The sequence below is a fragment of the Amblyraja radiata genome, chromosome 2, assembly GCF_010909765.2.
Source record: "Amblyraja radiata isolate CabotCenter1 chromosome 2, sAmbRad1.1.pri, whole genome shotgun sequence".
Taxonomy (NCBI): Eukaryota; Metazoa; Chordata; class Chondrichthyes; order Rajiformes; family Rajidae; genus Amblyraja; species Amblyraja radiata.
Window position 1 is genome coordinate 83,589,879 of NC_045957.1, and position 127,483 is coordinate 83,717,361.

The following is a 127,483-nucleotide window of genomic DNA, read 5'->3' on the forward strand; positions in this document are numbered from 1 at the left end:
GGAACTCAGGAACTCAGCGGGTCGAACCGCTCTGTGGAAGGAAATGGGCAGTTAATCCACTGGGAAGTGTCAAGTTCACATGAGAGCCATGGCCCAAAACGTTAAACTGTAGTGAGACCAGGCAGGTTGAGCGAAAAGGTTTTTTATTTTTAATAAAAATGAACAAAGAAAACCTGTGAAGTTCGCGAGTCTGTCTGCAGTAACAATAATAAGCTCCTGTCGCTGAGAGGAGTGCTGACTGACTAACAGACACACCCCAAAAGCCCGCGAAAAGCAACACCCTGTGGTCACATGACCACACCGACCAATGAGGAGGGTTCTGCCCTCTCCACCCCACCACTAGGTACCGCTACTGGACCCCCCCCCCCCCCCCGAACCCGAGGAGAGGAAACGAGCGGGTGTCCGAACGACCCAACCAGACCAAGTGGAGACAGGAGGGACTGGCACAACTGGTGCCACAGGCGGAACAGGCAAACAGGCGGAAGAGGGGAAACAGGCACAACAGGTGCAACCGGGGAACAGGGCGCGGCCAGCGGACGACACCCACCCGGGGTTGGTCTACCACCACCGGGCTGTCGATATCCAAATGAGCAGGCTTGAGGCGGGCCACCGACACAATCTCCTCACGACCCCGGACATCCAATTCCCAGGCTGCAACACCCGGAAAGGCCCCTCATAAGGCCTCTGAAGCGGAGTGCGATGCGAGACCCTGCGAACAAAAACAAAAGAGCAGTCCTTGAGCACCAGCGGAACATACACCAGGACGACCCCATGGCAGGAACTGGGAAAGGGAGCTCAGACAGGCGACCCCCAAGCCGCAGGAAGGAAATCCCCAGCGCACCATCCACCAGCTCCGCGGAAGAAGTGTCCAATTCCGCCTTAGGAGCCGTGCAGATCCCCAGTAACACCCAATGTAATTGGTCCACCCAATCCGGGCCAATGAGCCGTGCCTTCAACGCCAACTTCAAATGTCTGTGGAAGCGCTCGCCCAACCCGTTGGCCTGAGGATGATGCGTGGTGGTATGATGCAGCTGCGCACCATACAGCTGAGCCATGGCCAACCACAAGGCAGAGGTGAACTAGGCACCACAATCAGAAGAAATGTCAGCAGGCACGCCGAAACGCGCCACCCAGTGGGCCGCGAGAGCCCGGGCACAATTCGCAGCGGAGGTGTTGGACAGCAGAACAGCTTCAGGCCACCGTGTGAAACGATCCACAACCGTGAACTGGTGAGTGGCATGATCAGACGACGGCAAAGGAGCCACCAGATCCACATGGATGTGCGCAAACCGGTGAGAAGGAACCACGAAACCCTGAAGCGGCGCAAGAACATGCCGCTGGACCGAAGACGTCTGGCAAGGAATGCAAGCCCTGGACCACGCCGCAACCTGCTTCCCAAGGCCATGCCACACGAACCTGGCCACCACCAATGCAGAAGTCGCCCGGATGGAAGGATGAGCCAGCCCATGAATAGAGTTGAAAACTCTCCGCTGCCAAGAACCGGAATGACAGGTCACAGCCGGCCGGTAGAAGTATCGCACGGTACCCGGACGTGGCACCGACGGATGAGAAGCCGAAGCAAAGAAGTCGAAGCCAAAGAATCGAATGAAAATGAAACCAAATTGAAATCTCACATCTTTGCGAGAGATGGATGGAATGGATGTAATCACCGGCTAAAACAAGGGCCGTTAGGGACAGGGAAATAATGCCAGTTAATTAACCATGTTCCCCAATGTACGAACGATTTATACATGTAACATTTTTGTTTTTGAATTAATGTAGCTCTGTTTTGATTTTTAATCCCGAGTTAAAACCCCGTCCCGTGGGAAGGGCTTGCGGCCGCTGGTTTCACAGTGCCGTCATTGTTTGTAGGTGCTGTATTTCCTCACGGACCGCTGCCAGTTTTTGGTCAATTAACTGGTGGCATTATTTCCCTGTCCTAACGGCCTTTGCTTTAGCCGGTGATTACATCATTCCATCCCTCCCTCGCAAAGATGTGTGATTTCAATTTGAGCGCACTTGTTTGAAGTCGGGGGGGGGGGGGGAGAATCACTCTGGTGTGGGGGATGGGGTCCGATGGTGGTGCATCGCGGTCAGTGATTGTGGGACGCTCCTGCCGGTGGAGATGGAGGAGAAAGAAAAGGGGGAGAGAAAGAGAGAAGGGGAGAGAAGAGAGGGGGGGGGGGGCGAGAAGGGGGGAAATAGAGAAGGGGGAGAAGGGAGGGAGAGAGAAGGGAGGGAGATAGGCAGAGAGAGAAGAGGGAAGAGAGAGGAGGAGAGAGAGAAGAGGGGAGGGAGAGGAGGAGAGGGAAAGGGGAGAGAGAAGGGAGAGAGAGGGTGGACAGAGAGAAGAGGGGGAGAGAAGGGGGAAACGGGAGCATGGGGTCCTTTTTCCCACACAAGCCATAGGTGACTGGGCAATCTGAACCCAAGCACCAAGTTGAAAGCGGGCGAAGGTGTGCATCCCTCGGGACAGCCCCCACTTTCCCACGGCCACCCTTCGCGGGCTGCGGTTCGGGTGGAGCGGAGATGTGGGACAATGTTCATCCCTTCACAGTGATGTGATGGACGCGGGGGTCTGGATCAATAGCTGACAAGTCCCGCCCCCCGGCAACGTCATGTACGTTATTGGTCTTTTCTGTTGAGCGGCAGTCGGTCCTTTGGCTTGTAGGCGACGCCGCCTTTCGGGTAGGTGGCATTTCGACAGAGTGGCCATTCGGTAAGTTTGCTTTTAGGCGATGCAGCATTTCCGTTCATTGGCTTTTAGGCGTCCCACCCTTTTGGTTAGTTTGCATTTAGGCGTCCCATCCTTTCGGTTAGTAGGCGTTTCGTCCGTATTCTTTCGGTTTATTAGTGTTTCGGCCTAGTTTCCATTCGGTTCTTTGGCTTCGACTTCTTTGCTTCTGCTTCTCGTCTGTCAGCGCCACGTCCGCACACAGTATCGCACAGGACCGTCACCCCTGCAGGACCGAACGGCACGCCGGCCAACACCAAACCCGATGCAGCAGTACGATATCCTTGCATCTCATCACCATCGTGCTGAGCAGCAGCGAGCACAGTATAGTCCAACCCCGGGGCGACGGACAGCACAGCATGGACAGCAGGACGAGACAAAGCATCGGCCACTTGATTCAACTTGCCGGCCACGTGCCGAACATTGGTTGTAAACTCAGAAACGAAAGCCAGGTGCTGCTGCTGCCAAGCGGACCAGAGATCAAACACCTTCACAAAGGCAAGCATGAGAGGTTTTGCGCTCCGTAAACGTGGTAAATGTCCTGCCGTCCAGGAAATATTGGAAATGTTGGACCTCCAAATAAAGAGTCAATAGCACGCGGTCAAATGCACTGTAATTGCGCTCAGGAGGGCGTAGGTGCCTGCTGAAGAAAGCGAGCGGTTGCCAACGGCCACCGATGAACTGTTCGAGGACCCCTCCGCCAGCAGCCTCAGAAGCATCCACGGTAAGGGCGGTGGCGTCAAAGGCCCGCGGGTGCACCAGCAACGTGGCCGCAGCTAGCGCCTCCTTGGCACCCTCGAAAGCGGCATCAGACTCGACGGTCCACAAGAGATCCCGCAGCTTACTGGCCAAGCACAGGAACAAAGGCCGCATGATCTGAGCCGACTCCGGCACAAAACGATGGTAAACGTTCACCATTCCCACAAACTCCTGCAGACTCTTGACTGTAAGTGGCCGAGGAAACCGCGGAATCGCCTCCACCTTGCAGGGAAGGGGCGTAGCGCCCTGTGGGGTAACGTGATGGCCCAGGAAGGAGATGGAGCGGAGACTGAACTGAATCTTGGCGGCGTTAATGACCAACTCGTGATCCCGGAGCTGCTGGAACAGCATGCGGAGATGCTCAGTGTTCACGATGAGAACGGCTGGCGACAAGAATGTAATTGAGATAAACGAAAACAAAGTTCAAACCGCGAGCAAACATGTCCATCAGGCGTTGAAAAGCCTGCGCAGCATTTTTAAGTCAAAAAGGCATCCGCAGCCACTTAAACAGGCCAACGGAGTGATGATAGCAGTCTTGGGCACATCATCAGGGTGGACAGGAATCTGATGGTAGCCACGCACCAGATCGACCTTCGAAAATATGGTAGCACCATCCAGATGATCCGTTAAATAGAAACATAGAAACATAGAAATTAGGTGCAGGAGTAGGCCATTCGGCCCTTCGAGCCTGCACCGCCATTCAATATGATCATGGCTGATCATCCAACTCAGTATCCCGTACCTGCCTTCTCTCCATACCCTCTGATCCCCTTAACCACAAGGGCCACATCTAACTCCCTCTTAAATATAGCCAATGAACTGGCCTCGACTACCCTCTGTGGCAGGGAGTTCCAGAGATTCACCACTCTCTGTGTGAAAAAAGTTCTTCTCATCTCGGTTTTAAAGGATTTCCCCCTTATCCTTAAGCTGTGACCCCTTGTCCTGGACTTCCCCAACATCGGGAGCAATCTTCCTGCATCTAGCCTGTCCAACCCCTTAAGAATTTTGTAAGTTTCTATAAGATCCCCTCTCAATCTCCTAAATTCTAGAGAGTATAAACCAAGTCTATCCAGTCTTTCTTCATAAGACAGTCCTGACATCCCAGGAATCAGTCTGGTGAACCTTCTCTGCACTCTCTCTATGGCCAAAATCCTGGATATGTGGGAACAGGTAGCGATCAGCGGCCGTGATATTATTCAGGCGGTGATAATCCCCACCCCCCCGGACGATTTAGGAACCATGTGAAGTGGGGAAGCCCAAGGACTGTCAGAACGCCACACGATCCCCATGTCCTCCATGCGCTGCAACCCCTCTCGTGCTAAACGTAACTTGTCGGGCGGGTGGTGGCACGCTCGAGCATGCAGTGGAGGGCCAACGGTGAGTATGCGATGCACCACCCCATGCCTAGGAGCAGCCGAATGGAATCGCGGGGTCAGGATCTCCGGGAACTCCGCCAAGATCGGGGCATAGGCCCCGCCCGCATCCGACCCAGACCCGAGCTGCAGATCGGGAGAAACCACGGGCCACAAGGCCACAGGGGTGGGGGTGAAGGAACGAGGCGCTGGCCCCGGACATCCACCATGAGGGAAAAAGCCCACAAAAAATTGGCCCGGTGCACCGGCTGGGAGACGTCGGCAATGGTGAAGGGCCACGAATAACGGTGAGAATCGAGGACAAATAAAACAGTCCGGGTCCCGTAGGAGCGAATGGGGCTGCCATTAACGGCGGTCAGGGCAGGACCACGCTTCCCAGCACGGGTATCGGGGCTGGTCACAGGTATGATGCTGATCTCAGCCCCACGAGGAAACAAAGCCCGGAATGGCGATCCCTGACATAGAGGCGATGTTTCTGGCCAACCGCGATAACCTCTACTGGCGAACAGCCAAGGCATTTCCCGAATACGAGCAGGAGGTGTTGCATTGGTGGGCCTCCGCACCCCAGCGTTGGTGGCAATAACACCACTGGCGCTTACTGCGAACCACGGCAGTGGACTATGAGCCAGCGAAGTCATCCCGAGGAGGAACAGCCCGGCGAGACTGCTGTGACGACGGCACGTACATCCGGCTGATGTAACCACCATCCTGCTGCTTGGAAAGCATTCGCTCATCCGCCCGTTCAGCGAGCTGCAAGCTGGTATCGGGCATCTGCGCCAAAAACGCCGGCTCGAACAGCAGGCAAGGTTGAAGCTCACCCACGAGCGCTCACATCTCACTCATTAGAACCAACGGCTGCCGATCACCCTGACCGTCCACATGTAGCAGCCGAGCGCGTGTATTTGAAGTACTGGGAGGGTCTTCTGAAAGATTCTCCCACTGTGTGCTGAATAAAGATATTTTGACATATGATGAGCGTTTGACGGCACTGGGCTGGAGTTTAGAAGGATGAGGGGGCGACCTCATTGAAACTTACCGAATAGTAACAGATTTGGATAGAGTGGATGTGGAGAGGGTGTTTCCACTAGTGGGAGAGTCTTGGATCAGAGGTCATAGCTTCAGAATAAAAGGACATTCCTTTAGGAAGGAGATGAGGAGGAATGTCTTTAGTCAGTGGGTGGTGAATCTGTGGAATTCATTGCCACAGTAGGCTGTCGAGGCCAAGTCAAAGGATATTTTTAAGGCAGAGATAGATAGATTCTTGGTTAGTACGGGTGCCAGGGGTTAGGGGGAGAAGGGAGAATGGGATTAAGAGGGGAAGATACTGTAGATCAGCCATGATTGAATGGCGGAGTAGACTTGATGGGCCGAATGGCCTAATTCTGCTTCTATCACTTATGACCTTATAAACTCGTAAAGTTTGTACATTGTAAATTGTCCCGTGTATGTGCAGGATAGTGTTAATGCATGGGGATCGTTGGTCAGCGGGGACTCGGTGAGCCGAAGGGCCTGTTTCCGTGCTGCATCTCTAAACTAAACTAAATTAAACTAAAATTCATATTTCTCTATCCTTTTCCTGGTCTTTGTCCAACAATCTGCCTATCAAAACTCACCCTCGCCTGTGTTTACCTACTAATGGAGGGGCAGCACCTCATATTTCGTTTGGGCAGTTTACACCCCAGTGGTAAGAACATTGACTTCTCCAATTTCAGGTAGTCCTTGCTTTCTCCCTCTTTCCCCTCCCCTTCCCAGCTCTCCCACAGCCTACTGTCTCCGCCTCTTCCTTTCTTCTTCCCGCCCCGCACCCCCCCCCCCCGCCCCCTCCTCATCAGTCTGAAGAAGGGTCTCAACCCGAAACGTCACCTTTTCCTTCGCTCCATAGATGCTGCCTCACCCGCTGAGTTTCTCCAGAAATGTTGTCTATCTTCGATTTTTCCAGTATCTGCAGTTCTTTCTTAAACATACTAATGGCCATGCTCTGTCCCACCCCTCTTCTTTTCCAGTTTCATTCCCATCTCCCTGCAATCAGTCTGAAGATGGGTTATGGCCCAAAATGTCACCTATCCATGTTCTCCAGGGATGCTGCCTGATTTGTTGAGTTACTCCAGCACGTTGTGTCTTTCCATGGTTAGATGGGCACTTACCACAAGCTCAGGCAATGTAAGAAATGGCAATGATATTTGGAGCTGATGTTCTAATGATGCTACTGCATGATTTGCTGACAGCCATCTCTCGCACCAGCTATTTCATGTTTCGATCATTTCAAAGCATCCTTTAAATTGATCATTCAAATATCTGAAGCATGACTGGTTGCAGGTATAAGGAATTATTGTCTTGTTATTCAGAAGTGAAGATAACTCATTCCTGTCAATGGTTTACAAAACAACGTCATTAGCACAGTTTAACAAGCATGCAGCATGTAAAAGAAGACTTAAATTAACTTATGCGCCAAACTTTAGAAGCACAATGTCAAGTAACTGCAGAGACATTGGAAAGATTGCTGATATGATCAGGTTTATCATTTGCCATAATCAAGAGATTGAGTATACTTAAAAATTCTGAATAAACCTTTATGCAAATATGAAACTACAGTGAGTGAAATTGTACAACTAATCAATCAGGCAGATGGTAATAGATGACCTATAGGATTCCATGGCAGTGAATGGCACCAAGAAGCCATTTGAAGATCCAGTCTCATTTTAATACAATTGATGCCACAAAGAAACAGACATAAGTAAAGTCTCTGGAATTGAAGGTCCAGGAGCAATGTGGATGTAAAATTTGTCAAGTAACAGGGAGCATAGCTTGGTGGAGAATGGGTCTTTTTCAGAATAGATACAAGATACATTAGTTCAACCCCCTCTGAATAAAGTGCAGAACTATACTCAGTAGTCCTCTCTATATGGAGATATTAAACAGTTTGGCGTGCAATCCACAACGAACATAGCCAAGGTGGTACAGTGGTGCAGTGGTAGAGTTGCTGCCTCACAGCACCACAGACCCCGATTCGATCCTGACTATGTATAGTCAGTTTGTATGTTTATACGTACGTCCTCCATGTGACTGTGTGGGGTTTTTCTGGGTTCTCCAGTTTCCTTCCACATTCCAAAGATTTCAGGATTTGTAGGTTAATTGGTTTATGTAAATTGCCCTGAGCGGGGGGGAGATAGATCTAGTCTGTGGGCGATCGTTGACGGGCATGGAGTAGGTGGGCCATAGGGCCTGTTCCCACGCATATCTCTAAACTAAAATAAAATAAACTAAAGTAAACTAAACTAAACTAAGCATCTGGATCAAGGAAGGGCCATGCATGAAGCAGCTGAAAGTGGATTGATTTAGGATAACAACTTCAAGGAAATCAATCAATGGCCTACTACTCAGATGAAAGTAGTATATAGCCATAACCTTCTTCCCAAGTTCTTAAATTGATTGCAGACAAAGGAGAATGTAGTCAATGGATATCCTGTAATCTATGCATGTATAAACATACTCTGGGGAGAGACTCATGTGGTGTGAAAAGCATTTCCTGTTTCTCACTCCACTGCCGCTGCCTAACCTGCTGAAAGTTTCCAGCAGTTTCTGCTTTTATATCAGCTTCCCCACATCTGAATGTTTTGATTTTCTTTGACTGGAGCAGGGTCTTCACCCCAGTGCGACCCGAAACATCACCTATCCATGTTCTCCAGAGATGCTACCTGTCCCGTTGAGTTACTCCAGCTTTTTGTGTCTATCTTTAGCTATAAGGAGTGGGCCCCAGTGAGACCACACCTGGAGTATTGTATGCAGTTTTGGTCTCCAAATTTGATGAAAGACATTCTTGCTATTGAGGGAGTGCAATGTAAGTTCACGAGGTTGATTCCTGGGATGGCGGGACTGTCATCTGTTGATAGAATGGAGCGACTAGGCTTGTATACACTGGAATTGAGAAGGATGAGAGGGAATCTCATTGAAACATATAAGATTATTAAGGGATTGGGCACGCTAGAGGCAGGAAACATGTTCCTGATGTTGGGGGAGTCCAGAACTATGGGGCCACAGTTTGAGAAAAAGGGGTAGGCCATTTAGAACTGAGATGAGGAAAAACTTTTTCACCCAGAGTGTTGTGAATCTGTGGAATTATCTGCCTCAGAAGGCAGTGGAGGCCAATTCTCTGGATGCTTTCAAGAACGAGTTAGGTAGAGCTCTTAAAGCTAGCGGAGTCAAGGGATATCGGGAGAAGGCAGGAACGGGGTACAGATTGTGGAGGATCAGCCATGATCACATTGAATGGTGGAGTTGGCTCGAAGGGCCGAATGGCCTACTCCTGCACCTATTGTCTATTGTCCATTGTCTATTGTCCATTGTCTATTGTCTATTGTCTATTGTCTTGAAGTCTGAAGATGTGTATAGGTATAGTGTTTTACTGAAGTCAATGTAAGGTAATGACATAAGAATAATTTTTTTCTTCCAAATTATTAAATTACATTGATAACTATTTCACTGTCAAGTTTTAGTTAAGTTGTGGCACTAAAATGTGTGGAGTTCTCTGCCACAGAAGGCAGTAGAGGCAAATACACTGAATTAATTTAAAAGAGAGTTAAATAGAGCTCTAGGTGCTAGCGGAATCAAGGGATATGGGGAGAAGGCAGGCACGGGTTACTGATTGTGGATGATCAGCCATGATCAATACAAATGGCTGTGCAGGCTTGAAGGGTCAAATGGCCTCCTCCTGCACCTATTTTCTATGTTTCTATGTTAAAAAATGATGATCTGTAAAGGTTTATTGCAACTACTAGTACAGAATCTTAATTGTCAAAGACCTCTATGTTTACAAGCTGCAATGTCAAAAGAAAGTGATTTATTGTTGAACTATCCAGTACGTTAATTTTTAGTGATGTTATATTCAATATATTGAATCAAATTAAATGGTAAAAGTAATGGGAATGATGGGATGGTTCTGCAGGGAACTGGTGAAGTTGATGAAGACACACTTGGAGTATTGTGCTCAGATTTGGTCATCCTGGTGTAGTCATTAAGCTGGGAAGAGTATAGAGAACATTTGCAAGGATGTTGCCAGGACATAAGGCCGGAGCTATAGGGAGCAGTTGGACAGGCTGGGACTTTATTCCTTAAAGCACAGGAGGCTGAGGGTATAAGGTAGGGTCTATCCTATATAGGGGAGAACTGGAGGGCATAGATGAGAGGAAAGAATGAACATGAAACTGAGGGGCAATGTTTTCCTTTATTTATTTATAATAACAACATTTAAAAGGTATTTGCACTGGCACATGGATTGGAAAGGTTTAGAAGGATATTGGCCAAGCCGAGGCAAGTAGGACTTGATTGGCATGGACAAGTTGGGCCGAAGGGCCTGTTACGTGGTGCATGTCCATGTTTCCATCCATCTGGCTGTGGGTCTGAAGGTACATTTGGATCAGACATGTGAGACAGGCAGATTTGATTCCTTAAAAATATATCAATAAACTAGAATGTGTTACTATGACAACTTGTTGGTGTTGTGGTCAATGTTGAAGTGACTTGCTTTCTATTTTAACTTGTTTAGGTGAACAAGTATGACTTTCACAGCTCCTGCAATCGAATTTGAAGTCATATCTCCAAATTATTAGTCCAGACCGCTGGAATACTCATCAAATAACATAATCTACTCTCTCTCTATTAAGCTATGATGTTCTACTGTTCAAAAACCCACTGAGGTATAAGCTTACTAAAATAATCAGTTGTTTACAATGATTCCTACTTCCTATTTACTTATTGTGTTTTGTGAAATGTCTGATCTGCTGATACAACTTAAATAAGAATGTGCTGATTATTATACTGCTTGCTGTAAAAGAAATGGGCGATAAATATTAAATCAAGGAGGTGATCAAGATGATTTCCAACCTTTATTTCACAGAAACAAATAAATTTAAATTGAGAAGTCTTCTGATACAAAACCTGCAATTGTATCTCAAAACTGTAATCTTCCAGGTGATAAAATGCATTAATAATTATCAGATTATACTGGGATGGTTGAAGATTCTGCTAACACATCAATTTGCAGCAAATAGACCTACAGATGATGGTGCTAAAGGTTCAGTATAAAAGCACATAGTTCGCAAGAGCACCTTCCAATTTGTTCAGACCCCTTCTGCTTTCCTGCTGCCAGTGTGAGACAGCTTGTCTCAAAACCATAATGCCAAGGTTCAGATTCCCAAAACTCGCTCTGCCGAATCCCGGCTTGGAAGATAGAATTCCTTCCTATGAAGAGCTTGAGAGGAGAGAAATTGAAGAGGTGGATGATCGACCCAAATGGGACAACAAAGCTCAGTACTTGCTGACTTGTGTTGGTTTTTGTGTGGGATTAGGAAACGTGTGGCGTTTCCCCTATCTCTGTCAAAGCCATGGAGGAGGTATGTAATTCAATAGCAATCAGATAATAATTATATAAAGAAATATGGTTTACTATTATTTATTCTGCAATAGTTTCTGTAAATGTGTATTTCTTCTATGGTAATTTGAGTACAGTGTGATATTTATCTTAATGAACAGAAAGAATATGATAACAAATGTAAACTAGAGCAAATGTTGTAAGAAATATGAAGAACAATAACTTGTCTGAGAAAAAACATGCTTCTTAATTGGAGTTTATTAATAATAGCATTAAAACCTGGTAGCCTGTGGAATTTAAAAATATATTTAGAATTCAATGGAAATTCAATTAGGTAGAAGGAAAATATCCTTTTGGATTACAATGGTTACAATGGTTGAAATAATTTTAAGGAGTTCCACATAATCTGATTATTTCAAATTGAAAATGTCACTTACTCTACTTCAGTGTTTAAATATTGCCACAGCCAGCCTGATACATTGTAAAGCGCAATGTCTTTACAAATAGAGAATTTATCTGTTAGCATTTTTGCATTCTGCTTTCTGATTCTTAAAGATATTTAACTTTCAAAATTAAAAAATACTATAGTAAATATGTGTGGAGAAGGCAGGAGAATGGGGTTGAGAGGGAAAGATCTGTCATGATTGAATGGTGGAGGCAACTTGATGGGCCGAATGGCCTAAATATGCTCCTATAACTTGTGAACTTATGATAAAACAATTGGATCTGGTTCTTCAGCAAACCAATGGTTTTTGTCCGAAATGAAACCTGGAATGTTCTATATATTGATTTAAGGAACAGACAATTATCAGGATACTGTTCTAAATATTTGATTTTCTAATCCCGCAAATTTTTGAAAAATTCTGATAATATGAAGCTTCAATATTTACGCTCTAATTCTTCACCATGTAGCAATCAGAACATTTTAAATTTTGATTCCTAAACATGAAATAGAAGTTAATTTTCTTTTGCGTCCACTGTATGTATCAAGTATTTTTTCGTTGAACTCTGTGGGATTTGGTTTCTTTATGTAACAATGAATTTCAAAAGTGAAGTTCAAAGTGTATGCATTTGCACGGGATCATTGTAGGTTTTACACTGCAGTTTCACGGGGAGTAGCTAATAATTAGAGTATCTCTGTCATCACAGCAGGTGAAAACCTATGTATCTTTGGACTCACAACAGGTTTTAATGATAGTCCCATAATTTAATTGAGTGGGGTTGAAATCGCTTAGGAAAGACACAAAATGCTGGAGTAACTCAGCCGGTCAGGCAACATCTCTCGATTACATGGATAGGTAACGTTTCAGGTCGGCACCTTTCCTTGAGACGGGGTATGTGGCTACTCAGCTTTTTCCCAGCCATACATTGCACATCTAGTGTAGACCCTTGATTTTGAACAGGGTCACTGAACCTCATAAAAAAACATAATGCTGCTTTTCCTATTAATTAATGTTTTAACTATTTTACACAAGGTAAAGTTATTTTAAATACATTTATTTACTTTATTTTCAGTTTTTGGAATTATTCAGGTGTATTTCTACTGGGCAGATTTATTGCACTGCATGTTGTGTTGCTGCCTCAACCTGCAGGGACATGGGTATGATTCTGACCTCCTGCACTGACTGGATGGAGTTTATATTTTCTCTCTGTGACTGTCACTGTAACAATTTGACTCAATGCTCCATTTGCATATTGCATACCCATATCAGGAAATATTCATAATTCATCGCATTCACTGTGTATATGGATTGTCAATTGAATGGAGCAAATCACCTCTTTTGAATACAATTTGCTATTATTTCACAATGCAGTTTTAGTGCTCTATTAGAAGAATTCAGATCTTATTAAAATAAAAGGAATTGTTCAATAACGCTGTGCTTCACATAATTCGTTATTTTTTCTTAACAACTCATTTCAATGCAGAGATTTACTCTCTCCTCTCCCTCTTTTAAAGGCATGGTTTCATGCTGGGACATGGATCCAGATTTAGCAGCCATCATCTTTGCCACAATGATCTCTGCATTAGAGTGCAGTAGCTGCACGGAGAGGTTGGGCAGACTTGGATTGTTTTCTCTGGAATGCCAGAGGTTGAGGGGGCACGAGGTTGAAGTATATCAAATGATGAGAGACATAGATAGGGTGGACAGTCTGAACCTTTTTCTCAGGATGGAAATATCAAATAATGGAGGGTATCACTTTAAGGTGAGCGGGTCAAAGTTTAGAGCAGATGTGCAGGCAAGCGTTTTACACAGATGGTGGGGGGTGCCTGGAATGCACTGCCAGTGATGGAGGTGAAGGCAGATACAACAATGGCGTTTAAGATGCTTTTGGATAGACACATAGATATGCAGGGGATGGAGGGATATCAAGCATAGTGGAGCAAACGATCTGTTCCTGTGCAGCACTGTTCCATGTTCCATGTTTTTATCTGCATTCTTTATATGTGAGAATGGCCAACTAAAGTTGGAACATACAACGTAGAATAGTACACACTGGAACAAACCATTTGGCTCACCACGTCTGCTCCAAACATGGTGCCAAATTAATCTAAACCCATCTGCCTGCAATTGGTCTCTATCCTTCAATTTCCTGCCTATTCAATGTACCAAATTCCACATAATCATCACTATTGTGTCTGCTTCCACCACTTCCCCAGGTAGCATATTCGCTGCGCCTAGTCACGTTTGACAATAAAGTATTCCATTCCATATTCTCAACACCTACAATACTCTGTGTAAAAGAACACTGTCTTGTAATTCTCTTCAGGACAATCTAAACTTCCTGCAATTTGCAACAGTACAACACATGCCTGTGGTCTTCCGTCACCGTGCTGACCCTTACCTGCGCTCCAGCCACCCGTGCGCTGTGACCATTGAATCCACCGATCCCAACCTCTCCTCCAGCCGCCAGCAGGCCTGGGCTGTCAACTCACCTGGATTCCAAGACCAGCTCTGGACCGTGTCTGAAGAAGGGTCTCGACCCAAAACATCACATATCCATGTTCTCCAGTGATGTTGCCTGACCTGCTGAGTTACTCCTTTGCGGCCTTTTGTGTATTAACCAGCAACTGCAGTTGTTTGTTTCTACTATTTATACAATGATAATACCTTACCCGGTTATAGCAGACAATCGGCAATAATGGACACAATTATGGTCCGTTATAACGAGAGTTTACTGTAGGGAGAAATGAACAACAATGTTTCAGGCAATGATTCAGAGAGTATAGATTGTTGACAGCTTCAAGTTCCCAGGAGTAAATATCATCAGCAATTTGTTCTGGACCAGCCATATGAATCAATGGCCAAGAAAGCACACCAATGCTTTTACTTCCTTAGAAAGCTTAAGAAATTCAGCATGTCAATAGACAATAGACAATAGGTGCAGGAGTAGGTCATTCGGCCCTTCGGGCCAGCACTGCCATTCACTGTGATCATGGCGGATCATCCACAATCAGTACCCCGTTCCTGCCTTCTCCCCATATCGCTTGACTCCGCTATTTTTAAGAGCTCTATCTAACTCTCTCTTGAAAGCATCCAGAGAATTGACCTCCGCTGCCTTCTGAGGCAGAGAATTCTACAGATTCACAACTCTCTGGGTGGGAACGTTTTTCCTCATCTCTGTTCTAAATTGCCTACCCCTAATTCTTAATGTGGCCTCTGGTCTGAACTCCCCCAACATCAGGAACATGTTTCCTGCCTCTAGAGTGTCCAATACCTTAATAATCTTATATGTTTCAATAAGAACCCCTCTGATCCTTCTAAATTCCAGAGTATACCTCCAGTCGCTCCATTCTCTCAGCATATGACAGTCCCGCCAATCCCGGAATTAACCTCGTGAACCTACGCTGCACTCCCTCAATAGCAAGAAAGTCCTTCCTCAAATTTGGAGACCAAAACTGCACACAATACTCCAGGTGTGGTCTCACTAGGGCACTGTACAACTGCAGCAGGACCTATTTGCTCAACTCATCTTGTTGAAGGCCAACATGCCATTCACTTTCTTCATTGCCTGCTGTACCTTCTGAACCACCTGAACCTTCTGAATTTTATAGTCGGCAGGGCAGTACTCTGCATATCGCCAACTTGGACAATTTTTACATTTTACAAGCCAATTAATCAATCCAATTAACCTACAAACCTGTACGTCTTTGGAGTGTGGGAGGAAACTGAAGATCTCGGAGAAAGCCCACGCAGGTCACGGGGAGAACGTACAAACTCCATACAGACAGCACCTGTAGTCAGGATCGAACCTGGATCTCTGGCGCTGCATTTTGCTGTAAGGCAGCAACTCTACCGCTGTGCCACCATGACTGCCACCACCGTCAGTGACTGATGAACAAGGTCACCTAGATCTTGTTGCACTTCCAGTTTTCCTAATTTGACAGCCTTCAGATTATAATCTGCCTTCCTGTTCTTGCCACCAAAGTGAATAATCTCACATTTATCCACATCCTTAACAACTCTCACCAACCTCTATAGATGAAAGTAGAAAATATTTTATCGGAATACATCACAGCTTGGTTTGGGAACCGCTCCATCCAGGACAACAAGAAATTACAGAGAATTGTGGATGCAGCCCAGACCATCATGAAAACCATCATGGACTCCATCTACACTTCATACAGCCTCGGCAAGCCCAGCAGCATAATCAAGGATGAGTTTCACCCCGATCACTCCCTTCTCCCATCAGGCTAGAGGTACAGAAGTATGAAAATGCATACCTCCAAATTCTGGGACAGACTTTTTCCCAGCTATTATCAGCCAACTGAACCATCCTATCACCAACAAGAGAGCGGTCCTGACCTACTATCAACCTCAGAGGAGAACCTCAGATTATCTTTGATTGGACTTTACTGGACTTTATCTGCACTAAACATTATTTCCTTTATCCTGTGTCTGTGCACTGTGGATGGCTGGATTGTAATCATGTATAATCTTTCCACTGACTGGGTAGCACGCAACAACAAGCTTTTCATTGTACCTCGGTATACGTGACAATAAACTAAACTAAGCCAAACAACTAAACTAAACTAAACTAAATTAATCTAAACTATACTACACTATACTATACTATACTATATTATACTATAATATACTATACTATACCATACCATACTATACCATACCAAAACAAACTACAGAGGTTTGTCAGACTGATTCCTGGTAATGTGGGAGATACAACATGTTGAGAGATTAGACAACTAATCCTATATTAATTTCATCGAATTCTAATAGAGATTAACAATCTGGATACAACAGAATGTGTCCTCTGGATGTGTAGAACTATGTCACAATCTCCCAGAGAAGGCTGTGGGTCCAAGTCATTGAATATATTTAAGTTTGAGACAAATGCGTATCGAGAAAGGAATAAAGAGATATGAAGAGAGTTTAGGAATATGAAGATAAAGGCTCTGGCCTGATTACATTGAATAACTGATGAAGAGAAGGACTGGATGGCTTATTTGTCCTTATTTTGCTGTCATTCCCTGCTGACAAATATGGGTATACGCACATTGGATAGGGGAAAGCTAGGAACTGATTAAGAATTTTACTAATCAACTTAAGAAGATGGAGAATAGTGTGATCAGGGAGAGGACTGGTAATATTCTGTGGCACATTGATATCACAAAGGAGGAGGTGTCATTTGAAAAGCATTAAGGTTGATATATCGCTGGGGACTGATGGAATCTATCCCAAGTTAGTGATGGAGGCAAGAGAGGAGATTGCTGGGGCCTTAATAGCTGGTGTCTTTGTATGCTTTATGGTAATGTTCGAAGCTCCAAAATAGTGAAGAATTGCTCATGATGTTCCTTTGTTTAAGATGGACAATAGGAATAATCGAGCAAATTATGCCAGAAATGATTGGAGAAGATTCCTGCAGAGAGATTTTACTTACATTTGAAAATGCATGGACTTATTAAGAATAGCCAGAACAGCTTCTGTGTGGGAGGTCATGTCTTCTGAACTAGATTGAGTTTTTTGAGGAGGTGACAAAGGTGATTGATGATGGGAGGGCATTGGATGCTGCCTACATGGACTTCAGTAGAGTATTCAGTGACTTGGTAGATTGGATTCAAAATTCTAAGCCAGAGAAGCCAGAAGATAGTAATGGAGGGATGGTGATCTGACTGGAGGTCTGGACCAATGGTCTAAATCAAGGATCAGTGCTGGCATACATGACACAATATATGATTGTCTCCATGTTCAGAGTTGCAGAAGATGGCTAAAGTCCTCAATGAATATTTCTACCCTATATTTACCATGGATAAAATCATGAAGACAAGGGAACTTGGCAAAGTTAATGGCAATGTCTTGAGGATTATGTATTAGCATCAAGGAGGTGCTGAATGTCCTAGGATGTATGAAGGCAGATAAATCGCCAGGCCTGGTCAGATATATGCAATTACATCGTGGGAAGCTGGAGAAAAGCAGGAGCCTAGCTGAGAAAAATGAATCATCATTAGAAACAGGTGATGGGCCTGAAGACTGGAGGGTGGCTAATTTTGTGCCTCCATTTAAGAAAGGCTGCAAAGAAATTTCTGATAGGGGGAGCTCTCCTAAAGTCTATAATCCCACTGTTTTACGAGCATTGAGCTCCAGGTTGTTGCGATGGCACCAGGACGCCAGCTGTGTCACTTCCTGTCTGTAGGCAGATTCCTCCCCATCCTGGATCAGTCCAATCAGGGTTGTGTCGTCCTCAAACCTGAGAAGCTTGACAGAGGAGTCTGTGGAGGTGCAGTCGTTGGTGTAGAGAGAGTAAAGGAGAGGGGAGAGTACGCAGCCTTGTGGTGCTCCTATGCTGAGGGTCAGCAGGTCAGAAATGTGCTTTCCCAGCCTCACATGCTGCTTCCTGTCTATCAGGTAGTTGGTGATCCACTGACAGAGGGGTTCAGGCAAAGTCAACCGGGAGTGTTTGGAGTGTAGTAGCTCTGGCACAATGGTGTTGAATGCAGAGCTAAAATCCACAAACAAAATCCTTGCATAGGTCCCCTGGTGGTCTAGGGCTTTAAGCCTTGGAGTGCAGGAGACTGAGGGGTGATCTAATAACCATAGAATCATAGAACTATGCAGCACAGAAAGAGGCCCTTCAGCCCATCTTGTCCATGCAAACCCTTTCCTTTCCATATGTCTATCCAAATGTCATCCAAAGTTGCAATGGTATCCGCTTCTATCGCTTCTTCTGGCAGCTCATTCCAGATACAAACTATGCTCTGTAAGAGAAAGTTGCTTCATATATCCCTCTTAATTCTCTTCCCTTTTACCTAAATCCTAAGCCCTCCAGCTTTAAATGCTCAACTGTGAGAAATACAATGAGCATTCACTTTCTCCATGCTCCTCGTGACCTACAATAACACAATAACGTCACCCTGCAATCTCCTATACTCCTATGCTTCACAGTATTTCCAACCCGTCCCTATAACTCAAGCCTGCAAACTCCAGAGTCATCCTGGTGAATACCTTCTGCACCCTTTCCAACTTATAGCTGGGTGACCAGAGCTGAACATAATACGCCAAGTGTGGTCTTATTACTACTTGTACAACTGCATCAAGATGTCCCAACATTTGTACTCAAATTCCTTTCCAATGAAGGCAGCATGCCAAAGGCCTTGTTTACCACATCTGACTTGTCTCTTTCCAGGAACCATGCACCTTTACTCACAGATCTCTCTGTTTGCAACTCTCTCCAGGATTCGACCATTTCTGTTTAAGTCTTGCTCTGGTTTGCAGATGGCTTTCGGCACATTGGGCTTCATCAGTCAGAGTATTGAGTAAAGAAGTTTGAAGGTTATGTTACAGTTATTGGACATTGGTGAGGCCACATACTGTATGTTGTGTTCAGTTTTGGTCACCATGCTACAGGAAAGATGTTGTCAAGCTTGACAGTGTTCAGAGAAGATTTATCATAATGTTGCCAGGACTCGAGGGACTGAGTAATATGGAGAGGTTGAGCAGGCTAGGGGTTTATTCCTTGGAGTGCAGGCGGATGCAGGATGATCTTTTAGAGGGATGATCTTATAGAGATATACAAGATCATGAGAGGAATAGATAGGGTAAATGCACACTTTTGCCCTGAGTAGGGGAATTGAGAACTGGAGGACATAGGCTTAGGGTAACTTTTTTACACAAAGGGTAGTAACTGTGTGACTGTATGACTCTATGATTCTAAAAGAACATAAATATAATGGTGCACAATGGTGCAGCAATAGAGTTGCTGCCTTACAGAGCAAGAGACTTAGGTTTAAGTGTTCAAGAAGGAACTGCAGATGCTGGAAGATCGAAGGTACACAAAAATGCTGGAGAAACTCAGCGGGTGCAGCAGCATCTACGGAGCGAAGGAAATAGGCGACGTTTCGGGCCGAAACCCTTCTTCAGACAGGTATTAAACCAGACTTAGGTTTAATACTGGCTACAGGTGCTTGTCTGCATGGAGTTTGTACGGTCTACCTGTGACCTGCATGGGTATTCTCTGAGATATCCGATTTCCTCCCACACTCCAAAGACATACAGGTTTGTAGGCTAATTGGCTTGGTATATTGTCCCTAGTGTGTGTAGGATAGTGTTAGTGTGCGGGGATCGCTGGTCGGTGTGGACTTGGTGGGCCGAAAAGGTCTGTTTCAGTACTGTATCTCTAAACTAGACTAAGCTAAACTAAAGGAAACAGGGGAAATAATAAGCACTTTCAACAAAATTTGTCTTTGAATGAACAGCACATTTTAATTTAATACGTGTTCAGGTAAGAGGTGTTTAAACTGAACACCTATGGGCAACCTCTCTGAGATAAAGATTCTCAGAGCACCCAACGATTGCTTTGTTCCTGTTTTTACATTGGTACAAATAATAACATTGTACTGAAAGCATTTTTAGTCTGGGCTCATAATTTACTCTTGAGGTTAAAAACAAACAGACATGTTTCAAAGAATTAAAATGTAAGTCATCTCTGTGAAGAGGAGCTAATGTCAGTGGGCAGATTGTAAAATGCTACTCAAATCTGAATGTGCTGAACATTAAGAGAAATCTATGCAGCATTTTAGACATGCATGGTGTTTGTTTATGCATGTGTGTGCCTGAGCGTATATGTTTGTGTGTTGAGAAGCAAGATGCTTTTAAAAAATATTTTTGGGGAATTGTGAGTTCTGTTAACTTAGGATTAGTTGCTGATGTTCAAGATACATAAAGCATTAAGGAAACAAACATTGCTTAGGTTCCTGAAAGCAGAATCCAGTGGTTACATGTGTTAAGCTTAATAGTTCTTTTATTTGTATTTCCAGACATTTTAATGATTGATTTAAAAACAAAATTACCTTAAAGAGAGCTCATTTTATGAATAACTAGTCGGTATCATATCCTTTCTAGTTTTCCCCTTTTCCTCCAGATATGCCACACTCAGATTAGATTTTAAAACCATAACTGATATTTTGGAGAGGTATTTGTTTTATGGAGTATTTGGCAGTAAATTATTAACTCACCTAATCATAAAACTGTTCCAAGCAACATTATATAATGTACAGCTGCTCTGCAAACAGCTCCCACCTGTCTAAATATTGCCATAAGTGCAATTTTAAGTAATTTCAGGAAAGTAGCATTTTAGATAATGTGCTTTTTACATACACTGCAATAGGTGATAAACTTAGGAACCAATAATTCTCACAAATTGTAACAAAACATACAGAGTCCCCCTTGTCCTCACCTTTCATCTCATCAGCTGTTTTCGCCATTTTTACCACCTCCAACGGGATCCCACCACTAGTCACATCTCCACCCCTTTCTGCTTTCTGCAGAGATCCTTCCCTCTGCTACTCCCTGGTTAACTTGTCCCTTCCCACCCAAACTACCCCTTCCCCAGGTACCTTCCCATGCAACAGCAGAAGATGCAAAACCTGTCCCTATATCTCCTCCCACAACTCCATCTAAGGACCCTGACTGTCTTATCAGATGAGGCAGAGGTTCACTTACACCTTGTCCAACATCATTTACTGTTTCCGCTGTTCCAGGTGTGGGCTCCTATATATCGTTGATCCTTTCGCTGAACACCTCCGTTCAGTCTACCTAAACCCACCTGATCTCCCGGTTGCTAAACAGTTTAATTCCCCCTCCCATTCCCACATTGACCTTTCTGTCCTGTCACTCCACTGTCAGTGAGCCCCAGTGCTATGAATATTAACCTCTAACTTCAAGTTTCTCTAACTTCAACCCCTACCTTTCTCTCTCTCTCTTCATCCCTCCCTCTTCCTAGTTCTCCTACCAGTCTGACTGTCCTGATTAAATTTTATCTCTGTATGCTTCATTATCACCTTCTCCACGATACAATGATCTGTTCTGCATTTTCCTTGAACTGCATCCCCTTTGATGTCTCATTTTCACACCTTACTCTTCCTTATCTCTTGTTTAAGAAGTAACTTAAGAAGACGATGCTGGAAAATCGAAGGTAGACAAAAATGCTGGAGAAACTCAGCGGGTGCGGCAGCATCTATGGAGCGAAGGAAATAAGCAACGGGTCAAGACCCTTCTTGAGACTGATGCAAGGGGCGGGGGGGCGGACTTCGGCATCACACACACACACTGACCACCCCCCCCCCCCCCACACACACACACACACACACTAACCCCCCCCCACACACACACACTAACCCCCCCCCCCACACACACACACACTAACCCCCCCACACACACACACACACACACTAACCCCCCCCCACACACACACATACACACTAACCCCCCCACACACACACACTAACCACCCCACCCCCCCCCCACACACACACACACTAACCACACACACACACACACACACACACACACTAACCCCCAGGCGCCGTTTGCCGCCAGGCGCCGTTTCTTCGAGTAGATGTAATCGAACACATACAAATAAACACACACACACACACACTAACCCCCAGGCGCCAGGCGCCGTTTCTTCAAGTAGATGTAATCGAACACATACAAATAAACACACACACACACACACACACACATCCAAGATCAGTGTTATAGTTATAAAGATAAGATTGTGCCTTGTTGTTAGAAAGAATTTCGGAACATTTTTAACCCAGGATGTGAGATAGGTCTTAAAACAATTTTCTGTGTTGTTGGCTGTGCTCTTAGAAAGAATGAACACAAAGGCTGTTTAATCTTCCACCTGAAGATAGACCCAAAATGCTGGAGTAACTCAGCAGGACAGGCAGCATCTCTGGAGAGAAGGAATGGGTGACGTTTCGGGTTGAGACCTTTCTTCAGATTCTTTTTCTCCAGAGATGCTGCCCGACCCACTGATTTATTCCATCATTTTGTGTCTACCTTCGGTGTAAACCAGCATCTGCAGTTCTTTCCTGCACTAATCTTCCATGTGATGCAAGTACTGCCTGGGACATTAACCAAGAGATTTCTATCAGTTCCTTATCCAAGCGACTTGCATTGAGTAACTTGCATAGCTCATTAAAGCAGTGATGGCTTGTTCAGGTCAATGTGAACCTTGACACTACCATTTTATTGTTATTTTTAGAGGCATTTATGATGTAAAGGAGCAGTAGGACAAGGTCAAGGCAAGTGCTGATGTTATGAAAAAGAATAGTAAGATTAAACGAGAACTTACCAGTTTGAAGTTTGATCTGTATTTTATGAGGAGTTACGATGAGGGATTACGTGAAGAACCCCGCCAGGCGCATGCGTGTCATTCTTCAAAGCAGCGGTGTGGAATCACAGATAACTGTAATGACTAAACATAGTAAGATTAGAGAAGAGGTACCAGTTAAGTATATGATCTGGGTGGGAGCAGAGGGCACGTAATCCTTCATCGTAACTCCTCATAAAATACAGATCAAACTTCAAACTGGTAAATTCTCGTTTAATCTTACTATTTTACTTCGGAGTCACGTGAGTGACTACGTGAAGATTTTAAAGCTCTGTGATTTCATGCCATGGAACGAGTCCATGCATCACGTCTGCCTTGACTGTTGGGAGGATTGTGTTAACATAATTTGGACATGAATTCGACATTGAAATCATAAAATTTTTAACACAAGTTTATAACCCCTTTATATGGGTTTAAATTAATTTACAGAACTTAAATTGTTTCTGCAAATGTTCCAGGTTTCAATACTGGTTTTACAAATAATTGGAATGTTTTTCCCCTCCAGACCATCCTGCTGCCTTGAGGATTTGGTCCATTGGTACATCCAACTGTATCGCTGCCGATGTAGCTGCAGCCCTGGTGGAAAGAGATTTTTAAAATTTTAGTATCCACCCCAGCCTGTGTTTAGCAACTGTTTCAGCCATCTTGAGATGGTCTGGACCGTCACTCTTGGTGTGGTTGCTAGTGGCTGATAAAAAATGTGCCTTTTCATTGCCTCTTAGGATATTCGTTTTCTCCATGTATAACGACAGATGTTTTATTATACACAGACGGTCATCTGTTGGGTATGACCTAATTGTATATAGAGGCCTGCTGATCCCTTTTTCTGTTCTGCTTACTATCTCATAAATATGAAATGTAATATTTTCCGTTGAGAAAGTCATGTTGTCCAGTCTTGTTTTGCAGTGACTGTATCCTCTGTGTCGTGACCAATACCATTAGCATGACCATTTTAATGTCAGTCTGTGTAAAGACAGAACTGTTGCTGGAGACCACTCCTGAGCATCTTCAGGATTATACTCACATCCCATATATGGGAGTATCTGGTACACCTCATAGGCTTTGTACCAGTGGGTCAGTCCCAACAGTGTAATGGTCTGTCCCCTGCCATAGGTAAGTCGATAGGGCACTTCTGGCACAGTTGATGGCACTGTAACTGAGCCCCTCATCGTAGTGGAGGCCTGCCAGATATTCCGGAACAGATGGGATGTTCATGTCTCTGATTCCATGTTTGATACCACTGGGAACCATGGTTGTGTGGGCCAATCGGGTACTACCAATTCCAGATGCAGAGTCTGTTGTATTTCCTTAATACCCGACTGATGAGGCAGGAAAGGAGGGAATGCGTAAATAAACAATTTCCCCTCCCCTCCAATGCAGCGAAAATGCATCTGTCGCCGCTGCCCCAGGGTCTGGTTCCTGTGTAACATAACTTGATAACTGGGACCTGGTGTCTGCCACTGAATTTAGTCTTTCTGGTAGATAAGTGGTTGATATCCAAATATCTTTCTGGAGACACCATTGCCAATTTGTATGGCCAGATTGTCACATGATGTCGATTTGTTTCCACCCTGTGGTTAATGTATGCTACCAAGGTGGTATTGGTATTGGTGGCTCCGCACCAATTGTACTGGCATCAGTTTGTAGTACCATGGAAAAGGTTACTGACAATGCTTGGATAGGAACAAGGCTAGAGTTATCTATCCACCATTTTAGTTCCATTTTAGCCTGATTGGTAGTTTCACAGATCTGTCAAAGTGACCTGCATAATTTAGAGTGCTTGTTTTTTGCTCTCTGTATGTTTTGGTAATGTAGAGGTCCAAATTGTGTGGCTGGAAAGGCAGCCATCATTATGCCAATTACTTTGGCTACCAATCTGATGGATGGTTTGCTGATGTCAGTGAGGGTTTTATAAGCCTCTATAAAATCTGTAGCCTTTCCCTTAGGCAGAGTCACCGACATGTGAACTGAGTCAATGGTGAAACCCCAGCTAGTCCATAGTAGTGGAAGACGTTAGTTTAGATTTAACTGGATGAAATCCCAGTTCCCCAAATAACTTTTTTGTGGCTGTTAGTTTGTTTGGCCAATTCCAAAGTTTTTGCACATAATGATAATGTCATCTAAATATGCCATGACCATGTGTATACGTTTCCATAGAAACCCTTGGGCTGGTTTCAAATTTTTTTGTGAACAGCCTGGGCTGATGATAACCCATTTGGCAGTGCTTTATACTGCTAGAGTTGTCCCATCCAGTTGAATTTAAGTAACATCTGTGGTCACCTCGTATAGGCACTGAATAGTAAGCATCTTTTAAAATGATGCTGGCCATTGAAGTAACCTTTGGGATTTAATTGTTAAGCAGTAACAAAGGTATCTATTTTGTTAGATCTATGATGATGCGATGACCATCATCTTTTTGTTTATATCTCGGACACGAATTTTAATGGTTCGTGTTGAGTTTTCTCAATTACACCTTTTATGTAAAGTCGCTTCAGTTCAGCATGCGCTTTTGATTTATTTCATCAGAAAGCACGAACATTCGGTTCAGTATATGTTGAACTGGAGGGCTGTACCTGTGTATAAACTCTATTGTATATCCCTGGATACTGCTTAAGATGTAGATATCGGTTGTTATCATGCTCCATGCATTCAGAAGAGAATGTTACCTCCACCCAATCTCCGTGCCCACTGTTTGTAGGGAACCAGACCCACCTACCTCCATAGTTAGCAGTGGCAGGTTTACCTTTTTGTAGGTTCTTCGCTGTTGTAGCGCTGGGGTCTGGATTAACGGCTGGTTTGCGTTGGAGGTCCCGCATCTTCCGAGAAGGCCGGTCTGGGCCATGGCCTAAAAGACTCACGTTTTTGAGTACCGGTCCTTCGAGCTTTCACCAGTTTTGCTGGTGGGTGCGTGGGGGTGCTAGGTTCCAGTAGGTTCTCTTGTTCCTGCACCCCTTGCACACTTTCTTCTGCGGACCCCTCTTCCAGGTCAGCCCAGAACTGACCCGCAGTGCTTCCTTCTGATGAGGTAGAAGCACTGTGCAGCCCTTAAAGAGGTACTGCTGTGGGTTATCATAGGGCCCACAGTGACCCGACTCTGTCACTGTCACGTTGGAGGAAAGCTCCATACACCGCTTCTTCCTGCTCTCGGGCGCTGGCCGCCGGCGGTGATTCAAAGTCGGACTCCTCTGAGTCCACGACCTTGTTTGTTTTGTGTCTAGCCTTTCCGCCCGGCTGCGTGGATCTGGCCGGTGTGGAGGCGACATTGGGCACAGCTGATCCCACTATGGGTGATCCAAGTGCCACTGGCTGCTGCTGGCTGCCCGCTGCTCCACGGTCCTCCTTCTCCAGCTTTGTCCTTACTGTCCTTCCGTGGAGTGGATATGGCCGGTGTGGAGGACATCTGGCACAGCTGATTCCATCTAGCCCACCAGCTTTGTCGCAGCCCGTTGTTTCTGCACCTGCAATCAGCATAGAAATGCAAAAAAGACCGCAGCTCTTACCTGCAGGTCCAAGTTTAAATGGTTGCTACGGGTGAGCGTCATTCTACCCCGTCTGCTGCCGTTAATGACTGGTCAAGTCAACGGCCCCATTTGAATGGTCTCCCGCCTGGCCGTGGTGTTCTGGCCGGCGCGGGACCAAAAGTCGGCACTGCTCACCTTATAATGGGAGACAAACGTGCCTTTGGCTGCTGCTGCCGGCTGCCTGCGACTCAGCTGTCTTCCCCAGCCAGCTTCACTAGCAGCACTGTGGACACTCCTTTGTCCAGCTTCCCCTCCTGTACAGACCTAGCGCGGGGAAAACATTAGTTTTGCTCCCTCTCCCGCCCGGCCCGGTGCGGGAGCGAGTCGGGAGCGAGAGTCGGGCACAGCTATTCCCATTACGGGAGCCGACTCCGGCCGCAGCTGTTGTCCCCTGTTGCGCTTACTCCACCTGGCTTAGCCACGGCAGGAGCGCAATCTCCTTTTGTCCCCTAATTTTAAAAAAGGGGACAGAGCACAAATACAACCCACTGTCTTTGTGGGTTGTTGGCTCCCATTTCCTCCACCCGTTTGGGGTGAAGTTTGGCACTCCCTCCCGTTATGGGAGATGGTGGTGCCGACGTCCGTTGTTGGCTGCCTGTTGCTTTTCAGCGGCAGCTCGGCAGCCTTCCTGCAATGAAGAAAAAGGTAAGGAAATCTCTTACCTGTGTTGCTGGTTCTCAACCTGCCGTTTCGGGAGGAACGTCCTTCCTCCCGCTGTGATTTCCGCAGCTCCACGGCTGTTGTCCGAGTTTGTCGGACTGACGGCTCCGGACTCGGAGCTGAAGACGCACGGACTCTCGCTAACTGGCCGTTGCTGGCTGCCTGCTGCTTGCAGACTCCTCCCCCGCCAGCTTTCAACAGCCTTCTGTAGAAAAAAAGGTAAGTATGGAACGAAGTTCCCTTACCTTACTGTTGCAGGTTCGAAATCCTGCCGTTCGGGAGGAACGTCCTTCCTCCCGACAATGACGAGTTGCAATGCGTGTAGCGCAATGGCACACATGCGCCTGGCGGGCTTCTTCACGTAGTCACTCACGTGACTCCGAAGTAAAATTCACCGTTGAGCCACTAACTTTTGAATTGTACAGAAAAATAGAGTGAGAGAGGGCAGATTAGGGAGACAGAGGAGTGGGAATAAGAAGGTTTTAAGACCACATCGTCCCCTTGAATTTTGCCCCTTGAATTTTGCAGCAGCCTAATCAAGTCCTGAGTTGGGTGTCACAATTGAATTGAATTGAATTGAATTGAATCCTTTATTTGTCATTCAGACCTTTCGGTCTGAACGAAATGCTGTTGCCTGCAGCCATACATGTAATAATAACAAAACACAATAAACACAAATTAACATCCACCACAGTGAGTTCACCAAACACCTCCTCACTGTGATGGAGGCAAATGTCTTAGAGTTACTGTCTCTTCCCTCCTCTTCACCCTCTGCGCCGAGGCGATACCCCACCGGGCGATGGCATCAGTCCCGCGGTTCAAGCTCCGCGGCCCGGGGGTGGTCGAAGCTGCCCGCAGCTGTTGCAACGGGTGCTCCGGAAAACAGGCACCAGCCTGTGACCTGCGAGCTCCCGACGTTGTCCTCCACTGGCCCGCGGCCGAGCCCCGGATCCAGGTCGCCGCCGCCAGAACGCCGCCTCAGCCGCCGTAGCACCGTCTCCGCCCCGCACCGGGCCGCCCACAAGGCAGCGTCTCAGCCCCGCACCGGGCTGCCCCCACGAGAGCACCTTCCAGCCGGGAGCCGGTCCGCCCACACGGCAGCGTCTCAGCCCCGCACCGGGCTGCTCACACGGGAGCGCCTTCCAGCCAGTAGCCGTGCCGCTCACACAGGAGTGTCTCAGCTCCGCGCCGTCCGCCCTCACCGGAGCGCCGAGTCGTGCCGCTACCCGGACGTCGCCACAGCTCGAAGACGGCCAGCCTCGCGTTGGTGAGTCCTGGCTGGCTCTACCTCCGGACTCTCGAGGTCGGTCGCAGGTTGGAGGCCGCCAGCTCCGCCATTAGGCCTCAGCGCAGACGGGGGAAGAGAAGGGGGATACGACAAAAAGTCGCATTCCCCTGAAGGGAGAGACAGAAAGCCCTGTTTCACCCCCCCCCCCCCACACACATAACACCACCTAATAACCAAAAAAATTACTAAACTAGACAAAAAAAACAACACAAAAAGTAAAAACAGACAGACTGCAGGCGAGCCGCAGCTGTATCACAGCGCCGCCACTTCCGGAATCAATCCTGGGATGATCTGTGGCTGTGATCAGATTTAGCTTAAGCCAGGTCATGGGTGAGCTGGGGTTATGGTCAGCTTGGAGATGAGTTGAGGCTTTGATGAACTAAGCCATGAGGTCAGAGATGAGCCTGAACTCAGGTCAAACAGGATGAGCTGAAGCAGCGACTAGACTGGTGATGAACTGAGCCTGTGATGGACATTTTGTATGAAGTAAAGCCTACAGGTAACAGTGATCACCTACAATAACAACAATGGCATTCCAGTGATGTCCCTTTAAATTACACATGATTACACCTATTCCTTCGCTCCATAGATGCTGCCTCACCCGCTGAGTTTCTCCAGACTTTTTGTCTACCTTTGATTTTTCCAGCATCTGCAGTTCTTTCTTAAACTGTACTAAGTGATAGTCTATTCCACAAATTAGATGTTCTTTTGTGCAAAGCAGATACACAAGCCCTTTGGAAAATATTGTTAGCTGTCATTTTCTTTCATTCCAGTCATACCCTTATTGTTTGTGCACTCGTATACAGATATAATGTTCACATATGAATACAAAGTAGTTCTTTCAAGATAGCAAAATAATATTTTGAATGTGAAGCCATATCAAAAGGAAATAAGAGTTGTATAAATCTGTTCATTGAGCGACATAGCAGAGTAATCTAGTAACAGGCCATCGACACAAGCCCTTCTGCCCAAATTGTCCATGCCAACCAAGATGCCCCATCTAAGTTAGTCCCACTTGCCCATGTCCATATCTATCAATGTCTAAGAAAAAACACTCATTATTTAAATCAAATGTTTAATTTAACTGGATAATAGCAAACTAAGAAGGGGCTCCATGGATAAAGTCTATCAATCAATCAATCAATGGAGCACTTCAGTGTATTGGTAACCTTTGAGCTGTGAAAGGAGTGTGTGCTTATTACCCATCTTAATGCATGTGCTTTGGATGTTTTAGAAAGGTTTAAAAGAAGACAAGACTTTGCCTTCCATCACAGTGAGGAGGAGATTCACTGTGATGGATGTTTGTGTAAATTGTGTTGGTTGTGTGTCTTGGTTCTTTTCTTGTTGTATGACTGCAGAAACCAAATTTTGTTTGAACTTCATTTGAGGTTCAAATGACAATAAATAAATTGTATAATTGTATAATTTAATGTTTAAAAAAATGACAATGAGCAACCTGGGTGGTGTTTGAGGAATCATAAAGTCATAAAGTATGGAAATAGGCCCCAGAGATGCTGCCTGACCCATTGTGTTACTCCATCACTTTTGTAATCCAGCATCTGCAGTTCCTTGTTTCTACTGATGTGCAGAGAACATGTGTATTGTTTGCCCAGGATCTGTTTGTCTCGGATCAAACTATAATATATGTAGCGAAATGTGAGGTGTTGCATTTTGAGAAGTCTAACATGAGCAGGACCTATACAGTGAATGGTAGGGCTCTGCGGAGTGTTGTAGAACAGATGGATCTAGGAGTGTAGAGCATTGTTCCTTGAAGGTCAACTCACAGGTAGATAGGATGGTCAAAAAGGTTATTGGCACGTTGGCCTTCATCAGTCAGAGTATTGAGTACAGAAGTTTGGAGATCATGTTGCAGTTGTATAAGATGTTGGTGAGTCCGCATTTAGAGTATTGTGTTCAGTTCTGGGCACCGTGTTATAGGGAAGTTGTTGTCAAGCTGGAAAGGGTACAGAGAAGATTTATGCTGCCAGGACTAGAGGTTCTGAACAGTAGGGAGAGATTGGGTAGCCTGGGACAATTCCTTGGAGCGCAGGAGGATGAGGGGTGATCTTATAGAGGTGTATAAAATCATTAGAGGAATAGATTGGGTAGATGCCCAGAGTCTTTTGCCCAGAGTAGGTGAAGCGAGGGCCAGAGGTCATAGGTTTAAGGTGACGGGGAAAAGATTTAATAGGAATTGAGGGGTAACTTTTTCACACAAAAGGTGATGGGTGTATGGAACAATACAATACAATACAATACAATACAATACAATACAATACAATACAATACAATTTATTTGTGTCATTTGAACCTCATTGAGGTTCAAATGAAATTTGGTTTCTGCAGTCATACACACAAGAAAAATAACCAAGACACAACACAATTTACACAAACATCAATCACAGTGAATCTCCTCCTCACTGTGATGGAAGGCAAAGTCTTATCTCTCCCCTGCACTCCTCATTCTCCTCCCAATGTCAGAGTCAAAGCCCCCGGCGGGCGATGGTAAGTGTCCCGTGGCCATTAAAGCCGCACCGGGTGATGCAAGGCCGCGCTACGGGTCTTGGTGTTAGAGCCCCCGGTGGGCGTAACAAGTCCCGCGGCCATTTAAAGCCGCGCTGGGCGATGATGTAAGGCCCCGCTCCAGGTAATTTTCAACCCCGCAACTCGGGCGGGAGAAGCCGCCGTTGCGGAAGCCCCGAAAAGCGGTCTCAGCAGGGACCCGCGGGCTCCCAGTGTCACCGTCCACCAGACCTGCGGTTGGAGCCTCCGAATCTCCAGGTTCGGGTCGCAGCCGCGCGCCACCACAGCTCCTCCTGCTCCGAACTCGGCCAGCTCCGAATGGCGGGTAAGTCCGCAGCTCCGCGACTGGAGCCCCAGGTCGTTCTGATTGGAGGGCGCTCCACGGTGCTAGGCCCCAACGACAACGGAGACCCGACAGGGAAAAGGTCGGGTTCTCCGTGCAGGGGAAAGATTTTAAAAGTTTCCCCCACCCCCCGCTCCCCACACACATACCCAGTTAAAAAAAAAAGCACTTTAAACTACATTCAAACATTCAAACGCGACAACAAATAAAAAAACGACAGACGGACTGCAGAGGCCGCTGCGACGTGAGTCGCGCCGCCCACCCACACAAGTCGCCAGAGGACGTAGTTGAGGCTGGGACCATCCCAACGTTTATGAAACAGTTAGCTAGGTACATGGATAGAACGCGTTTGGAGGGATATTGGCCAAATGTGCGCAGGTGGGACTAGTATAGCTGGGACATGTTGGCTGGTGTGGGCAGGTGGGACTAGTATAGCTGGGACATGTTGGCTGGTGTGGGCAGGTGGGACTAGTATAGCTGGGACATGTTGGCTGGTGTGGGCAGGTGGGACTAGTATAGCTGGGACATGTTGGCTGGTGTGGGCAGGTGGGACTAGTATAGCTGGGACATGTTGGCTGGTGTGGGCAGGTGGGACTAGTATAGCTGGGACATGTTGGCTGGTGTGGGCAGGTGGGACTAGTATAGCTGGGACATGTTGGCTGGTGTGGGCAGGTGGGACTAGTATAGCTGGGACATGTTGGCTGGTGTGGGCAGGTGGGACTAGTATAGCTGGGACATGTTGGCTGGTGTGGGCAGGTGGGACTAGTATAGCTGGGACATGTTGGCTGGTGTGGGCAGGTGGGACTAGTATAGCTGGGACATGTTGGCTGGTGTGGGCAAGTTGGGACAAAGGGCCTGTTTCCACATTGTGACTATAAATGTCAGAATTCCTTTAAATTCCAAGCATACCACATGGTACATTGAAGAAATTAGGGCAACGATCTAATATTAAGAAAGGACAGAATGGGGTTCCTACTTAAAACATTGAAAGAAGTGGTGAGTATGGCTGAAGCATCAAAGATACCAGCAGACTCAGCTATTGGCCTTGGCTGTGGAATAAGTGTAAATGGTCCCAAGGGTAACTAATGGGAAATGGTCCTGAGGGCGGCACGATAGTAGAATTGCTGCCTCATGGCACCAGAGACCCCAGTTCGATCCTGACAATGAGTGCTGTCTGTACAGAGTTTGTACGTTCTCCCCGTGACCTGCATGGGTTTTCTCCAGGAGCTCCAGTTTCCTCCCACACTCCAAAGACGTACAGGTTTGTAGGTTAATTGGCATGGTGAAATTGTAAATTGTCCCTAGTGTGTGTAGGATAGTATAAGCGTGAGTGGATCGCTGGTCGGTGCAGACTCGGTGGGCCAAATGCCTATTTCCACGCTGTATCTCTCTAAGCTAAAAAAATATGGTTCAGATTCTATAGGAGGTCACACATTTGAAAATGAGATGATGTGCTAAAAATGAAAGGTGATATTGTTGCTGCCAGCAATGAGACATTGGTGAGTCTGCTGGTGCCTCGAATCATCAGTTATGAGGACATGGTGATAACTTTGAAGAGATATTATAATCTGATGGCATCAAATATTCTTGAGAACTCAGTTTGGGATCAGTACCATGGACCAGAGAATGGCTGGCATTACATGGTCAGATTAAACATACTGGCATAAAGGTGCAATTTCCAAATTTTTTAGATCACACTTGACGGAATTACTTAGTATGCAGTTGGTAGATGAGAGAACTGAAGAAAAGGCAGTCGATAAAGTGGGCAACTTCAGACGAGCATGTGGAATGTTTGAAAAGAAGGACATAATAGAAACATAGAACATAGGTGCAGGAGGAGCCCATTTGTCCCTTAGAGCCAGCTCCACCATTTAATATGATCATAGCTGATCATCCAAAATCAGTACCCCGTTCCTGTTTTGTCCCCTTGATTCCATTAGTCCTAAGAGCTATATCTAACTCTCTCTTGAAAACATCCAGTGAATTGGCCTCCACGGAGAATTCCACAGACTCACAACTCTCAGGGTGAAAACGTTTTTCCTCATCTCAGTCCTAAATGGCCTACCCCTTATTCTTAAATTGTGACCTCTGGTTCTGCACTCCCCCAACATGGGGAACATTTTCCTGCGTCTAGCCTGTCCAATCCCTTAAGAATTATACATGTAAAATTCTTAATGTTTAAAATGTTTAAAAAACTGGTCAATTTTGTTCAAAGCTCAAATCTGTGTTAATAGTAGCGTCGTCTTCATGGTTGAGCCATGCAGATGTTACAGTTTTATGAGTTCAATGGAAAGCCAGTTGGTCACGTGGGTGCAATAAAACAAGGAGACGGCATGCCATGCAGTGTAAATGGTGGGAGGTCATGCATGGATGTTATTGGAGTCAGTCAAAGTAGCCCCCTGTTGTATTGCCACAGTGCAGAGCACGCTTCGGAGTGCAAGTGCCTCAATGCAACAGTCCAGAAAGACGGTAGTTCTGAATGGCTGAGCAACTTTGCATGCAGTAGAATTGGATTATGAGTAGCTGGAAACTGGAATGTTTAATGTTGTTTGTTACATATCAGAGTATGTAAGGATTTAAGAACTAGGAACATGAGTAGACCATATACTCCAAGCCTGTTCCACCACTGATCAAGAACATGGCTGATCATCTATTTCAGTTCTATTTCCATGAGTTTTCCCCAAATCAGTTGATTCCCTTAACGTCCAGATATCTATTGATCACTGCATTGTGCACTGTTGTGACATCCTCCGACATTTTCGCCACCTCCAACGGGATCCTACCACTGGCCATTGTGTCCGCCTCTTCCTTTCTTTTTCTCCCCCTCCCCCGCCGACATCAGTCTAAAGAAGGGTCTCGACAAAAACATCGCCTACTTCTTCTCTCCATAGATGCTGCTACACCCGCTGAGTTTCTCCAGCATTTTTGTCTACCCTTGGTTTAACACTTCTCAGTTAGAGAGGCGTTATCACTACAACCTGCCTTCAGAGCCCTGCAGAAACCTGCACATTTCAGCATGATCTCCTCTCATTCTTCTCAGCTCTGGGGAATATTGGCTCAGTAAACTGAGGAAGGAAACAAAAATCTTTACATTGATACTGTGACAGGTTATACTGTCCTAGGCCAGAATGTGCACCGGAAATGCCTTCACCACTTCCCACTGAGAGAAAACAAAATAATGGTTGACACAATTGTATGAAGCACCCACCAAGTTTTACAGGAAACATAGAAACATAGAAAATAGGTGCAGGAGTAGGCCATTCGGCCCTTCGAGCCTGCACCGCCATTCAATATGATCATGGCTGATCATCCAACTCGGTATCCTGTACCTGCCCTCTCCATACCCCCTGACCCCTTTAGCCACAAGGGCCACATCTAACTCCCTCTTAAATATAGCCAATGAACTGGCCTCAACTACCTTCTGTGGCAGAGAATTCCAGAGATTCACCACTTTCTGTGTGAAAAATGTTTTTCTCATCTCGGTCCTAAAAGATTTCCCCCTTATCCTTAAACTGTGACCCCTTGTTCTGGACTTCCCCAACATTGGGAACAATCTTCCTGCATCTAGCCTGTCCAACCCCTTAAGATTTTGTAAGTGTAAGAAGGAAGTGTGCTGCCAGCAGAGACTGCTGTGTCTGGTTGCCTGTTACAAGTGTGGGCTGTGTGCACGGGGCTGTGACGGCGTTGTGGCCGCGGCTGAATCCGAGCTCCGCGATCGGGCCGGTTCAAACTCTGCGGCCCGGGGCGGTCGAAGCTGCCGAAGCTGCCACCCACCAGTCCGGCGGACAAAGCTGTTATTGCGGGAGTTCCGAAAAAACAGGTCACCAACCTGGGACCTGCGAGCTCCCGACGATGTCGTCCACTGGGCCCACGGCCGAGCCTCCGAGGCTCCGAAGTCGGGTCGCCGCCGCCACAACGCCGTCACAGCCCCGAAGTCGGCCAGCCTCACGTTGGTAAGTCCTGGCGCTGCCTCCGGAGCCTCGAGGTCGGTCCCAGTTGGAGGCCGCCAGCTCCGCCATTAGGCCTCAGCGCAGACGGAGACGGAGACGGAGACGGGGGATACGACAAGAAAAGGTTGCATCCCCCGAAGGAAGAGACTAAAACAAGTTTCTTCCACCCCCCACACACATATACAACGTAAATAAACTAAAATGAACTAAGACAGGACAAAAAAAAAGAAGAAAAAAAAGAAAAAACAAACGGACTGCAGGCGAGCCGCAGCTGCTATTAACAAATACTAATTAAAGATGGGTTATATTATAAAGGATGAATTTCTGTTGAAACTATTTGGCCATTCGAGCCCTGATGTTGGCAGTGCTTCTACCCTGAACACTGCCGAAACACATTGCAATTTCTGTGCATCTTTGACTGCTTCATTTGTGCTCTGTAATGTAGAAGCCAGTTCCATCCCCCTCCTTCATCTCTTTCGTCTGTTCATCACCAACTATTTTTACTCTGGGCTCCCTATTTTTCTCCCCCCACATCCGTCTCCTTACACCCACCATTCTTCCCTCTGGTTCCATAATTTACTCCCTACCTTACTTCCCTAACAGATCCCACTATTTGCATCTTTTTGCTTTCTCCATTTGCCACCTCCACCCCCACCTGGTACATCTGCCAGTCAACTCTGCCTTCTCTGAAAACATCTATCATTTGCCAGGTCTTGTCCCACACCTTCCCTTCACTTTCTGCCAGCTATCTTCTCCCTACTCCATCAATCTGATGAAGGGTCCTGACACAACATGCTGTCTGTCCATTTCCCTCTACAGATGATAAGCACAAAATGCTGGAGTAACTCAGCGGGACAGGCAGCATCTCTGGAGAGAAGGAATGGGCGACTTTTCAAGAACCTTTCATCAGATTTAGATCTGGGCCTCTGCGCATCCCTCTGCAATTGGAACCTCGACCTCCTCATCTACAGACCACAGTCTGGCCGTATTGGTGGAAATGTGTCATCCTCGATAACAATCAGCATGGGAGCACCTCAAGGTTGCGTGCTCAGCCCTCTGCTGTACTCACTCTATACTCATGATTGCATAGCCGGACATAGTGCAAGCTCCATCATCAAGTTCACCGACGACAACACTGTTGTGGGACGAATCACTGATGGAGATGAGTCAGAGTATAGAAGTGAGATCGACCGATTTACCAAATGGTGCCAGCACATTAACTTGGTTCTCAACACCAGCAAAACCGAGGAACTGGTTGTGGACTTTGGAAGGGGTAGGATAGGGACCCACAATCCTGTTTATATCAACGGGACAATGGTGGAAAAGGTCACGAACTTCAAATTCCTGGGCGTGCACATTTCCGAAGATCTTTCCTGGTCCCAGCAATTATAAAGAAAGCACATCAGCGCCTCTACTTCCTGAGACGATTACGGAGAGTCGGTATGTCAAAGAGGATTCTCTCGAAATTCTACAAGTGCACAGTAGAGAGCATGCTGACTGGTTGCATCATGGCTTGGTTCACCAACTTGAGCGTCCAGGAGCGGAAAAGAATGCAGAAAGTTGTGACCAGTGCCCAGTCCATCATCGGCTCTGACCTCCCCACCATCGACGGGATCCATCGCAGTCGCTGCCTCAAAAAGGCTGCCAACATCATCAAGGACCCACACCACCCTGGCCATGCACTCATCTCTCTGCTACCATCGGGTAGAAGGTACAGGAGCCTGAAATCTGGTACATCCAGGTTCAGGACCAGTTTCTTCCCCACAGCCATCAGGCTATTAAACTCGCCAACAAACAGACTCTGAACAGCCTATTGCACTTTATCCATTTATTTATGTGTATATGTGTGGTCTATGCTATACAGACACACTGAACTGTTCTGTATTTATGCTTACTATATTCCGTTGTGCTTCAGCAAGCAAGAATTTCAATGTCCTATCTGGGACACATGACAATAAACTCTCTTGACTTGAAGTCTTGATTTGGGTCTCCTATTCCTTCTCTCCAGAGATGCTGCCAGTCCCGCTGAGATACTCCATCATTTTGTGTTTCTCTTTTGTGTCTGACCAGCTGAGTTCCTCCAGCACTTTGTTTTATGGATGTGCACATATGTTTGTGATGCATCAATAAATGTTTCTTCTTTGCCAGGTGCATTCATGATTCCATTCCTCATCCTCTTGGTGCTGGAGGGCATCCCACTGTTGCATCTGGAGTTTGCCATTGGACAACGACTGCGGAGAGGCAGCGTGGGTGTCTGGAGTTCTATCCATCCTTACTTGAAAGGAGTGGGTAAGTGACGAGCATTCCTATTGCCAATGCAGTAAAATGATTGAAAATATCAACCTCTTTAAAGCACATTTTCCACAGGATACGACTGTCATTCGAGGGCTTCCTTCGGCAGATACATGTAAAAGCAACGCTATTTTAGAAAAATAAATGATTTGCAAGTAATTTAAAAAATACTCTGCAGATTGGCAAGAGGGAGGTAAAGTTAACACGAGTGGTCCTCAGCTGACAAAAGGTAGAAATTAAACAAACCAAAAGTTGCAGAAACAGTGAGGAAGGGGCAGAAGAACCTAAAGAAAGGGCTAGAGATTGGGTGGAGACGAGGAGGGATGGAACGACACAAGTGAGAGTCATGCCCAGCTGAATGGTGAAAGCTGATGAATAACAGAATGTGTGCCTCATAGAGATGTAGCTGTAAATGGAGAAGATCAATGGAATGTGAAACAACAGAAAGGCGAAGAAAAATAAGAATGGGAGAATATGAGGCGCAAATCTAGAATGGTAGATTATTCACAAGTATAGAATTCAGTGTTGAGTAGTGAAGACAGCAATGCGCAAAGTTTGAAGATGAGATGGTGTTCCATATAGCGTAAAAGACAAAAGGCCAAAATTATGGGAGGTCAGATAAGGAGTAGAATACAGAATGACAGACATTTTCAGAGAAACATGGTAAGTATTTATATATAAATACATATATAGGCAACCCTGCGTTATGGGAATGGTTATGTTCCTACAAAACTGTCCATTTTGCAATTTTCCATAATGAGAAGCTGCATCAATTGCAGATGTGTCGAGAAATGCAGGTCAAAAAGAAAGACATTTGTGCTTTTTTATTTACTTTTAATCACGTAAATTTTGCCAGCAAATTTTTATTCCTCATCCCAGATTTTATCTTAGTGATTTGTGAATTCCATAAGAGTGAATTTCCGTTACCCAAACTGCCCTAGTGTGGGGGCTGCATACATTCCCAGCAGTTACAAGATACAAGACACAAGATACAAGATACATTTATTTGTCACATGTGCCAGTTGGCACAGTGAAATGTGTGGTCACCATACAGCCATACAATTAAAATAAAGAACACAACACACGATGGAGTCCAACATAAAACATCCCCACACAGCAGAATTAAAGTTTCCTACTGTGAGGGAAGGCACCAAAGTCAGTCCTCTTCCTCTGTTGTTCTTAATGTTCACACGTGGTCGGGGCCTCCGGGGCCCCCCGCAGTCGTCGCTAGGGGTGGCCCGATATTCAGGCCCGCTCGCCAGGGTGGAACTCCGACGTCGAAATGGGGGAACAACCTCCGCGGCTTGGACCTCCGAATCGGCCACTTCCTACCAGAGTCCGCGGCTCCCGGAGTCCACAGGTCGCGCTGGACGGCGATTCACGCTGGCGGCCCTCGGCAAAGGGTCCCAGGGACTCCGTGATGTTGAGGTCAGGGCCGCCCGCATTGGGAGCTCTTCAAACCTCAGTTCCACGATGTTGGAACAGCGGGCCCAGCACTCCGGAGCTTCAAACGGCGATCCAGGTAGGCATTGCTCCGCTCCGCGGTGAATCCACGGTGAATCCAGCGCTGCATCTCCGTTGCTGAAGCTTTGGTCCGGTCCCGGGCATGAAAGGCCGCTCCGATCCAGCTGGTAGGCCGCGAGGAGGGGGGCGAGGACGCGACTTGGAGAATAGTCGTGTCCTCGCCAGGAAGCGAATGGAAAGCGGTTTCCCCCTTACCCTACCCCCCTCCCCCACATAGAAAAAGTAAAGAAACTCCAAAACACACTTTTAAGACAAACTAAAATAAAAAAAAGATAGGAAAAAAACGGACAGACTGTAGGCAAAGGCTGCCTTCAATGCGGCGCCCCAGTTAGCAGGAGTCATTAGAACATATATACTTCCTGAAATTAAAATTCAAAATTCCAAACACAATATCAAACAATCTTGTTCACATTCAAAGGATCACCTTTCTACATAAAATGTAGTCAATAGTTTTTAAAATGCCAGCATACAATTCTCATCAATGATCTGAATAAATTGCAGTGTAATTATACCCTCCATTTTTAAAATAGTTTTTATACTGATTTAGAAATAGATTTTTCTCACCTGTTGGCTTTGCTGCATTCATATAATTTAGATTGACTCTTGTTTTCTCAGGTGTCGCGTCAATGCTGGTTTCATTCCTGGTGGGTTTATATTACAACAGCATAATAGCATTGGTTATGTGGTACATCTTTAATTCATTCCAAGAGCCATTACCTTGGAAAAGCTGCCCACTTGCACCCAACGGTACAGGTAAAGATGGATTTTACAAAATGCCTTATATTCCCACTAGCAAGACATTTTCTGTACTCCACCCACAACTAACGATGATTATAGTTTGACATAAATTGCACCAAGGAGACAATCTGCATGCTTGGTTTATAGGACTGACAAGAATATTATTTGCAGGACTATAATTTCAGGATTAGTATTGATGAGTACTATTTTCTATTATGTTTTGATAGGATATGTGGATGAATGTGTCAGGAGCTCTCCAGTAGATTATTATTGGTACAGAGAAACATTAAATATTTCCACCGGTATCAATGATTCAGGAACCATCCAGTGGTGGCTGCTACTCAGTCTTATTTGTGCATGGGCGGTGCTGTATGTATGCACAATTAGAGGCATTGAAACAACTGGCAAGGTACTGTACACATTTATTTTACCCGTATTGTACACATTTCACTGTGTAATTAAACAGTCCTGAGGAGAACATGTCAATTTCATCACACTCATGCTCTTTGGAATATTTAATAATGGGGGACCATGTACGAGAACTTTTTCAGTGCCATTACATTCTATAGTTTTCAATGACACGTGTATTATAAAATCAATACACAATAGACAATAAGTGCAGGAGTAGGCCATTTGGCCCTTCGAGCCAGCACCGCCATTCAATGTGATCATGGCTGATCATCCCCAATCAGTACCTGTTCCTGCTTTCTCCCCATATCCCCTGACTCCACTATTTTTAAGAGCCCTATCTAAATCTCTCTTGAAAGCATCCAGAGAACCTGCCTCCACCACCCTCTGAGGCAGAGAATTCCGCAGACTCACCACTCTCTGTGAGAAAAAGTGTTTCCTCGTATCCGTTCTAAACGGCTTACTCCTGATTCTTAAACTGTGGCCCCTGGTTCTGGACTCCCCCAACATTGGGAACATGTTTCCTGCCTCTAGTGTGTCCAAGCCCTTAACAATCTTATATGTTTAAATTAGATTCCCTCTCATCCTTCTGAACTCCAGAGTACAAGCCCAGCTGCTCCATTCTCTCAGCATATGACAGTCCCGCCATCCCGGGAATTAACCTTGTAAACCTACGCTGCACTCCCTCAATAGTAAGAATGTCCTTCCTCAAATTAGGGGACCAAAACTGCACACAATACTCCAGATGTGGTCTCACTAGGGCACTGTACAACTGCAGAAGGACCTCTTTGCTCCTATATTCGATTCCTCTTGTTATAAAGGTCAACACGCCATTTGCTTTCTTCACTGCCTGCTGTACCTGCATGCTTACTTTCATAGACTGATGTACAAGGACCCCCAGATCCCGTTGTACTTCCCCTTTTCCCAACTACGCCATTTAGATAGTAACTTGACGCCATTTAGATAGAAAATCAAATGGCTCTATGAGGTTGGGAGGGATGGCAATGCTTTAAATATCTCAAAGCTGACCCCAACCAAGATAACGGATAAGAGGGAGGTATGGCACTGGAGTCACGTATAGCCAAATGTTAAGTTTCCTTTCTGATAAGCATCTGACTCAATTATGTACATGCTTCTGCAAAATCTATCTCTGAGCCTCTTTGATTACTGGAAACTCAGTGTTATGGCATTATTGATGAGAATGCATTTGTTTTATCTCTGGTAAACAAAAATGCTGGAGAAACTCAGCGGGCGAGGCAGCATCTATGGAGCGAAGGAAATAGGCAACGTTTCAGGTCGGGACCCTTCTTCAGACTGATGTGAGGGTGGGGGGGGGGGGGGGCCTGGATGAAGAAAGGAAGAGGTGGAGCTAGTGGGCTGAGGGAGAGCTGAGAAGGGGAGGAGAAAGTAGGGACTACCTGACATTAGAGAAGTCAATGTTCATACCGCTGGGGTGCAAACTGCACAGTGGTATGCCCAGTCTGAAGAAGGGTCTAGACCCGAAACGTTGCCTATTTCCTTCGCTCCATAGATGCTGCCTCAGCCGCTGAGTTTCTCCAGCATTTTTGTCTACCTTCGATTTTCCAGCCTCTGCAGTCCCTTCTTAAACATTTGTTTTTATCTCTGATATTTTTATGGAAATGTTAATGCATTGCTCATTCCGCACTTATAAGCCACAGCTATTATATAACTGCAGCTTAAAATTTGGTGTGAACAATATGTGATTTCAATGTGTGCATTTATTAATAGGAATTGCAAGAGTGTGTAAATTAACTTGTTTGTTCTAATTTGATCTTCTCTTGTTTCCTGCAGGCCGTATACGTTACTTCTACCATGCCTTATCTGATACTTACAATCTTTTTGATACGAGGCCTGACATTAAAAGGATCTGTAGATGGCATCAAATTTCTCTTTACACCAAATGTAAATATTTATTGTTTCTCATTTCTTGTGTGATTTTGATAAGTCAGTGATTTCTATTACATTATTTATTACCAACAATAAATATGGGAGTGTGGTAGTAATTTTAATTCTCAAAATGTATAGTTTGATGTTGGAAGGGATGACCATGTTTAAAACATCTCAAAGCTGATCTCAACCAAGATAGTGGTTAAAGGCAGATGCGGCACGGGAATCACATATAAAACAAAATAATACGTTTCCTTTCTGAGAGATATTCCCGACCAACTACGATTTTTGGAACAATCCAATTGATTTGTTTTTAGCTGATGTTTTTCTTTATATTTCCATGTTTAATTTTATTTGAGTTTATATTCTCAAATTTAAACTTTGATCATTATTAGTTCAGTAACATAACATTTATATGACGTAACCTGGATGTAGGTTATTATTAGTCGAATAATATATAACTTCATATTAAACAGACCTAAATTTCAATTAGAATTTGCCCAGCTTTATGAACTTTCTTCAACTCCTAGTTGCAGCAAGGGTCTCATTGCTACACTCTCTTCAAAACATTTCATTTGGTTATATGGTCTTTTTGTGCATCTTGGAGTATAAACAACACAGCACAGGAACAGGTCATTCTGCTCCCAATATCTGCACCAAACATAATGCCAAAATAAGCATATCTCCTCTGTTTTCACATGATCCATTTCCCTCTATTCCCTGTATATCCGCATGCCTATCTAAAAGTCTCTTCAATGGTACTTTCGTATCTGCCTCCATCACCACTGGTACCAACCCATCGTTCTTTGATTTCCTTCCTCCTTTGAATGCCTTCCATCTTTACATCCTGCTAAACTATTTGCATTTTTTTCTGTCTCACTTATTGCTCAAAAGACTCCCGTGTATATGACGTTAATACATTTCCAAAAGGTGACCCCATCCCATCCCAATGTCAACAGAGACAAAAGTATGTAGAAAGGAACTGCAGATGCTGGTTGACACTGAAGATAGACAGTGAAGTAACTCAACAGGGCAGGCAGTATCTCTGGAGAGAAGAAATGGGTGATGTTTCCGGTCGAAACCCTTCTTCAGACTGAGAGTCAGGGGAGAGGGACACCAGAGATATGGAAAGGTACAAAGAGAATGTGAAGTGCGAAAAGGACAGATCAAAGCAGACGATGATCAAGGAAACGTAGAATTGTTCATTGTTGGCTGAGGAAAAGGTGACAACAAGGCATACAAACGGTAAAATTAATTGGGAGGACAGTGAAACTAGTCGGAGAACTAGGTTGGGGAGGGACAGAGAGAGAGGGAAAGCAAAGGTTACTTGAAGTTAGAGGAATCAATATTCATACAGCGGAGTTGTAAGCTGCCCAAAATAAAGTTCTGGTGTCTGTTTCTTCACGTGGCCAATTTGCCCTTTACAAAGCCAAAAGTTATCGATGTCAAATCCATATTTGGTGAAAATAATTATATATCTCTTTCTTTGACTTACAGATGACAGAACTGGCAAATCCAACCACCTGGTTGGATGCTGGAGCCCAAGTATTCTATTCCTTCTCCTTAGCTTTTGGTGGACTGATATCGTTTTCCAGCTATAATTCTGTTCAGTGAGTAGCATTGCATGTGATTACTAAAGTATAAGTGAATGACAATCCATTGGATTGATGAATATGTAATGGCTGTCTAATTCTTTTCCACAGCAACAATTGTGAGCAAGATGCAGTACTAATCTCCATCATTAATGGTTTCACATCGGTATATGCAGCCACAGTAATATATTCCATTATTGGCTTTCGAGCAACAGAACAATTTGATGCCTGTTTTGACAAGTAAGTTATTTGGGAATAGCACAAATATTTTTGCAAGAAAAATAATTTTGCAGTGTTACATCACATTCCAAAACCCCTGCCCACCTTCCCATTCCCTCGCTGATCTTTCTGACCCGGGGTCTCCTCCTTTGCCAGAGTGAGGCCGCACACAAACTGGTGGAACAGCATCTCATATTCCGCCTGGCTAGCTTACACCCAAAAGATATGAACATTGAATTCTGCAATTTTAGGTGATTCTACCTATTTGACTCTTCTAGCATTTTCAACTCTTTCTTACCCCCCCCCCCCCCCCCCCCCCCCCCCCCCCCCACCTTACTTCCTCTGTCTGGCTTCATAATCCACAACTCTTCAAACCTGACTCACACCTTCTGTTCTTATCTCTGGCCTTTGTTCCAACCATCTGCCTCCCATGCCTATGTCGACCTATTACCTGCCACGCTTTGGCCTCTCACCTTTTCTAGCTTTCTTCTCTCCCCAACAATGAGTCTGAAGAAGGGTCTTGACCAGAATCGTCACCTATCCATGTTGTTCGGAGATGTTGCCTGACCCATTGAATTACTCCAGCACTTCGTCCTTTTGTGTATTAAACAGCATCCGTTTTGGCTACTATGGAGTAATTAACTTGCTTGTCTTCTTGAGTTTGTGACCGAAAGTAATCTTTGAAGATAGACACAAAATGCTGGAGTAACTCAGCAGGACAGGCAGCATCTCTGGAAAGAAGGAATGGGTGACATTTCAGGTCGAGTCAGGGGAGAGGGAGACTAGAGATATGGAAGGGTAAGATGAGAAAACAACAGATCAAAGCAGATGATGATCAATGAAATGCAGAATGATACATTGTTAGCTATGGGGAAGCTGCCAACGAGGCATAAAATCTATAAAATTAATCAGAAGGACAGTGAAACTAGTTGGAGAACTAGGGTGGGGAAGGGACAGAGAGAGAGTGAAAGCAAGGGTTACTTGGAGTTAGAGAAGTTAATATTCATACCACTGGGTTGTAAGTTGCCCAATCTTCGAATGCAGATTGTGGGAGATCCAGCAGTAGAAATAATTGTCCCACTGTGTCATAGCTTTTAGGTTCCAATTTCAACTTTCCCTATTTTCTACCCTCTTCCCTTACTTCCACTCATCCCCCCCTTTACTCCCTTCTTTCTTGATATGAGGAGGGAATCCTAACAGCACTGACTTGATGGGCAGAGGGCAGAGTATGAATGGTGAGGCATCCGTAACTTAGTAAACAGCTACCATTTACAAAGTTGCAGATCACTTTCTACTGCTTGTAAATAGGAAAAGAAGGAGGTCCCAAGTTTACAATAATTTTTCATTTGATAATCGATGCATTAGGGCAAAACATGTCGCCATTATGATGCACCATTTTTATTCACGTTATTTCCCTTTATCATGTATCTGTACACTGTAGACGGCTCAATTTAACCACATTATCTTTCCGTTGACTGGTTAGCACACAACAAAAGCTTTTAACTGTATTTCGGTACACTAAACTCCTCAATGCATCAAGATGAGTGAAATCTGATTTCCGGATACTGTCTGTTGTAAAAGAATTGTGTGTCTCATTTTCTTGTCTTTTTGCAGAAATATCATGAGTTTGACCAATGCTTTCGAAATACCAGACAAATATTTGACCCAAGAGAACTATGCAGACGTATTTCAGCATTTAAACAGTACCTACCCAATAAGAGTAGATGAGCTGAATTTGAAACATTGTGACCTGCAGGAAGTGCTGCGTCAGGTACACCTCCTCCATTGCATTCTACTCATTTAAACTATCCTTTAAACTGTACAAGCTTGAGCCCATACACTGCCAGATTCAAGAACAGCTTCTTCCTTGCAGAGAAAAAAATTAAGTAAGACCAAAGTTGGACCCTTGAAGACAGAAAAAGGTGAATTTATTATGGGGAACAAGGAAATGGCAGATGGGTTGAACAAGTACTTTGAATCCATCTTCGCTAAGGAGGACACAAACAATCTTCCTGATATAGTAGTGACCAGAGGATCTGGGGTGACGGAGGAACTGAAGGAAATCCACAATAGGCAGGGAATGGTGTTGTGTAGACTGATGGGACTGAAGGCTGATAAATCCCCAGGGCCTGATGGTTTGCATCCCAGGGTACTTAACGAAGTGGCTCTAGACATTGTGGATGCATTGGTGATAATTTTCCAATGTTCTATAGACTCAGGATCAGTTCCTGTGGATTGGAGGGTAGTTAATTTTATCCCACTTTTTAAGAAAGACGGGAGAGAGAAAACAGGGAATTATAGACCTGTTAGCCTGACATCGGTGGTGCGAAGATGTTGGAGTCGATTATATAGCCGCACATTTGGATAGCAGTAACAGGATCGGTTCGAGTCAGCATGGATTTACGAAGGAGAAATCATGCTTGACTAATCTTCTGGAATTTTTTGAAGATGTAACGTGTGCCTTTCAGAATGGCAGGCAGTGACTAGTGGGGTACCGCAAGGCTCGGTGCTGGGACCGCAGCTATTTACAATATACATCAATGATTTGGATGAAGGGATTTAAGCGAATGGCATGTTGGCCTTTATAACAAGAGGAGTCGAGTATAGGAACAAAGAGGTCCTTCTGCAGTTGTAGAGGGCCCTAGTGAGACCTAGTGAGAAGGATATTCTTGCTATTGAGGGAGTGCAGCGTAGGTTTACAACATTAATTCCCGGGATGGTGGGACTGTCATATGCTGAGAGAATGGAGCAGCTGGGCTTGTACACTCTGGAGTTTAGAAGGATGAGAGGATATCTTATTGAAACATGTAAGATTGTTAAGGGTTTGGACACGCTAGAGGCAGGAAACATGTTCCCGAAGTTGGGGGAGTCCAGAACCAGGGTCCACAGTTTAAGAATAAGCGGTAAGCCATTTAGAATGGAGACGAGGAAACACTTTTTCTCACAGAGAGTTGTGAGTCTGTGGAATTCTCTGCCTCAGAGGGCAGTGGAGGCAGGTTCTCTGGATGCTTTCAAGAGAGCTAGATAGGGCTTTTAATGATAGCGGAGTCAGGGGATATGGGGAGAAGGCAGGAACGGGGTATTGATTGGGGATAATCAGCCATGATCACATTGAATGGCGGTGCTGACTCGATGGGCCGAATGGCCTACTCCTGCACCTATTGTCTATTGTCTGTTGTCTATTGCTGTTATCTTGAATGAATCTCCCATATGCATCCCAGTATCCCTGATCTTCCAACTTACCTCACACTATTTAACCTAAACTTTCTCTGCAACTGTAACACTGCCTTCTGCACTCTGTTTATTTTCTCTTTTTTGCTACCAGTGGTACTCATGTATAATAGTATGATCGTCCCGGAGAACCCGTGGGGAAAAAAAGTCTACATAGGTTAATATCTTCATGTAGTTCTACATGTACATGAACTATTAGTCAGCCATTATTAATTGGAGAGCATTATTAACGTAACAGATTCAGATCTAACATAGAACAGATGTGGCACAGTGGCGCAATGCTAGCATTGCTGTCTCGTACCACCGGAGACCTGGATTCAATCCTGACCTCGGTGTGCAGTCTGTCTGAAGTTTGAACATTCTCCCTAAAACCGCGTGGGTTTTCTCCGGGTGCTCCAGTTTCCTCCCACATTCCAAAGATGTGCAGGTTTGTAGGTTAATTGGCTCTTTGTAAAATTGTCCCTAGTGTGTAGAATAGAACTAGCGTATGGGTGATCGTTGGTCGGCGTGGACTCGGTGGGCCGAAGGGCTTGTTTTCACGCTGTATTTATAAACTAAACCAAAAAGAGAAGATAAAAGCACAGAAACAGGCCCTTTGGTCCTCTCTAATCCGTGCCGAACCTGAAGCCAACCCAAACTAGTCTCCTCTGCCTGACTGCACGATCCATATCCCTCCATGCCTTGCATTTCTTGTGCCAAACTAAAAGCTTCCTAAGCTAACAGTATTATTGGGAATTAACGTAATCCACTCAACAATTTTCCAAATCAAAACAATTTAGTATATTTCAAAATGAAGCAAAGATTTTTTATTTCTGTGCAACATGGCACTACTTGTTGTTACCAATTGATCTACATTAATTCTGTAATCTGTGCAAGAAGCAATATTTTGCCCATGTGCACACACATACCACAATGGAGATGCAGCTGCTCAATATTTGGCTGTGGGGCTTTGAGCTGAAACTGTTCAATATGTCTAACCATATTAATGAGTTAAGTTCTAGTGTTTGCTCCAAAACCTATTGATCATTTCAAATCTCCTTTCATGCAGGGGGTCGAAGGCACGGGATTGGCCTTTATCGTTTTTACTGAAGCTATTACAAAAATGCCTGCCTCTTTCATTTGGTCCATCGCGTTCTTTCTTATGTTATTTTGTCTTGGCCTTTCGTCAATGTTTGGGAACATAGAAGGTGTGTTGGTTCCATTGTATGATTTACGCATCTTGCCAAAGAAGTGGCCCAAGGAACTTGTAACTGGTAAGCACTTACTCACTTACTCACTGACTAAGTGTTACTGTTAGCACATGGGTAGAAAAACAATTATCTCTTTTTAGATGTACTGTATTTACCAAATAATCTTAGTACTTAGAGTCATGAGTCATAGAGCCACACAGCTTGGAAATGGGCCATTCGGCCCAACGCCCATGCCAAACATGATGACCCATCCATTTTAGTCCCATCTCCCTATGTTTGGCCCATATCCCTCTAAACCTTTCCTATCCATGTGCCCATCCAAATGTATTTTAAACAGTGTTATAGTACCTGTCGTATCTACCTCCTCTGGCAGTTCATTTCATGCACCCACCACCTTTGTGGTGTGGAAAAAGTTACCCCTCAGGTTCAGCAAGAGAACTGTGTGAAATAGAATTCTATTAATCAATCCCATTCTAGAAAAGCATATCGCTGCAGCACAATACTTTCTTCCATTGACAATCTCACTCAAAAAGGCATGAGGATGGTTTGTGCAGAAAACACTCCACCAATTTCCAATCGGATGCCCCTACCGATGAAGCATGCCGTGGGAGCAGAGTGGATGGAGCCTTGCACTGCATCCGACTGCGTTAAATCTGATCAAAAATCCTTTAAGGTTCAAAGCATGCGACTAACTGCATTCAAAATCCCAGTTTATCCTGAGTGCAGGTTATTTCTGCAAGCCATATTATCAGAGATTGAAATGGTGATGAGGGATTTTATTTATTCATATATTTCTTCCCATTATCTGGTGAGAGGTTTGCCGATCTGTTCCACTAATTTGAGTAAAACAAATGCATCTGGTTTCTTTTACAGGCCTGGTTTGTCTGGTGAGCTTCTTACTTGCATTCATATTTATCTTAAATTCTGGCAACTATTGGCTGGCTCTGTTTGATACCTATGCGGGTTCCATCCCTCTACTGATTATCGCTTTCTGTGAGATGGTGGGTGTTGTCTACGTTTATGGCATCGACAGGTAACAATTTTCACTATTTGAATTCGATTTTAGAGTGAAACTGTAATTCTGTGTTGAATGGAGATGCCATCCAGATAGAAACTTGGTTCAGTTCATATGTCACAGGAGCAAAATTAGGCCTTTCGGCCCATCAAATCTATTCCAACATTCAATCATGGCTGACCTATCAACCCCATTCTCCTGCCTTCTCCCCTTGACCTTTGATGCCCTTACTAAAAAAACCTGTCAATCTCTGCTATAAAACTACCCAATGACTTGGCCTCCACAGCCATCTGAGGCAATAAATTCCACAGATTCACCACCCTCTGACCAACTAAATTCCTCCTCATCTCCTTTCTGAAGGTATGTCCCTTTATTCAGTATTTATACTTTTCCCTTTCCTTGTCCACCAGTTAATGAAGAGGAATGGACTGGTCTCGACCCGAAACGTCACCCATTCCTTCTCTCCAGAGATGCTGCCTGTCCCGCTGAGTTACTCCAGCTTTTTGTGTCTATCTTCGGTTTAAACCAGCATCTGCAGTTCCTTCTTACACAAGGACTGAAAGCACTCTGTCATAGAGGCAGAGAGAGAGTCATACAGCACAGAAACAGGCTATTCGGCCCACCGTGTCCATGCCGTCCATTGTCGCTACCTACAGTAATTCTATTAACTCACATTAGATCAGTAACATTCCTTGCCCTTGCGATTAAACGAGTTGACCAGATGCATCTTCATCAGAATATCTGACTCCACTTCCCCTTCATGCAGTACACTCCAGGCTTCTGCCACCCTGTGTGAAAACATTCCCCCTTAATTCCCCTCTAAACTCCCTACCTCTATCATTAAATCCATGCCCTCATGTCTGAAACATCGACACTATGAGGAAAAATATTTTTACTATCTACCTGTTTATTGCCTTCAAATTTTTACATAGCTCCCTCAGCTTCCTTGGCTCCAGGGTAAACAAACCCAGCCTGCCCAGTCTCTCCTTATTACTGAAATGCTCCTTTCTAGGCAACATTCTGGTGAATTTCTTCTGCATCTTCTCCAGCAAAATGCCATCCTTTCTGCAGAGAGTTGCACTCCCCAATATAGCAATGCTTTATGAAGTTAGAATGTGACATCACACTTCTTATGTTCTATGCCACGGCCAATGAAGAGAAGCAGGCCGTATGCCTTCTGCCCTGTTCCAAATACGAGTATATCTTATCCTGAAGATTCCTCTCCAATATTATATTCACTGGAATTTAGAAGAATGAGAGGGGATCTTATAGAAATATATAAAATTCTTAAAGGATTGGACAGGTTAGGTGCAGGTGCAGTCTTTGCAGGAAGCAGGGTGTAAAGAAATGTAGTCTGGATAGCTTTGGTAGTCAGTAGGTTTATAATAGATGTCAGTCGATAGTCTATCTCCTGTGATGGAGACGGTAAAATCAAGAAACAGAAGGGAGCAACAGGGATAGAGTCCCCCTAATTACGCAACAGAGACAGTCATCCTAGTCCTCACCTTTCACCCCATCAGCCATCGCCTACAGCACTGAATTCTCTGACATTTACGCCACCTCCAACAGGATCCCACCACTAGCCATATCTTCCCATCCCCACCTCTTTTCGCTTTCCACAGAGACCGTTCCCTCCGCAACTCCCTGGTTAACTCGTCCATTCCTGCACCGCAGGAAATGCAACACCTGTCCCTATACCTCCCCCCTCGATTAGCTGCCTGGCCCGTTGAGTTATTCCAGTATTTTGTGTCTATCCTCGGTGTAAACCAGCATCTGCAGTTCCTTCCTAACATGATAAATCTATTTATTGCCTGAGTCGTGTTCTTAGATTCCATATATTGGTCATTTTTCCCATCATGCTTCCTCAGTATGCAAGTTCTTGGGTTAAATACATTACAAACTACTCATCTTCCTTACAATTTTCAAAATTTCTACAACAAACAATATGGAAGATTAGGGTCATGCTGGAATTAATTCTGGATTTGGGTCAGTCTTTTTCTTCCTAGAATTTTAGGACCAAGAGATATATTTTATTGAGAAGTCACTTGGTGATTTTGTAATTTGAATCATAGAGACATATGGCACAGAAATAGGCCCTTCGGCCCAACTTGCCCATGCTGACAGAAATGCTCCATCGACACTAGTACCATCAGCCCATGATTGCCCCATATCACGCTAAACCTTTCCTATCCATTGACCTGTCCAAATGTAAGTGTTGTTATAGTACTAATTATTGATGCATAAATGGATTCATGATATTTCTATGTGGTTAACACTGGGAAAATAATTTGTTATACAGTAGATCAGATTTATTTAGAGATTTATAATTTCTCTGACTTCTATTTTGAGGAGCAATATTCAAGTGCATTAGAGAGGGAACGAGGTTCATAATCATAATCATAATGGTAATTTATTAGCCAAGTATGTTTTGCAACTTACGAGGAATGTGGTTTGCCATACAGCCATACCAAAAAAGCAACAAGACACACAAGTACATAAAAATTTGGCATAAGAATTCACCACAGCGGCTCCTCCCCATTCCCCACTCTGATGGAAGGCAATAAAGTCTTATCTTCTTTGCTCCTTTTCTCCCACGGTCGGGAGAGTCGAACCATCCGCAGTCAGTGCAATTGAAGCTCCCGCAGGCAGCGATCGAAGCTCCCACGTCAGGGCGATCGTAACTCCCGCGTCGGGACGGTTGAAGTTCCCGCGGCTTGGAGCTCCTGGTCAGTCGCTAACCAGGGACCGCGAGCTCCATGTTGTTAAAGTCCACAGCAACCTTTGGAATGTATCTATTTCTTTCCAACAAAGAAATCTATTGAAGTTCCTCGGTTCATGCACGTAAAGATATGCTACTCTCAAAGTTCACCTTACATGTGCAAATGAGTGTGCATTTTAGTCTATTTTAACGCCTGCTTTGTGGGAAAGGTGCTTTAGAAAGGTTAAAATTAAATGAGTAGCCGGATATCAGCTGAGTTTCGGCTGAACCATTTTATCTTTGTCATCTTCCTAGGCTGCTGAGGTACCAGTATCTCTCATGATGTAAATTAAATATAATTCAACAAATGTTTGGCTTGACAGTTAGAGTCATAGAGTCATACACCGTGGAAACAGACCCTTCGGCCCAACTTGTCCTCACCGACCGACATGTCCCATCAATATAGTCCCACCTGCCTGCGTTTGGCCCAAATACCTCCAAACCTATCCTATCCTATGTTTCTTAAAAGTTGTGATAGTACCTGCAGTTAAACTGCAGATAATCTATGATGCCTTACAACAAAAATATCCAATAATTTATCCACATGGAGAAGAACATAGTGATCATGAAATGTACTGGCTATGACCCTCGTGCTAGATATTGTTAAATATACAAACCTCTTATTCTATACGTGCAGCTGTGTACCTACATAATTGTACCCACTACTTGACAGATTCAACAACGATATTGAATGGATGATTGGTCATAAGCCAAATATCTTCTGGCAAGTTACTTGGAGATATATCAGCCCCCTCATAATGCTGGTTATATTCTGTTTTTATTTTGTAATAAAAGTGACTGAGAATCTAACATACATCACTTGGGATCCATCTTATGTAAGTAAACTATTAAGAAAATATTGAGCAATGTTTATTAATATCATGTCCTGCTCCTTGTTCTATTGCACAAATAGAAGGGGTGGAATAGCCTCAGATACTTGATGTCATATATACTGAGTTATAATATACCTACAACATGTCAGGTCTCTCCATGCTTCTTCCTAGAGATTGTAGTGCTGTTAGGTTTCTTCAGCATAGACCACAAAGTGCAATGGTGGGAGAGAGAAAGGGGCTCTTGAAACACACAAAGTGTTGCCTATCCATGTCCTCCAGAGATGCTGCCTGACTTGCTGAGCTGCTCCAGAATTTGTGTTCTAAGCAAGAATCCAGTTCCTTGTGTCTGAGTTCCACCAGCAGTTTGTTTGTGTTAGCTCTCTCTTTGGTATGTCACACATAAAATTTGCCATACCGCAAATAGCGATTTAAACTGACGTTATGTGAGAGGCCTTTGTCTTTCGAGAACCCCCTTCGTCTCCCTCCCACTATTGCAATCTCTCACAGGTGCCTTTTGAGGCCATCACAGAGAAATAGGCAAAAAGAGCATTGAAGGTTACCAATGAGAAACATGATTGGGAGAGGCACTAGAGAGGTACCCGAGGTCAGAGAGAGTCAGAATTTCTTGCTCCGTGTATTGATAGGTGAGAAATGAAAAGTGCATGTGTCTAATTTGTGTCACTGACATGATTTTAAAGGAAAATATATGCATCATACATAAGTCCTAAAGTATGAGGTACTTTGTAGGAATAGGACCTTACTGTCCTTCCTGTCCTAAACTAATATAAACGATACACTTACCACTCTCACAAAATATCTGCACAATTTCCATATCACTTAGACTGTACCGCTCACAGATCTCTAACTTGGCCGATTGTTATTGTGCACAAACTCTCATCTGATAGTTAGCCTGGGACAAATGCACTTTCTTAAATCAACGGACTAGATTATTCCTCTTCCAGCTGCAGTGCTGGAGCTCATAGATGTGAGAGGCCTTTGTCTTTCGAGAACCCCCTTCATCTCCCTCCCACTATTGCAATCATATCTGGCTCACTGGTGCCCTTTGATGCCATCATAGTTCCTGCTCTTCATCCTCATTGTCCACTGATACAAGCCCAGGTGTTTGGCTGCTGTGAACATAGAACATAGAACAGTACAGCACAAGAACATGCCCTTCGTCCCACCATGTCCGTGCCAAACACGATGCCATGTAATCCATATCCCTCCATACTCTACATATTCACGTGCCTATCTAAAAGCTTCTCAAATCCCACCATTATATCTGCCTCCACTATGCATTCCAGGCACAGTGTTTCGTCTTTTATCACAAACAACGATTTGACTTTGATAAATTAGTGGGCCGAGCTTTATGAGTCTAAACTGTCCTTCATCATTCATCATTCTTAGCAGAATACTACACATCTAATACTCTTACTGGGTAATTTTATACAACTGTCTGAGAGTTTTTATTTTTCCCTTTTAACCTTTGTTTCTAGGAGAACAATTGCTCAGAGAATTCACGGATGACTTTGTTAATCATATTAGATCATATTTACTAATGATCGTGATCAGAATTTTAGTAGAATATTTCTGAAAATACGGTCACTGTAAGATTGTATGCTTTTCCTTTATAACTAATAGATGTATCTTTCTTTATTCCTCACCAGGAAAATTTCCCACAGCTTTCTGTGGTGGAATATCCTAGTTGGGTGAGTGTGATCATTCTACTTCTGGCTGGAGTGCCCAGTTTATGCATACCCGGTGTCGCAATCTACATGTTCATCAGAAACAAATGCAGGAAGAAAGATGATAAGAAAGGCCTCGTCCAGTCTACATCTGTTGTCTCAGTGAATGGAATAGTGAATAATGATGCATAACAGAACCCTGAAGAGATGCAATGAGATTGCACTGCTCACCTCTGGCAAACAAAGCAGAGGACAATGTTGGAGTACCTAAATTTGTTCCGATGTTTATTTTGATAAACAGTAGTTTCAGGTCTTTATATGGCAAAGGAATGGTGAAAATGCAGTGGATTAATTACTGTCGAAACAATCCCAAATTCTGAGTTCAAATCCCACAAATTCAGATGTGGAATTTAAATCCAGTGTATAATTTGGAATTTAAAATCATTAGTAGTGATCATTGCAAACCTGTTGGATGTCATAAAAGCTTACCCGGTTCACAATTATCCTTCAGGGAAGAAAGCATCCTCGTCGTACCTGGTCTAGTCTGTTTTAATGTGCAAGTCCAGACCAAACAATGTGTGACTGACTCTTTAAACAATATGGACGGTAAGCCATTCAAATGAAATGTAGTTTGCAATGGTAGCCTGAAAAAAAAAAGTACATTGTCAATACAAAGTTAAAAACATTGTTCATTGTTTATGTGTGTCCTAAATGGGGCTTATTTCAGAAACAGAGGTTAAATGCTCTAAAGTATTTTGCTGTGCCTTTAGTAAAATGGATACCTTTATTGCCATTTAAAGTTGGTCTAAACAGTCACATCATGCTTACATTAATGATTTCACACCAACATCTATACTTGTTTGGGTTTCAACATCTACTGGCACAACATCAGTGAGCAAGTAAGGTATGCAGTGTTAATATATAAACATTATTGAAAACGTTTGTTGCTTCAAAGGTCACCAACGAGATCACTCCTGTCCTTCACTGATAATTAACAGAGGTGAAGGAGTTATTCATTTTTGTGACTCTCAAGATCAATGGCTTTTAAGGGCCTGTCCCACTTATGCAACTTTTTTGGCGACTGCCGGCACCCGTCATAGGTCGCCGAAAATCTTCAACATGTTGAAAATACAGTGGCGACCAGAAAAACGCTACGACTCTTTGGGTGACTAGGAGACTACTCACGACCATACAGGCGTGTCACCAGGGGGCATGTCGCCAGGGGGTCACCTGCATGGTCGTCAGAGAGTCGCCTGTATGGTCGTGAGGGATTCACCCAAAGAGTCGTAGCGTCTTTCTGGTCACCGCTGAATTTTCAACATGTTGAAAATCTTCGGTGACCTATGACGGGTGCCGGCAGTCGGCAAAAGAGTCGCGTAAGTGGGACAGGCCCTTCAGGAGAAATATTCTTCAAAAATATTAAAAATAATTCCATTCACAGTTTAAGTTCGTGTTCCATCATTCCATTAGGTTCATATGCAGAAATGAGAATTGGTAAACAGTTAATTTATACAAATGTCAGGTTGCCAATGTAGATTATTCATGATTGGAAGAAGGGATTTTATGACTACAAAAGCAACATGCTGTAGGTACTGGAGTACTGTGTTTAGTTTGGGTAACCTGCTGTGGGTAGTATGTTATTAAGTTGGAAAGAAGGCAGAGGAGATTTAGGAGGATGTTGCCAGGACTTGAGGGCTGAGCTATAGGGAGAGTTGGACAGGCTAGGACTTTATTCCTTGGAACGTAGTAGGCTGAGGCATGATCTTAGAGAGGTGTATAAGATCATGAGAGGAATAGGTAGGGTAAATGCACAGAGTTCTTTACCCAGAGTAGGGCAATCAAGAACCAGAGGACTAGGTTTAAGTTGAGAGGGAAAAGATTTATTAGGAACCTGAGGAGCAACTTTTTCACACAGAGGGTGGTAAGGATATGGAGTGAGCTGTGAGTCAAGTACTACCGCAAACATTTAAAAGACATTTGGACAGGTACGCGGCGAGGAAAGGTTTAAAGGGATACGGGCCAAATGCAGGCTGGTGGGACCAGTGCAGATGTGGCATCTGGTCAGCATGGGCAAGTTGGGCTCAAGGGCCTATTGCCGTGCTCTATGGTCATGGGAAATTGAAAAGAAAACAGAAAATCTGTACAGGTTTGTACAGGTAGTCTCGGTTCCAGAGCCTTTCTGAATATGGTCTTTCTGGACCAATAGAGGTCACGTGATAATGAAACGACAATGCACAATCTGGCCCACCAATGACACCCCTCCCGTGTCTCTAAAGCACGATGCAGTGCCAGAAATTTAAATAAAACAAACATAAAAATGTAAACTGAATGTGAATGGAATGACCTGCCGACCCATCACTGGCTCCCACCACTTGGAGCACCGGCTTCCAACGCCACTTGCAAGGTGCACCAGCGAGCACCGGCTTCCAACGCCACTCGCAAGGTGCACTAGCGAGCACCTTCTTCATTCACTCTGGTGAGTGACTCTCTGGGGCACAGTTGTTGTTGTTGTTGCTGATCACATTTTAGCCCCTGGCAACAGCACTTTCTTCGGGTCGCAGCCCCTTCCTCCGGATTATAGGGGTGACTGGACCATCAGTTGCCAGAAAATCGCAATTCAACCTGTAATACTCATTAGGCTGTGGGGAGAGAAGCAGAGTTAAATGTTTCAAGTCAACTATTTTTCACTTCTGATAATTTTGTCATTTTATGTCAGCTACCATCATGATTTGCCATAAATTTATTTAGACAATGTTAAGTATGAATATGGTGTCTTATCTTAATATTAATCACATATCATAATCTGCATCAATTGAAGATCAATTTAATTCTGAAAATCCTGTGCTCTTCACACATTTCAGTGCTTTTATTATTAGGCACTTCTCTTAGAACAGAACCTAGAATCTAGAAAGCATGCTACACCTTAACTTCCACAGAAGACTAAGGAAGTTCAGCGTAAATTCATGTCATTAGAGCAGAATTAGGCCATTTGGCCCATCAATTCTACCCTATCCTTCAACTATGGCTGATTTATCTTTCCCTCAACCCCATTCTTCTACATTCTCTCCATAACCTTTGATACCCTTACTAATCAAGAATCTGTCAATCTCTACTTTAAAAAATACCCAATGATTTGGCCTCAGCTTTCTGTGGCAATGAATTCCACAGATTCACTACCCACTAATGAAAGAAATTCCTCCTCATCTCCTTTCTAAAGGTGCGTCTATTTATTCTGAATCTCACCACCTATCACAGATGCACCGTAGAAAGCATCCTGTTGGGATGCATCACTGATTAGTTTGGCAACAGCTTTGCCCAAGACCACAAACAATTGCAGAGTTGGCGAGGAAGCCCAGTCCATCAAACGTATCAGTCTTTCTCACAACAACTCCATTCACACTCCATGCTGCCTTGGGAAAGCAGCCTACAAAATAGAGGGCAACTTGGTCACTCTTCTCCCCTCTCCCATCAGGCAGATGTACCACCAAGTTATCAATTGTTTCTATCGTTTTGTGACTGCTGAAAACTCCTCTCATGAGCTGAGTGTGTAGTCCCGATCTTCCAACTGACCTCAATGCAACCCTTGCAGTTTTTTTTATCTGCACTTTCTCTGTAATTTCAACGTCATAATGCTATTAAAGGTACACAAAAATGCTGGAGAAACTCAGCGGGTGCAGCAGCATCTATAGTGCGAAGGAGATAGGCAATGTTTCGGGCTGAAACCCTTCTTCAGACTGATAGGGGGTCATAATGCTATTAAATTATTCTCTACACTCTGGTATCTTTCTCTTTGCACTACCTGTTGCACTTATGTATGGTTGCACTCATGTATAGATTTGTTTGACTGGATGGTACAGAAACAAATGTTTTTCTCTGTACCTTGGTTCATGTGACAATAATAATAAAACATAATAATAATAAAACCAAACCAAATAAAGTTGAATTAATTTGTTCAAATCCCGGGAGCTGAACATCCAAGGTTACACATACTATGGAACAGACAAGCAGGTGGGCAGAGGAGGTGGGGTGGCTGTGCTGGTTAAGTCAATCCTTAGCAATGGATGACATACAGTAGGATCAGAATCCATGTGGGTAGAGTTAAGAAACTGCAACGGAAAAAGACCCCGATGAGAGTTATACAGGGACCTTTGAATCATAGTCAGGATGCAGTCCACACATTACAGCAGGAAATAGAAAGGGCACATAAGAAAAACAATGTTACAGGGTCGTGGGGGATTTCCAATATACTATTAGATTAAAAAATTAGCACTCGGTTGCAAGAGGAGGATTTTCTAGAAAAGCAATGAAACGGTTTCTTATAGCAACTTGTTGATGAGCCTACTAGAGAAAAGGCTATTCTGGATTTGGTGTAGTGCAATGAACAAGACTTGATTAGGGAGCTTAAGGTGAAGGATCCCCTAGCAACAGGGAGAAGCTGAAATTGGATGCATCGGTATTACTGGGTTACTATGCCACTGTAAGGTCAATTAGGAGTGGGAGGCTGTTGTCAAATAGCCACAAGATCAGGGAAGGATGGCAGATTTCCCACACTAAAAGGATATTTGTGATGGTTTTTCTAATTAGCTTCACTTTCACAGATAACAGGGTATTTTCGGAAAAATAATCAAATTCTTAAGACTGGTATGGTGAGATCTAAACACAATTTCTCCAGGTTAATAGTTCAGACTCCTGGATTATTCATGGTTGGAGTGCATACTGTCGTTGTGTCCTTGGGCAAGACACTTCACCCACCTTTGCCTGTGTGTGAATGTGTGTGAATGTGTGTGAATGTGTGTGAGTGATTGGTGGTGGTCGGAGGGGCCGTAGGCGCAGATTGGCAGCCAAGCTTCCTTCAGTCTGCCCCAGGGCAGCTGTGGCTACAGAAGTAGCTTACCACCACCGAGTGTGACTGAGGAATGAATGAATAATGCGATGTAAAGCGCCTTGAGTATTAGAAAGGCACTATATAAATCCCATCCATTATTATTATTATTATTACTGTTGGGTAAAGGTAACTGTAGAAGCATAAATTCATGGTTGGAAGACAAATCCAACTCAATTTACAAATTCGCAGACGACACCACCATTGTGGGCCGGATATCAAATGATGAGATGGAGTACAGGAAGGAGATTGAGAACCTCATGTCCTGGTGCTGAGACAACAATCTTTCTCTCAGTGTCAGCAAGACAAAGGAGATAGTGATCGACTTCAAGAAGCCAAGCGGTACACATACCCTAGTTTGCATTGACGGTGCAGAAGTAGAGATATTTGAAAAATTCAAATTCCTAGGAGTCAATATCACCAACAACTTCTCCTGGACCACCCATATTGAAGCAACGACCAAGAAAGCACACCAAAGCCTCAACTTCCTTAGAAAGCTTAGGAAGTTTGGCATGTCCCCGACAACTCTCACCAACCTTTACAGATGCACCATAGAGAGCATTTTATCAGGATGCATCACAGCTTGGTTTGGGAACAGCTCCATCCAAGACCACAACAAATTACAGCAAATTGTGGACGCAGCCCAGACCATCACACAAACAAACCTGCCTTCTATTGACTCCTTCAAGTCAGGCATTTTGTACGGGAGCGTATCCCAGAATTCATAGTCAAACCAAAAAGTCACATTCTTTATGATCTACTTCTCTCACAGCCTGACTCTAAACACTTGATCTCCCGCTTTGTCACTGCCTTTACGATACCAGTTGAAGCTGGTCATCTCAGGGAGGCCTGGGCTGCAGAATTGGGCACTCCTGTGTCAAATGAACTGTGGGAGGAAGGTTTGCCCGGTATACAGAGCTGCTCTATTAGTTCTAGATACAGATTAATTCAATTTAAAGTCTTGCATAGACTACATTATTCTAAAACCAAACTTAACAAGATTTTTGAATCGGTTTCCTCCATGTGTGACAGATGTGGTACTGCAGAAGGATCACTATCACATTTATTTTGGCACTGTCCAGTTTTAAGTAATTTCTGGAGTGACATATTTAACTCTCTTTCCAAACAATGTCGAATAAATATTCTGCCTGATTGTAATCTGGCTATTTTTGGTTGCTCTGACAATACAAGGGCCCTTCCTTTCCACCAGAAGCAGATTCTTAGAGCAGGTATGGTTGCAGCTAAAAAAATAATATTACTGAATTGGAAGTCTCCACTCTCCCCATGTTTCAAGAGGTGGCTCAACGAAATGCTTTCTATTGCTAAGATGGAACAGATTCGTTTTAACAAAGGGAATTCACAAAATTATTTTTTGAAGGTGTGGAAACCATTTTTGATATTGCTTGATGAGGCATAACTGTCTGATTTGTTTATTTTGCTGCTGTGCTATGTCTTTAATCTGAGCGATCTTTGATCTTGCACTCTGACTGATATTCTGGCTGCCCTCCACTCGTTTTTTTTTTTTTTTTGTTTGTTTGTTTTTATTGTTTGTTGATATGTTCTTGGGTTTATTTGTTTGTTTTTGTTTTTATTTGATTTTTTTTTGTTTCTTTAATTGTTGTTTTTTGTTCTCTGTCTACTGTGTGTTTGTTATGATAAAATTTGAAAAAAATGAAGCTGTACAATTTATCCGTGTACAATTGCTTCTAATAAAAAGAAAAGAAAAAAAAGAAAAAAAAAGAAGGTCGCAAGGCAAAAGAAAAGGAATTATAGGCCAGTTAGTCTGACTTCTGTGGTGGGTACATTTTTAGAGTCCATTATTAAGAATGAGGTTTCGGAAGCACATGATAAAATAGGCCAATGTCAGCATGGTTTTGTAAAGGGTTTTGTCTTGCCTGACAAATCGGTTGGTGTTTTCTGAGGAGTTAACAAGCAGGCTAGACAAAGGAGAGTCGTGGATGTTGTTTACTTAGTGAGGCTGCTAAACAATATAGGGGCCCCTGGTATTAGAGGCAAGGTACTAGCATGGATAAAAGATTCGCTGACTGGCAGAAGGTAAATAATGTCTTTCAATGAGATCCCCCTGTTCCTGCTAAACTACAGCGAGTACAAGCCCAGACCCTTCAAATACTCCATATGGATTAGTTTAATCATCCCCAAAATTATTCTCGTTAACCTCTTCTAGATCCTCTCCAAAGTCAGCACATCCTTCCTCAGATAAGGGACCCAAAAGTGCTCACAATATTCCAAATGTGGCCTTAGCAGTGCCTGAAAAAGCCTCAGCATTACATCTTTGCTTTTATATTCTAGTCCCCTCAAAATGAATGCTAACTGATTTTCTTGAGGAATTGCTAGCAGAGTTTAACTTACATAACTTACATAAATGTGCAGTGATACATTTTGCAAATTTAAATCAGGGCAGGACCTTAATGGTGAACAGTAGGGGCCCTGGAAAGTGCTGTACAGCAGAGGGATCGTAGAGTACATCGTAGAGTACATCTACATAGCTCCCTGGAAATGGCAGGTAGATAAGGCAATGGGGCAGCTTTGGCACTCTGCCCTTCATCAGTCAGGAAATTGAGTATCGAAGTTGGAATGTTCTGTTACAGTTATGAGGCTGCACTAGGATTAGTAACTTCAGTTTTAGTCAGCTTGCTATAGGAAAGATGCCATTAAACTAGAAAGTGTGCAGAGATGATTTATGAGGATGTTGTTAGATCTCTAGGGCCTCAGCTATAGGGGGAGGCTGGGCACATCTGGACTTCATTCCTTGGAGCACAGAAGGCTCAGGGGCAACCTTATAGAGATGTACACAATCACCTCTTGTACTACCATAGATTTGTTTTCTGATTGCATATTTTTGCACCGTCTTGTTATTTGCAGTCTTTCTTTTCACTCTTATGTAATTTATATATCATTTATGTTTTGTGTGTACGTGCATATGCAAATAAACTCAATTCAACTTAAGAGCAAGATATTATCTTGTCTCTGAACTGCATTCTGGGTCTGGGTGGAGAGACCGCTATCCGGAGCTCCCGTAACGCGACTTCTCTGGCCCGTGTCGCGGGGTTGGAACGACCCGGAGCGGGGGCGTACATCGCCCGGCACGGCTTCATGGCCGTGGGACATTCCAGCGCCCGCCGGGGGGCTCCAACTTTGTGACATTTAGACCGGGAGCGGGGCCGTACATCGCCCGGCGCGGCCTAAAATGGCCGTGGGACTTATCATCGCCCGCCTGGGGCTTGGACGTCGGGAGAGAAATGGAGAACAGGGGAGAGAAAAGACTTTGCCTTCCATCACAGTGGGTTCACTGTGATGGATGTTTTTGTAAATTGAATTGTGTGTATGTCTGTAGGATATTGTCTTTGTTTGTATAGCTGTGGAAACGGAGTTTCGTTTGAGCCTCGCTGAGGTTCAAATGACATGTAATAAATATTGATTGATTGATTGATTGATTCTCTTTCATGTCAAGCGATCTACCAATTTCAATCATGAATGAACTCTTAGTATTTACAGTCCTCTGGAGTACACAATTCTAAAAGTTGACAAATTTATCTTCATCTGCTTAATCCCAGGCTCATCCTGTTTCATCAAATGACCAGTTGGAATGCTGGGATAGGCTGACCTATCAGGATACAAAGAAAAAGTTGGAATGTGATAAAAATCCATTGTAAAAACACAAATGAATTGTTTGATGTTTTTGTTAAAAGACACAGACAGACTCTGGGAAGCTTCAAAAGCCTATATTAGGGGCCAACTTATCTCTTTTGTCTCCAACCTGAAAAGAACCGAGACGTCCCAAACGGCAGACCTGTTACAAAAAATAAAGGACATTGATGACAAATATGCATCTGACCCAGACCCTAACCTTTATAGAGAACGCCTTAGGTTACAAACAGACTTTGACCTCACGTCTACTAATAAAGCTAAACTATGACTGCTTAAATCTAGGCAACACTTTTTTGAATCTGGGGATAAAGCTGGGAAGCTTTTGGCCCATCAGGCCAGAACCGAGGCGACTTCACGGCTAATTCCAGCCATTAGATCCAGCTTAGGGGAGATTCATACTGATCCTCTTAGAATTAATGAAGCATTTGCTAAATTCTACGCTGAACTATACGTTTCCGATAGTCCTCCCACTGCAGATGACATGCTCAGTAGTATGACGTTTCCCCGAATTGGCAATGAAGCCACGAGAGACTTGGGTGCGCCCATAACTGTCGCTGAGGTCCAAGCAGCCATCACATCGCTGCAAAGCGGAAAGTCACCCGGCCCTGACGGCTTCACTGTAGAATATTACAAAGCTTTCTCGGCTCTCCTCGCACCAGTCCTGAGAGATATGTACAATGAGGCTTTTTTACATCGTCGCCTACCGCCCACCTTGTTGTTGGCTACTATCTCCCTAATTCTTAAAAAGGAGAAAGATCCCCTGCTTTGTAGTAGCTATAGACCAATTTCACTCCTGAATGTGCACCTCAAAATCCTCTCTAAAGTTCTTGCGCTCCGTCTTCAACGAGTGATGCCCTCTATTATCTCGTTAGACCAAACAGGGTTCATGCCAGGCCGACAGTCTTCCCACAATACTAGGCGTCTCCTTAACATCATCCATTCACCGAGTAGTGAGACCCCGGAGATAGTGGTCTCCCTCGACGCCGAAAAAGCTTTCGATAGGGTCGAGTGGAAGTACCTATATGAGGCGATGGACAGGTTTGGCCTCGGTAACAGTTTTATTCTTTGGGTCAGTCTGTTATACTCGTCCCTGGTGGCCTCAGTACAAACAAACGGCACACTGTCGCCCTACTTCCTCCATCGGAGAGGTACCAGACAGGGTTGCCCGTTATCACCACTTCTGTTTGCTGTCGCGATAGAACCCTTGGCGGTTTGGTTACGCTTAGAGAAGGGCTTTAAAGGTATTACACGGTTCGACACAACTCATAAAGTCTCATTGTATGCGGATGACCTGCTCCTGTACATCTCGAACCCAGTCAGCTCTCTCCCTGTGATTACGAATATTTTAGAACGGTTTGGCGCGTATTCTGGTTATAAACTTAACTACCAAAAAAGTGAGCTATTACCGATTAACTCATTGGCTAAGCAGCTCCCTCGCTCTTTAACCTCATTCAAATGGGCAGAGGACGGGTTTCGCTACCTCGGCGTTTTTATCACAACACCCTTATCTGATATGTTCCGCACAAACTTTCTGCCTCTGGTTGAGAAAGCTGAAAGAGATTTTGACCGCTGGTCAGTTTTACCGCCATCCCTCGTGGGCCGGATAAATCTGGTCAAGATGGTCGTCCTACCCAAATTCCTGTATCTTTTCCAGCACGTCCCTATACTTATCACTAAATCTTTTTTTGATAAATTAGAAAGGACAATATCTAAATTTTTATGGGGTAGCAAACCGGCTAGAATCCAAAGGCGATACTGCAGTCTCCTAAGAGTGACGGCGGTTTGGCACTTCCTGACTTCAGGCGATACTATTGGGCAGCTAACTTGCAAAAACTCCTGTATTGGATGAATGATGATTGCGACCACCTACCGGCCTGGGTACACATGGAAAAGGCGAGTTCACATCTCCCGTTGCGGTCTGTCCTATGCTCCCAACTCCCCCTTCCTATAACATCTGTGGGTGCAGGCCCAATTGCGTCCCTCTCGCTCAAGATATGGAGCCAACTCAGGAAAAACTTCGGTTTACAAGGCCCTTCCATCTTGACCCCACTGCTTAAAAATCACATCTTTAAACCTTCAAGTACAGACCACACATTCAAAACCTGGCATAGCAACGGTATCAGTAGTATCAAAAACCTATACAAGGATGGCATCTTTTCGTCCTTTGCGGAGCTCTCGTCCAACTACAGCCTCCCAAACTACCACCTTTTTAGTTTTTTCCAGATAAGGGATTTTGTGAAGAAGACATTCCCCCATTTCCCAAATCGCCCCCCTGAAACCCTGACCGATACCATCCTAGCGCTAGACCCCAACCGGAAGAAATGCATCTCTGTTTTGTATAACTTGTTAGGGTCGGTTATATTGAAACCTCATACCTCATTAAAAGCTGCGTGGGAGGGTGAGCTGAATACGAAACTAACAGACCAGCAATGGGACTCTGCCTTGGATTTGATCCATTCTTTCTCCATATGTGCCCGTCATGGCCTAATCCAATGCAAAGTCCTTCACAAAGTCCACTACACAAATGCAAGATTATCTAGAATTTACCCTGCTGTTAGGGACACCTGCAACAGATGTAATCAATCCCCTGCCAACCATAGCCATATGTTCTGGTCTTGCCCTAAGCTAGCAGCCTTTTGGAGGAGTGCTTTCGACTTGATAAGCAGAGCCTACGGCCAGACTATTCCTCCAAACCCACTGTCAGCCATTTTCGGTACCCCTCCCAACACCAACCTCTCTGTTGCGGTGAAACGGGTTCTAGCTTTTACAACCTTGTTAGCCCGGAGACTGATCTTGCTTAACTGGAGGCTCACCTGTCCCCCGACACACGCCCGCTGGATTAAGGAGGTGCTTTACAATTTAAAGCTTGAAAAACTTAGGTTCTCTCTCAAAGGCTCTACCAAGACATTCCTAGATACATGGAACCCTTTCTTGGAACTTGTTAACTCTCTCAACTTGTCCCCGGACTCGGAAGAGGACTGAGTGCTCTCCACCATTGTTCTGCTCTACTGCAGCTGCTCTCCCCTTAACCGCCCCTCCCCACACTTATTTATTTAATTACTTACTTATTTCCTGTTATTAGTGACCCCCTTTTTTTTTTTAGTACTTTTTGTTTCGTTTATCTTACCATATTTGTGTGGATGTGTACGTATGTGAGTGTTGTTTGTACCCGTTTGGTTCCGACCTGATTCGGGTGGGTTGAAGGTGGGTAAGGGTAAGGGCTTTGAGGGTCGCTTACATACTGTTGCACAATTATGCCTTGACTGTCACTGTCTGTTATCATTGTATGTATGCAAATTGCTGTGAAATTCAAATAATTTTTTTTTTTTTTTTAATTAAAAAAAAAAATTTTTTAAAAGAAGAAAAAAAAAAAAGACACACTGTGACTTTTTAAGTGGTTATTTTTGAAGGAATCATGCAAGCTGAGTAACTTACATGTTCATTAAATATTGTTCACGATATTTATATTTCACTTTCTGTCATTGGTTTTACTTTAAATTCCTGTCATCTTGTTGTCAATTGCCAAACGAATTGAAAGAGTAAGACACACCTATTCTAACAGACTTTATTTTTACATCATATTCCACTTACGTGCATTGGATATCAAATCAAATTGCAATTGTCCTCCAATCCCTGGCTCAGTCCATTCCCCTCTAGTGGACTTCGACGTGGTTTCCCATGGGACCAGGTTATCCATTACTTTATGCTGAGAAAATGTATAACACATTAATTGAAAGCTCAGGAAGTGTCAGGAAAGCTCAGAAACGAAACATTTCCCTCTATCTAAAATCATAGCTAAATGTCATGGCAGAAGATAAAGTGAGTAATTGTGTTGAAGGTGATGACAATGAAAGTCAGAAGGAGGAGAGGGCAAAGTGGGACAATAAATTGCAATATGTGCTGAGCTGCACTGGATTCGCAGTGGGTCTGGGAAATGTGTGGAGATTCCCATACCTGTGCCAGACCTACGGAGGTGGTAAGTACACTTCACAGATATAACGTGTACATATGCCTGTGCTTTACCTTCATGAAGTTCTCTGCAGACTGCAATTTTCTCCTGTTTGAAAATCACTGAGCAACAGTACCAACAATGGGCTTTAATTATATGAAACGATATACACATCTCCATTGTTTTAGCAGAAATATGGAATTAATTGAAATTAGTAATTTAATGCCTGCATGGAACCAGCTCATCAAAAGTTTTGGTTAGTTTAGTTTCGAGATACAACGCGGAAACAAGCCCTTCAGTTCACCGTGTCCGTGCTGACCAACGATTCCCGCACACTAACACTATCCCACACGCACTAGAGACAATTTACAATTTCACCAAACTAATTAGCCTACAAACCTGTACATCTTTGTAGTGAGGAAGGAAATCAGAGCTCCAGGAGAAAACCCACGCAGGTCATGGCAAGAACGTATAAATTCCATACAGACTGTACCCGTAGTCAGGATCGAACCCGGGTCTCTGACGCGCAAGGAAGCAAATCTATTGCTACACCACAGTGCTACCTAAAAGTTGTCATTCCTTTTCAGTCCACATCACTTGCTAGTGATTCATAAGTATAAGGGATTTTATTAATTTGTTGATTTTGGAACTGTGAATTGATCAAAAACTATTCATAATCCCACTTGGTTCTGTCTAAAGGAACACCTACTATTATTGTATTAAAACATGATTCAATGATATTCAATTTCCTCACTTCATTTCCAATTTGGTCAGAAATTGATACTGCGGATTTGTGGTGTTGTGTACTGAGAGATCAGTTGATACATAATTGCTAACTTTTCAAAAAGTTGCAGGATTTGCATAATAAATGGAAATAGAATGATAGGTCATATAGCAACATTGATGTATGTCCCAATATGTGAAGGAGCTGGGTAAACAGGGTTTGAATGCACAGTGTAAGAAAGAACTGCAGATGCTGGTTTAAAATGAAGGTAGACACAAAATGCTGCAGTAACTCAGCGGGCGAGATAACAGTATGGGTATGTATGAATGGACAGGATGGGTATTGTAAGGTAAGGCTTGGTTGTGATTAACACAAAAGACAGGTCCACACCGGGTTTGTGTTCCAGAGCAAGAGCACGTTTAATCTGCAATCATTGCCTTTTATCTTGAAGGTCACTTGACCTCAGTCACGAGGCTCATGCACGAGTTTCTGTTACATTGATTGCAAAGACATCACAGTCATCACAGGTATGTTAGTCTTTTGCTTCCTTACTGCCATCTCTGCATGAGTGACTATTGTAGCGCAAAATGGAATAAGGCCAGAAATTCCTGGAAATATACAGGTCAGGTGGTGGATGTGGAGTGAGAAACAAAGTTATGTCAATAACCTTTTGTCAGAACTGAGAAAGTGAGAAAATTAATGTGATGTAAGTTGCGGAGATGAGACAATAGACAATAGACAATAGACAATAGACAATAGACAATAGACAATAGGTGCAGGAGTAGGCCATTTGGCCCTTCGAGCCAGCACCGCCATTCAATGTGATCATGGCTGATCATCCCCAATCAGTACCCCGTTCCTACCTTCTCCCCATATCCCCTGACCGCTATTTTTAAGAGCCCTATCTAGCTCTCTCTTGAAAGCATCCAGAGAACCTGCCTCCACCACCCTCTGAGGCAGAGAATTCCACAGACTCACCACTCTCTGTGAGAAAAAGTGTTTCCTCATCTCCGTTCTAAATGGCTTACTCCTTATTCTTAAACTGTGGCCCCTGGTTCTGGACTCCCACAACACTGGGAACATGTTTCCTGCCTCTAGTGGGTCCAAGCCCTTAACAATCTTATATGTTCCAATGAGATGCCCTCTCATCCTTCTAAACTCCCGAGTGTACAAGCCCAGCTGCTCCATTCTCTCAGCATATGACAGTCCCGCCATCCCGAGAGAGGAGAAGAAATGTCAGTGATAGTGTGGGGGACCAATGCTGTGCAAGTGAGGCAATTGCTTTCAGTAGTGGTGTCTGGGTGAAGGAAACAAATGGTTGTTTCAGGAGAACTATGCAGAGCAATGCAAGTAGTGGAAGATGAACAAGAGCAGTGAAGAGATAAAGAAAATATATGCAGGAACGGTGAAATGCTGAACATAGCTGTTGAGGAAATCCAACCTTTAAGAGTATCCTGGATATTTAGCAGATCAAGTGGCATCTGTGGATAGATAAAGTCTGAGTTTGTGTTACATGTGGCTGATCGCTGTCAGAATTGGCCAGGTTCGAAACTGGATTATCAAAAAATGTTGTATTCAGTACTGAAGGCAACGGCCTACAAAGTACCAAACTGCAAGAGGAGCTGCTGTTCCTAGAGTTTAAATTGGGCTTCAGTGGTATGGTGTTAGGGGGGCAAAATAAAACAGAGGTCAGAGTGGAAGTGGGATGGACTAAAGGCGACTGGCATTTGCAGTTTTTTTTTCTGCAATGTTTCTGCAGTTTTTGTTTACTTTCCTATCATGCTACTCACTGAAAGGATGTAGAATGATATTCAAATTGAAAGGTTACACTTTAAAATGAGCATGTTTCCATAAATCTTTTCCAAGAATGGTGTTGTGATTAAATAAGAGTAAAGTGATAATCAGCTAAGTTTTGGTGATATTTCCTCACTGGGTGTACACAATAATTAATCCTAAATGTTTTCACTGAAAATGTTTGGCCAGACTTTCCTCCAAAGTTCTAAGAACCTTTTTTATTCATTTTGTGAGATGCGGACTTAGCAGAAAATTACAAATTTAAAATTTGAAGAAATTCTCATATTTGTAAAATTTGTTTCTTAGGTCCAAAGAGGGTTTCAGCAGGAGTTAAGTATTGGCTGGTTTAAAAAAAAAATCTATGCATCATATTGGGCATTGCTAAACATTTCCCGTGGTTTTAATGCAACAATACTACTTAAAATGAATAAGTTCACATAAATTAATTGATTCAGTGAAACGGGCAATAGTGCCTCATAAGATCATAAAGCCATGCAGCCCATTAAGTCTGCTCCGCCATCCAATCATGGCTGACCTATCACTGCCTCCTAACCCCATTCTCCTGCCTTCTCCCCATAACCTCTGACACGTGTACTAATCAAGAAATAATTGTACAAGGACAGCAACTGAGCTTGTTACCAATTGTAGTGGCCATTTGGCTTATTTTGTGTGTCATTAACTATGGCATATGTCTTTAAATTTTAGACTGCCCTTGATATTGTGGGTGGGATATATGACGTATTTTAGGGCATGTTTCTAGCTAAGTTTCTTGCATAGAAACTTAGTTTTCAGTTTAGTTTTGGACCAGCATGGGGAAGGTTCACCCTTTGACCATGCGAAGTGTAACGGAGACACGAGGAGTTTTCTATTGTTTAATGCGATAAGCTGGAGTTCAATGAAGATTATAGTGTACGAGTCGGAAGAAGTTTGGATGTACCTTATTGTTTTTCATCAACAATAAAAAATCTATTAATCAAAGGACTGTGTTTTGAAGATTTATCTGTGAAGAAGCTCTGAAGATCCCCGATGGAGAGCTTGCATGCGTACAAAGACATTCCCCTTAACCATGCAGTCCATTTAGCGGCTAGAGGGAGTAATCTCTTGAACGATATAAAAATCTGCCGCTACACCAGTCTCCAAGAGAAACAATGCAAATGCTGATAGTCTCACCTTTGGTGCATAAAACAAAAGCTGAAAATTGTGAAATACACATCGGGTCAGTCTGCATCTCTTCGAAGAGAAACAAAGTTAATGTTTCAGGTCTAGGATTTATGCATGTCAGCATTTAATTATGAAGTCTGTCTCCCAAGATATACACCAGAAGGAGAGGCAAGAATGGAGAATGGTATGCTTTTTTTTAAAGGTAGAGATATCTCAAGGCTGTGATGTTCCAGTCTGTTCTTTGCCTAAGAATTACATTTCATGCTCACCCCATCCCTTCACCACATCACACACCAAACTCCAAGTTTTTTCAATACTTAGGAAATCCTCCAGATAAAGAGATTTAGAAGCAACGTTGCCCATACTTCGTCTCATAACCCATCCTGGTTTAACATTTTATGTAATCTCCTTTCTGCTTGGTAACAGTGCAACTCACATCAATATATTGGATCAGAATCCATAGTTTTAAGTACACTCCCATTAATCTCACTGGTATATATCATTTTCAATGCTATCCATCAGGAATTCAATTTCAAGACATAGAGAAAAATTATGATGAATTGCAGAGGTGAAAGAAAGGCACAGTGTGGCAAGTTTCACTGAAGCTCTTTCTTTGTTGTTTTAATTTATGATCACAGGAACCTTTTTAATTCCTTATATTATTGCGCTAATCCTTGAGGGAATTCCATTGCTTCACCTTGAGTTAGCAATTGGTCAGCGGCTCCAGAGGAGTAGTATTGGTGTCTGGATGTCCATTTCCCCCTATCTGGGAGGCGTGGGTAAGTTGTTACTTTGGAGATTAAAGAAATATCTTGTGTTTCGATTTAGCAAATGGGCATCATTACTGTCCTAGAATAAAATGTATTTGTAATTCGCGGACCCTACGATCCTAAGGTTTATGAGAGGTTGTGTTGTAAGGGAAACTGACCTTTGAAGTTTACTGCTGATATTCACAAAGCCTTTCAATTAAGAGGAGAATTCATTATTATAGCACTATTAACAAGGTGCCAAACATGCAAACTAAAATTAAAGGCTAAAATTGATTCACATTTCAATCATAAGAAATAAAGGCAATCACGATGTAAAGATGTCTAACATGGTTTATCTGGCTAGACAGAAGTGATGGAATGACTCAGTGGGTCATGCAGTACCTGTGGAGAGAAAAGTTAGGTGACGTTTCAGATCAGGACTCTTCCTCAGACTCTGAAGAAAAGCCCTGATCTGAAACATCACCTATCTTTTTTCTCTAGAGATGCTGCCTGACCTGCTGAGTTGTTACTGATACACTGCAGCTCCCTGGGAAAACGATGGTCTAGGAACAAAAATGAGCTGGTCATTTACAGCATTCCACTTTCTCCTCCTGCTCCAAGTTGCTGGGTTTCAGCACATTCATTGCTTGCAGCAGCTGTCTGATTTCAATTATTTCTTGCCTGTAATTTTAAAGCATTAAAATGAACATTGAAAGGCATGAGGTTGGCAGAAAGTGGTTTATTTCCTATGACAATGATGCAGATAAACCTAGGTAGATTTCTTTCAATTGATAGCATTCACAATCTGATCTGCTGTTCAAAATGACACTCACCACAACAATCATAGATGCTCCTGACCTCTGTCTATCATATGCTGGACTACCTCAAAAAGAGGTGCCATAGCACCCATACAATCTACCTCCCCTTCTCCCAACTCCAGTGGACTATAAACATCAATATAACCTCATGCAATTCTTCTAAAATGTACTACTTTCACTAATATCTGCGTTTATAACCAGATTCCAATGATACCAGCTTCAGAGCAAAGTTGGTAAATTATTCTCTGAATGAATAGATTTCAGTTTCAACTCTGGTACCCTGCGAACCCAATTGAAAGAATGCATGGAACTGGTGCATAATTGTGTGTCTGGCCCGATTACGATAATAATGAGATAGATAAATAGATATTCAATGTTACAATCGTTATCAGATGATTGTAGCATTGATGTTATAGATGGCCATTGTTTCATATCTGGGCTAATAAAGAGCAATTACTATCGCTTATATTTGTAGATTTAATTGTCAATTCCAGGTTAAAGTATTTTGTAACTCAATTATGTTATGGCAAAAATCATTAAATAAAGTCTTGAAATTCTGATTAAAATCCTCTTTGTTTTTGTCACAGGCATTGCTGCCATGCTCACATCCTTCCTGGAAGGTCTGTACTATAACACACTCCTTGCGTGGACACTCTGGTACTTTTTTAATTCATTTGAGGAACCACTACCCTGGAAATATTGTCCTTTAAACAACAATCAAACAGGTTACATATAAAGAAGAGTTTACTTGCCTTCTGATTGAATGTTATTTACATATATTGCTAATTATATTTCTTCATCGCCAGATATAACCTGACCTGCTTATAATTTCCAATTTTCAGCATTCACTGCATTTCATGTTTGCTCTCGACTGCCTTGATTTATTTGTTTAATGAAGAATGGTTATAGGAAAGATTTGTGGCATCTGGGCACATGTAACCACATGATCAAAATTGACTCTTCACCCCTGTGCCTTTGTTATCTTCCAGAATACCAGTTACACAGGAACTCCCCTCTCAATTGCAATATCAATTGACACAATGGTTATGGGAAAATGTGAATCCTATCAACAATAGCAAGTATTGGAGGTCTGCTACTTATTCCTGGGTGCGTATTCAGAATCATGGGAATCTCGAGCGTACCTCAAGGGTAGTCTGACCTGGCTATCGTATCTATGATTGGTATTTTCCACTGCAAGTTCTCCATCTCAAACAATATCAACCCTCCACTTCCAAAAAAGGAACCTCGTAGTTATATAAATCATTGCTTTTACTAAAAGTCATGAAACTCTCACTGCTAACTGGAAAGAAAAGCTGAAAAAAGTTCAAAATGGCCTAATGTACTCCCCTTGAACAATTCTGATAACCTTGTCAACCTCTCCTATATCTATAATGCGGTACCTTAAAGGCCTTGCTGAATACCATGTAGACAACGTCTACAGTCTTGCCATCATAAACCTCCTTGGTTACTTCTTCAGAAAACACAGATTCATAAGACACAATCCTCCATGTTTAGTTATTTTAGTTTAGTTTAAAGATACAGCGCGGAAACAGGCCCGTCGACCCACCGAGTCCACGCCGACCAGCGATTCTCACACTTTAACACTATCCTACACACACTAGGGACAATTTTACACATACACCAAGCCAATTGACCTACAAGCCTGTACGTTTTGGGAGTGTGGGAGGAAACCGAAGACCTCGGAGAAAACCCACGCGGTCACGGGGAGAACATAGAAACATAGAAACATAGAAAATAGGTGCAGGAGTAGGCCATTCGGCCCTTCGAGCCTGCACCGCCATTCAATATGATCATGGCTGATCATCCAACTCAGTATCCTGTACATGCCTTCTCTCCATACCCCCTGACCCCTTTAGCCACAAGAGCCACATCTAACTCCCTCTTAAATATAGCCAATGAACTGGCCTCAACTACCTTCTGTGGCAGAGAATTCCAGAGATTCACCACTCTCTGTGTGAAAAATGTTTTCCTCATCTCGGTCCTAAAAGATTTCCCCCTTATCCTTAAACTGTGACCCCTTGTTCTGGACTTCCCCAATCTTCCTGCATCTAGCCTGTCCAACCCCTTAAGAATTTTGTAAGTTTCTATAAGATCACCCCTCAAACTTCTAAATTCTAGCGAGTACAAACCGAGTCTATCCAGTCTTTCTTCATATGAAAGTCTTGACATCCCAGGAATCAGTCTGGTGAACCTTCTCTGTACTCCCTCTATGGCAAGAATGTCTTTTCTCAGATTTGGAGACCAAAACTGTACGCAATACTCCAGGTGTGGTCTCACCAAGACCCTGTACAACTGCAGTAGAACCTCCCTGCTCCTATACTCAAATCCTTTTGCTATGAATGATAACATACCATTCGCTTTCTTCACTACCTGCTGCATCTGCATGCCTACTTTCAATGACTGGTGTACCATGACACCCAGGCCTCGTTGCATCTCCCCTTTTCCTAATCGGCCACCATTCAGATAATAGTCTACTTTCCTGTTTTTGCCACCAAAGTGGATAACCTCACATTTATCCACATTATACTGCATCTGCTATGCATTTGCCCACTCACCCAACCTATCCAAGTCACCTTGCAGTCTCCTAGCATCCTCCTCACAGCTAATACTGCCCCCCAGCTTTGTGTCATCCGCAAACTTGGAGATGCTGCACGTACAAACTCCGTACAGAGAGCAGCCAAAGTCAGGATCAAACCCAGGTCTCCGGCGCTGCAAATGCTGTAAGGCAGCAACGCTACCACAGCGCCACCGTGCTGCCCTGTTAACTATGTTGACTATCCCTAATCAGCATTTGTCTATCCAAATGTATATATATCTTGTCCTCAGAATCCTCTCTAGTAACATACCTACCACAGATGTTAGGCTCACTGGCCTATAGTTCCCAGGCTTTTCCTTGCACACCTTCTTAAATAGAGGGACAACATTAGCCATCCTCCAGTCATCTGGCACCTTACCATTGTCTAGTGATGATTTATATATCTCCGTCAGAGCTCCTGCAGTTCTTTGCTCGAGCTTTAATGGGTCACACATTTCCCAGTCATCATGTCTTTCTCCACAGTAAAAGCAGCAGAAATATTCAAGTCAAGAAAGAGAGTCTCATTTGTACCGAAACAATGAAATTCTTACTTGCAGCAGCAGCACGACTGGTTTGCAAACGCACAGTGCTCAACAGATAAAATAATTAAAAAACAAAAATAAAAGTTTAATAATAAAAAAAATCTATATAGTGCAACATAAAAACAAAACTGAGAGATGTTGTGAAGCTGGAAAGAGTGCAGAGAAGATTTACGAGGATGCTGCCAGGACTTGAGGGCCTGAGCAATAGGGAGAGGTTGGGCAGTCTAGGATTGTATTCTGTGGAGTGCAGGAGAATGAGAGGTAAACTTCTAGAGGTGTTCAAAATCATGAGGGGAATAGACAGTCTTTTTCCAATCAATATAGGTTTTAGTGAGAGAGGAATCAATATAGGTTTTAGTGAGAGAGGAAAGATTTGATAGGAACCTGAGGGCCGTGCTCTCCCTGGATCCCATGCAATCAAATGTTCTGCAACTGCTTTCACCTTCCCAACTAAAACTCCTCAGTTTGTTAACTGTGGGGCCTGTGTAACACTTTATGAGAAGTAAATATTTAACAGAAGTTCCAGTCATTGCTCTGTTGGTATTTTGTTTGTAATGTGCAATGTTAATATGCATAATTGCCAGCATACTCCTTAAAGCTTAAACTGTTCCACAGTTATCACCACAGAATTATTGCAACATTTTGTGAAATTGGCATATTTTAGCAAAAAACTACAGGCAATATGATCACGGCTGCTTACACTGTACGTTTATGGTTTACAACTTGCTGTGGATTTTGCAAAATGCAGCTATAATTCTCTATGCTTGATAACAACAGGAACAGTGTACAGAAGGTAGTAAGAGCCTGACATATTAACTCAGAAGTTGTCCACAGAAATTGAGTCTCTCCAGTCTTTCTCCCACTCTTGCTGGGGCTCCTGCTCTGGATTTAGCCACAGAGATTTTACTTCGGAGTCACGTGAGTGACTTCGTGAAGAACCCCGCCTACGGCGCATGCGTGTCATATCGCATACACGCATTGAACGTGTCGGACCTGGGGAGGACGTCCCCTTGAACGGGAGAGGTAAAAAGCCGGTCGACGGCAGGTAAGTGATTCTGCATTTTCACCGTTTTTTAGGAATGGATAGAGGACGCAGAAAGGCTGTGAAGAAGCTGCAGGATGTCGGCGGTAAAGGTGCCGGGGACCCGCAGCAGCAGCCGACGGCACAGGCAGTTTGCGTTGAGCCAGCTGTGCCAGATTCAAACCCCGCGCCGGGAAAAACTAATTCTAGACCGGGCGGGAAGGCGAAACGCAAAACGAACCGCTGGGAAAGTGAGCCCGAAAAATCGCCGGTAAATACTTACTTGTATAGCAGTGATGATGACCAGCTGCAGGGCATAGAGCAGCCGGCAGCGATCGCATCTGCAGAGCTCGGAAAACAGTACGAGTGGCTGCAGCATGTGGGGCCGTCATCTATCTGTTTGGAGGAGTACCGGGACGGCGAAAAACGGCGTTTGCAGCGGCCGGGAGCAACCAGAGCCGGTAGGCATGGCGACGAGTTGCGATTTAAACCGCGTGCGACTAGTGCCCGAGGGCACGAAAGTCGGCAGGAGCGGTGGGCTAAAAAGAAACACCCGCGAGCGACTAGTGCGGGAGAGCACGAAAGTCGGCTGGAGCGGTTGTGGGAGGAACATCTCCATAGTGTCAGGCTCCAGAAAATGGATAAAAGCCGCACACATACAGGTGTAAGTCCCTCAGAGCATGGCCAGAAAAGGCTGCTGGACATATCATCCTCATCTGAAGAGGGTGTTTCAAGGGCTGCCTGACTCGGACTCTGAACAAGAGTCAGAGCCACGTTCCCATATGGAGGATGAGGGAACACAGTTGCTGGACATGGTGCACACATATTTCCAGCAAGAAGAAACTGGAAAAGACCTAGAGGCCAGGATGGCGGCCAGCATTGATTATATGACGACCCATCACCTCAAAACTGATACCTTAGCTGAGGTATGGGCAAGACATTTACCTCCGCGAAATTGTGCGGCTCTGAATGTACCCAAGGTGAACCGAAGCATTTGGAGACACGTGGGGCAGGATATTCGGAGTCTGGATATAAAAATACAGAATGCTAGTAAAGGACTCTCGGCGGGTATAACAGCTTTGGCCCGTACGCTGGAAAATGTGGATATGTCCAATGACATGAAAGACGCTTTAGCACTGTTTTGCAATGTTCAATTTGAACTGAACAACATCAGGAAAGGGGCTATTCAGCCAACGTTAGACCCAAAATTTGCAATCCTGTGCAAACAGAAAGCCATAAAACCTCAAAATTTGTTGTTTGGGGGTGACCTATCAAAACAGGTCAAAGATTTGGAGGAAGAGGCCAAAACGTTGGGCCTAATAAAAGCGACCAAAGGATATGTCGGAAAACGGTATCATCCTTATGGGACGACTAAAAAAGCAAGTACTAGTATGTATAGTACGAAAAATTGGAGAGAGGCCAGAGGAAACCAGCAACAGCGTCCTTTTTTAGGGGTTGGCCCGGGACGCCCACAATGGAAAATGCGGAAGCCTCCACTTCAACATTTACCCCACTTTCAACCTCAAGGCCCTCCGCAACCTCGGTTAAGACCAAGAAAGTAACACCACCGATAACCATGGAGGTAGGTGGGTCTGTGCCTCAAAAATTAATAAGGAGCACAGAACTTGGAGGGAGGTTGCAATTTCATTTGGAAGCATGGTGTAAGTTAACTGTGGATAGGTATATCCTTAGCAGTATTAAGGGATATCTTATAGAGTTTATACACATACAAGAACCTCCAGTACAACATACACCGGACAGAACTTATATGCTTACCAAATTAGACAGAGCTAAAGCAAAAATTGAAATACAAAGGTTGTTCACGAAAGGAGTAATTGAAAAAACCAAACATGAACAACAGGAATTTGTCTCAAATATATTCATTAGACATAAGAAAGATGGGGGTTGCCGGATAATTATTGATTTATCAACACTTAATAAGTTTGTACAATATGCTCATTTTAAAATGGATACTTTTAGTACTGCTACAGAGCTAGTGTCGGCAGGCTACTTTATGGCAAGTATTGATCTGCAAGATGCTTACTATACGGTACCCATCAGAGAAGAACACAGACGGTTTTTGAAATTTAATTGGATGGGTCAGCTTTGGCAATACAAGGCGCTACCAAACGGGCTAACGTCAGCCCCTAGATTATTCACAAAAATTCTTAAACCAGCTTTGGCATTTCTTAGACAACAAAACTATAGAGTGATGGCATATTTGGATGATATCTTGATTGTGGGGAAAACTTATGAATTGGCTAGTAGAGCAGTGGTTGCCACAAGAAAATTGATGGAACAGCTGGGATTCATTATCCATCCAATTAAGTCAAGACTAACAATTAGAGCTATAAAAGAACTACAATGGTGGGAACAAAATGTTATATATAGCTCCAACCCAATAGTTATTCCAAACCCATCTGTGGTATTACAAACAGATGCCAGTGCACTGGGTTGGGGAGCAACGGATACCATCTCGAGCTCTGGAGGGAGATGGAATATACAGGAAACTAACCTACTTACCACAAAGGGTATAAATTACTTAGAAATGTTGAGTGCTTTTTATGGTTTAAAATCTTATTGCTCGGGAATGATTAACCAGCATGTTAGATTGCAGATAGACAATACCACGGTGGTGGCATATATAAATCATATGGGTGGAAATATATCAATATCCTGTGATGAATTGGCAAACCATATTTGGGAATGGTGTATCCAAAGGAATATTTGGTTATCGGCTACGTATCTACCAGGGATACTTAATTCAGTGGCAGACGCCAGGTCACGAAAATTTAATGAAAATACGGAATGGATGTTAGACAGAAAGATATTTGCTGATATCACAGCAAAGTACGGAAGGCCGGATATTGATCTTTTTGCATCCAGGTTAAATCATCAGTTACCTAGGTATATATCATGGGAACCAGATCCTGAGGCAGAAGCTACAGATGCATTCTCTTTGCACTGGGGGAAATGGTTCATTTATGCATTTCCTCCTTTCTGCCTCATCAATCGGGTACTACGGAAAATTCAGCTAGACTCGGCATCTGGGATTCTCATAGTACCTGATTGGCCTACCCAACCATGGTTCTCGGTGCTGCAGGATTTGGTGCTTACACCATATATTACTTTAAAACATAGTCCTCAGTTGCTGGTGCATCCGGTGACTGGGGACAGCCATCCTTGCCATAATTATCTAAATTTATTGGTTTGTAGACTCTGAAGGAACCATTTCGGCATATGGGTTTATCTGATAGAACTGTGGACATGATCACAGCAGCACAGAGACTTTCCACTCAAAAACAATATTTATGTCATGTCAAGAAATGGACTAAATACTGCCTGGACAACAATCTAGACCACAGAAAGGTGGATATTCCAGCTGTCCTAGAATTCCTCACAAGCCTGCACTTTGAAGGACTCAGTTACAGCACGGTCAATAGTGCTAGGAGTGCCTTGTCCAGTTATTTATGGGAAGGCACAGAAAGACAGGGTGTCGGCTCACATCCTCTAGTAATAAAACTGCTACGAGGCATCTTTAACACTAACCCACCAAGGGCTAGATATAGCCAAATCTGGGATGTGAGCGTAGTCCTAAAAATGTTACGGAATTGGTCACCGGCTACGGCATTACCGCTAAACTATCTAACTATGAAAATGGTTATGCTTATGGCGCTGGTCACAGCGCAAAGGGTCCAGTCATTACAGAAGTTAAGATTGGATAACTTGACGGAGGCGACAGGAAGGCTGATTTTCGTGATCCAGGGCCTTATTAAGCAAAATAGACCAGGATCAGCGGGTCAGGTGATAGAGTTCATAGCCTATCCACAGGATGAACGTCTCTGTGTAGTAAAACACATCATGTTATATATGGACAGAACGAAGGCTATCAGAGGCAATGAAAAGGCTCTTTTAATTAGCCATAAGAAGCCATACCATAAAGTCTCGACTCAGACCATTTCACGGTGGCTGAGATATTGCTTAGTTCAGGCAGGAGTGGACACTAATGTATTCAAATCTCACTCCACCAGGGCTGCATCTACATCAGCAGCTAATCGCCTGGAGGTACCGATCGACAATATCCTCAGAACTGCAGGATGGTCATCAGAGAAAACGTTTCGCACATATTACAACAAACCAGTTAGAAAAGAAGAAACGTTTTCGGGCAAAATTTTGAGTTCTATTTAATTTACACCTGAAGCTTATAAGGTTTATAAATTGATTTAATAAATATTATTTACAATTTTTGCTTAAAAATGTTGGTATCATTGTGTTTTTTTTTTAAATACCAGTAACAATTTCTCCCAAACTACCAAGGCAGTTGTGAAGATTGGACTCGTTCCACGGCATGAGGTCACAGAGCTTTGAAGTCTTCACGAAGTCACTCACGTGACTCCGAAGTAAAATAGTAAGATTAAACGAGAACTTACCAGTTTGAAGTTTGATCTTTATTTTATGAGGAGGAACGTTGAGGGAATACGTGCCCTCCGCTCCCACCCTTATATGGTCATATCTTAAACTGGTATCTCTTTAATAATCTTACTATCTTAGGTCATTATTTTCTATCTGTGACCTCACACCGCTGCTTTGAAGAATGACACGCATGCGCCGTAGGCGGGGTTCTTCACGTATTCCCTCAACGTTCCTCCTCATAAAATAAAGATCAAACTTCAAACTGGTAAGTTCTCGTTTAATCTTACTATTCTGCTGCTGATACTCCTGGGATCTAGCAGTACAGGCGCGCCATTCCCTTGAAGTGGTGTCAAAAGGTGGTCAGGAAGGCTTTTGGTATATTGGCCCGAGTAACCCTTTATGAGAAGTGAATATTTAACAGAAGTTCCAGTCATTGCTCCGTTGGTATTTTATATGTGATGTGGAATGCTAACATAGACATTGGCCAGCATTCTCCTTAAAACTTAAGCAATTCCATAGTTATCACCACACAATTACTGCAGTCATTTTTTACATTGGTGAAACACATTTGGAGTATTTGGAGCTGTTCTGGTCGCCCCATTGCATGAAGGACATGGAAGCTTTGGAGAGGGTGCATCGGAAGTTTACCAGAATGCTGCCTGGATTAGTGGGATAGATACAAGGAGAGGTTGGACAATGTTGTATCATTTTCCCTGGAAGGTTGAGGGGATAAAAGTAGATTAAATTATGAGAGGCATACCTGTAGATATGGTAAACAGACAGAACCTTTTTTCCAGGGTGGAAATTTCAAAGACTAGGGGCCATAAGTGAGAGAAGAGAGTTTAAAAGAGCTGTGCAGGGCAAACATTTTACACAGTGGCTGGTGGGTACCTGAAACAACCATCCAGGGGTGGTGGTTGAGGCAGATATAATAGTACTGTTTAAAAGGCTTTTAGATAGGCACATAGATATGCAGAAAGTGGATGGATATTGATCTTGTGCAGGACAATGAGATTAGTTTATCATGCAATCATGGTTTGGCATGGATTTTGTGGGCCAAATGCTATGCTGTTGTTCTATGTCCTATGTCCTACATTCCAATGCATTAGCAATCCATTATTTTAAAGGAAAAAATAAATACTGTCCATCATAATCTTTATTCTACCATTCATTTCATGTGCTCGTCATTTCAAAGAATGGTACAGCCAATGAAATGTTGTTGAACAGATAAAGCCAAGTATTTTTTCCCCACACTGTATAAAACAATGGCAGAAATATAATTGCAATATGCTTTCTCAAAGTACACAGCGTTTTAGTGTGATGTATGGAACTTTAACCTGACACTTCATACAATTTGCATGATGTTATAAAAGGCTCCAATAGCTAAGTTGAACAAATATTTCATTAACAACATTAGTTAAATATTTCCCAGGTATTACGGCAGCATTCTTTTCTGTAATATGTAAGAAATGAGGCAACTCTACAAAAGCATCGCTGGAAAGAGCAGATTGTCCATTCAATCCAATGGTTCAATACTTTAGATTTCATTGTCTCATGTACCGAGGTACAGTGAGATGCTTTGTTTTGCATAACCTGGTACAATGGTTCAGCAGACCTCACCGAGACAGTACACAAGTGGCGCAATGTTTCTGGCACTGACAAAGTTACACAAGTTCATAGAACAGTCCTATCTTCTGCCTGAAACCCCCCTACGTTCTCAGTGCCCTCCCCCCCAGGGTCCCCCTATTGTACTCAGCGGCCCCACCCCTCATCCCCCACTGGGTCCCCCCTTCGTTCTTGACAGCACCCCGTCGGCGCTGGTGGTTCGGGGCCATGTTCGGAGGCAGCGGTGGACAGGGCAGGTCCTCGGTCCTCAGCGAGCGAGTTGTCGGTCTGCAGTGAGTGAGCAGGGCCTGCTGGAGGGCTTGTCCCCGGCTCACCAGGATATTCCTGCCGTGTGACTTAAGGTGTCTCCCACATCTTGATTGCAAAGTCCAATTTCCGCTGGAGAATCTCCTGAATTCCCACCAAATTAGATTCCCATTCATCAACCAACGGCAACTTGCCCAAATTTTAGGAGGTTAATTGAGTCATAGAGTCATACTATGGACCAGAGGGCACAGCCTCCGAATAAAAGGATGTATGTTTAGAAAGGAGATGAGGAGCAATAAATTTCACTTACACTTCTTGAGATTATTCACACGTTGAAATTCAGAAAATCTATATTCTCAAATTGCTGGTACATCTTCACTTCGAATGACTGTGCAAGTTAAAGTAGACTTTGTTCCACATCTAACACTAAGTCACCCCATCATCCAGTTCCTTTCCTCTCCTTCACCTCTTCCATCAGTTATCTCTCCTTACTCTGGGTCCCACATTTTTCTTCCAACCCCTTGTTCCATTTGAACCACCACCCCTCCCCTTGGTTATACATTTCACTCCATATCTTCCTTTCTTATCAAATTCTACCATCTGCATCCCTTTGTCTTCTCCATTCTTCACGTCCAGCTTTGGTTATTCCCTCCACCCTTCTCACCCCTACCCAACACATCAGCCAATCAATCTCTGCTTCCATCTATTGCTTGCCTACTCTTGCCCTTCCCCTCCTCTTTCTATCAGCTTTCTCCCCTCGTTTCCATCAGCCTGAAGCAAGGTCCTGAGCCAAAACGCCGTTTAGCTCATCAGATGCTGCCTGAGCTACAGAGTTCCTCCAGCAGTTTGTGTTATTGTTCAATATTCCGACCTCTAAGGTCACATGCATGTTCATTCATTAAGTAACTTTTTTGAAACCTTTCCTCTGGAAATTTCTACTCACTGTGTTTTGTATTTTTTGTAGGGTTTATTAAAGAGTGTGAAAAGAGTACTTCTGTAGATTACTTCTGGTACAGAGAGACCTTGAATATCAGTCCTGGTATTAACACCAATGGAGGTGGCCTGCAATGGTGGCTGGTTTTGTGCCTTATTGGCGCTTGGTTAGTTGTGTACATTTGCATTATAAGAGGGATTGAAAGCTTTGGAAAAGTAAGTTTTAAATATACCACTGTTTTGCATTTTTAATCTAATAATATGTTAAGGCTCTTTGGTAACAGTATTTATTAGCAAAATTACAGCCTGTACATCCTTGTCTGCAAATGAATCTCACCCCTAAACAAATGAATTGCCGGACAGTTTAACCTGCTGGTCATGTTGAGTTTTCGCTTTAGAGGATCCTTCCTGGCGAACTCTGATGCATAATCCACATGGTTTGAGGTGTTAAGGTGACAGTGGTCAGGATCCTATTCAGAGCCACGGTCTCTGAGTAATTCATACGTTACAGAATGAGACTCAATTACTGACATTCACACCTCCAATGACAAAAGTTTATTGGCTCAAATCCCATGCTGAGATTTAAATGTGTAATCTGTACTGGGGTATCTGTGCAGATTTGGGAGAGTGCTGCCATTTAGATGGGATGTACATCTGAGAATAAACACCAAATGCTGGAGTAACTCAGCGCGAAATGTCACCTATTCCTTTTTGCCAGAGATGCTGCCTGACCCGCTGAGTTACTCCACCATTTTGTGTCCATCTTCGGTATAAACCGGCATCTGCAGTTCTTTCCTACACATGTTAATCGTAGAAGCTGTCTGTCCTCTCTGGTGGATATAAAAGTGAGAAGCTCTCTTCCAAATCCCAAATTAATACTTAACTCTCCAGTCAATTGAACTGAAACGGATTGTTTAGATTTTAAAGAATGTGACGCATGGATGTATACAAATCGGTTGCTGTGTTACTCGCAATATATGGTGCTTTGCACTTTCAGGAAGCTGCTACGTTAATATTTTACTTTTTCCTGGATTTCCTTGATTGGACCAGCAGTTACTTCCAGGATTATTATCTTCCATTGGCAGGTTTTAAATCCTCTTTGAAGAATAAGCGGCTGAATAGGACCTCAACCACTGTCGCTCAGTTCCACTTCCACACCAGGCCTTTTGAATTAAAAGTCAAAGCTCTGTGAGAAGCTTTCTACAGCATTAAAACCCATTGTTTAGTTATTTATGGCAATTGGAAAACTCCTAATTATAAACCTGGATTTCACTTTTTCTCTTTCTTGCTTTTTCTCCTTTATTTTTTTCTAACTATAGCTAAAAGTTAAAATTGAAGCTGTACAATAACTGTATTATTTCATAAGAGGGAGTTAGATGTGGCCCTTGTGGCTAGAGGGATCAGGGGGTATGGAGAGAAGGCAGGTACGGGATACTGAGTTGGATGATCAGCCATGATCATATTGAATGGCGGTGCAGGCTTGAAGGGCCGAATAGCCTACTCCTGCATCTATTTTCTATGTTTCTATATGCTGTCGGTTATATTTTTGTACATTTGCTTCTAATAAATAAATATTTTTTTAAAACCTGGATTTCGTCAATTAGGGATTTAAGTTCAACTAGAGGACCAGCTTCAGTTGACCAGCTCCAGATCTCAAGCAGGAGACTGATAAAACCCTTGCTGACCCTTCCCTCCAGGTTATAGAGCTGAGAACCTTGCATATTCTCCAATTCAGGCAACATCCGGGTAAATCTAATCTGGGTGCTCTTCAGTGCAATAGTCTTGTCACAGTCATTCATGGTCAATAATTAAATAACTTCAGAACTTGAAATTGGGGAGAATATTTAAAGTCCTGCTCATTTTGCATTTGCAGGCTGTTTACTTCACTGCAACGTTCCCTTACCTTGTACTAGTCATTCTCATGATACGTGGATTAACGCTGCCTGGGGCCATCGATGGTTTGATCTACCTAATTATTCCAGATGTAAGTAAGCACACATGACTGTATGTGAAAAATGAACATGGTTTTATTTTTATTTGTTCATGTGGTCCAGATGTCGCTGCCAAGGCCTGCCTCAATTGCTCAGCCCTTATAGATCAATGTCCTGACACTATTTGTGAAGTCAATTCAGAGTCAACTAACTTGGTGAGTCATTTGTCAGGCTAGGCCAGTCCAACTTGGGGTGGTGCTTTGTGCAGAAAGGAATTGAAGATGCTGGTATTTGCCAAATATAGAAATAAAGTGCTGGAGTAACTCAGTGGGTCAGGCAGCATCTGAGGAGAAAAAGGATTGGTGATGTTTCAGGTCTGAAGAAGGGTTCTGACCCGAAACGTCTCTGACTGACTTGCTGAGTTACTCCAGCACTTTGTGTCTATCTTTAGGATGGCACTTTTCTTGTCCTGGAGGACATTTGGGAACAGAAAAGGATTTTACAGTAATTAATAATAATAATAATAATAATGGATGGGATTTATATAGCGCCTTTCTAATACTCAAGGCGCTTTACATCGCTTTACATTACTAATTTGTAACACTTACTATTACCAATGGCAACTTTGTATACCAGATTAGATTCAAACATCAAAAGAACAAATGGGTTTGACCTTTTATGCAGGTCCAATAACTAATGTAACCCCCTGGATAAAACCATGATACATTGCATTCCATATTAATATGTAGAGTCAGTTTTGGGCTGAGGATGATTTGTTTCCACTCCTCTGTAGTACACTCACCATGAAAGGAGGTACAGTGATGCATAATCCCCTCAAATGGGCAAAAGGAAGACACTTCAGTGAACAAACCCTATGATGTATTAATACACCATTTAATTTTATTTTCCTATATTGCTTATCTAGGTTAATCTCAATAGATTAATTGGCCAATTGTACTCGATTGTTATTGAATTCTTTTCTACAGTCCAGCTGGCTCCTTGAGATATGTTTCACATAGTTTGTGGTGAAACTAATGAAAGCCATTTTAAAACTTTATCAGAGGCCCGTACTGAGAGAAAATGGGCAGTGGAGTCCCACAGTATCAATGCTGGGTCTAATATTGCTCACCATTTGCAAAAATAATGGACTCAGAAATTGTGGATGTGCTGTCAAAATATGTTAATATAAAATCAGGGCATGCTACTGTTAATTTGCAAGATTGCATCAACATACAGCATTCTCGACAGACATAAAAAGGTTTGAAAAGAGGTAAATCAATTCTTATAATAACATGGATGTGGTTAACTTGGATAAGTAGCAAAGGAAGATAAGGAATTTATCCCAAACAACATACAATGAGCTGCTGTCTACTCTGCCTGGGCAGTATTGACCGGGAAGAATTTTTAACTTCATAGTTTTGAATTTGTTAATCATTTGCGACAAGTTAATAAATCATATGAATAGTGCTTCTTTTCTAGTGGGAACAAATTCGGTAGAAATTTATATTTATTTAAAAAGTCATAAAGCAGATAACATTCTTCTTCTTCTTGAGTATGGCGTGCACAGACTAAAGTTGTAGGACAACTTGTTCTATTTGATCTTATTAGATTGTGCACGCCAGGTTGATTGCATTTGTCGAAACAGGGCGGACCACGTGAAGGTTGCAATCTTCCACCACACACATAACATTGATACGCTGAAGAGGAAGCTTGATATCTACACCAGGGAAAGGAATAGAGATGCAAGGGATGGATGTAAGAATGAATTCAGCAACCAAATAAGCATCAGCACTACCCTGTTAGCCAAACAATTTGCTTCTGAGTCATCAATTCAATAGAAGCATAAGTGTTGATTATTCATATAACACTGACAATTGCATTGCTTCTGGAGCCGAGGTCATCCATTATTATTGATTAAACCTAGTGCACTTTCTTTAGTCAGACTTTGTATGAAAGGAAATGTTGGTAGTCATTCATCAAGTAGAAGGGGCAATCAAACTCTGACCAATTCAGTAAGGATGGCGGAGGAGTGGAGTAGTGGAACAAGGCACTGAATGAAGAGGGAAGAATGAAAAGTTCTAAAAGAGCTGTAAAATCAATCGGGTAATCTTGAACAGTGACTGTGACACTGATTTAGTTTGATTTAGATTGATTACATTTTGGGTTTAGGACGGCACAGTAGCGCAGCTGGTAGAGCTGCTGCCTCGCTTATACGACTTGGACGCAAGTCTTTTTGAAAACAAAATTTAAGCTTGGTACGTATCTTTACAGTCCAAATATATAAAATACCAATGTGACAAAATAAGAGGAAGCTTCTTAGAATTGAAATGACACCAATAGGAAGCCCAGAGGTGGAGTCAAATGTTAATTGAATTGTGCTGATAGACTGCGCAACTTTTGCTGCTCAAAATTCAGTGATCTCAGGAATGAAAAAACTTAAAACCTAGGAGCAGGAGCTGGCTATTCCGTTCATTAGCCTCCTCTGCCATGTCTGATCTGATCTTTTGACGCAGTTCCACTTTACCGACCCTTGCCTGAACCCTGTACCTACCACTGCCTTGAATATACTTAAAGTCACAGTTTCCACCGATGTCTGGGGTGAAAAATTCCACAGATTTATGACTTCCAAGAGAAAAAAAATTCCAACTCATCTCGAGGCCACGGTCATATATACACTCAACTGGATTCCTTCCCCCACTTCATGTTTCAATTTTTCTCTCATTCTTCTAAACTTCAGAGAGTACCAGAAGTCCTGTGCAATCATCAAACATCCTGGGAATCAATCCAGGGAATCTTCACTGTACTGCATCTAGACTATATCCTTCCTTAGATAAGTAGACCAGAAAGCTATACGCTGTCTTAAGATATGGTGTCTCCAAAGATGTTATGTAGGGTGTCTCCAGTTATGTAGGGTGGAGATTACAGATCGTGGCTCTGGCAACCTGTGACTCAGCTCTCTAAATTTAGAAAAAGGATCAAATTTTTACAGTGAAAAAAATATACATTTCATATCGGACATATTGGACATTTCTTGGCACCTTGGTTGGATGACTTTCATGTATGGTGTTGAGTTTCTACAGCCACTCAGCTATTAGCAAAGACAATCACAGTTAAAATTGAAGCTAGTAAAACAAGTCATTGTTTCTAATAAATGCATTTGTTCTCTCATTTTATTTCAGTTGACTGTGTTGAGCCAACCGAGAGTGTGGTTAGATGCTGCGACCCAGATCTTTTTCTCATTGTCTTTGGGTAATGGAGGACTAATTGCATTGTCCAGCTATAACTCACTGAAGTAAGAATGTTAGTTTCTGTAACAGCGTTCACAAGTCCAGAACAATCAGAAACATATCCATATGTCTAACCAAAGGTCTCTTAAATGCCACTATCGTATCTGCCTCAACCATCATCACCGGCAGTACTTTCCAGGCAATCACCATGCTTTGTGTAAAAAAAAACATGCCTCCCACATCTACATTAAACTTTGTCCCTTTCACAAAGCTGTGCCCTCTCGTATTTGATATTTCCATCCTGGGAAAAGGATCTACTCTATCTATGTCTTTCATAATTGTATATACTTCTCATGTCTTCCCTAAACCTCCTATGTTCCAGAGAAAACAATCCAAGTACATTCAACTGATCCTTGTGGCTGAAGCCCTCTGATCCTGGCAGTATTCTGGTAAATTCCTCTACACACTCTCCAAAGCCTTCACATCTTTCCTACAAAGGGGTGACCAAAACTGCATGCAATACTCCAAATGCTGCCTTATGCAAAGTTCTAAAAATTCTCCAGTCCTCCAGGACCTCCCCTGTGGCTAGATAAGACAAAAAGATCTTTGTCAGGCTGCTGCAATCCCCTCTCTTGCTTCTCTCAAGAACCAGAACAGACTGGCTAAAGATGGAGAAGGAGGACTGCTTACTTTTTGAAATAGGCTCGATTCTTTTAGCTCCGATTAATTTGAATAAAAAAACATCCGGAGGAAATCCAATTATACATAGTGCGATACGTATGTGGAAACAATTAAAACCCACTCTAAAATTGGGTAATTTAGCGCTTTCTCTCCCGATTGCAAATAACCCTTCTTTTAAACCGTTTGTTTTAGATAGAGGATTTGTCCAATGGAAACCCCATGCAATTAAAACGGTGGGAGACCTTTACCAAAATGGCATTTTTTCTCTCATTTCAGGAACTACAGCAGAAATACGAGTTACACGCTAATAATTTTTTTAGATATCTGTAACTTAGAGACTATGTAAAACTACACACGCAAGACTATAGATTTAGGGGTCCAGAAACCCTTGATGAATGTTTGAATAGACATCCCAACACAAATAAGTTAATATCTTATATTTATAATATCCTTTTAGATACTGAGGTTCCGCCTTCAGAATCATACAGACGAGCATGGGGGGACGAGTTGGTTCAACCCATAATAAAAGACACATGAGATGAGAGTTTACAATATATAAATCACTGTTCGTTAAATGCTAGACACTCCTTGATACAATTCAAAATATTATACAGACTACATTATTCGAAGGCAAAATTAAATAGGATTTTTCCAAATATTTCCCCTTTCTGTGATAGATGTCAATTTCAAGAAGCCAACTTAATGCATACCTTTGTAACTTGCATAAAAATTCAAAATTACTGGGTGGACATTTTTAAAATTATTTCTGAAGTTATCAATATCCAACTGGACCCAGAGCCAAAATTAGTAATATTAAGATTATCAGAACATAGCACAAACTTTACGACAAGTCAGAGACAATTTCTTGATTACAGTCTAATAACAGCGAAAAAATTAATACTAAAATTTTGGGAAAACCAGCAGCCTCCACAATTAAAATGTGGATTACGGAAATGACTGAGACCTTGCACTTGGAAAAAAGACTTGTCTTAATTGACAAATCACAATTTTTTGTTAGAATATGGTCTCCATTTATTGAATATTTGAAAAGGTAAATTGGTTTAACACAGAATCAGGGTTGAAACCTGTTTGGGACTGGATGAATAGTTACACTCAACATTTCCCGGATCTACAGTATCTCCATAATCTTGTCATTGGTAGTTTCCTTCTACACCTCCATTTTTCTCTCTTCTTCTTCTCTCTCTATTACTTTCTCTCAACTTTTTCTCCACTTTTAAAAAAATAAAAAAAATACTGAAGCTATGTAAGAAATCTGTAATTAAATTGTCGCTTACTATTATTTGATTACATACTTCTAATAAAAATATATTTTAAAAAAAGAACCGGAATAAATCGCATCTAGTCTTGGGGCTTATTCATCATTATGCCCTTTGAGAGCCCCAACATCTCTTCCTTCATAATCTCAAACTGCCCTTGCATATTGGTATTTTCCACACCGATCTCACTATCCTCCGCCACCTTGGCCTTGGAGAAAATAAATACAAAGTACTCATTTGGTGCCTCATCTACACCCCAGACTCCAAGCACAATTTTCTTCTTTTATTCATGAGCAATCCTACCATCTCCTTGGATACCCTTTTGTTTTCATAGAGGTATAAAATGGTTTGGGATTTTCTTTAATCCAACTCCACCTTCATGTAGGCCAGGCCCTCTGCCATGTTCTCCAGAGATGCTGCCTAACACATTGGGTTACTCCAGCACTTTGTGTTCTTTTGTGTATTAACCAGTAACTGTAGTTCTAGCAATTAGTGTTCCTACTAATTATACAATGATAATCCCTTACTTGGTTATAGTGGACAATCAGCAAGAATGGACACCATATCCTGCTCCATGGTCCAATATAATGAGATTTACTGAATTGAATGTTAGATAAATATACTTGACACATACCAGCTTATCTTTCTAATAGTTTTAGTTATCCCTGGCTGGTATAAATTATCTGCCTGATACCCATTTAACAAAACGCTCTTCTGTTCCTAAGGAATGACTGTGAGGTGGATGCTGTGTCAGTAGCTGTTATTAACAGCTTTACTTCTATCTTTGCCTCCATCCCCATCTTCGCCATACTTGGATTTAAAGCAACTATGGGGTATAGAGATTGCTTAAACCAGTAAGTGACGTTCTCCATGCTACTCTCCATTCTAATCAATGGCAATATAATCAAAAATATACTACATCAAAACCTTGGATGTGCACCATTAAATAATTTAATACATGCTAATAAATGTTGCTGTGCACCTCTAAGGAGCCACATAATTTCCACAGCCAATCGTGTGATATTTTAGGTTCCACTGGTTTAGAGTTTTTTTTAAGAGGCTCTGATTCCGATTCAAATTATTTTATTGTCATGTACAGTAAGGTGCAACAAAATTCCTTGTTCACACAAAGTTCACAGAATAAACAGTAGACATATCGTAGTGATAAATACACTGTATAACAATAAATACAAAGAGAAGTGAAAAACAGCACAATGGTGGAGGATTCGACTGCAAAAAGCCAAAGTACTATAACGGACTAACCGAATGAGGAAGAGCGAAGAATAAAAATACGTGGCAGGCAGCAACTTTGGAATAGGTGTGAAAGAAGTGATTTGTGCAGGAGTCAGATATATTTAACTATATATGTGGTGAAAGATTGATTTGGAAGAATTGATCATGAATGAGGTTGGCCACAATGCTACGAGGGTGATGGAGATGCGAAAGAAGCTGGAAGTGCTGTTCGTTACAACAAGAAGGATTGGTTCTGCACAGCAAAGGAGTGATGCTTGAGAGGATGCAATGTAATCTGGCATTGAAAAGAGTCACTGGCAACTAGTGAGGAAACGTAAAGGGCCCAAAACCAAATTGTCACCTATCCATATTCCCCGGAGATGCTGACCGATCCGTTGAGTTACTTGAGCACTTTGTCTTTTTTTTTAGAGGGATTCAAAGATGAATGAGCAGGAAAGGGTTGATCTCATGCCCGGGCGTTAATGATAAAGAGGAGATCAGAAGTCCAAGATACGGATCCCATGCAAGACCTGAGGTTAGCAGTAGCATAGGCATTGTGGCATAGACAGAGGCAGGGGAATTATGAGGGTAAGTCGACAGGGAACCAAGATACAGTACCTCTTAACAGCAATGAAATATACACAAATTCTGGGTATTTCTCCCGTATTCTAGCCACAATGAGCCCTTCTGCTCACTGTTGTATGTAATCGGATAATATCCGATAAGATGTCTTTTATTTCATGGCATTGCATGCTTGTAAACAAATGTGAGAAAGGGATTGTGGACTCTTTTTTTCCAAAGTCTGAAAGTATCATTTATATGGTTTGTACTTACATAAAATTTCTCTCAACAGCAATATATTACTTATATCAAATGAATTTGATATACAAGATGGAAATATTACAAGAGAAAATTATATTAATTGGTTAAATGATCTGAATGCTACCCATGATGAACAAATCCTGTCTCTCAGTTTGAAGAGTTGTGACCTACAGAACTTTCTGAATCAGGTATTTCGATTTAAACAGATTTCAGAATCATTATGAGAATCGTTCACAATCTGTTAGCCAACAACCTCAGTCCAATCAACTCAGAGCAGTAAGTGGCCAATGAGTGTCTTGAAAATCACGATGATGGGTCATGTGACATGCAAATAGCATCCCAGTGCAGAACTTGAGAGTGGGGCTATATATTTATATATTTAAATTCATTTGTTAATTAGATCGTAGGTTAATTGGCCTCTGTAAACAAAAATGGCACGTGTATAGGGAATGGATGGGGAAATGTGATCACACAGAACCAGTGTGAATAAGTGATCAATGGTTGGTGTGGACAGTGGGCTAAAGGGTATATGTCCATGCTATATCTCTAAAACTATATATAGTGCGAAGTGCAAGAGATTTCCACCCACAGAACAACTGAGAATGTGCTCTATTTCTTCCTGTTACTATCCTTCACAACTGCCCTTCACAAATATTTCACTTAATTCAGAACCAAAACCAGAGCTATACAAAGCAAGAACACAATACATTTTTGCAATCAAACTAATTAAAAAGACATAAACAGTTAAGGAACGGGAAATAACAATGCAACTGTTTCAATATTAAGATAGTAACATGAATCATGGGCAATTGCCAATTCATATGTTATCATGACTGATCAATTGATTTCCAACATTATTATGCTTTATATCTCGAGGACCTTGGCTGTGCATATGGTTTCACAGTAAAATAAAAAGTGCTATTTGGTAGAAATGCTCCTGACACACGAAGAAAGTGTATGATATCAGTCATTTAAAATAGAGGATTTAAAACTTTGATTTTGGGGATTGCAGTAAACAAGAGGCAAAGAATAAATGAGAAAAAGTTGAAATTCCACTTAATATTTCAGTTTACACATCAGGCAAGAATGTTAGAAGATAGAGAGAAGGCCATTGGTTCATGGGCATTTAATTGATATGGGCAATTCAGAGAGAGAGTTAGATAGAGCTCTTAAAGATAGCAGAGTCAAGGGATATGGGGAGAAGGCAGGAGCGGGGTACTGATTGTGGATGATCAGCCATGATCACAGTGAATGGCGGTTCTGGCTCGAAGGGCCGAATGACCTACTCCTACACCTATTATCTATTGAAATATTCTGAATGAAGTTAAAATTGCTCTCTGGAAAGATCCTATGATACTATTCAACAAAGACAACCCATGTCCGCTCGTTCTCTATTTAATGTGACCTCAACCAATTTCATTAAAGTATTCTGTTGTCTTTTTACATTGGCGACCAAGCCTACTTCCGAATTACGAATTACGAAAGTTGGAATTTTGTCCAGTTCTGTGAGCTCAGTAAAACAATAACATTACGGTGTAGGTTGTATAGTACTCTCTTTGTCTCATTGACCGGGTTAGAGTGTAATTCATTTTTGTGTACAGTTCAGTACAAGTACCACCATGGGCCGCGGAACCGGGGAACCGGGGGGGCTTCAGCCCCTCCAACATTTTGGTGAGACTTGCTTCATAACCCAAAATTATCCGACCCGCAGGCGTATTTTTCTGAGGACCTCCGACATCCAGAATCTCAGAACAAGCGCTGTGATTGGCCGTCGAGTGGAAGGGAGGGAGGGTGGGCCCCGAGAGAGAGCATCAGCCCCGAGAGAGAGAGCCAGAGAGAGAGCGAGAGAGAGAGAGTCGGCCCTGAGAGGGAGGGAGGGAGAGAGAGGGGGGGGGGGGAGGATGGGGGATATATCTCCCCACTTTTTGAGTTGGGGATGGCCTGTATTATCGCCCAGTTTTTGGAGGTCGATCAACAACAACAAATATTAATTGTGCCACCCTCCCCCTCGCTCGGTCGCTCCGCTCCCTCACCGGGTAAACCCCGAGGCTGGTGATCAGTGATCGCTCAGCCCCCCCACTTTCAAAAACATTCCGCGGCCCCTGATCACTATACATATATGCACTTGTATACATTCTAAATAAGTTTCTCAGATACAGTACAAGTGCATAACATAAAGGAAAAAATGTTTAGAGGTTAAAGTGTCAATTCAAAAGAATAATACTATCCAATAAGAAGTAATATAAATGCAGGGAAATAATTCAGTTTCCATTCATTTAAAAAATATATGGTTGATTAGGCATTCATTTTAAACTTCATTTGATGCATGTTGGGGTTCAGGTAATGTATTGGTTATGTCAACATTTATTTTTGTTCAATTTTCTTTGAAAAGGGCAAATGTTTAATAACATTTCTATTTCATTCTCTCTTGCTCAGGGTGCCTCAGGTACTGGACTGGCATTCCTTGCTTTCACTGAAGCCATTATCAGAATGCCTGCCCCTCAGGTATGGGCTGTCCTGTTCTTCATCATGCTCTTCACTCTGGGTCTGTCATCAATGTTTGGCATCATGGAGGGCATTCTTGCTTCCTTGTTGGATCTGAAGGTGTTTCCAAAGTATGTTCCTAAAGAGATGATTACAGGTATGCGGCCACTGGCCTTGAGCAATTCTTTGACTATTGCAGCATTGCAAGAAGGGAGGCTGGCTTTGTACTGAATAAGATGTTAACTGTTGAAGATTAGCACTCTTTGCTGCACCTCCATTGGAATCAACAGAGGCAGAGTACTACACAGATACAGCATTATATCAAATGACAAATCTAATTTCCTGATAGTGTCAGGATCATTATCACCATAACATGGTGAGATTGGAAGGATTTGTAATAAAAGCACTAATATTGAAAGTCATTAAGTAATATTTAAAGGGTTTAGCGAAGAAAAGGTAAATTAAACTCTTACAAGAGCTTTAGCAGTGGTGCCAATAAGAGTTCATTCTGTTCTAACCTTGGTCTCAGTCACGATGCGATAGAACTTTATTTATTCCAGGAGGGAAATTGATCACAAACACAAGTGCATTATGGGGCTGGCGTTTCAGCACAGTACTGAGAAAAGGTGATATCATAAGATTAAATGTTAAATTATTATAGCAAATGTAAATAATCCCATTACAATGCTCAAATAAGAGCTTGAAATGTTGCCTGTATTCACTCCTCAGGTATTGCTTGTACCTATAATCATACAGGAGGAGGCCATTTAGCCCATTGGGCTCATGTAGGCAATCACATTGGTCCCACCGCTCCTATGCTTGCCCCCCCCCCCCCCTCCCCCACACCGCCCCCATATTTCTCTGTACCATTTCTTATTCACACCAACTCTTTTGATTATTTTTGCCATCAACCTACACTAAGGGGTCATTTCCAGTAGCCAGGTGCAACATTGGTGCAACATTATCCTTTGCAAGGAGAGTGAACAGCCGAAAAAAATGATGCATGGTCAGCATAGATAGTATTCAAACATTTGTGGATTTTGAGATCTTCATCTGCATCCATTAACTATTTATTGGATGTCAAGTATTTTGCAATGTACTGTTTGTGTGAAGATAAACAAACTAAATTTGAATCCAATCTACAATAACTTTCCATGACCCAATATCAATGTTAATGGTATTCTGACCCCTTGCAAAATAGAGAATGTTGTTATAATATATAAATTCAGCTTTTCCAGAGGCCTTGCAGCTATTCTGCAAGCTGCTTTGGTTTCCTTCGCTGCACACACATTTCACTTACATTAAAATATGTTGCTTGCAACGATGCACCGCTTGTTAGTGGATAGGCAGGGACCAAGTGCAACTCCTTGCATTTGTTCAACATTCCAGCTAATACCAACATTACTTTCGCCCAGCACCTGCTAGGTTACTATTCCCATTTCACCTGGAGTTGAAGATACTAAGGGATTGTCCAATGTAATAGTGCTTATGAGGCAATTATCTGCAGGAGTTTTCCTAATCAGTCACGGAACACAGTTTTCCTGTTTTTCTGGGTTCTTCTCGAGGTTACAGCAATTGACAGAACACTCATTGAAATTTATCCCAAACAACATACAATGAGCTGCTGTCTACTCTGCCTGGGCAGTATTGACCGGGAAGAATTTTTAACTTCATAGTTTTGAATTTGTTAATCATTTGCGACAAGTTAATAAATCATATGAATAGTGCTTCTTTTCTAGTGGGAACAAATTCGGTAGAAATTTATATTTAATTAAAAAGTCAGAAAGCAGATAACATTCTTCTTCTTCTTGAGTATGGCGTGCACAGACTAAAGTTGTAGGACAACTTGTTCTATTTGATCTTATTAGATTGTGCACGTCGGGTTGATTGCATTTGTCGAAACAGGGCGGACCACGTGAAGGTTGCAATCTTCCACCCCACACATAACATTGATACGCTGAAGAGGAAGCTTGATATCTACACCAGGGAAAGGAATAGAGATGAAAGGGATGGATGTAAGAATGAATTCAGCAACCAAATAAGCATCAGCACTACCCTGTTAGCCAAACAATTTGCTTCTGAGTCATCAATTCAATAGAAGCATAAGTGTTGATTATTCATATAACACTGACAATTGCATTGCTTCTGGAGCCGAGGTCATCCATTATTATTGATTAAACCTAGTGCACTTTCTTTAGTCAGACTTTGTATGAAAGGAAATGTTGGTAGTCATTCATCAAGTAGAAGGGGCAATCAAACTCTGACCAATTCAGTAAGGATGGCGGAGGAGTGGAGTAGTGGAACAAGGCACTGAATGAAGAGGGAAGAATGAAAAGTTCTAAAAGAGCTGTAAAATCAATCGGGTAATCTTGAACAGTGACTGTGACACTGATTTAGTTTGATTTAGATTGATTACATTTTGGGTTTAGGACGGCACAGTAGCGCAGCTGGTAGAGCTGCTGCCTCGCTTATACGACTTGGACGCAAGTCTTTTTGAAAACAAAATTTAAGCTTGGTACGTATCTTTACAGTCCAAATATATAAAATACCAATGTGCCAAAATAAGAGGAAGCTTCTTAGAATTGTAATGACACCAATAGGAAACCCAGAGGTGGAGTCAAATGTTAATTGTATTGTGCTGATAGACTGCGCAACTTTTGCTGCTCAAGATTCAGTGATCTCAGGAATGAAAAAACTTAAAACCTAGGAGCAGGAGCTGGCTATTCCGTTCATTAGCCTCCTCTGCCATGTCTGATCTGATCTTTTGACGCAGTTCCACTTTACCGACCCTTGCCTGAACCCTGTACCTACCACTGCCTTGAATATACTTAATGTCACAGTTTCCACCGATGTCTGGGGTGAAAAATTCCACAGATTTATGACTTCCAAGAGAAAAAAAATTCCAACTCATCTCGAGGCCACGGTCATATATACACTCAACTGGATTCCTTCCCCCACTTCATGTTTCAATTTTTCTCTCATTCTTCTAAACTTCAGAGAGTACCAGAAGTCCTGTGCAATCATCAAACATCCTGGGAATCAATCCAGGGAATCTTAACTGTACTGCATCTAGACTATATCCTTCCTTAGATAAGTAGACCAGAAAGCTATACGCTGTCTTAAGATATGGTGTCTCCAAAGATGTTATGTAGGGTGTCTCCAGTTATGTAGGGTGGAGATTACAGATCGTGGCTCTGGCAACCTGTGACTCAGCTCTCTAAATTTAGAAAAAGGATCAAATTTTTACAGTGAAAAAAATATACATTTCATATCGGACATATTGGACATTTCTTGGCACCTTGGTTGGATGACTTTCATGTATGGTGTTGAGTTTCTACAGCCACTCAGCTATTAGCAAAGACAATCACAGTTAAAATTGAAGCTAGTAAAACAAGTCATTGTTTCTAATAAATGCATTTGTTCTCTCATTTTATTTCAGTTGACTGTGTTGAGCCAACCGAGAGTGTGGTTAGATGCTGCGACCCAGATCTTTTTCTCATTGTCTTTGGGTAATGGAGGACTAATTGCATTGTCCAGCTATAACTCACTGAAGTAAGAATGTTAGTTTCTGTAATAGCGTTCACAAGTCCAGAACAATCAGAAACATATCCATATGTCTAACCAAAGGCCTCTTAAATGCCACTATCGTATCTGCCTCAACCATCATCACCGGCAGTACTTTCCAGGCAATCACCATGCTTTGTGTAAAAAAAAACATGCCTCCCACATCTACATTAAACTTTGTCCCTTTCACAAAGCTGTGCCCTCTCGTATTTGATATTTCCATCCTGGGAAAAGGATCTACTCTATCTATGCCTTTCATAATTGTATATACTTCTCATGTCTTCCCTAAACCTCCTATGTTCCAGGTACATTCCAAGTACATTCAATGGCTCCTTGTGGCTGAAGCCCTCTAATCCTGGCAGTATTCTGGTAAATTCCTCTACACACTCTCCAAAGCCTTCACATCTTTCCTACAAAGGGGTGACCAAAACTGCATGCAATACTCCAAATGCTGCCTTATGCAAAGTTCTAAAAATTCTCCAGTCCTCCAGGACCTCCCCTGTGGCTAGATAAGACAAAAAGATCTTTGTCAAGGCTGCTGCAATCCCCTCTCTTGCTTCTCTCAAGAACCAGAACAGACTGGCTAAAGATGGAGAAGGAGGACTGCTTACTTTTTGAAATAGGCTCGATTCTTTTAGCTCCGATTAATTTGAATAAAAAAACATCCGGAGGAAATCCGATTATACATAGTGCGATACGTATGTGGAAACAATTAAAACCCACTCTAAAATTGGGTAATTTAGCGCTTTCTCTCCCGATTGCAAATAACCCTTCTTTTAAACCGTTTGTTTTAGATAGAGGATTTGTCCAATGGAAAACCCATGGAATTAAAACGGTGGGAGACCTTTACCAAAATGGCATTTTTTCTCTCATTTCAGGAACTACTGCAGAAATACGAGTTACACGCTAATAATTTTTTTAGATATCTGTAACTTAGAGACTATGTAAAACTACACAGGCAAGACTATAGATTTAGGGGTCCAGAAACCCTTGATGAATGTTTGAATAGACATCCCAACACAAATAAGTTAATATCTTATATTCATAATATCCTTTTAGATACTGAGGTTCCGTCTTCAGAATCATACAGACAAGCATGGGAGGACGAGTTGGCTCAACCCATAATAAAAGACACATGGGATGAGAGTTTACAATATATAAATCACTGTTCGTTAAATGCTAGACACTCCTTGATACAATTCAAAATATTATACAGACTACATTATTCGAAGGCAAAATTAAATAGGATTTTTCCAAATATTTCCCCTCTCTGTGATAGATGTCAATTTCAAGAAGCCAACTTAATGCATACCTTTGTAACTTGCATAAAAATTCAAAATTTCTGGGTGGACATTTTAAAAATTATTTCTGAAGTTATCAATATCCAACTGGACCCAGAGCCAAAATTAGTAATATTAGGATTATCAGAACATAGCACAAACTTTACGACAAGTCAGAGACAATTTCTTGATTACAGTCTAATAACAGCGAAAAAATTAATACTAAAATTTTGGGAAAACCAGCAGCCTCCACAATTAAAATGTGGATTACGGAAATGACTGAGACCTTGCACTTGGAAAAAAGACTTGTCTTAATTGACAAATCACAATTTTTTGTTAGAATATGGTCTCCATTTATTGAATATTTGAAAAGGTAAATTGGTTTAACACAGAATCAGTGTTGAAACCTGTTTGGGACTGGATGAATAGTTACACTCAACATTTCCCGGATCTACAGTATCTCCATAATCTTGTCATTGGTAGTTCCCTTCTGCGCCTCCCTTTTTCTCTCTTCTTCTTCTCTCTCTATTACTTTCTCTCATCTTTTTCACCACTTTTTAAAAAATAATAAAAATACTGAAGCTATGTAAGAAATCTGTAATTAAATTGTCGCTTACTATTATTTGATTACATGCTTCTAATAAAAATATATTTTAAAAAAAGAACCGGAATAAATCGCATCTAGTCTTGGGGCTTATTCATCATTATGCCCTTTGAGAGCCCCAACATCTCTTCCTTCATAATCTCAAACTGCCCTTGCATATTGGTATTTTCCACACCGATCTCACTATCCTCCGCCACCTTGTCCTTGGAGAAAATAAATACAAAGTACTCATTTGGTGCCTCATCTACACCCCAGACTCCAAGCACAATTTTCTTCTTTTATTCATGAGCAATCCTACCATCTCCTTGGATACCCTTTTGTTTTCATAGAGGTATAAAATGGTTTGGGATTTTCTTTAATCCAACTCCACCTTCATGTAGGCCAGGCCCTCTGCCATGTTCTCCAGAGATGCTGCCTAACACATTGGGTTACTCCAGCACTTTGTGTTCTTTTGTGTATTAACCAGTAACTGTAGTTCTAGCAATTAGTGTTCCTACTAATTATACAATGATAATCCCTTACTTGGTTATAGTGGACAATCAGCAAGAATGGACACCATATCCCGCTCCATGGTCCAATATAATGAGATTTACTGAATTGAATGTTAGATAAATAAACTTGACACATACCAGCTTATCTTTCTAATAGTTTTAGTTATCCCTGGCTGGTATAAATTATCTGCCTGATACCCATTTAACAAAACGCTCTTCTGTTCCTAAGGAATGACTGTGAGGTGGATGCTGTGTCAGTGGCTGTTATTAACAGCTTTACTTCTATCTTTGCCTCCATCCCCATCTTCGCCATACTTGGATTTAAAGCAACTATGGGGTATAGAGATTGCTTAAACCAGTAAGTGACGTTCTCCATGCTACTCTCCATTCTAATCAATGGCAATATAATCAAAAATATACTACATCAAAACCTTGGATGTGCACCATTAAATAATTTAATACATGCTAATAAATGTTGCTGTGCATCTCTAATGAGCCACATAATTTCCACAGCCAATCGTGTGATATTTTAGGTTCCACTGGTTTAGAGTTTTTTTTAAGAGGCTCTGATTCCGATTCAAATTATTTTATTGTCATGTACAGTAAGGTGCAACAAAATTCCTTGTTCACACAAAGTTCACAGAATAAACAGTAGACATATCGTAGTGATAAATACACTGTATAACAACAAATACAAAGAGAAGTGAGAAACAGCACAATGGTGGAGGATTCGACTGCAAAAAGCCAAGGTACTATAACGGACTAACCGAATGAGGAAGAGCGAAGAATAAAAATACGTGGCAGGCAGCAACTTTGGAATAGGTATGAAAGAAGTGATTTGTGCAGGAGTCAGATATATTTAACTCTATATGTGGTGAAAGATTGATTTGGAAGAATTGATCATGAATGAGGTTGGCCACAATGCTACGAGGGTGATGGAGATGCGAAAGAAGCTGGAAGTGCTGTTCGTTACAACAAGAAGGATTGGTTCTGCACAGCAAAGGAGTGATGCTTGAGAGGATGCAATGTAATCTGGCATTGAAAAGAGTCACTGGCAACTAGTGAGGAAACGTAAGGGGCCCAAAACCAAATTGTCACCTATCCATATTCCCCGGAGATGCTGACCGACCCGTTGAGTTACTTGAGCACTTTGTCTTTTTTTTTAGAGGGATTCAAAGATGAATGAGCAGGAAAGGGTTGATCTCATGCCCAGGCGTTAATGATAAAGAGGAGATCAGAAGTCCAAGATACGGATCCCATGCAAGACCTGAGGTTAGCAGTAGCATAGGCATTGTGGCATAGACAGAGGCAGGGGAATTATGAGGGTAAGTCGACAGGGAACCAAGATACAGTACCTCTTAACAGCATTGAAATATACACAAATTCTGGATATTTCTCCCGTATTCTAGCCACAATGAGCCCTTCTGCTCACTGTTGTATGTAATCGGATAATATCCGATAAGATGTCTTTTATTTCATGGCATTGCATGCTTGTAAACAAATGTGAGAAAGGGATTGTGGACTCTTTTTTTCCAAAGTCGGAAAGTATCATTTATATGGTTTGTATTTACATAAAATTTCTCTCAACAGCAATATATTACTTATATCAAATGAATTTGATATACAAGATGGAAATATTACAAGAGAAAATTATATTAATTGGTTAAATGATCTGAATGCTACCCATGATGAACAAATCCTGTCTCTCAGTTTGAAGAATTGTGACCTACAGAACTTTCTGAATCAGGTATTTCGATTTAAACAGATTTCAGAATCATTATGAGAATCGTTCACAATCTGTTAGCCAACAACCTCAGTCCAATCAACTCAGAGCAGTAAATGGCCAGTGAGTGTCTTGAAAATCACGATGATGGGTCATGTGACATGCAAATAGCATCCCAGTGCAGAACTTGAGAGTGGGGCTATATATTTATATATTTAAATTCATTTGTTAATTAGATCGTAGGTTAATTGGCCTCTGTAAACAAAAATGGCACTTGTGTATAGGGAATGGATGGGGAAATGTGATCACACAGAACCAGTGTGAATAAGTGATCAATGGTTGGTGTGGACAGTGGGCTAAAGGGTATATGTCCATGCTATATCTCTAAAACTATATATAGTGCGAAGTGCAAGAGATTTCCACCCACAGAACAACTGAGAATGTGCTCTAATTCTTCCTGTTACTATCCTTCACAACTGCCCTTCACAAATATTTCACTTAATTCAGAACCAAAACCAGTACTATACAAAGCAAGAACACAATACATTTTTGCAATCAAACTAATTAAAAATACATAAACAGTTGGTGGCCGACTAGGAAAAGGGGAGATGCAGCGAGACCTGGGTGTCATGGTACACCAGTCATTGAAAGTGGGCATGCAGGTGCAGCAGGCAGTGAAGAAAGTGAATGGTATGTTAGCTTTCATAGCAAAAGGATTTGAGTATAGGAGCAGGGAGGTTCTACTGCAGTTGTACAGGGTCTTGGTGAGACCACACCTGGAGTATTGCGTACAGTTTTGGTCTCCAAATCTGAGGAAGGACATTATTGCCATAGAGGGAGTGCAGAGAAGGTTCACCAGACTGATTCCTGGGATGTCAGGACTATCTTATGAAGAAAGACTGGATAGACTTGGTTTATACTCTCTAGAATTTAGGAGATTGAGAGGGGATCTTATAGAAACTTACAAAATTCTTAAGGGGTTGGACAGGCTAGATGCAGGAAGATTGCTCCCGATGTTGGGGAAGTCCAGGACAAGGGGTCACAGCTTAAGGATAAGGGGGAAATGGACGTGGCCCTTGTGGCTAAGGGGATCAGAGGGTATGGAGAGAAGGCAGGTACGGGATACTGAGTTGGATGATCAGCCATGATCATATTGAATGGCGGTGCAGGCTCGAAGGGCCGAATGGCCTACTCCTGCACCTAATTTCTATGTTTCTATGTTTCTATGTTAAGGAACGGGAAATAACAATGCAACTGTTTCAATATTAAGGTAGTAACATGAATCATGGGCAATTGCCAATTCATATGTTATCATGACTGATCAATTGATTTCCAACATTATTATGCTTTATATCTCGAGGACCTTGGCTGTGCATATGGTTTCACAGTAAAATAAAAAGTGCTATTTGGTAGAAATGCTCCTGACACACGAAGAAAGTGTATGATATCAGTCATTTAAAATAGAGGATTTAAAACTTTGATTTTGGGGATTGCAGTAAACAAGAGGCAAAGAATAAATGAGAAAAAGTTGAAATTCCACTTAATATTTCAGTTTACACATCAGGCAAGATGTTAGGAGATAGAGAGAAGGCCATTGGTTCATGGGCATTTAATTGATATGGCCAATTCAGAGAGAGAGTTAGATAGAGCTCTTAAAGATAGCAGAGTCAAGAAATATGAGGAGAAGGCAGGAGCGGGGTACTGATTGTGGATGATCAGCCATGATCACAGTGAATGGCGGTTCTGGCTCGAAGGGCCTAATTACCTACTCCTGCACCTATTGTCTATTGAAATATTCTGAATGAAGTTAAAATTGCTCTCTGGAAAGATCCTATGATACTATTCAACAAAGACAACCCATGTCCGCTCGTTCTCTATTTAATGTGACCTCAACCAATTTAATGATAGTATTCTGTTGTCTTTTTACATTGGCGACCAAGCCTACTTCCGAATTCCGAATTACGAAAGTTGGAATTTTGTCCAGTTCTGTGAGCTCAGTAATACAATAACATTACGGTGTAGGTTGTATAGTACTCTCTTTGTCTCATTGACCGGGTTAGAGTGTAATTCATTTTTGTGTACAGTTCAGTACAAGTACCACCATGGGCCGCGGAACCGGGGAACCGGGGGGGCTTCAGCCCCTCCAACATTTTGGTGAGACATGCTTCATAACCCAAAATTATCCGACCCGCAGGCGTATTTTTCTGAGGACCTCCGACATCCAGAATCTCAGAACAAGCGCACAGTGAGTGCGGCAAAACCACGACCAGCGGGACGGAAACCGACTGCCCCCCAAAACCCTCCCTCCCCTCCACTCAACGGCCAATCACAGCGCTGTTCATAGTGGAGATATGGGGCGGTGAACGAAGCGCTGTGATTGGCCGTCGAGTGGAAGGGAGGGAGGGTGGGCCCCGAGAGAGAGCATCAGCCCCGAGAGAGAGAGCCAGAGAGAGAGCGAGAGAGAGAGAGTCGGCCCTGAGAGGGAGGGAGGGAGAGAGAGGGGGGGGGGGGATGGGGGATATATCTCCCCACTTTTTGAGTTGGGGATGGCCTGTATTATCGCCCAGTTTTTGGAGGTCGATCAACAACAACAAATATTAATTGTGCCACCCTCCCCCTCGCTCGGTTGCTCCGCTCCCTCACCGGGTACCCCCGAGGCCGGTGATCAGTGATCGCTCAGCCCCCCCACTTTCAAAAACATTCCGCGGCCCCTGATCACTATACATATATGCACTTGTATACATTGTAAATAAGTATCTCAGATACAGTACAAGTGCATAACATAAAGGAAAAAATGTTTAGAGGTTAAAGTGTCAATTCAAAAGAATAATACTATCTAATAAGAAGTAATATAAATGCAGGGAAATAATTCAGTTTCCATTCATTTAAAAAATATATGGTTGATTAGGCATTCATTTTAAACTTCATTTGACGCATGTTGGGGTTCAGGTAATGTATTGGTTATGTCAACATTTATTTTTGTTCAATTTTCTTTGAAAAGGCCAAATGTTTAATAACATTTCTATTTCATTCTCTCTTGCTCAGGGTGCCTCAGGTACTGGACTGGCATTCCTTGCTTTCACTGAAGCCATTATCAGAATGCCTGCCCCTCAGGTATGGGCTGTCCTGTTCTTCATCATGCTCTTCACTCTGGGTCTGTCATCAATGTTTGGCATCATGGAGGGCATTCTTGCTTCCTTGTTGGATCTGAAGGTGTTTCCAAAGTATGTTCCCAAAGAGATGATTACAGGTATGCGGCCACTGACCTTGAGCAATTCTTTGACTATTGCAGCATTGCAAGAAGGGAGGCTGGCTTTGTACTGAATAAGATGTTAACTGTTGAAGATTAGCACTCTTTGCTGCACCTCCATTGGAATCAACAGAGGCAGAGTACTACACAGATACAGCATTATATCAAATGACAAATCTAATTTCCTGATAGTGTCAGGATCATTACCACCATAACATGGTGAGATTGGAAGGATTTGTAATAAAAGCACTAATATTGAAAGTCATTAAGTAATATTTAAAGGGTTTAGCGAAGAAAAGGTAAATTAAACTCTTACAAGAGCTTTAGCAGTGGTGCCAATAAGAGTTCATTCTGTTCTAACCTTGGTCTCAGTCACGATGCGATAGAACTTTATTTATTCCAGGAGGGAAATTGATCACAAACACAAGTGCATTATGGGGCTGACGTTTCAGCACAGTACTGAGAAAAGGTGATATCATAAGATTAAATGTTAAATTATTATAGCAAATGTAAATAATACCATTACAGTGCTCAAATAAGAGCTTGAAATGTTGCCTGTATTCACTCCTCAGCTATTGCTTGTACCTATAATCATACAGGAGGAGGCCATTTAGCCCATTGGGCTCATGTAGGCAATCACATTGGTCCCACCGCTCCTATGCTCCCCCCCCCCCCCCCCCCCCCACACCGCCCCCATATTTCTCTGTACCATTTCTTATCCACACCAACTCTTTTGATTATTTTTGCCATCAACCTACACTAAGGGGTCATTTCCAGTAGCCAGGTGCAACATTGGTGCAACATTATCCTTTGCAAGGAGAGTGAACAGCCGGAAAAAATGATGCATGGTCAGCATAGATAGTATTCAAACATTTGTGGATTTTGAGATCTTCATCTGCATCCATTAACTATTTATTGGATGTCAAGTATTTTGCAATGTACTGTTTGTGTGAAGATAAACAAACTAAATTTGAATCCAATCAACAATAACTTTCCATGACCCAATATCAATGTTAATGGTATTCTGACCCCTTGCAAAATAGAGAATGTTGTTATAATATATAAATTCAGCTTTTCCAGAGGCCTTGCAGCTATTCTGCAAGCTGCTTTGGTTTCCTTCGCTGCACACACATTTCACTTACACTAAAATATGTTGCTTGCTACGATGCACCGCTTGTTAGTGGATAGGCAGGGACCAAGTGCAACTCCTTGCATTTGTTCAACATTCCAGTTAATACCAACATTACTTTCGCCCAGCACCTGCTAGGTTACTATTCCCATTTCACCTGGAGTTGAAGATACTAAGGGATTGTCCAATGTAATAGTACTTATGAGGCAATTATCTGCAGGAGTTTTCCTAATCAGTCACGGGACACAGTTTTCCTGTTTTTCTGGGTTCTTCTCGAGGTTACAGCAATTGACAGAACACTCATTGAAATTAATCACTTTAATGATTTAGCTTTTTTTCCAACTGCTCCACAGATAATTGACAAGAAAAATATATTGCCATAATGTACTCATTTTTTAATATATGTTTCCTTCAGCCATAGTATGCCTGGTGTCCTTTTTGATTGCACTTATTTTTACCACCGCATCTGGGAATTACTGGCTGGCGATTTTTGACAAATATGGATCCGCTATACCTCTTTTGATCATAGCCTTCTTTGAGCTCGTCGGAGTTATTTATGTATATGGCATGCCCAAGTAAGTAGACGACACAGAATTAACTATTTGCTATTTTGGTTAAGTTGGTGGAGTCCAAGGTCAAGAACTACACTTTTATTCTTATATTGTGAACTATTTTTACTATTCTTTTTAAAATCAGCACAATGGCGCAGCTGTTAGAACTGCTGCCTCACAGCTAATGACCTGGGCTCAATTCTGACATCGGGAGCTGTCTGTGGGGAGTCTGCACGTTCTCTGTGTGACTGCATGGGTTTCCTCTGGATGCTCCAGTTTCCTCCCACATCCCAAAGATGTATGGGTTTATAGGTTAATTGGCCTCTGTAAATTACCTCGTGTTTAATTATTGGCATAAATTTGATAAGCTGAAGGGCCCATTCCCATAATGTAACTCTACAGTAAAGTAAACTCTTGCCAGGAATATATTTCTTCCCGGAGAAATATCAGAATAATATTGATCCAATGTTTAGCATTAATAATGCAGTGATGTCTTAGAGTCCTTCAGCCCAGCATATCCATGCCGACCAAGGTGCCCCATCTGCACTGGTCCCACCTGTCCACATTTGGGCCATATCCCTCTAAACCTTTTCTATCCACGTACCTGTCCAAATGTCCTTTAAATGTTGTTATAGTTTCTGCCTCAAACCTCCTCTGGCAGCTCATTCCATATACCCACCACTCTCTTTGTGAAAAAGTTGCCCCTCAGGTTCCTATTAAATCATTCCCCTCTCACCTTAAACCTATGTCGTCTCATTCTTGATGTTACTACTCTAGAAGATGAAAGTCTCTATGAATCTACCCTATCTATTCCCCTCATGGTCTTATACACCTCTAAAAGATCACCACTAATCCTCTTACGCTGAACTAGCATATATGTTCTAGCCTGCCCAACCTCTCCCTATAGCTCAGGCGCTCAAATCCTAAATCTTCCTGCACTTTTTCCAGCTTAACAACATCTTTCCCAGAGCAGTGTGATCAATACTGGACAAAGTTCTCCAAATTTGGCCTCACCATTACCTTGTACAGCTGTAACATAACATCCCAAGTTCTATACTCTAAACCCTGACTGACTAAGGTCAAACTGCCGAAAGACTTATTGACCACGTTATCTACCTGTGATGCTACTATCAATGAACTATGTACCTGCACGCCTTGGACCCTTTGCTTCATAGCACTCTCCGGAGTCATAGTCAGAGAGTGATACAGCGTAGAAACAGGCCTTTCAGCCCAACTTACCGACAGCGGCCAACGTGTCCCAGCTACACTAGTCCCACCTACCCACATTTGGTCCATATCCCTCCAAACCTGTCCTATCCATTAAACTTTGGGATAGTCCCTGCTTCAACTACTCGCTCTGGCAGCTTGTTCCATACTCCCACCACCCTTTGTGTGAAAAAGCTACCCCACAGATTCTTATTAAATCTTTTCCCCTTCACCTTAAACCTATGTCCTCTGGTCCTCGATTCACCGACTCTGGGCAAGAAACTCTGTGCATCTACCCAATCTATTCCTATCATGGTTTTATATACCTCTATAAGATCACTCCTTTTTCTCCTGCGCTCCAAGGAATAGAATCCCAGCCTACTCAACCTCTCCCTACAGGTCACACCCTCTAGTCTTGGCAACATCCTCGTAAATCTTCTCTGTACCCTTTCCAGCTTGACAACATCTTTCCTATGACATGGTGCCCAGAACTGAACACAATACTCTAAATGCAGCCTCACCAACATCTTATACAACTGCAACATGGCCTCCGAACTTCTACACTCAATACTCTGACTGATGACAGTAGTGCAAGATTACATTACTGAATGATCATCCAATGCGGCTTTGAGTTGAGATAAGAAATAAATCGATAATCTCTTTGTTGGTAATATACCATAGGCCCCAAAATAGTCAACAGGAATTAAAGGAAAGAAATGAGCCAGGATTAGTATACAAACTTAAAGCACACGGTATTGGGGGTTCAGTATTAGTATACAAACTTAAAGCACACGGTATTGGGGGTTCAGTAGTGATGTGGATAGAGAACTGGCTGGCAAACAGGAAGCAAAGAGTAGGAGTAAACGGGTCCTTTTCACAATGGCAGGCAGTGACTAGTGGGGTACCGCAAGGCTCAGTGCTGGGACCCCAGCTATTTACAATATATATTAATGATCTGGATGAGGGAATTGAAGGCAACATCTCCAAGTTTGCGGATGACACTAAGCTGGGGGGCAGTGTTAGCTGTGAGGAGGATGCTAGGAGACTGCAAGGTGACTTGGATAGGCTGGGTAAGTGGGCAAATGTTTGGCAGATGCAGTATAATGTGGATAAATGTGAGGTTATCCACTTTGGGGGCAAAAACAGGAAAGTAGACTATTATCTAAATGGTGGCCGATTAGGAAAAGGGGAGATGCAACGAGGCCTGGGTGTCATTGTACACCAGTCATTGAAAGTAGGCATGCAGGTGCAGCAGGCAGTGAAGAAAGCGAATGGTATGTTAGCTTTCATAGCAAAAGGATTTGAGTACAGGAGCAGGGAGGTTCTACTGCAGTTGTACAGGGTCTTGGTGAGACCACACCTGAAGTATTGCGTACAGTTTTGGTCTCCAAATCTGAGGAAGGACATTATTGCCATAGAGGGAGTGCAGAGAAGCTTCACCAGACTGATTCCTGGGATATCAGGACTTTCATATGAAGAAAGACTGGATAGACTCGGCTTATACTCGCTAGAATTTAGGAGATTGAGGGGGGATCTTATAGAAACTTACAAAATTCTTAAGGGGTTGGACAGGCTAGATGCAGGAAGATTGTTCCCGATGTTGGGGAAGTCCAGGACAAGGGGTCACAGTTTAAGGATAAGGGGGAAATCCTTTAAAACCGAGATGAGAAGAACTTTTTTCACACAGAGAGTGGTGAATCTCTGGAACTCTCTGCCACAGAGGGTAGTCGAGGCCAGTTCATTGGCTATATTTAAGAGGGAGTTAGATGTGGCCCTTGTGGCTAAGGGGATCAGAGGGTATGGAGAGAAGGCAGGTACGGGATACTGAGTTGGATGATCAGCCATGATCATATTGAATGGCGATGCAGGCTCGAAGGGCCGAATGGCCTACTCCTATATAACCATATAACCATATAACAATTACAGCACGGAAACAGGCCATCTCGACCCTTCTAGTCCGTGCCGAACACATAATCTCCCCTAGTCCCATATACCTGCGCTCAGACCATAACCCTCCATTCCTTTCCCATCCATATAACTATCCAATTTATTTTTAAATGATAAAAACGAACCTGCCTCCACCACCTTCACTGGAAGCTCATTCCACACAGCTACCACTCTCTGAGTAAAGAAGTTCCCCCTCATGTTACCCCTAAACTTCAGTCCCTTAATTCTCAAGTCATGTCCCCTTGTTTGAAACTTCCCTACTCTCAGTGGGAAAAGCTTTTCCACGTCAACTCTGTCTATCCCTCTCATCATTTTAAAAACCTCTATCAAGTCCCCCCTTAACCTTCTGCGCTCCAAAGAATAAAGCCCTAACTTGTTCAACCTTTCTCTGTAACTTAATTGCTGAAACCCAGGCAACATTCTAGTAAATCTCCTCTGTACTCTCTCTATTTTGTTGACTGGCCTGCACCTATTTTCTATGTATCTATTGCAAACAGCTGCAAGAGTACAGAGTTGTTATAGTAAGGTATTTAACTTTCCTAACATAGACTGGGACTGCAGTGCCAAAGGCTAAGATGGGCAGAATTTGTCAAATATATTCAGGAAAAAAATCCTCAGGTAATATGTAGAGGACCTACCAAGGAGACAGGGTAAAGCCTCACCTACTCTCAGGGAATTGGGAGGGTAAGTGACTAGCGGTCACAATTGAGTTTAGTGTAGAGATACAGCGTGGAAAGAGGCTCTTCAGCCCGAGTCCACGCCGACCAGCGATCCCCGCACACTAACACGATCCTACACAAACTAGGAACAATTTACAATTATATCAAGCCAATTAACCTAGAAACCTGTACATATTTGGAGTGTGGGAGGAAACCGGCGAAAACCCACACAGGTCTGGGGAAGAACATAGAAACTCCGTACAGAAAATCACCGGAAGACAGGATTGAACCTGGGTCTCTGGCGCTGTAAGGCAGCAACTCTACCTCTGTGCCACCATGCCTTCTATTAGCTTTCAAATAATTAAAGATAATGACAGGGTTGGTCCACAAGTTAAGGTTCTAAATTGGGGCAAGGCCAACTTTGATGGCAAGAATTTGCAAATGTTGATTGGAGTATTTGATTTGTGGGCAAAGGGACGTCTGGAAAGTGGGATGCTTTTAAACATGTGATAGTGAGAGTTTAAGGTATGCATGTTCCTGTTAGAGTGGAGCCAAGGCAGACATGAGTGAGTAACCGTAGATGTTAAACCTCTAGTCAGGAAAAATGAGGCATGGGCCAGATTAAGGCAGTTGGGGTTAAGTGTATTCTGGGGGAGAATATGAAATTGAGAAGCACACATAAGAAGGGAAACAGGATGGCAAAATGGGGGCAGGAGGCAGCATGGTGAAGAATTCTAAAGAGAGTTTACAAGTTCATTAGGATGATAAAAGTAACAAGTGAGAACAGAGGCCCTCAGAAAACAAAGTCATCATCATCTGTGTAAACATGATGGAATTGTGCAAGGTCGTCAATAAATAATTCTCTGTTTTTACCACGGAGAGAGACATCAGGAATAGGGAACTTGGGAAAGTTAATGCCATTGATTAGTAATTGTAGATGACACTAAAATAGGTGGTATCATAGATGGAGAAATAGTTTATCAAGAATTACAGTGATGTATTGATCAGCTGGGCAAGTGGGCTAAGTATTGGCAAATGTTTTTTTAAATAAAATAAGTGTGAGATATTGCAATCAATCCAGGTATTGAAGTCTATCTCAGGCATTCACAGTGGGCCCATGGGCTACATGGAAGAGCAGAAGGATCCCATAGTAGTACATAGTTCTCTGACAGTAGCACCCGCTAGTTAATCCAGCACTTTGTGTTTTACTCAAGATTCCAGCACCTCCCTGAAAGTAGTGTTAACTAAACTAAGTGGGACCCGTTGGGTCCCAGCATCACAAGTGAGGGCTGGTCCCCCAATGCAATATTCCACCTCTCCACCAATTCCAATATTTGTGGCCAGTGGGGGGGGGGGGGGGGGGGGGGGGGGGGGGGGGGGGGGGTGGGGGGGTGGGGGGGCTTTCTGGAGCGCTAATATGGGTGTTGTTGGCTGAAGGGATTGGTTTCAAGAGGGTTAGTATGGACATTGTGGGCCGAATGGATTCTTGGGCTGGCGGCTCAGTCACTCAAGCTTGTTGTGCTGGCAGCTCACTCAATCCTCCTCTTCTTTCCTTCTGTAACTTGTTTTTCTCCTTTTCACCTGTGTCGGTGTCACTTACTCCACTCATCTGCCAAATATCCCCTCTCACCTGTATCCACTTATCAGTGGCCAGGTTTTGCAACCGTCTCACCACTCTTTTCCAGCTTTCTCCCCCTACTCCATCAGCCTGAAGAAGGGTCCATACCTGAAACGCATCTATCCATCCCTTCCATAAATGTTGCTTGACTCGTTGAGTTAACTGAGCAGCCGTTTGGGTTTTTTTTGCTTATGAAGATGTTGCCAGGACTCGAGGACTTGAGCTTAAGGAAGAGGTTGGGTAGGCGAGGACTTCATTCCTTGGAGCACAGGAAATTGAGGGTGATCTTATTGAGGTGTATAAGATCATGAGAATAGATAGGGTGAATGCAGAGTATTTTCTCCAGGGTAGGGGAATGAGAACCAGTGGACATAGATTTAAGATGAGAGTAATATGATTGACCAGGAAACTGATCGGTATCTTTTTGACTGAGACATATGGAACAAGCTGCCAGAGGTAATAGTCGAGGCAGATACAATAACAGCATTTAAAAGACAGTTGGACACATATATGGATAGGAAAGGTTTACAGGGATACGAGCCAAACAAGTTAGGTCTTTATTCTTTGGAGCGCAGAAGGTTAAAGGGAGACTTGATAGAGGTCTTTAAAATGATGACAGGGATAGACAGAGTTGACGTGGATAAGCTTTTTCCATTGAGAGTAGGGAAGATTCAAACAAGAAGACATGATTTGAGAATTAAGGGACAGAAGTTTAGGGGTAACATGAGGGGGAACCTCTTTACTCAGAGAGTGGTAGCTGTGTGGAATGAGCTTCCAGTGGAAGTGGTGGAGGCAGGTTCGATTTTATCATTTAAAAATAAATTGGATAGGTATATGGACGGGAAAGGAATGGAGGGTTATGGTCTGAGTGCAGGTAGATGGGACTAGGGGAGAATAAGTGTTCGGCACGGACTAGAAGGGCCGAGATGGCCTGTTTCCGTACTGTAATTGTTATATGGTTATATAAATGTGGCATCTTGATCTGTATAGACTATAACTACTGGCACCAAAGAGCCTGTTTCCGTGCTGTATGGTTTTAATATTCTGACAAAGCAAACGCAATGATTTGATTGCGAAAGGATTTGAGTTTAGGAGCAAGGAGGTCCCACTGCAGTTGTACAGGGCCCTGGTGAGATCGCGCCTGGAGTATTGTGTGCAGTTTTGGTCTCCTAATTTGAGGAAGTACATTATTGCATTTGAGAGAGTGCAGCGTAAGTTCACCAGGTTAATTCCCGGGATGGCGGGACTGACATATGATGAAAGAATGGGTCGACTGGGCTTGTATCCACTGGAATTTAGAAGGATGAGAGGGCATCTTATAGAAACATATAAAATTCTTAAAGGATTGGACAGGCTAGATGCCGGGAAAAAGTTCCTGATGTTGGGGGATTCCAGAACCAGGAGTCACAGTTAAGAATAAGCAGCAGGCCACTTAGGACTGAGATGAGGAAAAACTTCTTCACCTAGAGAGTTATGAATCTGTGGAATTCTCTGCCATAGAAGGCAGTGGAAGCCAGTTTACGATATTTTCAAGAGAGTTAGATTTAACTCTTAGGGCTAAAGGAATCAAGGGATATGAGGAAAAAACAGGAACGGGGTACTGATTTTAGATGATCAGCCGTGATCATATTGAATGGTGGTGCTGGCTCGAAGGGCCAAATGGCCTACTCCTGCACCAATTTTTTTTTCTATGTTTCTATAAACCTTTGATTACTCTTGATTTTCCAGGAATAGGGACTGAGAAACACTTCAATGTGAATTAAGCTACATGCAAATAAAACGGTTAGCATTTTATTAAATATAATTACTAGATTCTATATCTAACGTGAAATGGCAGTGATTTGAAATGGATTTGAAAGAAAAATGGAAATGCCTTACAGTTTACAACAATTCCTCAGGAGAACACTGATTTAAAACTGAAGTATGAACTCACCACCAAAACCACTAAAGTGATTCACCCACTGCATCTTTGGAAGGAATGGTTTGGCAACATTTCCAGTCGGAACCCTTCTTCAGACTCATCTATCCCCATCATAGATGCTACCTGACATACTGAGTTACTCCAGCACTATGTGTGTTTCTCCATGATTCCAGCATCTGCAATTCCTTGTGTCTCTACTTGTTTAAAGTCCAGGGCAACAAAAAGCCCATATTGCACGATCTCTGTTTTATTTTACATTGAACTAATGATCTTAAAAAACAGTAACTTCACTTCCTTCTAGATCAGGTTATGCGAGGCTCTCTGTAAACAAGTAACTCGTCTCCATATTTGGTTGTGCTATGCCATTACATTTGCAATATGCTTACTTTATTCATTTTTAATATTAACTTGCATTAAAGCCACTTTTTGAAAATCTGACAGGAAATTGTATTTTCATTTTCTCAGATTCTGCGAGGATTTGGAATTAATGACTGGTCGAAGACCCAATTGTTACTGGCATATAACCTGGAGGTTTATTAGCCCTGTCCTGTTGTTCTCCATCTTTGTGGCATACCTTGTTGTTGAATTGCAGCATCAATTATCCTATGAGGCATGGAATCCTGACTACGTATGTATCTTTTACCCTGCAATATCCAGTTCCTTTGTCAGCAGCTGCAACACCTTATTTTATCTGTCCATGAAATAATCATTTAACCTGCTCAAACCTGGGTCATTGTTATTCCTTGAGATTTACCTCCTGTGAAAAAGCACTGATACTCAAACATCTGGTTTTAGAAAACATGTCCAATGGGATTGTGTTTAAGAAGGAACTGCAGATGCTGGAAAATCGAAGGTACACGACAAAATGCTGGAGAAACTCAACGGGTGCAGCAGCATCTATGGAGCGAAGGACATAGCTAACGTTTTGGGCCGAAACCCTTCTTCAGACTGAGGAAGGGTTTCAGCTCGAAACGTTGCCTATCTCCTTCGCTCCATAGATGCTGCTGCACCCGCTGAGTTTCTCCAGCATTTTTGTGTACCTCCAATGGGATTTTGTTGGGAATCCAATAGAATAACACCCTTGCTGCCCCCCTCCCCCCACAGTTACCCATGATCCATTGCATATTCCAGCAGCCCAGATTCATAATAATTGTGTGTGGAAAAAACATTATTTTCCTTAGTTTAAGTATTTTCCTGCCCTACAACACTCCCCAGAGCCCTGGTATTCACCGTGAAGGTCCAAGCCTGGTTTGACTTCACAAAATACATTATCTTACAGTTACCTGCATTAAATTCCATTAACCATTCTTCAGCTCCTAAAAAATACCCTCTTTAGTGTCATCTGCAAACTTACTAATCATGCCTTGTACATTCTCATCCAAATTGTGATCTAAACCACAAACAGTAATAGGTCGAACACAGATCCCTGAGGCACACCACTAGGCACAGGCCTCCAGTCCAGAAGACAACCTTCCATCATCACTCTCTGCTTCCTTCCATGAAGCAGTGCAGCGTAGGTTCACGAGATTGATCCCTGGGATGGCGAGACTGTCGTATGAGGAAAGATTGAAAAGACTAGGCTTGTATTCACTGGAGTTTAGAAGGACGAGGGGGATCTTATAGAAACATATAAAATTATAAAAGGACTGGACAAGCTAGATGCAGGAAAAATGTTCCCAATGCTGGGTGAGTCCAGAACCAGGGGCCACAGTCTTAGAATAAAGGGGAGGCCATTTAAGACTGAGGTGAGAAAAAAAATTTTCACCCTGAGAGTTGTGAATTTATGGAATTCCCTGCCACGGAAGGCAGTGGAGGCCAAGTCACTGGATGGAGAGTTAGATAGAGCTCTAGGGGCTAGTGGAGTCAAGGGATATGGGGAGAAGGCAGGCAAGGGTTATTGAAAGGGAATGATCAGCCATGATCACAATGAATGGCAGTGCCGGCTCGAAGGGCCGAATGGCCTCCTCCCGCACCTATTTTCTATGTTTCTATGAAACCAATTTTCTAACCAGTCGGCTGGCTCTCCCTGGATCCTGTGCGATCTAACCTTCCAGAGCAGCCTACCAGGCGGAAGGAACTTGTTGTCGAGGGGAACGGACCAGGGTATTCCTGCACTTTCTGCCTCTTCCCTTTCCTGGTGATCACCCAACTACTTGCTGCCTGTACCTTAGGTGTGACCACCTCACTATAACTCTCATCCATGACACTCTCACACCCCCAGATAATCCCAATGTCATCCAGCTGCAGCTCCAGTTCCTTAACGCGGTCCTTCATGAGCTGTAGCTGAACGTACCCACTGCAGGCACTGGAAATGGCCGACTTCCCACATCCTGCAAGAGGAATGTTCCACGACACCACCTGCCATCACCACCACACCAAACATCCAGAAGAACAGACCATACCTTAACCTGCAGGTGGGAAGTGAGGGGGGTGGGGGGGAATGCATGCGTTACTTGAAATTAGAGCTATCAACATTCATACCGCTGGGTTGTAAGCTGCCCAAAGCAAATGATGAGGTGTTGTTTCTCCAATTTGCGTGTGGCCTCATTCTGATAGTGGAGGATGCCCAGGGCAGAAAGGTCAGTATGGGAATGTGAATGGAAAATGTTTGGAAAAGTGGGAGATCGCGTAGGTCAAGGCGGAGTGAGCGTAAGTATTCAACGCAACGATTGCCTCGTCTATGCTTGGTCTCACTGATAGATAGATAGAGGAGTCCCCAACAGGGGCACCGGATACAGAAGATGAGTTTGTCCCCCTCCTTAGTGATTCTGCCAGTTCCGTTGTATCCCTGTCGTTAGCACCTTTTCCCCAGACAACAACGGGCCATTATGGACTCTACCCTTCCTGGGGTCATCTGTTGCTGGCCGATTTTGTTCTGACCTTATCTATCTTTCAGTCAGAAGAAGGGTTCTAACCTGAAATGTCACCTATTCCTTTTCTCCATAGATGCTGCCCAACACGCTGAGTTACTCCAGCATTTACATCTGTCTCCCATTCTGATCTTTCCATCTTGGGCCTCCTCCATTGCCAGAGTGAGACCATATGCGAACTAGAAGCACAGCACCTCATATTCCACGGGTAGCTTACAATCCAATCATATGAACATTTAATTCTACAACTTTAGGTAACTAACCTACAAAATCCAATTCCCCCCTCACTATCTCCCTTCTTCCTTGTGCCCAACCTGGACACACACTCATTTCTCCCTTTCCCCCAATATGCCTTCCTCAGGCTTCACAATTCTAATTTCTTCTATCCTTATCTCATGCCTTTTGTCCTTTCATCTCTGCCCTTTGTCCAGCTATCTGACCCTGATCTCCTATCCAGCTTTCTTCCCCCGCCCAGACCAGTCACAATCGCTCTGAGGTAAGATCCCGACCAGAATTGTCACTGATCCATGTTCTCCAGGGATGCTGCCTGACCCACTGAGTTACTCCAGCACTTTGTGTCTTTTTTTTTTTTTACACAAACCATCCCTTACCATTTACTTTAAACCAACAGGCGGAGTTCCCTAAGAAAGAAGAGAAGAAATATGCAGGCTGGGTAATCTTCATGTGTGTTTTCCTGAGCATATTGCCAACAATGTTTATCCCACTTACAGCTCTGTATCAGTTGATCAGATCTAAATGTGGAATCTGCCAAAGAGGAAATCCGACAGACAATGCAGCTTTAGAGCTGTAAAGAATTCCATCCGCCGTAGAAGCTGCAATTTGCACTTATACTTACTGCTACACTGAAGTTACCCTTTAGCCAAGTAATAGTTGTTACAGTGCCCTCGATAATGTTTGGGACAAAGACCCATCATTTATTTATTTGCCTCTGTACTCCACAATTTGAGATTTGCAATAGAAAAAAATCACATGTAGTTAAAGTGCACATTGTCAGATATAATTAAAGGCCATTTTGATACATTTTGGTTTCACTATGTAGAAATTACAGCTGTGTTTATACATACCCCCCCCCCCCCCCCCCCCCACCCCCACCCCCCCATTTCAGGGCACCATAATGTTTGGGACACATGGCTTCACAGGCGTTTGCTCAGGTAATTGCTCAGGTTTAAATGCCTCCTTAATGCAGGTATAAGAGCTCTCAGCACCTAGTCTTTCCTCCAGTCTTTCCATCACCTTTGGAAACTTTTATTTCTGTCTGTCAACACCAAAGGACCAAAGTTGTGCCAATGAAAGTCAAAGAAGCCATTATGAGACAGAGAAACAAGAATAAAACAGTTAGAGACATCAGCCAAACATAAGGGTTACCAAAATTAGCTCTTTGGAACATCATTAAGAAGAGAGAGTACTGGTGAGCTTACTAATTACAAAGGGACTGGCAGGCCAAGGAAGATCTCCACAGCTGATGACAGAAGAATTCTCTCTATAATCAAGAGAATCCCCCAAACACCTGTCCGACAGATCAGAAACACTCTTCAGGAGTCAGGCGTGGATTTGTCAATGACCACTGTCCGCTGAAGACTTCATGAACAGAAATACAGAGGCTACACTGCAAGTTGCAAACCGCTGGTTAGCTGCAAAAATAGGATGGCCGGGTTACAGTTTGCCAAGAAGTACTTAAAAGAGCAACCACAGTTCTGGAAAAAGGTCTTGTGGACAGATGAGACGAAGGTTAACATATCAGCGTGATGGCAAGAGCAAAGTATGGAGGACAGAAGGAACTGCCCAAGATCCAAAGCATACCACCTCATCTGTGAAACACAGTGGTGGGGGTGTTATGGCCTGGACATGTATGGCTGCTGTAGGTACTGGCTCACATCTTCATTGATGATACAACTGCTGATGGTGTGAGTATAATGAATTCTGAAGTGTATAGACACATCCTATCTGCTCAAGTTCAAACAAATGCCTCAAAACTCATTGGCCGGCGGTTCATTCTACAAGACAATGATCCCAAAAATACAGCTAAAGCAACAAGAGTTTTCAAAGCTAAAAAGATGATCAATTCTTGAGTGGCCATGTCAATCACCCGATCTGAACTCATATTGAGCATGCCTTTTATATGCTGAGGAGAAAACTGAAGGGGACTAGCCCCCAAAACAAGCATAAGCTAAAGATGGTTGCAATACAGGCCTGGCAGAGCATCACCAGAGAAGACACCCAGTAACTGGTGATGTCCATGAATCGCAGACTTCAAGCAGTCATTGCGTGCAAAGGATAGGCAACAAAATACTAAACATGACTCCTTTCATTTACATGACATCGCTGTGTCCCGAACATTATGGTACCCTAGAATGGGGGGGGGGGGGGACTATGTTTAAACACTGCTGTAATTTCTACATAGTGAAAACACATGTATAATAATGTCCTTTATGAAAATGTGACAATGTGCCCTCTAACCAGGTGATTTTTTTCTATTACAAATCTCAAATTATGGAGTACAGAGGCAAATAAATAAATGATGGGTCTTTGTCCCAAACATTAAGCAGGGCACTGTATTTGATTAACTTGTAGTGGCTTGTTTTGCATCAAACAGGTTAGATTAATATATGACAAATCTCTCACTGTATTCAATCACCTGTTAGATTTTCAAACTAATCACCTTTAAGGGGACAAGTGCATGCTGGTGGCTGTTTGAAAAGGTTCAATGTTTTCTTTAGATGATGCTTTCACCACAGTAAGTATTATAATCATGGTTTATGTAAACCAAATTGATTTACAATGATTCAAGCTTTTTAAAATTCATTTCACCATTGTATGGCATTTTTTCTTCACCCTAGTCTATAGCAAAGATCACAAGCAATTTTTATGAAAATGTCCAAGTTCTGAAATGTAACCACTGTTTGCGCAAGACACTCACTGATAATAAATGCACACTGAATTATTTCTGAGATATGGTTCCATTGATTTTTTTGCAGAAGTAGAACTTATTGCACATAAAAGAACATAAAACAGTACAGAAGGGTGATGTCACAGGAGAAGTAGGCTATTTGGCTTGTCTATGCTATCATTCAATCTGACTAAGCTATTTTACCTATCAACACCATTCTCTTGCTTTCTCTCCATAATCCATGATACCCTTACTAATCAAGAACCAGTCAATCTCTGCCAATGACTTGGCCTCCACCACCTGTGGCAATTATTTCCACAGATTCACCACCCTCTGATGAAAGAAATTTGACCTCATCTCCTTTTGTAAAAGAATGTTCTTTTATTCTGAGCTATGCCCTCGGGTCTAGACTTCTCCCAAGAGTTGAAACATCTTCTCCACATCCACTCTATCCAGGCCTTTCATTATTCAGTAAGATTCAATAAAGTCTCCCCTCATCCTTCTAAACTCCAGCAAGTACAGGTCCAGTGCCGTCAAACAGTCATCATATATTAATCCAGTTGTCCCCAAGATCATTCTTGTAAACCTCCTCTGGAGCCTCTCCAATGCCAGCATATCCTTCCTCAGACATGGGACCCAATACTGCTCACAGTACTCCAACTGAAGTCTGACAAGAGCCTAATAAAGCCTCAGCATTACATCCCTGTTTTTATGTTCTAGTCCTCTCAAAATAAATGCTAGCATTGCATTTGCTTTCCTTACTACCGGTTCAACTTGTAAATTAACCTTTTGGGAATCCTGCACCAGCACTCCCAAGTCCATTATCACCTCCGTAATGCATGACTGCACACTTTGCACCACTGTATTCCATCTGTCACTTTTTTGCCCACTCTCCCAACCTGTCCAAATCTTTCTGCAGAGTCCCACTTTGTCTACCTATCTCCAACTATCTTAATATCATCCACAAACTTGGCCACAAAGCCTTCAATTTCCTCATCCAAATCATTGACATACGTGAACACCGGCAGCCCCCTTTATTTCCACTCTTTGCTGACTGCCATTCAGCCAGCCTTCTATCCACGCTAGCATCTGATGAGAGGCGTGTTCAGTTGCCTGATAACAGCTGGGAAGAAACTGTCCATGAATCTGGAGGTCTGCGTTTTCAAATTTCCGTACCTCTTGCCTGATGGGAGAGGGGAGAAGCGGGAGTGACCATGGTGAGACTGACCTTGATTATGCTGGTGGCCTTGCAAAAGCAGTGAAGTGTTATTACTTCATTGCTCGGAACATTTGAGTAGAAGCGTCAGGAAGTCATGATGCAGCTCTTTAAAACTTGGTTCGACTGCATTTGGAATATTGTGTGCTGTTCTGTTCGCCCAATTCCAGGAAGGATGTGGGGGCTTTGAAAAGGAAGCAGAGGAGGTTTGCCATAATGCTGCCTGGATATAGGCGGCTTCATCTACTAGGACAGCTTGCATAAACTCAGATTGTTTTTTCTGGAACATCGAATGTTCAGGGGAGACTTGATAGAAGTATATAAAATAATGGGAGGCATCAATAGGGTCGGCAGTCAGAACTTTTTATCAGCATGAATTGTCTAGAGGGCTTAGCTATCAGGTGAGAGGGGTTTCATGGCGATGTGCAGAGGTACGACGGGGACAAGGAACACATTGCCAGGGGTGGTGCCAGCAGGTACAATGGTGGTGTCATGGCAATTTCAAACTTTTCCAATGCCATTCCTCCACGGGTGGGTGGGTGGGAGTGATCATACGCCGACAAGCAAAAACAGATCTTCCTGTCGTTATTTCCAGCTTAATTAGTTCTTTATTGAAGTAATTACCAGATCCTATTTATTCTTATATAAATTGTAGCTTTCCGTTCTTACTACCTGGTAAGAATTATATTCTCTCCAAATCCTTTGGCTGGTCTGATCTGGCCACTCCCTCCTCCCCTGGTAATGATATATATAACGTTCATCTACGCATCAAAAGCCCACCCTCAAGCATTCAAAATAACACTATTAGAAATATGTGGACGAAATAATAATATGATAACAGTAACTAGCCTCAGCTTGAATGGCTTCTACAGGTGGTGTTGAAGGTTTTGGATAGGCACTTAGAGGTGCAAGGAATGGAGGGAATTGGATCGCGGACAGGCAAAGGAGATGAGTTTAATGCCCCTGTCCCACTTAGGAAACCTGAACGGAAACCTCTGGAGACTTTGCGCCCCACCCAAGGTTTCCGTGCGGTTCCCAGAGGTTTTTGTCAGTCTCCCTAATGGTCGAAAGTGGTTTCCGCTTCTTCTATGTTCCGGCTATTATTTCAAAAAATTCAAAACCGGCCACGACTAAAATAGGTTGCCGTTTTAAAAATCGGTAATTTTTTAGTCGAAGCCGGTTGCGATGCTAGTTGAAGGTGGTTGCTGGAGCTTGCAGGTGGTTGCCGGAGGTTGCCAGAGGTTGCAGGTAGTGGAAGGTAAGACCTTGGGAGGGGCGCACGGAAACCTTGGGTGGGGCGCAAAGTCTCCAGAGGTTTGTAGCATCTAGTTTGGCACAAACATCGTGGACTCGAGGGCCCGTTCCTGTGATATTCTACATTCTAGTGTTGAAAAATATATGTTCTAATAGGCAGCCCACAGAGATGAACAAAATAATCCCGACACACCTGCACGTGTAATGAGTCAAACAATCATGGACTGTAACCAACATGTTAGGGCAGACAGCACAAAGCAGATTTATGCTCCTGCAATGCTGCTCAACCTCTGGTTCAACGACAGCATCTCATCTATAAAGGGAGTGAACTGATATTTAATAATGTGTTAAACATTTAAAATGTCATTATTTTCTGATATTTCCTTCCTCCTTAATCCATTTTATCAAATGACTCTAATTGATCTTATTTTCATTGTTCATGCACACATGGGACCAAAGATCTTATAGCGGAGCAAGATAGGCCACTCCTGCAAAATACAATGGGCTGACGTGTAGTACGCTATGGAGGGGATCCTGGGCATTTTTCCCCGCCCATTTTAGTAACCGCAGCCTACCCGACCCGACCCGACTCGCAGTGTAATCAACGTTGCGGGGCAACAGTTTGTGTGTGTGATATAGGGTTAGATTCATAATTCTGTCAGTTCATACTTCTTGTCAAGAATAAAATTTGACTCTGGTAATTGTCTTTTTTAATGTTTTTTAAATCATTTCTTTTTAAATGGCTCACAAGCAGTGGTTGAGTTGATTTTGTAGTAACCGGAACCAACCCGACTCGCAGGGTAATTGACATTGCGGGGGAAGTTTTTGTGTGTGATATTGGGTTAGATTCATAATTCTGTTAGTTCATAATTCTGTTAATTCTTGTTAAAGAATAAAATGTTTATAAACACACATACATGAATGTGATATAAATGTATATAATCATGTAACACACACAATTATATTTCTTCTGATCCAATGATGAACTTTATTTCAGACTAGACAAGGGACATTAAATAAGAAACATTGTAAACCTCCCCGCAACTTCACCCACACTAGGCCTTATCCCCCCCCCCCCCCCCCCCCCCCCCCGGCACTCCCTCACCTGCCCCCACGCTACAATGTCTCCCCCCCTCCTATGCCCCTCTCCCCGCTGCCCCACACTCCCTCTCCCTGTGCCCCGGGCCGCGCACTCCCTCACCCCTGGCCTCACTCCCTCTCCCCGCTGCCCCGGGCCGCACTCCCTCTCCCCGGGCCTCACACTCCCTCTCCCCGCTGCCCCGGGCCGCTCACTCCTTCTCCCCACTGCAGAAACAAAGATCCGATCTTTGGCCGGAACAAGATGGCGGAACAAGATGGCGGGGGCTGGTTGCTAAAATGGCTCCTGTAATCACCCATGAATCCGCCCATGAGCGTACTACACGTTTGCGTGAGAGTAACCCATCTTGCTCCGCTATAAGATCTTTGCATGGGACTAGACATCAATTTGCATTAGTTTCCAGCAATTTAATTTGGAGCATAGTAGAAAGTGCCGACAACGGCCAAAAGGCAGGTAGTATCTGGTGAGAAACAGCATCAACACTTCAGGACAACGAGCTAATGGGTGAAGAACATGTAACAGTAAGTTACTCTCCTACAAGTGGGTTTAGTAAATATCTTGGGTAAGAATCCATCGTCATATTGAACCACAAGAAGACTGACAGCAAAAAGTCACAAGCACTCTCCGAGAGAGCTGCAAGTCCGAGTAACATGGAGTATCTTTTACATAATCGTTAATTCTACACCAGTAATCTTTGCAGAAACACCTCGCCACTTTTCCCTCCTCTACACCCCTTATGCTGCGATCCCAATATTCATTACTTTTTTACTTTTAACGTACAGAAGGATCTTGATTGTGTGAGGAGTAATTTGAACCCGTCGGGACACTTTGGTGGGACGGGGAGGTGGGGAGAGGGGAGAGTCGAGGCAGGGACTATCACAACGTTTAAGAGAAACTTGGACAGGTACATAGATAGGACAGGTTTGGAGGGATATGGGCCAAACACAGGCAGGTGGGACTAGTGTAGATGGGGCATGTTGGCCAGTGTGAGCAAGGTGGGTCGAAGGGCCTGTTTCCATAGAGTCACACAGCACAGATCTCTCTCCCCCAGCATCTCATTGTTATTCTCTGACTCTCCTTATCCCTTAAGTCGCGATGACGAGATCTCTTTGCTTCCTGGAAGATCACGAGCTGTTCTCATTCCTCCTGCCCTTAGATCACAAGCCTTAGTCTCCCCCCTCGCTCTCTCTTCTTCCCCCCCCCCCTCTCTCTGCCCCTCTCTCTCCCCCAAGAGGCAGAGAAGGGGAGGGGAACATGAGGGAGGGAGGAACAGAGAGAGAGAGAGAAGGGGGAGAAAGAGAGGTGAGAAAGAATCTTGATTATGTCTGCAATGGGGAAAACACATATGCACACACTCAGACACACACACAGACGCACACACGCGTACACGTACACACTCACTGATACACGCGTACACAGAGACGCACATACGCGCGTACACGCATACACACCTCACGCACACGCAGCGTTCAAGGCCCTGACCACAGTGAACAAAGAGGAAGATGACTGAACATTATTGCCTTCCCTCAGTGAGGAATGTCGATTCCACTGTGGTGGATGTTTATGTTAAATTCTATTTTGTGTGTATTGTTCTTTTCACTTACTACGGCTTTTTGGTAACTCAAATGTCACTGTACCTTAGTTGGTTAAGTGACAATAAACTTGAACTTACCCACACATACACCCACACCCACACTGACACACACACACTGACACCCACACACACACACTGACACCCACACCCACACACACACTGACACCCACACACACTGACACCCACACACACTGACACCCACACACCCACACACACACCCACACACACTAACACCCACACACTAACACCCACACACTAACACCCACACACTAACACCCACACACACTGACACTGACACACACACAGACACACACACACACTGACACACACACACTAACACCCACACACTAACACCCACACACACTGACACACACACTAACACCCACACACACTGACACACTGACACACACACCCACCCACACTGACACCCACACAATGAGGATGCTGAAGTCACGTATGAGTCACTGAAGATTTTTATTTCACGTTCGTCTCCTCTCCGGCTCGAGGGGGGGGGCACAGATCTGAGAAGAGGTCATGGGGGGAGGGAGGAAGGAAGGGGGGTGTTGAGGGAGGAGGGGGAACAGGAGGGGGAGAGAGGAGAGGAGGGTGAGGAGAGGGAGGGGAGAGAGCTACAGGTCTGAGAAGTCGCAGTGACTACGGGGCGGAAGAGAGGGGAGAGTAGGGGGGGGAGAGGGGGAGGGGTGAGAGGTGAGGCTGTGGGGAGAGGGGGAATGGAGGGAAGGAGAGGGAGAGGGGAGGGGGAGGGGAGAAGGGAACAGGAGAGCGTGTGGAGGGGGTGAAGGGGTCACAGCTCTGAGAAGAGGTCGCCGGGGCTACGGGGGGAACAGATGCCCAGGGGGGGGAGCAGGTTGGGGGGTGGAGGGGGGGATAGGACTGAGAGGAGACAAAGTAAAAGGGAATGTTGGAGATTCGACCTGTCGACCAACCCTGGGGGAGAGACAGAGTGAGAGATAGTGAGAGAGGGGAGTGTGTGCGTCACCCCACATGCCCCGCCTATCTCTCCCCCTTCTCCCTCCCCTCCTTCCTTCTGTCTCTCTCCCTTCTCCCCCCCTCCCTCTCTCCCCCTCCCTCTTCCCCCCCCCCCCCCTCCCTCTCCCTCTCCCTCTCCCCCTCCCCCTCCAGACCTACCACAGTGAGTAAAGCTCCTTTGGGGAACCGCGGATGGAAACTGATGAACTGGGGAGATCCTTTATCACCGGACTGAACAAACCCGCTGTGGGAGGAGAGAGAGGGGGGGGGGGGAGAGAGAGGGGGA

General features: G+C 43.2%; 2 protein-coding genes and 1 long non-coding RNA gene across 3 annotated transcripts; 2 read left to right on the plus strand and 1 right to left on the minus strand.

Moving 5' to 3' along the window:
* The first annotated feature begins 11,038 nt into the window (after nt 1-11,038).
* slc6a19 (solute carrier family 6 member 19) lies at nt 11,039-54,737 on the plus strand. The gene is made up of 12 exons (XM_033039624.1): nt 11,039-11,255; nt 37,301-37,441; nt 39,584-39,721; nt 39,934-40,115; nt 41,927-42,037; nt 43,520-43,632; nt 43,726-43,854; nt 45,448-45,604; nt 48,113-48,317; nt 49,128-49,287; nt 52,701-52,863; nt 54,528-54,737. The coding sequence occupies exons 1-12, from the start codon at nt 11,039-11,041 to the stop codon at nt 54,735-54,737; spliced, it is 1,926 nt and encodes a 641-aa protein (XP_032895515.1).
* A 12,163-nt stretch (nt 54,738-66,900) lies between these two features.
* On the plus strand, nt 66,901-118,967 carry LOC116985144 (sodium-dependent neutral amino acid transporter B(0)AT3-like). Its single transcript, XM_033039640.1, has 12 exons — nt 66,901-67,072; nt 71,363-71,503; nt 72,879-73,016; nt 83,700-83,884; nt 85,542-85,652; nt 88,779-88,891; nt 91,510-91,638; nt 102,853-103,009; nt 106,031-106,235; nt 107,780-107,939; nt 115,732-115,894; nt 118,768-118,967. The coding sequence occupies exons 1-12, from the start codon at nt 66,901-66,903 to the stop codon at nt 118,945-118,947; spliced, it is 1,854 nt and encodes a 617-aa protein (XP_032895531.1). The 3' UTR covers nt 118,948-118,967.
* Nucleotides 118,968-126,662: 7,695 nt separating this feature from the next.
* LOC116991035 lies at nt 126,663-127,448 on the minus strand. Its single transcript, XR_004416687.1, has 2 exons — nt 127,357-127,448; nt 126,663-127,155 (listed from the first exon to the last, which is right to left on the minus strand). It is a non-coding gene; the product is annotated as an uncharacterized LOC116991035 (long non-coding RNA).
* Nucleotides 127,449-127,483: the final 35 nt, after the last annotated feature.

Bases quoted from the DNA above. Each gene is read 5' to 3' on its own strand.
- LOC116985144 (XM_033039640.1), top strand. From the start codon at position 66,901: ATGGCAGAAGATAAAGTGAGTAATTGTGTTGAAGGTGATGACAATGAA. The intron at 67,073-71,362 runs GTAAGTACACTT...TTATGATCACAG, and splicing joins GTGCCAGACCTACGGAGGTG to GAACCTTTTTAATTCCTTAT. The intron at 71,504-72,878 runs GTAAGTTGTTAC...TTTTTGTCACAG, and splicing joins CCCCTATCTGGGAGGCGTGG to GCATTGCTGCCATGCTCACA.
- slc6a19 (XM_033039624.1), top strand. From the start codon at position 11,039: ATGCCAAGGTTCAGATTCCCAAAACTCGCTCTGCCGAATCCCGGCTTG. The intron at 43,855-45,447 runs GTAAGTTATTTG...GTCTTTTTGCAG, and splicing joins TTTGATGCCTGTTTTGACAA to AAATATCATGAGTTTGACCA. The intron at 49,288-52,700 runs GTAACAATTTTC...ACTACTTGACAG, and splicing joins TACGTTTATGGCATCGACAG to ATTCAACAACGATATTGAAT.